Below are 134,861 nucleotides of genomic sequence, written 5' to 3'. Positions count from 1 at the left end.
GGTCGCGCCCTCCTATTGGTCCATGCTACGCCGAAAGGCGGGCATCTCTCCGGCTTTGGGGGCGGAGTCGGCGCCGAAAGAGGCGGGACCTTTGGGGTGGGGGCGCTTCTCATTGGGCGCCCGGGCCGAGGTTCTTTCTTTCAGAATGAAAGGGAGGCGGAGTCTTCGAGGAGGCGGAGCGGCAGTCCGTTATAACCAATTATAACTGTTCTGGGGTCACGTCAATCGCAAAGAATGTTCTAGGTTTAGAGAGAAAGCTGTTCTTTCCAGAAACACTGGAGGGGGATGGGCCAAACATTGCAAACAGATGCATCCTTTAAGGGTGGCGTGGGCCTCTGGGCGGCGTTTCTCACAGCTGGCTGATCATCAAAATCACCAGGAGCCCCTCCCCCCCAACCCACCCCTCCAAAGGCTCCTGTAGCACGGATCTGAGATGGAATCTCCTCTCGACCCGTTACTAGTTACATAACCTTCTAGGCAGCTACCCCCACCTCCCCCCCATTTTTAGCTTAAATTTCTTCCTCTATAAAATAGGGGCCGTAATAGCAACTACCTCAGATGGTTGTGAAGATGTAAACTGAGAACATGAACTTGTAAAACACTTAGCACCGTGCCTAGACCCAAGCAAGTTCTTGATAAGTGTTAGCTGATCTTATTACTAATTCTTACCTATCCCAGATCTATTGGGAGTCAGAACTTCCAGGAAGGAGCTCAGGTATCTCTTAATCTCCAGGAGACTGGTGGGCTTTGGGAGCCATGATCTGTTAAAAGATATACTAAGACATATTTTAAAAGTTTAAGAGTTTATTTGAGCAAAAATCAATTCTAATAGGGTGGTGTCAACCCGGTTGGGAGCACTTTGCAGCAGGGAGCCAGGGGAAACTTATAGAGAGGGAAAGTGCAAAGCAAAGATAGGAAATTATTTGATTGGCTACGGCTTAAAGGCTAGTTAGCTGTTTGTGATTGGTTGTCTTTAGCTTATGGTATCCAATTTGGGGATTTGACAAGGTCTCTGAACACATCTTTCATATTTGTTAAGAGGCTAAGGTGCTTGAAATCAACAAACTTATCTGCGTTGTCTTTTGGTTTCATAACCTTGAAGCATTCACAGGCTTAAATTTTGGTCTGCTCCTGTAGGCGGCCAGGGCATTAGGGACACCTCCTTGTTTAATTAAACAGGTCCTAAAGATCATCCTGTCCAAACCCTCCCTCTCACCAGGTGGATAAAATAAAGACCAGTCTACAAATGACTGACATGCCGTCCCACACAAAGGCCAACAAGAACCCGCTCTGCCTCTAACTAGAGAGGGGTATGCGCAGTGGAAAAAAGAATTCATGAAGGTGATGCCATTCAGTTCTACAAATAAGTTTTGCATAATCATGAAAACACCAGGCACTGAGAACTTCTGGAGAAGAATCTGAAGATGACGAAGATGCGGCCTTTGCATCAAGAAATGTTCACATTTTGGTAAGGGAGCCAGGCTGCTCTAGTTACCAGGCAAAGCGCCGACTAAAGGAGTGCCTAGTTTCTGCCATAGAACCGCGGTATTCAAGGATTTGACTCAGAAATATAAACTCCCTCGGGACCTTGAATGCCCATGGTGTGTGGCATTTGTCAATTACTGAGGTGTGAATTTGCACCACTTATGAATCAACACATTATCTAGTACTTTCTCATCTTTCAAAATGATGAAAAATAAAGTCTTGTTTCTTTGTGAAAATGGCCTTCCGCAGAAAGCCAGACACTAGTGTATGACGGAAGTGCAGAGGAAGTGGAGAGGCCTAAGAAAGCAATGTTTCTTACACACACACAAAAAGGAATTTTGAACAAATAAAGAGAGGAATGTGGAATTCAGCAGTGGACTAGAGTTAGTCTGTCATTCAGTTAAAAGAAATTAAGAAAAGGTGATTCAGAAAACACTTGGAGCAACCGCTCCAGGCATTTACAAATGACTTTGTATCTTTAAAAACAGCTATGCCTTGTTTCTGCGATCGTTATATAGTATCCAATTTGGAGATTCGACTAGATCTCTGGACATCTCTTTCACATTTGTTAAAGGGCTACAGTGCTTGAAATCGAGAAGCTTAAATGGGTGCTCAGAAATCATCTCAATTATTTGTATGGCACGGTATAGTTTTTAAAGTGCTTCCATGTACACGATCTCTTTGACCTCTTCCACACTGCTGGGAGGGAGGCAAGGCAGAGATTCCTGTAACGGAAGAATCTAGGTCCCAAGAAGCTAATGTCACTCGTCAGGGGAAGTATGTTTATTAAATTGCAGAAACTGGACTGGAAATCCGACCCAGTGTATTCTCCACGCAGGGTATGGAAATAGTGAAGGCATGAGAACTTTGAAGCTTGCCTCCATCCCCTATTAGCTGTGTGACCTTGAATGAGTCACTTAACCTCTCTGAGACTTAATTTCCTTATCTGTAAAATCAGGATAAAAATAGGGCTGTGAAATAAGTGTTAAACAAGTTAACACATATAACGGCCTAGCGCCTCATGGGCATTCAGTAATTTCTAACGTTTTTATTGTCATCGTCATGGAGCTTTGGGAACCGGGTGCTGCAAATTTAGAATAATGATGATGAAGATTCATAAGGACTGTACATTGTCTGATATTAAAAATCAAAATCTGGGAAAAGCTCAGGTTAAATAACGCACAGCCATATAAATGCAATAACATGTGGTCCCTAGAAAGAATAAGCAAGACCCAAATTTGTAAACAGGTGGCCGCTGTGTGTTTAAAAATTGGCAGAGGGGGTGGGAAGGGCGGCCTGAAAGTTCCTCCCAGCTTGTATTCAACTCCACCTCCTGAGCTAAGGGGCAGCCGGGAGGGAGTGTCCGATGGCAGGGCCTGGAGCATATATGTGGAAGAGAGAGCTCTTCCAGAATCTCTAGAAAAGGGAACAGCCACCAACTCTTTCACCCTCCAGCTAGGTGGGAGTGAGGGGGATCAGAACTCAGAAGGCTAGGATAAGGCCCAAGATTCTGGGGTTCCTAAAAGGAAGAGGGTCCCCTTGTAGTCTCCTGCGAGCTTGTAGGGCTACTCTGGCCTGGGGAGGATGTGGGAGAGCCGCATGGGCGAGAGGCCTGGGAGCTTGTCAACACACTGCAGCTACTGACGACTGGGAGCTTCCTCTCAGTGCTTGTCAGGGTAGCAACAGCTGGCTTGTTACCTCGGCTTTCATCAGTGCAAAAGAGACCCTAAAAGCTTTCACTGAAGGCCAAAGAGCTCTGAGCAAGAAAAAGAAAATTTAAATAGGCCTAAGGGGACCCAGGTGCCAGAGAGAAGAAGACAAAATAGAACATCTCAACTAGTGGTAAATAAATGAAAACACCATCGCTAACACCATCATCACCATCACCACCACGACCATCATCTCCATTGCCATCACCATCATCATCATTACCACTGTCATCACTATCACTATCACTGTCACCATCGTCACCCCACCTTAGGAGAATTGTTCATGGCATAAAAAGACATTATACAACAACAACATATGATTTTTTTTTTCCCATAGAAGATAGAATGGTAACCACTGAGAAGGGTTGAGAACAAAATGAGAGAACTGGAAGATAAAGTGAGGGAAATATCTCAAAACGCAGAAGAAAAGTATAAAGAGGGCTTCCCTGGTGGCGCAGTGGTTGGGAGTCCGCCTGCCGATGCAGGGGACGCGGGTTCGTGCCCCGGTCCGGGAGGATCCCACGTGCCGCGGAGCGGCTGGGCCCGTGAGCCGTGGCCGCGGAGCCTGCGCGTCCGGAGCCTGTGCTCCACAACGGGAGAGGCCACAGCAGTGAGAGGCCCGCGTACCGCAAAAAAAAAAAAGTATAAAGAGATGGAAATCTTGAGAGGAAGGATCAGAGAGTTACATGTGAATGGTAAGAGTTCCAGCAGTGGGGGAAGAGATGGAGGAGAGAAATAATAAATAGACTTCCTTTTCTGGCAGTGTGGTAGACCAAAACACTACAACCCTCCTCCAGCAACAATGAAAAATGCTGTATAAACTATTACAACTTTTTGAAAGAGTCACCAAGCTGAGTAAGGAAGTCTCAGAGGGCAAAATCAAAGCAGAAGCAGAAATTCAGAGTTAGACTGGCTAGTGGTGGTGTCCAGCTGCCCTGAGGACATCTGCTGAACCCTTGTGAACCTGCCCTATTTTCCTGGCTACAGATGAGGGACAGGAGATAAAACCTAGAGATCATTGAAGGTAGTGAGTCTGATAGGAGATGACTGCATAAACCCAGGACCACAAAGGACTATACATTCAGTGAAAGGGTAAACTAGTAAAATCAGTTGTATGGATACCAATCACTTATCAAGAGACTGAACGCCAAGGAGAGTAAGTTTACATTTAAAAGCAAAATCACTGGGACTTCCCTAGTGGCACAGTGGATGGAACTCTGAGCCACCAATGCAGGCGCGCGGGTTCGTTCCCTGGTCAGGGTGCTGGATCCCACAAGCATGCCACAGCTAGGATATCACGTGCCACAACTGGGGAGCCTGTGAGCTGCAACTAAGGAGCCCACGTGCTGCAACTAAGGAGACTGCCTGCTGCAACTAAGACCCGGCTCAACCAAATAAATAAAAATAAACACACAAGAAAATAAAGCATCGTGAGTAAAAGTCCGCCCAAAGTACATTCAGCAGAATTGCACTCACAAGGATTTGAGATGCTGGAACCATCAAACACAGGTCATAGAATAAATATATTTAATATCGCTAAAGAAGAAAAAGAGGGTATTGACAGTATAAATGTAAGAGAATATTAAAAATGTCTGGGCAGATGTGAAAAAGAACCACAGAATACATCTAAAAATAAAAAATATAATAACTGAAAATATAATAACTGAAATAGGTACTTAGTAGGTAAGTTGCAGATTAAGACACAGATGAAGAGAATAAACTAGAATATAGATCTGAAAAAATAACCTTGAATCCAACACAGATAAAGATATGGAGGATAAGAAAGAAACGGGAAAGACAGAGGGAGCATATCGAACATATATCTAACCAGAGTCCCAGAAGGGGACAGAGAGAATGAGGAAGAGGAAATATTTGAAGTGATAATGGCTGAGAGTTTTAAATTGACAAATGACGTGAAATGCTTAGCTTGGTTAAAAAAATCCAGGCCAAGATATACCACCATGCAATTCAAGGACATCAAAGACAAAGAGAAGACCTTAAAAGCATCCAGAGAGAAAATAATAATAGCTATTTGTGTGGTTTTTTTTGTCTGCTCTGGTCTGCTTTGCAGGATCTTAGTTCCCCGACCAGGGATTGAAACTGGGCCCTTAGCAGTGAAAGCGCTGAGTCTTAGTCGCTGGACCACCAGGGAATACAGGGAATCCCCAACGGCTACTATTTATATAATAGTTACTAGGCTCCAGACACCATTCTAAGCACTTTGCATGTACTGACTCATGTAATCTTCAAAGGAACAGCATAAATGGAGAGTCGATATCTCATCGACAAAAGTAGAAGCCAGGTGGCAAATAATATCTTAAAAACATCGAGAGGCTTCCCTGTTGGTCCAGTAGTTAAGACTCCATGTTTCCACTGCAGGGGGCGTGGGTTCAATCCCTGGTCGGGGAAGTAAGATCCCTCATGCCTTGTGGCACAGCCAAAAAAAAATAATAAAATTGAGAAAAAAATAACCACTAACCTAGAATTGTAAACCCAGTAAAATATCTTTCAAGAGAGTGGAGACAATGAGAACATTCCAAACAAATAAAAATAGAAGATTATTTAATACTAATAATGTATGTTATGGGCTGAATTGTGTCTCCTTCCCAAAATACATATGTCGAAGCCCTAACCCCCAGTACCCCAGCAAGTGGCTGTATTTGGAGATAGCGTCTTAAAGAGTGATTAAGTTACAGAGGTCACTGGGTGGGCCTTGACCCAATATGGCGGATGTGCTTATAAGAAAAGGAAATGTACAGAGGCAGACCATGTGAAGACACAGGGAGGAGAAGGCCATTTACAAGCCAAGGAGAAAGGCCTCAGGAGAAACCAACCCTGCCAACACCTTGATTTCAGACTTCTAGCCTCCAGAATTTTGAGAAAATAAATTTCTGTTGTTAAGCCCCCTAGTCTGTGGTACTTTATTATGGCAGCCCTGGTGATCTAATGCAATGTGCTTCAGGAAGAAGAAAAAATAATCACCAGAGGAAGGTGTGCCACACAAAAGGGAATGCTGGCTGTTTTGTGAACATATAGGTAATCCTCATTAGAGAATGTATTAAACAACAATAATAATTTTAACTTGCAGAGTGAAGGAAAAAATAGAACTAAAATACTGGACACTAAAGGTGTATATGTAGGGAGGGGACAGTCATAATTAAAGTGTTCTAAGGTCTTTGAACCGTTTGAGAGGAGAATAAATATTTTGATTAATGTTAAACTTTGTCAAGTTAAATATTCATGTTAAAATTTTTAGGGTAAACACAACAAGTAGAGAAATACAGTGTATAAATTCCACACTAGCGGAGGGGAAAAATGGAATGGGAAAAGAAAAATCAATCAATACAAAAGAATGTGAAAAATGAAGAAAAAAGTAACATAAGAATAAACACAGGACGAATAGGGAAAAATAAGAAAGTGGAAATAAATCCAAATATATGACTCATCAGAATAAACGTACATAGACTAAAATAGTTAAAAGACAATATTGTCAGACTGGATAAAATAAAAACAAGGTCCAGCTACATGCTTGCAAAGGACATACCTAACAACGCAGAAAAGAGCAAAGTAAAAGAATGCAGAGATTTACCAGGCAAATACCAACAAAAGGAAGTCTTACATATTTACATACATAGGAAACAAAATAGATTTTAAGTCCAAAAGCATTACTAGTGATAAAGAGTCACTTTGTACAATAAAAGGTTTAATTCACTGGTAAGAGGTATTGATAACAATTCTAAACTTGTATGCCCTTAATAACATAGCCTCCAATATATAAGGGAAAAAATGGACCAAATCTCAAGGAGAAACTGAGGAATCCACCATCCTTGCTGGGATGTGGGTGTGGGTTAAATATGCCTCTTTTAGTAATTAATAGTTGAAGTAGTTGAAAAATACAATTGTAGTAGTCTATTGCGTTATGAACCACTAAACCACTAAACGTAAATGAACCACTTCTCCTGGTTCTTCTTCCACTTGAATCTGGATCAGACCTGGGGCTCATTTTGACAAACATTAGTAGAATGTGGCAGAGGTGACATTCCACCAGTTCCAGGCTTAAGCCTTAAGAAAGCCTGATGGCTTCTGTTTTTGTGCTTTTGGAGTCCTGAGCTGCCATTTAAGAAGTCCAGCTACTCTGCTGGAGAGACCACGGGAAAAGGTAAAGCCCGTGAGACTACTTGGAAAGACCCCCTGCCACCCCAGTGTCCCAGCTGAGCCAAGCCCTCAGTCAATCTGCAACTGAATACGGCCACTGGAAGGACGAGTAGAACTGCCCATCTGAGCCCTGCCCTGTTTGCAGAATCACAACCAAAGAAAATGTGTTAATCCTCTAAGTTGTGGAGTGGCTTGTTATGTACCGTTAGATCACTGAAGCAACAATTAACAAGTTTGACCTAAAAAAAATTTTATATACATATAGCTCTATATATGTCTCTTTATCTGTCTATCTATCTATCCAGCCACCCGGTAATTAGAGAATGTTATACTCAAATACAAGGAAAATTTTCAAAAATTGAGCACATAATTGGCCATAAAACAAGTTTCAGCACATTTTAAAAGCTTGGTGTCATACAGACCACACGCTCTGATCATGCTGCAATGAAATTTGATATCACTAACATAAATACATCTTCTAAAAACTCCAAAGTTATAGAAATGAAAAATATACCTTCTAAATGAACTCGGCCCAGTGTGTTCAGTTTGTTTGTTACTGCATCATAGTAAAAAAAGTTTCTGGGGTTGTTTGTTACTGCCTCATAACCTAACATATCCTTACTGATACAACTTGCACGTGGCAATGTAGTCTAATAGTTAAGAGCATGGACAGCAGGGCCCATGGGCCTGCGTTCAAATCTCCACGCTCTACTAGTTGTGTGACCTTGAGAAGATTTCTCAATCTCACTGTACATCACTTTTCCTCATCTGTAAAGTGGGGATAATAACGGTACTACAATAGCGCAAGGTTGAAATCATTGTCGATTGAATAACATATGTAAAGTCCTTCTTTTTTTTATTTTTATTTTTTTATTTATTTTTTATTTTTTTATTTTTTTCGGTACGCGGGCCTCTCACTGTTGTGGTCTCTCCCGTTGCTGAGCACAGGCTCTGGACGCGCAGGCTCAGCGGCCATGGCTCACGGGCGCAGCCGCTCCGCGGCATGTGGGATCTTCCCGGACCGGGGCACGAACCCGTGTCCCCTGCATCGGCAGGCGGACTCTCAACCACTGCGCCACCAGGGAAGCCCTGTAAAGTCCTAAGAAGAATGACTGGCACCGAGTAAGAGCTCACTAAATGTTAGTCATTGTTACTATTACTAACTCCATATTGTATACAATAAAACCGACACTTGGCAATGTAAAGTCTCTTGCCCCAAATCATGCACTGAGGAAGTGGCAAAACCAGCATTTGAATGCCAGTCTTTTGGCCTCACCTGGAGCCCCATGCTCCCTTTACAGCATCACGGTTCTCCCCCAGCACAGCCCTGCCACGTGACTAAGAAGAGGGTCTCTGCTGCTTCCTCCTCCTGCCTCCGCACAGGCCCATCCACTCTGAAGAGTTTGGCAACCCTGGCTCACATTCTGGGAAAGACTGCTCTTACCTCAGGACCTTGGCGCCTGGTGTTTCTTTCCCACCCTCAGTTCTCTCCCAGGCTTTCCTCCATTAGAGTTGAGCTCAAACAGTACTTTCTCAGGGGCCTCTTCTGACCCGAAATTTCCCACCACACCCACCAAACCAGGCCCAGTTCCCATTATCTTTCCTCCTAGTGTCCCATACTTTTCATTCCCTAGCATTTATCACATTTAAAATTATTTCTGCAATTGTATGTTGAATGTCTGTCTCCGCAACTACGTCCATGAGGCAGGGTCTGTGTCTATCAGTGTAGAGCTGGAGGCCCTACGCTTGCACATAGTAGAAACTCAAATCACTGTTTGTTGGGTAGACGAGTGGAAGGAAGGAATGAAGGAAGGAAGGGAGGAAGGAAAGATGGGAGGATAGATGGATGGGTGAATTGATGGCTGGTTGGGCACTTCCCTGTTTGAACCTAGGATCTACTTATTTGTCCGCCAGACCCCAGAAGGGGAACATTTATGGGAACAAACAGTCAGCAATTTTAGGAACCAGGTCAGCAGGCTAGACAGCTGGGTGACTTTCTATTTTGGCACTGACCAAGGTTCAAACATCACAGGTTGGTGTGTGTTATTTCATCCTTGGTAGCAACTGTGGAGCCTTTCATAACACCACCTATGAGGGGAGGCTAGGATGTGGGGATGCCTCCGGGGGATGCTCAAGAAACAGCAAGCCAGTTCACGAGGGTTGCACGAATGCGAGGTGAAGCAGAGGGACCCAATTTATTTAGACCTGGTTTAGCTTCACAAAATTCTCCCAAATCCAAGAGCTTTTTTTCCTGGCTCCCCCTTCAATCACATCAAGGTTGTATGGGAAACCTCTTTCACGTCACCTCAGTCCAGGACCCAGGCTGACCTGGCAGCCCCCATCTTGAACGTTGCTGGTCACTGAGCAGAGAAAAAGAAGGAGCTTTGGAGGGCTTCACACTGACAATGAAATGTACAACCTGCGAATGACAAGCAAGTTCTGCACAGGGCTTACTGGTCAGAACTGGTGACGGTTAGTTTTATGTGTCAGTTTGGCTGGGCCATCGTACCCAGTGATTTAATCAAACGCTAATCTAGATGCTGCTGTGAAAATGTTCTGGAGGTGTGTTGACTTTGAGTAAAGGACATCACCCTCTATCATGTGGCTGGGCCTCATCCAATCAGTTGGAAGGCCTTACGAGCAAACACTGAGGTTTCCCAGAGATGAAACTCTGTCTCAAGCCCTCAGCATCAACGCCTGCCTGAGTTTCCAGCCTGCTGGGCTGCCCTACAGATTTAGGACTTGCCAGCTCCACAACCGTGTGAGCCAACTTCTTAAAATAAATCTTTGGGGGCTTCCCTGGTGGCGCAGTGGTTGAGAGTCCGCCTGCCGATGCGGGGGACACGGGTTCGTGCCCCGGTCCGGGAAGCTCCCACATGCCGCGGAGCGGCTGGGCCCGTGAGCCACGGCCGCTGAGCCTGCGCGTCTGGAGCCTGTGCTCCGCAACGGGAGAGGCCGCAACAGTGAGAGGCCCGCGTACCGCAAAAAAATAAAATAAAATAAATCTTTGGACACATATAACTATATTATGACTAATTATTACATAATCATTGTATATATAATATATATTATATGTAACATTATATGAATATAATCTCCTGCTGGTTCTATTTCTCTGGAGAACCCCCAAACTAATGCAGATCTAGTTGAGTTCACCCCAACAAAGGGGCCAGAAAGTACCATCTTACCACATACCATGAAGACATCCGAAATCTTTGGTTAGCATTAATCACCACTGTGGAGTTATCGCAACAGTTAGAGATAACAAATGGAAAACACCCAGGGCACAAAGTATACCCTGGGGACACCAGGGCTCTGCCACTCACTAGCTACGATGACTCTTGGATCAGTTACTTACCTCTCTGTGCCTCGTTTCCTATTCTGTAGAATAGAGATGAAACAGTCAAGGCGGCATACTTGTGAAGGTTAAGTGCCTTGACACACTGACCCCAGTAATGTAGGGAACTCAGCACAGAGCCTGGTGCCCGGGAAGCGCTGAGTCTTTGCACTTACTTGATTCCTGTGGTGGGATTGTCTCCCTTTTTGCCAATGACCTTCTCATTCCATTGCAGCTTCTGGAAATTCTGTGTAACTTCCTGTAGGTTTCTGTGCCCTAGAGGACCTATAGCGCTGCCCACCCCACGCCTCCCCCTGCAAAATGGGCAAGAGCTGTGTCCGATGGTGACCTGCTCCTGCTGGCTGGGGCCCCTCTTCTCGTGGTCTGCGCAGGCCAAGGCTCTCAGAGAAGAGAGGCAAAGTGGGTGGTGGGCTCAGAGCTTTCCTTCTGGGGAAGGAAGAAGGTAGGGAGCCTGCCTGGGCTCAGAGACCCCCGGAAGGTGCCGTGGGGAGCAGTTTGCACAGGAGCCCTGGGACCTAGGAGTGGGTTCCATTCGCTGGCTGTGACCTTGGGAAGAAAGTAACCATTCCAGGACCAACTGAATAATTTTCAGGGTCCAGTGCAAATGGAAAATGTGGAGCCCCTTGTTCGCAAAGGTCTTAAGAGTTTCAAGACGGGGACAGCGGAGCGTCAAACCAAGCAGGGCATTTCTGTGCATGGGCTCTGAGTCTGCTGAGAGCATGGGCTCTGGGGGGCAGGGGGCGTCCAGGGCCAAGACCCTCATGGGAGCACGTCTGGGGCATGGAACTCCCTGGTGGAGGGAGTGACCCGTCCTCCAGTGAGGCTGGGTCGGCCACCAGCTTGCTCCACCAGGCGCTGGGAGACAAGCTGAGCTGTTGGCCTGCTGGGAACGCAAAGGAAATAATTTGATTTTTTCCCCACTAGTGATTTGTTCTTTCCAATCTCTGCTTCCTGTCCCTTTGCTAGGGCTCGGGCAGACTCCGTCATTTCCCCGGGGAATCTTGAGCAATAAAATCGCCGGTTTAGGGCTTCCCTGGTGGCGCAGTGGTTGAGAGCCCGCCTGCCGATGCAGGGGACAGGGGTTCGTGCCCCGGTCCGGGAAGATCCAAAAAAAAAAAAAAAAAAAAAAAAAATCGCCGGCTTGGTTGAATCTAAAACTTCTCAAATCCAAGTTCACCCTCATCCTGTCCCCTTCCACAGAGGAGCCAGGCCTTACCCTGCTCTCCAGGAGGGAGAGAGGGAACTGTCTGCTTTTCCTTCCTCTTCCTCCCTCTCTGCTGGGCCGTGGGTGTTGGGGGAGGGAAAAACCCAAGTCTCTTGCTTAACTCGCTCCCCAGCACCCCCCTGCCCCGTGGCCCTGGCCTAGGACTCCTGAAGGTCCCTCTGCCTCTTCCACAGTCTCCTGCTTATGTGCCTGGGGGTGGAAGGATTCGGCAGGGGTGAGGGGGTGGGGGGAGGGCAGGGCAGCATTTTGGCCGCCTCTTCAGCCCTGAGAAGCCTTCTTACCCGCTTTGCTGCTGGCTGGGGTTACCTGATATCCCTCTGCCGCCAGCTTGGAGTCCCAGACCACAATTCAGAGGCAACAGGAAAAGCCCCCTCCATGAGACGAAACACGACAGGGTCTCTCTGGGACAACAAACAGCTGCTTGTCAGGATACAATTACAATATCAATACCAATACCAATAGCAAGATCAATACCAGCTGCTGCTAACATTTACCTAATGTGTTTTCTGGGTGCCAGGAGATGTGCTGAGCACCTTACTGACATTAAAGCATTAAATGTTCATAACTAGGAGATGTGTGCTATTATAAGTCCCACTTTTCACTGGCAAGGAAACTGAGGCTAAGAAAGGTGCCCAAGGTGACAAAATTAGGGAGTGACATTCAGGGCTGGACACGAGGTCTCCCCAGCTCCAAGTCCAGTGCTCATGGTCACCCCACTCTCTTACCTTCTGGAAGAGTCCACACAAGGTGCAGGAATAATATGGTGGGGGGCAAGAGGGCTGGTTCTGCCCGTGGACTACCAGGGTGGGCTTCATGGAAGAGGTGACCCTTGTGTTTAGCTGTAAAGGGCAAGTGGGATTTGTCGGGGGATGAGGTGGGAAGGGCTCTGCAGCTAGAGGGAACAGCATGTGCAAAGGCCCTGAGGCCTGGACGGCACCGTAGATCAGGACCTGCAGGGCGCTCCATGGGGGTGGGGCTCGGCCTGTGTCAGCATTGGTGTTGGGAGATGAAGCTGAGATGAGGCTCACAGGAGGCCCTGAGAAAGATCCTGGACTCTATTCTTTCTCTTTTTAAAATAAATTTATTTATTTACTTTTGGCTGCGTTGGGTCTTCGTCGCTGCGCGCGGGCTTTCTCTAGTTGCCGCGAGCGGGGGCTACTCTTCGCTGCGGTGCGCGTGCTTCTCATCGCGGTGGTTTCTCTTGTTGTGGAGCACGGGTTGTAGGTGCGCGGGCTTCAGTAGCTGTGGCTCGTGGGCTCTAGAGTGCAGGCTCAGTAGTTGTGGCTCACGGGCTCTAGACCACGGGCTCAGCAGTTATGGCGCAAGGGCTTAGTTGCTCCGCGGCACGTGGGATCCTCCCGGACCAGGGCTTGAACCCGTGTCCCCTGCGTTGGCAGGTGGAGTCCTAACCCCTGTGCCACCAGGGAAGCCTGGACTCTATTCCTGAACATTGTAAATTCTCGTGGCGCTTAACCCAGCATGACATTGTCTTGTGACTTATATGCTTGCCCTCTGCCTCCCCCATTGTGGCGTGAGCTCCGTGAAGCCAGGCACCTCTCTCTCTCCCAAAAGCCCTGCGTGCAGGGGGCACTCAGTAGCGTTGGGGGAGGGAAAGAATGAACCGCCGCCTGACTGCGAGGTGCGGTCCCTGTAGCTTTACCTTGCTGCCTCTGTGCGAAGTCCTCGGGCAGTGCTCAGTGGTGGTCCCGCCTTTGCCCGCAGAGGGTGGGGTCCAGCCTGGGGGTGTCCCTGGCGTCCTGGAGAACATGACTTGCAGTCCCCGCTTGCAGCCACCAGGTGGCGCTCACACCACATCAGGACACCCAACGTGGGGCTCCAGAATCGAGGGCGCAGAGGGCGCGGGAAATCTCATCTGTGGGCCACAAATAAGCTCTCCAGGCTGCCATTTGTCCTCCCTAGCGCCCGGAGTCCCCCCTCCAGGACCAGACACGTGTGACCAGCGCTGTGGGCTGAGGGGGCCCCCCTCCCCAGCTATGGGCAGCTGTAGGTGAGGAAGCAGGATGGCCTTGGGGAGGGGTCACTGGGACCAGAACTGGGAGGCCTGTGACCATCACTTCCACTCATCCAGCAGCCCTGCCACTGACCACTACCCCTGCCCACCAGCCTTGGCCTTGGCCGTTCAGGGAAGGCTGGTTGTGCGAGGCCGTTTATCAGCCACCCGACACTCCCCGGCCCAGGCTGCCCTATCTGGACGCTCAGCCGGCCCAGAGGAGGGAGGTCAGCCTCCTGACACAGCTCCAAGAGAGCTGGCCCTGTTCCCTTTGCAGGGTCTTAGCTCGGGGTGTGTGCTTCAAGCCCCAGGGGTCCGGCCATTCCTGTCTTTAGCCACACAGCCGAGATCTGGAAGCTTCCTGGCTGCCTGAGAAGGAAGTGGTCACTCAGGCAGTGGGGATGCATTTCTCACTGCACGGACTCAGACGAAGCAACACCGGGCCTGTGTGTTTCTGTAACTCAAGCCAACGGCTACCGGGCCCCTATTCAGACTGACGGCGGATAAAGTCATCTTGGCCAACCCCAGGTAAACGTGATCATTTGAACTCAGACAGTTTGAGGGTGGCCCTTTGCCCTTCCTTTGGCCTGGAGTGGCAGCTACATTCTAGGGTGTTATGGGGACTTATGGCATTGGGGTACGCCTGGTTTTCCATCAGCCCCCCAGTGCTGGCGTCCCCTGAAGGGACACTGTCACATCTGATCCCCCTGCCCTAGGCGCCCTCCAGGTGCCCAGTCCTCCACAGAGAGTGTTTCCCCCGTGTCAGCCTGTTCTCGCTGGCCTGTGCTAACCTCTGGGCCCTCATCCTCCCTGCCTCCCTGCGTGTGCCTCCACTTACCAGTTCCCCGGGTTCCATCTGTCCTCAGGTGTCCAGCCTCTGGGGGATTCTTGTGCCCCAACCGCCTGAGGGTCAGGACCCCTTCTCAGAGCCCCTGGTAGCATCTGACCCGCTTGCTTCCCCTGGGCCTTTCCTCATTCCCCCACTGGAGGGATCTCCATCCCGTTTGGGAGTGGAGAGAACCCAGATCTTCTCAGGATCTTATTTTCTTCCTGAGTCTTTCTAGAACCACATTTTGTAAAAAACATAACGGTCAAGGTTTTGCATTAAGTTCTCTGCTCTGCGGAAATGGCTACCCACACAACAGGGAGGGTCGGAAAGAAGTGTGTGCACGGGCTTGCATGCCTGTGTGTCCGTGCTTCACGTGTGTTAACGCTCCAGGTTCTTCCACCTGGTCCCTCTGAGCCACTCCTGTTCCACGGGACGGGGGTGTGGCCTCATTCCTAAGAACTGGATGCCGTGGGCTGGGGCAGGTGTGAGCCAGGCTGGGAACGTGGGCTACCAGAGTGCTGGGCTTTTGCTCCCGCTCTTAGAGCAGATCTGACCTTACAAACAATGCAGGCCACAAACACAAGCCATGTAGGCAACCCAAAATTGTCTCCTAGTCTCATTAAGAAACAGGTGGAATGAATTTTGAGAATATATTCTGTTTAACCCGATAGGTGCCAAATGTCATCATTTCAACATGGAATCAATATAAAAGTTGTTGGTGACATAGCTTAAGTTATTCTGTTGGCATGAAGTCTCTGAAATCTGGTGTGTGTTTTACAACACATCTCAACTCGGATGCTACGTTTCAACCAGCAATATTCGACCTGTACTTAGATTTCACAAAACTAACAGTCGGAAAAGTAGGTTAGCGTATACGAGGTGACCAAACATACTTAAACGTTTCCCAATAATTGAATCTGATATCAGTTTTGTTTTTTTTAATTGAAGTATAGTTGATTTACAATGTTGTGTTGGTTTCTGCTGTACAGCAGTGACTCAGTTATACGTACATCTACATTCTTTTTGATATTCTTTTCCATTATGATTTATCCCATAACATTGACTATAGTTCCCTGTGCTTTGCAGTAGGACCTTGTTGTCCATCCATTGATATCAGGCTGCAGCAAAACATGTAACTAACAAAGGACTTGTATCCAGAATATGCAAAGAGTTCTCAACACTCATGAACAAGAAAACAAACAACCTCATAAAAAGCGGGCAGAAGATCTGAACAGACACTTTGCTAAAAGCAATATTTGGATGGCACATTGGGACGTGAAAAGGCGTTCAACATCATTAGCCATCAGTGAAAGGCAGCTGAAGACCAGTAGGAGAGACACACCTGTTAGAACGGTAACCACGAGACAACACGGGTGATGCCGAGAATGCAGAGCCCCCTGACTCCCAGGGTGCTGGCGGGGATGCACAGTACCTTGGGAAGTGGTTTGTCAGTTTTCTATAAAGTTATTCCCGCGATCCCATTCCTAGATACTTACCCAAGAGAAACGGACACGTGGGTTCACACAAAAACCTGTGTGAGAATGTTTATGGAGGCTTAATGCGTGAGAACCAAACAGGGGAGACCACTGAAACACCTTTCCACTGGTCAATGGACAAGCATCCATACAGTGGAACACCACTCAGCACAGCAGGTGCATATAGTGGCGGGGACGGGGCCACAGTCACGAGGCAACACGCTGCGTGATTCCATCTGTACACCATTGTGGAAAAGGCAAAACTACAGGGACAGAGAGCTGATTAGTGGTTGCCAAGGCGGGGGGGTGGGGGAAGGGTGGACTCCACAGGGCAGGGAGATTTTGGGGGTGATGCGACTGTCCTGTATTCGGATGGTGGTGGTCATTACACGGCTGTATCCATTCATACATACAGCTGTACGCCCCAAAGACTGAATCTTAGTGTTTGTAGATGAGACCACAATTAAAAATAAAAAGCAAAGAAGCAAGCGACCAAGATGTCCTTCAGTAGGTGAATGGATAAATAAATTGTGGTCCACCCAGACAAGGGAATGTCATTCAGCGCTGAAAGGAAATGAGCTATCAACACATGAAAAGACGTGGAAGAACCTTAAATGCATATAACTAAGTGAAAGAAGCCAACCTGAAAAGGCCACACACCGTATGACTCCAACTAGATGACCTTCTGGAAATGGCAAAGCTATGGAGACAGTAAAAAGATCAGTGGTTGTCAGGGCTTTGAGGGAGGGATGAACAGGTGGAAGGAGCATAGAGCATTTTTAGGGCAGTGAAACTACCCTGTATGATACTATCATGGTAGAGACATGTCATTATACGTTTGTCCAAACCCATAGAATGTACATCGAGCGAACCCTAGTGTAAACGAAGGGTTTAAGGTGACAGTGACGTGTCAAAGCAGGTTCATCCGTCGTAGCAGACGCACCCTCTGGTGAGGTGCTGATAGTGGGGGGCTGTACCTGTGTGTGTGGGGTGAATGGAAGATCTCTGTACCCTCCTCGCAGTTTTGCTGTGAACCTAAACTGCTCTAAAAAAATGCAGTCTGAAAAGAAAACAAACAATAACAAGGAAGCTGTGTGCCCGGCCCAGTTAATACTTATAACACCTTACCAGTCTTGGACATTCACCGTGTGTTAAATACTTTACACACATTTATTGAATTTTTTTTTTCTTCTTTTTTTGCGGTACGTGGGCCTCTCACTGCTGTGGCCTCTCACGTTGCGGAGCACAGGCTCCGGACGCGCAGGCTCAGCGGCCATGGCTCACGGGCCCAGCCGCTCCGCGGCACGTGGGATCTTCCCGGACCGGGGCTCGAACCCGCGTCCCCTGCATCGGGAGGCGGACTCTCAACCACTGCGCCACTAGGGAAGCCCCATTTATTGAATTTTTACAACAACTTTGCAAGGTGAATAGTGATCACCCTCATTTTACAGGTGAAGAGACTGAGGCTCCGTGTGTTTAAAACTTGCCCGAGACCATCCGCCTTATGAGGAGTGGAGTCCCAGGTCCCTCCAAAGCCTGTGAGGTCCACGCCCCACTGCGCTCAGACGTCTTCATTAACTTGCTCATTCATGGAGTGGGTAATTCTTGAGCTCATAGGGCCTTTGGAACTCTACGTTGGATGCTGGGGGTTCAGTGACGCACCAGAAAGATGCAGTCCCGCCCTCGTGGAGCTTGCAGTCCATCGAGGGGGGACAGATTTCAGGGAACTCATTACACATGTAGTTGTTTGGTTACACATGTCAGTTTGGGTAGTTTGGGAAGCAGAGGCCAAGGCAGAGGTGGATGAGGAAGAGATTTATTGGAGGTGATGTCAGGGCAAGATAAAGGGGAGAGGGTGTGAGGACAGGTAGGGAACACCTTCGGACCTTGATGTGGGTCTGATGCCTGTGAACGACAGAGGGGAGGAAGGAGGTTGGGTAGAAAGAGCGTCGGGCTGCAGTCAGCTCTGGCAGTGTCTGGGCCTGGCCCCGAGGGGCTCTGCGAGGTCCCGGGTGGGTGGGAATGGCCCCCTCACGCCCCAGGTGCAGCTCCAGGCCGTCAGCTCACTGTGCTGTCTTGGCGGTTGCCTCCTGGAAGGAGAGCTGAATGGTGCGCGCCCGGGGCCACCACAGCACTGCAGCGTTACTGCTACGGGGAGGGGGACAGGCTCATGCATCAGGCTCTCGACCGAGGGCAGAGGGCAGGGAGATGACCGACAGCCAACATATATATATTTTTTAACATCTTCATTGGAGTATAATTGCGTTACAATGGTGTGCTGGTTTCTGCTGTATAACAAAGTGAATCAGCTATACGTATACATGTATCCCCCCATCTCCTCTGTCTTGCGTCTCCCGCCCACCCTCCCTATCCCACCCCTCTAGGTGGTCACAAAGCCCCGGGCTGATCAGGGGTGTCAGAGGGCAGGGGCCAGGACATCTCTGAGGGACTGGACCGAAGAGCATCTCGGGAGCAAACTGAGGACTGGAATCATGGTTTGAAGCGAGGCTGTGACAGTGGCAAGGGCCAGTCTTGAGGAGCCTGAGGGCCACGTTTGGGGGTTTGGTGGTGTCCTCTGATTTGTTTGATTCCAACAGCCGGTCCACCTCAGACCAAGCCTCCCCTGCTGACTTGGTGCGGGTCCTGGTCCCAGACCCCCCACCTGAGTGCTCTCCGGCATTCCAAGCCCTCCGCCCCATATGGCTGGCCTGATGCTCTAGGATGAGGTCTAAGAACCTTCTCTTCTGTGTGGGGTTTGGAGAACATCCAGGCAGGGGTGGGGGGAGGGTGGGAGTCCAGAGCTACTCAAAAGGCCATCTGTGGTGCAAGAGCGTCCGCATCACTGGAGAGCTTAGGGGAAATGCAGAATCTTGGGTCCCCCTCCAGACCAGCAGAATCAGAATTCTGGAGACAGGGTCCAGGGATCTGCACTATTCGAGCTTCGCTGGTTATTCTTATGCCCACTCGAGTTTGAGAAACACGGCTGGTCTAGGGCATGTGCATTTCACAGGTGTGGGGACTTATATCCAGAGGCCTGGTCTGGGTCCCACTTCTAGAGAGTGGCTGAATGGGACTGGAAAGCACATTGGGCCTCTGGGCTCTGAAGAATGTAGTTCAGTGCTTTAGGAAAAAAATTCGTCTGGGGGACCCAACTTACGACTTGTAAAAAGCACCTGGGTGGTTGTCATCATGAAGTAGAGCTCAGAGGCTCATTCTTCTGGAAGAGAAATCCATCCATCCGTCTGCAGTCAGAGGAGGGCGTTCATGCAATGCCAGATGCCGTTTTGGGTGCCATGGTAGCGCCATGCTTTGGTCAAGACTGTCCTGACCGGGCTTCCCTGGTGGCGCAGTGGTTGAGAGTCCGCCTGCCGATGCAGGAGACACGGGTTCGTGCCCCGGTCCCGGAGGATCCCACATGCCGCGGAGCGGCTGGGCCCGTGAGAGGCCCGCGTACCGGAAAAAAAAAAAAAAAAAAAAAAAAAAAGACTGTCCTGACCTGCAGGCAGTTTCTGAAACAAATTTAAAAGTTGCCATGAAAGTTACTGGCACTTCTGGCTTTGTTCCTGCTCTCCCAGGAAGATGCCCTGCAATCCCCTCCACTTCTGTCTGTTGGGCTCCTAATCACCCTTTCATACCCAGCCCAAATGTCTCCTCCTTCCCACTCGAGCCATTGAATATGTCTTTACATGGCGTTCTCCTTTCTGTGTGCCCCAGTTTCCCTCTTCTCATAAAGATACAGGTCATTGGATTGGAGCCCTCCCCACTGCAGGGCTCATCTTAACTAGTTACATCTGCAAACACCTTATTTCCAAATAAGATCATGTGCACAGGTTCCAAGAATTAGTACATCAACCTACCTTTTTTGGGGGGACATAATTCAACCCACAACAGACGGGGTTATAGCTGTGGGCTGCTGGAGTTCAGTCTTGCTGGTGATCCTTCACGAGGCTGGTGGAACATGCCTCAGAACTGTACCCCCGGAGGTGAGGGGCTGAGGTGTTCCCCCACCCGCTCCCACCCTGTGGAGCCGGCTGAGACCAGCCTTGAAGACTTGGTGGGCATCTCTCCTCAACTTTGCATTCACCAGCAGCATGGAGCTAGCTTGACCTTGGCCACGGGGAGGAGTATTTACACCACAGAAATTGGGGAACCTTACCAATCAGGGTTTTTATTTTTTCCCTCGATTACCAACTCACCACACTGCTCCCGCCCCTCCTTGGTTGGGGGTCTGAGCTAACTCTAGCCCTCTGGCCTGCCCTGGAGTTGGCTGGGCGTGCTCCCTGGCAGAGGGCTCCAGAAATCACGTGCCTCCGGGTGATCTGGGCGTGGCTTTGGGGGCCAGACTAGGGGGGACACCTGGCTTCCCAGGGGATTAGCCAGCCCAGGCCTCTCGGAGGCCTGATCTGCCCACGGGCGCGAGCAGTCAGCCGTTGCTTTCAGAGTTGCACTGACAGATGTGGCCAAAGGGCAGAGGGTGTTATTAGGAAAGAGAGACTGTGTGATCTACAGCAGTGGTGGCCTGGGACGGCTGGACAGTGGGAGGATGGAAGAGAGCCGACAGGATGTGAACGGGATGCGGGATCTGCATTTCATTGAGTCAGTGTGCTGGAGTCCGCGCTAGCTAAGAGTAAATAGCCCGTGCCCTGCGTGCAGAAAGGCAGAAATAAATGAGGCTTTCCTGCAAGCAGGGTGGCAGCGAGTTATTTAGGAACGGGATAAATACATTTCAAGTCACAAAGAAGCCCAGTACCCAGTAGCAAGCATGGAGCATCTCGGTCCCACCAGTCGTCTCTCTCACGGAGAGGCTGCAGTCCGCCCCTCCCACTGAAGGATGCGCAGGACCCTGGTGGGGGGGAAGTTGGAGAGGAGAGGAGGGCAGAGGGAGCTGGTGTAGGCAGGAGACCCTTGCTGTGTCCAGCGGGAGGTGGTGGTGGCCGGGGCTCGGGGTGGAGGCCATGATTGGGAGAGAAGGACTGTGCGTGGCACCCCTGCCCCGTGGCCCTCGTGCTGCACCGCTGCCCAGGCTGGCATGGGCTCACCCTGGGTCCCTGTCTGACTCTCCATGCACTGCGTCTGCTGCTCTTCCGAGCCGTGAATCCCTGGAGGGCAGGGATCCCGTCTGGGAATTGCAGCGCTCAGGGATGCGAAAGGGGCTTTCATAAACACTAGCTCTCAAAACAGGAAAATGTGAAATGGGGAGAGAATCACCTTCTACTGACCCCCAAAGCGGAGCATGCGATGCTCTGGGAACTTACTGGCGCTGTAGGAGTCATCAGCCTGTTTCGCAGAGGCTGCGGGCAGAAGTGGAGGCCCGGCTGGGCCCAGTGGAGCAGAAGTGATGACTCGGAACCCACAGCGTCTCCGAAAGAGATGTTGCGTCGGGGCCACACTTCTGGTTTCCTCCCTGCCTGGGGCTTCCAGCTCTGGCCATCCCAGTGTCTCCCCTGAGACTCTGCAGCCCCTGAGTCAGCACTCCCCTCCCCCAAGGAGGAGGTCATAGGACAGGGAGGCTGGCTGGGCATCCCAGTCCTTGTGGGAGGTGCCCAGGGGGGTCCCAGCGGGGTGGGCGTGGGGGGCATGAACCACTGAACCCTCCTCCCATGGACCCACTTGAACACCTGATGCCCAGATGGGGGTGTGGAAACTTCCAGATGCTCTGTGAGTGGGAACGTGGGTCTTGAGAAGTGCTTTATGGTGTTTACCTTTACAGAAGTATTATGCTCTCACTGCAACATTCAGATCCTGACAAGGCGGAAAGCGGGCGCTGCCCTCCTGCCTCCAGTCCCTAAACCCAGAGGTGCGCCCTGTTGACGTGTGGCATCTCCATGCCCAGACCTTTCTGTGCACATGCAAGCCTGCACACTTAGACATATACATGCTTTGGGCACATATAACACATAGTTTCAGAGTTTGCTTCTTCCACCTGCCAGTGTATCCTGGACATCTTTGCACGTCAGGACACGTGGGGTTCCCTCGCTTACTTCACGAACCTAGAATTCTGTGGGTCCCGTTATTTGTTGCTCTGTGGCCTACTGACTTCTTCTTTTTTGGGCAATCACAAGCAAGCCTGCCTCGGGCACCCGGGGACACAGTCGGTGTGCACTTGGCCTAGTGTTTTGGCAGCGCCGAGGCTGAGTCGGCTTTCTGGGCTTTGGCTCAATAGCGAGCTCTGCTGTTAGCCAGCCCTGGGGTTGAGGCCCAGATCTCCTGGGCAGGTCACTTAACTCTGTGCCTCGGTTTGCTGATCTGAGAAATGGGATTCCACGCCCTCCTTTACACGATGAAATGGGTGACTGTTCAGCGGGTGTTACCACCCGCGTGGGCTGAGCTCTCCGATTCCAGGTCTCTGCCTGGGCGTGGGTGGCTCGGGCCTGGGCCCAGGATCCGGGCCTCCACCAGCGCCTGGCCAGCAGGAGAACAATGCCCGGCTCCAAGAGAGCGGCAGGCCCTTCCCTGGCTGTCAGGGCGTGAAGATTAGATGCAGAATAATGCAGTCCCCCATCAAGCCTGCAGCTGTAACTCAGGCCCCAGACTCTGCCAGCGCCATAAATTTGGGCCAAAGTGCAGCTCTAGCAGTTTGCGAACAAGAGCGGAGGAGGCCGAGTGAGTTACGGCGGAAGCGAGGCCCCCTGCCCGGCATTGTTAGCCAGAGCCAGGGATTGATCGCTCACTAGCTTAATGAAATTGAATTTTAATTTATTCCCAGCCCACGGTGGCGGTGGGGAGTGCCTGGGCAGAGGTGGGCTCAGCCCCGGGACGGGGGCTCCTTTACGGGGTGGGGGCGCCAGCAGCCAAATCCTACAGGAGGGAGTGATGGGCAACACAGGGTGGCATCTGCTCCCCAGAGTTTCAAAGTCCTGCCAGCGGGGGGCTTTGGGCAAGTTGTGGGACCTCCCCGAGCTTCACTGCCCCGTCTGGTCGTAGCTGCCTGGCTCAGGTGCAAACCTCCCGTGGGCTCAGTGAAGGGAGGGTCCCTATCCCGCCCCTTCGCGGGCACTGGAAGCCCCACGAGGTGCTAGGACCAGGTGGGGATGAGATGTTGGGGGAGGGGAGGGTGAGTGATTCGGGGGGCTCTCTGGGGGTCCCCAGCTCACCTGTCCAGGTGTCCACAGGTGTCCAAAGATGACACTTTCCAACCTGCTGCTGCTGGTTGCCACATTAACGCAGTATTTTCCAAAGCCTGACAAGCGTGGGGCGCCCTGGGTGGCGTTGACCTCTCTGCCGAGCGTACACGTCACACGCGTGCTCTCGGGGCCACGTGACAGATCTCACACTGCCGGTGAGACTGGCCTGCCTGCAAATCCCAGTTGCGTGTTTCCTGCCCTGGGAAAGCACTGCCCGCTCTCCCCCTTCCTCGACTGGAGGTGAGGAGAGCTTCTCCATCCCAGGTGTTTCGAGGGCTCTGCAGGTCGTGTTCCTAAGTGCCTGGCCCACAGTGGAGGCCACGTTCGCAATGGAGCTTCCCCAGTTGCTGCTCAGGCCTCGGCAGAGGACACGGTGGGCCTGGCGGGGTGAGTGCCGCCAGCACCCACCACCGTGGCCAAGGTAGAATGAGGGTCTTTCTTTGGGCCCAGTGAGAAGGGACTTCACAGAGCGGTGAGGGCGCTTGGGCATCCCAGGAGCAGGGGTTATCCCCGCCAGGGGCAGGACCAGAGGGCCAGGGCCTTCCCTGAAGCTGGACCGAGGGGCAGAGTGGAGGGCGAGGAGGGGCTGAGGCCTCCCCCGACTGGCCTAGGAGGCCGGGAGCAACACCTGGAACTCCCTCTGCCCCTCCCACCGTGAGGCCCTGCCAGGAACCTGGATGTCCGTCTGGGCGGTGCCAGTGGCTTCTGGTGTGACCCCGGGCAAGCTGCCCCAGGTGCAGGCCACAGGCCTCCTGTTAGTGAGGCAGGAGGGTGGCCTGACTCCTGAGGGTCCGTGGACTCTTCTCTACCCTGTGCCCTGACTGTCATCCATCCAGGCACCCACGGGGCCTCTGGGCCGGTCCTGGTCCCAGCCCCGCCGGCAGGTACCAGGGGCCGGTGGAGGGGCCAGCAGGCAACGCTGCCTCCGTCACTAAGCTGGGACGAGCGATTAGGTTCATGAGCCGCATGTAAATCGCCGGCTCCAGGTGGAAACTCTTTTCTGCCGGCCGGATCTGTCACGTCAAGTAAAGCCATCGGTTTAGACACAGGGTGTGTGCATGGCAGAGGAGCGGGGGAGAAGGGGGAACCCCAGACTGTCTGCGTTGAGGCATCTTTAGGAGATGTGGTACATGTATACAGTGGAATATTGCTCAGCCCTCAAGAGGAACGAAATGGTGCCATTTGCAGAGACGTGGATGGACCTAGAGTCTGTCCTACAGAGTGAAGTGAGTCAGAGAGAGAAAAACAAATACCGTATGCTAACACATATATGTGGAATCTAGAAAAATGGTAGAGGTGAACCTATCTGCAGGGCAGGAATAGAGACACAGGTGTAGAGAACGGACATGTGGACACGATGGGGAAAGGGGAGGGTGGGATGAACTGGGAGATTAGGATTGACATATATACACTACCATGTGTAAACTAGATAGCTAGTGGGAACATGTGGTATAGCCCAGGGAGCTCAGCTCGGGGCTCTGTGATGACCTAGATGGGTGGGATGGAGGGGGTGGGAGGGAGGTCCAAGAGGGAGGGGATATATGTATACATACAGCTGATTCACTTCGTCGTACAGCAGAAACTAACACAACATTGTAAAGCAACTCTACTCCAATAAAAAACAAACAAACATTAGAAACCAGCTCCCACCTTTGATTTTACAGATGGAGACACACAGGCCCAGAGAGGGACGGGTGCTTGCCTGAGGTCACACAGCAAGTGAGCGGGAGAGTGGGACCAGCCTGGGCCACCTTGGCATGGACCCGGGTGTGGCATCATCAGGCCTGTGGGCCCCATGGAATGAGGGGGATGGCAAAAAGACGGGTTGTTCCTGTGTCATCGGGCAGAAAGGAGGCCGAGTGTCCCGACATCCCTATCTGGCCCAGAGTTCAAATTCCACCCCTACAATTTTCGGTGCCTGGACAGTTCCTTCAGATACAGAAAAAGATGCCCATCCTCTGGGCAGCCACAGCCGGTGTGGCCTGGTGAGTGGGCACAGGCAGAGAGTCAGCCCCACTCAGACCCTGGTGCGAAAGACCTTGGTCCGCACCGACGTGCCATCCTGACCCCAGCTGCGTCTTTCTTTAAGTCAAGTCACCTTTTTTTCAATATACACAAACTGATGATAAAAGAAAACTACACATTGCCATGATTTAGGGGAAACCAGCATTGTTTGCCCAAATAGACAATAACATAAAAGTAAATGTCTTCAACACATCTTATAGCATTACATTATAATGTATATCACATATATATGTATATGTGTATATATTATTTCCATATATCACATATATATCATTATACTGTATTTTTTCTTATTAAAAAGCCCACATACCTCGCAGATCACTTGCGTGTTGTATGTTGGAAACACTCCCTTTTCTGAGCCGGTGGCTGAGTGCTTTCGGGTGAAGGTCTAGCTGCTGTGCCGGGTGAAGGTCTAGCTGCTGTGCCGGGTGAAGGTCTAGCTGCTGTGCCGGGTGAAGGTCTAGCTGCTGTGCCGGGTGTTGCTAAAACGTGCACAGCTTAAGCACGAGCGAACCCGCTCAGGACGATGCGCTGGCCGGGCTGGGTCTGCTGGGGTCGGGGAGGAGCATTCTGGCCCAGGTCCGGGCTGGCCAGGAGGTGGGGTGCTGGCCGTAGGGGCTGGGGACGGAGTGGGCTGGGTGTCGGGTGAGCACCTCTGGGCTAGGTGCCCTGCATCCATCCTCCCAGCGGCTCTCGGAGGGGTTTTAATATCCCCACTCCATTTTACCATCTTTTCGTGGAATAATTCAAACATACAGAGGGCTGCAGAAGGCAGCAGCAGAGCCTGTCGTGGGCCCCCCGCCCTCCAGTTCCAGAGTTCCAGTGTTTCCTGTGCAGGTGCTCTCCCGGGATTGTATGAAAGAAGCAGACGATGACAGGTGTGGCTGAAGCCCCTCTCGCCACGTCCCTTACCCTGATCCTTTCCCTTCTCTCCCCTGAGAAAGAGCCACATTTCCCACTGGTTATTTACTTCTCCATTGCATGAATGTGTACTGTTACTGCATATCGTATGTGACCCTATGTGATACATGCGGTGTTGCTTTCCAGTTTCATACAGATCCATGCCCATTTTACAGTTGGAAATACGGAGACAGCTGTTCAAGTTCACACAGTTGTGAGGGGCCAGCCAGGCTCAAATCCTGTTCCTGGGGCCTTCAGTAATCACGGGGGCGGGGGTGGGGGGGCCGGAGAGAAGCTTCGCCTCCAGCCAGGCCACCCTGGGCCAGCGGTGGAGGGCACTGGATTTATCGGGACAACTTTTAGGGTCTGGGGACCCCCTGGGCAGTGCTGGGTCTCAGAGGAGGGCAGGATAGCCTGCCCTTTCTGCTCTGTGTTGTTTCCCAGAAGGTGAGTCACCGATTCCTGCTGCAGGAGCCGGTGCGGGGAGTCTGCGGCCCCGGGGGTGACCAGGCGAGGCCCCTTCTCCGCAGATCCGTGGAAAGCGTCATCCTGGGAGATTTATGTCACCAAGGACTGCAGAACTCTGGGTTGGGGGAACGGGACCCCAGCCACCCCTCCCTGTCGCTCTGATGGAAAGGTGGGCCATGGGCCTGAGGGAGAGGGTCTGCAGGAGGCTGGGTTTGCCAAGCTGGCAGCGGCCTGTTTTGGAGAATTTGAAGAGGGTGGGGTGCACGGGGGGGCGAGTGGCAAGCCTGGAGGGAACTGGGCCACCAGTGGGGCTGGGGTCCTCATGCACGTGTGTGACCTGTGACTGGGGACCCAGCACCCAGTATGCACCACCACAGACCTGACACCCCACACCCCAGCATGAGCAGACGTGTATGCACACACCCAAACACACACGTGTACACACCTACACAGCATAGTGAAGCCCTTCTCACCACTAGAGGGCACTAGACGTCTTCCCAGCCTAGAAACGGATTTGCCGAAATTGACGCGCGAACACACACGCCCGCACAGTCAAAAAAGAAAAAAAAAGAAAGAAGGGAGGGCAGAAAGAAAAAGAAAAGAAAATCCTTAGAAAAATATAGGAGTTGATGGTAATTCAAGCTGACGATGGCTAAAAATCCTGGAGGCGGATCATAATAAAGTATGAATGGGGCTGTGCCATATTAACAGAGATATTTAATGCTTTCCTTCCGAGATCAGTCGGCTGCTCTGAGATTTCTCCCGACACGTACACCCGCTGCCTTGACCCCCTCCTCCAGGTTTGGGGCATCCGGGCACCTCCTTCCCTACCTGCCTCCTAACTTCTTTCTGCACCACTGAGAGCTTCGGGGGCGGTGAGAAGTAGCATTTCACATGGCAATATCTCTGGCTCTTAGCTGGCCATCCTGCTTCCCACTTGCGACCTGAAATGGGTCCAGCAGATGTTGCCGTGTCCGGATTCCCCTGCCTGGGTGGATGCAGCCCAGGTCCCACCCCCAGCTTGCCGTCTCTCTGGGAGAAGCAGGACCAAAACGAGCTGCTCTTACTTGACCCGGGCTTGCAGCATAACTTTCCTCCCTCCCATCTGGTGCACAGGGCAACGGTGAGTATCTGGGGAGTTGTTTATTTTAAGCTGTCAGGGCTCCAGGGACAGGGAAGGATGGTTTTCCTCGAGGTGAGTTCTGCGCCAGGCCTCCCAGGCTCAAGCTCTGTCTGGAGGTCTGCCTTCCTTCCTGCTTAGGGGCCCCCAGCCATGCTCAAGGTCAGACACACCCTCAGGGACACTTGTAAGGAGGCTGGAGGGGCCTCTGCCGTGGGACCCGGGCCCTCTCTTGCCAGGGCTTGGGGACCGAGCGTGCGCTCGATGGGCCCTGGTTCCGTCCTCAGCTCTTCCCCGCACACCAGACCTTGTCTCTCTTCCCTGTACCGTGGGAACAGGACTGGCTCCCTGCCCCCATCTTGCCACCACTTCGTGGTTCCAGGCTTTGCTAGGTTTGGGGAACAGAAGGATGAAAGTGACTCAGGAGGGGCTCCCAGGGGTGTGGGGAGCGGCAGAGCCAACCCCGACTGCAAACCCAGCCCGAGTCTAGGGGCTGGTCAGCACTGAGACCCGGTGCCTGTGTCACTGAGGACAAAAATACTGCCCCTGCCGGGACGGAGGTTTACATCTCTGGAAACGCGTTCACCCTTTGCGAACGCTTCGTGGGCACCGACTGTGTGCCAGGCGTGTGACTTCGTGACCGAGAAGGCAGCCCAGGCTCTGCTGGAGTTGACATCCTGTGTCTGTTTCTTGTGGCTGCCGCAACAAATTACCACAAACGATGGGCTTAAAGCAGAAGTGTGTTCTCTGGATGCCGCCAGTCTGAAGTCAAGGCGTCTGCAGGGCTGTTCTCTCTCCAAGGCTCCAGGGGGGGATCCTTCCTGCCTTTTCCCGCTCTGGGGGCCCCCGGGCGTTCCTTGGCTTGTGGCCGCATCACCCCAATCCCTACCTCTGTCCTCACAGGGCCGTCTTCCTTCTGTGTCCCTGTATCCAAATCTCCCTCTCGTTTCTCTTATGAGGACTCCAGTCATTGGATTAGGGCCCACCCTCAATCCAATACGACCTTCTCTTTCCTTTGTTGCATTCAGAGAAGTTCTTTGACATATAAAAATTGTGTACCTCAAAGTGGTACAGCTTGATGTTTTGATAGATGCATTCATTGTGAAGAGATTGCCATAATCAAGTTAAATAACTAATCCATCATCTTGCATGGTTGCCAGTCTGTGTGTGTTGTAAGAACTCTTAATTTAAGTTGTATCCTCTTAGCAAACTCCCGTATAAGATGCAGTATTTTTACCCATTCTCACTGTGCTATACATTCCCAGAACTCATGCATCTTGTATAACTGAAACTGTGTACCTCATCCTAACCTGATTACATCTGCAAAGATGCTATTTCCAAATAAGGGCATCTCCATGGGTATTGGGGGTTAGCTCCTCAACCTGTCTGGGGGGACATGGAGCATTAGAGAGGGCTGAGGGGCTGCATCCCTGGCAGAGGGAGCAGCATCTCTGCAAGCCTCAGACAGGAAGAGTTTGGGGGACCCAGAGGGAGCACGACCAGCGTGGCTGAATGTGGAAAGCAGGAGGAAGAAGTTTCCGGAAGGGGCTGGATGGGGCCGGCTGCTGGGCCAGGGTGAGTCACCCTCATCCAACCCCAGCATCTCCCAGGGGGAAGGTCTAAAGCAGGGGAATGACGTGACCCCATCGTGTTCCAGGAAGACCCCTCCGACAGGGGTTCTGCACTTGGGTCCATGCACAGGATCTGGGTGGCGGGGGTGGGGGGGGCGGTGTCTGTGAGTTTTGACTGGAAAAATTACATCTTCATCTTCTCTAACCTCTAACTGAAAGTTAGTGTTTCCTTCCGCTGTGAATGGACGTGATGACCACAGGGTTGTGGGCGCAGCTCTGGTACTTGCTCGCTGACAGAAACCCGGCACCTCTGTGTCTCCTGTGACTGTCACAGGTGGCCTGAAATGCCGCCATGCTCATCACAGCTTTGGGGTAATGCCAGTGGTCCGCCCCATCACCGGATCTTCTTGGTGAATATTGTTATTTAACGCATTTATGACAAAGGCATAAATTACCAGATTACGGGTTTGCTCTTTAAATATTTTGATAACTGTATTTCAACAAAGACAGTTTCCTTTGCAAGCCTGTGTATTTTATTTTATGCATTACAAAATGTTATTTTGGGGGCTTCCCTGGTGGCGCAGTGGTTGAGAGTCCGCCTGCCGATGTAGGGGACACGGGTTCGTGCCCCGGTCCGGGAGGATCCCACATGCCGTGGAGCGGCTGGGCCCGTGAGCCATGGCCGCTGAGCCTGCGCGTCCGGAGCCTGTGCTCCGCAATGGGAGAGGCCACAACAGTGAGAGGCCGCGTACCATAAAAAAAAAAAAAAAAAAAATGTTATTTTGAAGCTGGAGAGGGTGTGGAGAAAAGGGAACCCTCCTATACTGTTGGTGGGAATGTACATTGGTGCAGCCACTACAGAAGACAGCGTGGAGGTTCCTTAAAAAACTAAAAATAGAGTTACCATATGATCCAGCAATCCCACTCCTGGGCATATATCCAGAAAACACCCCAATGTTTATAGCAGCACTACTTATAATAGCCAAGACATGGAAGCAACCTAAGTGTCCATCAACAGATGTATGGATAAAGAAGATGTATGTGTGTGTGTGTGTGTGTGTGTATATATATATATATATATATACACGCACACACATACACACACAATGGCATATTACTCAGCCATAAAAAAGAATAAAATATTGCTATTTGTAGCAACATGGATGGACCTAGAGATTATCATAGTGAAGTCAGACAAAGACAAATATTATATCATATCACTTATATGCGGAATCTGAAAAATGATACAAATGAACTTATTTACAAACAGAAACAGACTCACAGACATAGAAAACAAACTTATGGTTACCAAAGGGGAAAGGGTTGGGGAGGGATAAGTTAGGGGTTTGGGATTAACAGATACGCACTGCTATATATAAATAGACAAATAATAAGGATATACTGTACAGCACAGGGCACTCTTATTACTCAGTGTCTTATAATAACCTATAATGGAAAGAAAAAATATATAACTGAATCACTTTGCTGTACACCTGAAACTAACACAATATTGTAAATCAACTATACTTCAATTTTTAAAAATGTTATTTTGAGAGAGTCTCTGGGTTTTCAGATGCCCAGGGGTTCATGGCACAAAAATGGGTTAGAGTTGCTGCTGGTCGACCAGTCAGGGGGTGATCCAGTCAGGAGGGCTGGCTGGGGGTGGGGGCTGGAGAGAAGCAGGTTAAGCTATGAATTGAGGATGAGTGTTAGCCTTCCAGCTTGAGTGACTGGTGAGGGTGTGACGCCATATACAGAGGGGGAAGAGGAATAGGCTGGGGAGGGAAATGGCACATTTGTTTGGCTTTGAACATCTAATTTGGGCAAATGCCACTGGAGAAGCCAAGGGGCCCTGGCCTCACTAGACCTGCAGCTAGCAACAGCTGAGCCAGAGATGCCAAGTGGAGGGTTCCCTGTGTGAGCTTGCTTGGTCCTCACGGTGACTCCATGTGGTACATCACCCAGGTTTTATAGTCTCACTTTACAGATGCCCTTTGCTGGGGTGGGTCATAGAAAGTCATCTTAGAACTCAGAAGTCTCCATGCCATCCCTGGGATGCTGCATCTCCGGCCCAAAGATGCCCAAGGACCCCTCACTGTGCAGCCACACCTGAGCACAGCTGTCACCGAGATGCCTGCTGTCCCCGTGCCAGGTCTTGGGCTGGGGGCACAGAAGGGGAAGAGCGGGCCTTGCTCTGGAGGAGATGAGGCTCTTTCAGGCTTGAGCTCTGTTCCTCTGTATGTCTGTCTCTTTCTGTTTCTCTGCTTCTCTCCATCTCTCCCCACCTCCACCCTGAGGCAAACACAATTTCACAGCCTCACACCCACATTCACGTTCAGTCAGAGACACAAATGCTGGAGGAGACATGCAGCATCGGTCAAAACAAGATCAGAACCGAGCATGACATGTGATAGGAAAGAAAGAAATTCCCGTATTAGAGATTCATTTCCAGTCACCCCGACTGGCTCGGAAACTTTCAATGCAATTTTTAGCCACGCACCTGGGGTTTTGAAGCAGCCTGGGCTCAGAGGATGGTGTGAGCCCTCGGCCCCCTCATTCACCAATGGCTAATTTTAGTAACCAAACAAACCAGAAACCTCCTCTCCTCTTCCTCCTCCACGCCACGCCCCCCCCTTCACAGGCAGCTGCGGCTCTGTCCACGTCCGGGAGCCCCAGACTTCCTGCCGCCTCGCCGCGGCCCTGCCACGGAGGGCAAGCCCAGGGGCCCAGGGACCCAGGCCCAAGTGCTCTTGCGGGCAGAGGGCTTTGTTGGCAGCAGGGACAGTGCAGGGAGTGAGGGCACGGGGTCAGCGCGGATGAGTGGCCGGTGAGGGGACAGGACGGAAGGAGGCAAACCCACCTGCATCTCGGTACCTGTGGCCTCTCCCACAGTCCCACTCAGCACAGGGTTGGGGGGCATCCCTCTCTCTCTTCAGCGCTCCCTCCTGAGCACTCCAGCCTCCCTGACTTTTGTCTGACCTTGACCCCCGCCCCTAAACTGGAGCAAGCCCCAGGCAGCTGCGACGAGCTTCCTGAGCTTTCCCTCTTCAAGTCTCAGCTCTGCCCCTTCCTGGCGGCGAGGCCCCTCCGAGCCTCAGTTTCCCCATCTATTAAATGGGGTGATATTTGCCACCGGCACAGATGGGTGCCAGGCTTGGAAATGACATTCGTGAATGTGCCTGGCACACAGTAGGTGCACTGGTCCGCTGGAGGGGGCGGCACTCTTCGGCTAGTTTGGAGAGTCTTTTTTGAGGTCAGAGGTCTAAGGCCCCCAAACCAAAGGGAGCAGCAATCCCGCAGGGCTCACCCGAAGCGGTGCTCAGAGGCAGGCGCGAACAAATAATTAATGGGAGGTGATGGGGAATTGATGTGAGTCTGGGAAGGCGGCCTGTGTGGGCCGTGGCGTCCCCGCCCCGGGGCTGCTGCTTCATCCATCAGCAGTGCTCTGCTAACAAGAGGCCGGGGAGCTGCCTGGCACAGGGCGGTGGCTTCTGGGCCGGCCAACTGCATCCCCAACCCGGCCTGCGAGGGGCGGACCTGGCCCCTTAGGAGGAGCCCAGCCAGGCCCAGCTCCCCGGAGACCCCCATGAGCCCCGTGAACAGAAGCGACCTCCACCTTCAGTTTACATTTTAAAAAATGCATAAAAATTCAACAACACAACTGGACCCAGAGAAAAGTTAGCTGTGAGTCCAGGAAAGGTCACGGAGTGGGTGCGGCCATGTGCTGCCCTTTTTCTCTCTGAGCTGCATCTCTGAGCCGCCCACATGGAAAATTATCCCTCTGGTGTCTTGCTTGGATTTTTTCTCCTCTGAAGGCTAAGGCCACAAGGGAAAGCCAGAATTACAGAGTGGGGAACGTCTTTGGGGCTCGTGGGACTGCCTTGGGGGCCTCCACTTATGACTCCTTTTCTGCAAATGGCAAGTCCCCCAACCCCAGCCTGCTGGTACCCACAGCTGGTCACACCAGGGGTGGATGCCTGACGTGGCCTGGTCCAAACTCTGTAGGAACACTGGGGGACACCTCTGTTGAATAATCAGATCTGGCAAGACAGGGTCTTGCTTCTTACATGCAACCAAGCAACTGGGGGTGAGTTCCAGCTGCCCCTTTTAGATGGATTATGTGTTTGCCAGTTTGCCATGGTCCCCACCTGTCCCTATTGCCTTATTCTGGCCCGCATCACTCTTGAACATCCTTGCTGGACCCTGGGAAATTGCAGTGGCAATGCAATGACTTGCTTAATTGTGTGTCCATCCCAGCAGGCCGCCAGCACCCAGCCACTGGAGGCGAGGGGTGAACGAAACAGGCATGCTCTCCACCTTTGTGACACTCACAGTTAAGACAGACAATCGACAGTCATTCCAACACGGGAAGATGAGGGTTGTGACAGGGCGTGGACCTCAGCTCAGGCCAGGGAGGGAGCCTCTCCACCTCCCAGAGGTGATGGTTCAGCTGACACCTGAAGGCTGAGCGGTGGTTAATCAGGCAGAGTGAAGGGAACAGTGTTTCAGAGAAGAGGAACAGTGTGTGTGAGGCCCCAGGGTCCAGAGGAAAAGCAACAGGGCCGATGTGGTTGGGTGTGGTGAGTGTGGTGTGGGAGGGGCTCCTGGCCATCCCATGAGAGACAAGGACCACCTGGACCAGGGTGGTGGCCGGGGGACAGGGGAGAGGTAAGCCGATGCAGTAGGCAGTAAAGGGTTTAATCAGTGAGATGAGGTGATGGAGAATGCAGTGATGTGAGAGTGTGTGTGTGTGTGTGTGTGTGTGTGTGTGTGTGTGTGTATGTGTGTGTGTGAGAGAGAGAGAGAGAGAGAAACGGAGACAGAAACAGAGACAGGAAGACAGAGAGAGGCAAGCCAGAGAGAGAACGAAAACCAGGTTTTTGGCTGAGTGACCGGGTCAGGGACAGGTGGGGTGAAGGCGTGAATTCAGTTTTAGGCCTGTGTGGACGAGTGTCTCTGAGAGGATGGGGGAGGGCCCGGCCTGTATCTCGTTCCAAATCCCCCGCCCCCCCCACGCCCCTGAGCCCCTGGGAGGGACCACAGTTCACAAACCACACACACCGTTCGGCAGCAAAGAGCAGCGCCAGGTGTCACGGTCTTGGAACCTCCGAGTGTAACCGAGGCTCGAAGGTGGTGGCGAGTCGGCCCTCCGGAAGCCAGCGGCCCCTGCAGGTCCGATGGGCCCGAAAGGAAGCGTCTCAGAGCTGGGCGCCGGGCCGTCAGCAGCAGAAGCCCCGGGCCGTGAGGACCCGCAGCGCCCGGCAGACGGCAGTGTGGACCAGGAGAGGGAACCCGCCACTGCAACCCCCTCTCAGGGGAGCATGTCCTGCAGGGCCTCCAGGCAAAGGGTCGCAGAGGCACAGCTGTTCCCTGGGTCATCAACGCGGGCGGCCGAGGCAATGCCGGGATCCAGACAGGGGACACTCGACAGCTGTGAGAAGGAATAAGGAAAGAGCCCCCAGGAACATGCTTCAGTAAAAAGAATAAAAAAAATAAAGGCAGGCAGAGAACAGTGTGAATAACGTGCTCTCGGTCGTGCAGCAGAGGGGAATAGGCGTGGGTATCGCTCGTCTGTGCGTGAGAACTGCGAAAGGCACACAGACCTAAGAAAGGTGGCTTCCTGTGTGTATGGGGGGTATGAGGACGGGCAGAGGTGAGAATTTTAAACGGATGGCCTTTTAGAACGTGTGGCTTTTGAACTCTGGGTGTTGTATTCAAAATAGATACAGAAATTCCAGATTAAAAACGATGGTGAACCACGTTTCCTCGAAGCCCCTCCCCTCTCCGAGGTTCCCGGTACCGTGCAGGTGACGGGTGGATGCCCTCGTGTCCCCGTGTCCCACGACCGCCTGGGGATGGGCCCGGCAGGTGCGCTGCACTTGCTGCTTCTTTCAAGCTGGTCACAGCCCCTTGAGGATGGAGCTGTCCCCCGGGGCTCTCTTCTCCTCCCCAGCTACCCACAGCCCGGTGACCCCAGAAGGATGCGGGCCTCTGGGGGCAGCAAGCTGGCCTGAGTGGGTGGGAGGGTGGGAGCCAGAACAGTGGGCATGGGGAACACTTCCTGCTGCTTTCGGTTTGGGTTCCTGGGGTTTGAAATTGAAACTAAAAGCCAAGGTTCAGCCTCAGCTGGAGCAGCGCCCCCCCATCCCCTTCTGGAGTTTGCATTTCTCCCCTTCTTGTGCCAGACCCTCAGAGCACAGAGGCAAGGCTTTCTGGAAGTTGTTGGAACCCCTGCAGAACACTCTGGATAATAAAATGGGCTGGAGCAGGGCATTGGGAGCCGGGCCTCCCCATCAAGTGGCCATAGCATCCTGGTTGACCTTGGCGGGACTGCCAAAGACAAACCTCGGAGAGGGAGCGAAACAGGGCTGGGAGGGGGACCCCAACCCAGATGGACACACTTACAGGAGAACAAGGCCCTTGGATGCAGTGGCTTTTGAGAGCAGCATGACAGGATGGCACTGGGGCTCAAAGACATTCCTTTCCTGCATTCCCACACACCTCGCCCCCAGACTGTGGCCTGATTAGGTAGAAACCCAGGGCCTGCCCAGGTGGTATTGCTGGGCGGGAGAAGGCTGCCTCGGTCCAAGAGAGGAAATCTACATCCTCGATCTGATCACTGAATGACCTGGCCCCAAACCAGACACTGCCCTGGACACCAACCACTTCCCCAGTCACTGGAAGAGCAGAGGAGAGGCACACAGATGTCACCAGGGCCCCAAACTCCACCTCTGAATTAGAAGATCCAGAAGAGCCTGCAGGTAGCCAATCAGCCAGGCCTGGGTGGAGTTCCAGCTCTCAGCTGTGTGACCTTGGTCAAGTCATTTATCCTCTCTGAGCCTCAGTTTTCTCCCGTATAACATGGAGAAGAGTTTTGGGATCAGTAAGTAGAAGAACATTTAGGGAGTGCTTGGCACAGAGTAGGAGCTCAAAAACTTGTTAATATTTGCCCAACCCAAGAGCAATTGTCCTTAATCTTTTGGGGATTACAGGACCCCTTAGGAATCTGAGAAAGCCTGGACTTTCTCCCGAGAAAAATGTAGGTCTACACATACAACATGCTTTCTGGGGCTCTGAGCTGCGTGGCTGATGCCCTTGGAGGTGGACCAAGCGTTTGTCAGTGATTAGCCGCCTGGCACAGGGTCGTTTGCAGACCCTGGGGCCTGGGCTCTCTGTGCAGGCTGCACGCCCCACTGTGTGGCTCAGGGCAGCCTCCTGGAGTCCTGGGCTGGCTCCAGAGGAAACTTGAAGGAAGCTTGCAGGCCCTGGTGTGGCAATTCCAGCTGCAGCCAGACTTTGCAGAGAGCTCCGCGCGTGCCCTCACCACCCAGCCCCGCAGGCCCCTTTCCTTCCCAGGCCAGTCGGGAGCCCAGAGCTTGAGCAGATGCTGTCACGGGTCTCCTTTGAAATCCTCACGTGGCCTGACTCCCTGGGGTACCAAACCCCGCCTCCCACCGCCTTCTCCCGACTTTCTTTTGCGCAAGGAGTGATCCAGGGCACGGAACTCGTCCCTCACTTCTCTCCTCCCACCCCAGCTGATTAACATATATACAACCCTGCAGCCCTGTGTCCTGGCTGAAATTACTTGGGAAAAAAACCCCACCACACATTCTTTTAAGGTATTTTCTCCAAGCGTGGCCTGTCTTCACCCCTTCTTGTCCCCCCCCCCCCCCCCCCCCCCAATTATATGCGAGTTGCGGGTTTGGTTATCCTGCATGAGCCTGAGAATTCTAAAGTTAAATAAATAAATATGAATAAATCAGCAGGCCTTTTACTCCGGGACTCCTTTCCAGTCACGTCTGTCCCCTTGGCTCTAAGTACTTACAAGGAAGCACGGTTTCCAAGTGGAAACACGATTGCCTGGGCCTGGGGAAAATTTACTGTTTGACTTAGAGCCCTAACAAGACGGAAGCAGAAGACCTTCCAGCTCCTGCATCTCCTCGTGTGGCGGTTTATCTGGCCCTAAATAATCACAGCTGGACCTCTGGAATCATGGCCTCTTCAGACCCAGCACATCCAGCTTGTTTCTGGGGGCCGTTTTGGAGAAAGAAGCATCGCTTACTGGCTCTTGGAGGAATTTGTTTTGTTTTTTTTTTAATAAATTTATTTATTTTATTATTTTTGGCTGCGTTGGGTCTTCATTGCTACTCTACGTTGCACTGCATGGGCTTCTCACTGCAGTGCCTTCTCTTGTTGCAGAGCATGGGCTCTAGGCACACGGGCTTCAGTAGTTGTGGCACATGGGCTCAGTAGTTGTGGAGCCCAGGCTTAGATGCTCCGCAGCATGTGGGATCTTGCCGGACCACGGCTCGAACCCGTGTCCCCTGCATTGGCAGGCGGATACTTAACCACTGCGCCACCTTACTTTTTTAAGGCATCATATGGATCATCCCGGGGAGGAGAGAACCCGGCCCCCTCCAAGGACCCCCCACCCCCAACCCATACCTCCCAGGGCTCTGTGGTGCTGATGCAATTTCTAAGAGTTGAGATGCTAGAAACTGCTACAGGACACACACTATTGTTTTAGGATGAGGTATTTGTTAAGAGTTCTTTTATTAATAATTCATATCTTCAGTAAAACCTACCAGAGGGTCATCAACTCACGTCCATGGTATCTGAAACCATAAAGCAATTCAAAACTATGTCTGTTAAGAATTGCTCGAGGCTGCAAGTAACTGAGAACCAAAATAACAGCCATTTAATACAAGATAAAAATTTATTTCAGTCTCATGTAAAAGAAACCCAAGCACCAGTCCCGGGCTGCAAAGTGTCATCAGTGACTCTGGCTTTCTGTTCCACCATCCTCCGTGCAGGGTTTCCCTCTTCAAGGGCACCTCAAGATCCAAAATGACTGCAGGAGATCCAGCCATCACGTCTGTATTTTAGGCAGGAAACGGGAGGAAGGGCTGTTTGTCTGCTTTCTCTCTACCCTGGACCTTGCCTTACATTTCTTTGATTACTCTAGCTGCCAGGGAGGCTGGGGACTATGGTCTTTTAGCTGTGTGCGTGGTTTCCCAGGAGAAAACCAGGATTCGGTTGGTGAGAAAGGCAGTGTAGACGTGGATTATCAACGGGCAGTTGCTCCCACAACTCCCATGAACACGCAGACCTAGGTCTGAACCCCAGCCTGCTACCTACCAGCTGTTGAATGAATACTCGCCATGGTGCCAGGCTGGAGCTGGCCTGGTTTGGCTGTGCCTGTTGGGTCTGTACTCAGGAAGTTTGCATTGAGAGGGTCAAGAAGAAGAATGGTTCTAGAGCCCATAAAGCCTTTGCTGTCTGCTGTGGAGGGAGTGTGGCTCCTGGGCCGTGGGCAGTAAGCCCACCGCAGGGCCTTGGACCACGTGCTGCTTCCTGAACTGAAGGATGGAGCGAGGCCGCATCACGTAGGATGCTACCTGCACAGAGAGCCGGAGCACACGTGCCGGGGAGCTGGGTCAGGAGGGCCTAGCCTGCGGCTGCAGCCAGGGGATGCAGGGGCGTAGACAGTGAGACCTTCCCGGCAGCCTATGAAAGGTGGCGGGGGGGGGCCCTTCCCAGGGTGATGATACAATTTATCGTCCAAATCAGGAAGCATCTTAGTCAGAGCGGGTGCTGTCAGTGATCAACCCCAAACCCAGCTGTAACTCAGGCCTGTCCTGGGAAAACTGGGATGCACGGTCACCCTACCTTCACCCTGCATATGACACGGGGCCTGAACTGAGCTCGCTGGGAGTGGTTTGTAGGTGAGGAAGGGTGCAAGAGCTGAAAGCCTCTGCAAACTATTAAACAATTGGTTGAAAACAAGGAATTGGAGAAATTTTAATGCACGAGAAACAACAGCAGGGCACCCCTCCCCTTCTGCCTGGGAATGCGCATATCCTGTGTCCTGAGGGCTGGGGGATGCCTGGCTTTCAGGTCCCCTCCCTACGGGCAGCACACCTATTCCACGCGTGACATTCAACTGCTGTTCCGGCTTCCAGGGGCCGCTGGCCTCCGACCTGGCTCTGTGTCCTTCGTGGGGTCCTGTCTCCCGACTCACGCCTGCAGGGCTGGCCGACTCAGCAGGTCAGCCCTGGGTGGAGTGGACCGCTCCCTGCTCCCTCCCGACCAGCATCTGCTCCCGGGGCGCTCCCTGGAGGGTCTCCCTTCTCCCTCAACGGGAGGACTGAGCCCCCAGGCCGTCTAGGCAGCAGGACGCCCCTCGCCCCTCGGCGTGGCCCCGCGGGATTCGGAGCCCCCTCCCGAGTCCCGTTGGGACTCAGCGGTGCCCCCGCCTCACAGCTGGTCCTCGTCCACCCAGACGGTCTTGCGCTGCTCGTCCCCGATCTTGTCTTTAATGACGCGGAGCAGCTCCTCCACGCTGCCCCACATGTCCGCCTCCACGCTGGCGTAGAGGCACGGCAGGGCCTCCAGCTCTTTCTCCTTCAGCCGGCACAGGCGCAGAAACTCCTCCTCCGTCTCCGGCCGGGACAGCATCTTCCTGCGGGCGAGGAAGGGCCAGGGAGACGCACAGGGGCGTGGCTGGGCTGGGCGGACCCGTGCTGTGGGACCGCCCCGTGCTGCCGCGCCCCCCCCCCGACCGGGGCACCCTACCGACGCTGCCTTCCCCGCTTTGTTTCTCCATATAGCCTCTACCACTTAGCACCTTACGCACTGTCCCCTTTTATTCTGTTCCTTAGGGAATCCTAACAGGTGGGGACTTTAAAGTCTTTTTAATTGTGATAAAGTACACGTAAAATAAAATTTCCCATCCTGACCACTTGTAAGTGTACATTTCAGCAGTGGTAAGTTATTCGCAGCGAAGTGCATCCATCTCCATAACTTTCTCGTCTTGCAAAACTGAAACTCGACCCATTAAACCATCACCTCCCCCTGCCTCTCAACCCCCGGCACCCAGCCCTCTACTGTCTGTCTCAGTGCATCTGACCACCCCCAGGGACCTCGTGGAAGTGGAAGTGCACAGTGTCTGTCCTTCTGTGTCTGGCTTGTTTCACTGAGCATCACGTCCTCAAGGGCCGGCCATGTTTCACCATGTGTCAGTCTCCTTCCTTTTTAAGGCAGAATCTCGTTCTCTCGTAGGGATGGACCACATTTTGTTTATCCATTTATCTGTCAGCGGACACTTGGGTTGCTTCTACCTTTCGGCTACCGTGAGTGATGCTGTGAACGGGGCTGTGCAAATACCTCCCGAAGACCCTGCTTCGAATTCTTTTGAGTAGAGACTGAGAAGCGTGATTTCCGGATCACATGGTAGTTCTACTTTAATTTTCGAGGAAACTCCTCACAGTTTTCCGCAGCAGCTGCACCCTTTTACGTTCCCAACCAGCAGTGCGCAAGGGCTCCAATCTCTCCCCATCTGGGCCAACAGGTGTGAGTTTCTGCATTTTGGACAGCAGCCGTCCTGACGTGTGGGAGGTGGTGAGGTGGGGACTCTGTGCTCCTTTGCTCACTCATGGGGTCCCGGGGCCTGGCACTCAATAGGCGCTCGGTAAATATTTGCGGAGAGAATGGAGTGGCCTGACCTCTCTCAGTGTCAGCTGCAGTTGTGTTGCAAGGAAGGGTGGGGATCAGAGATGGTGCCACGTGACAGGCAGGCCACGCCCCTCCCCCACCTCAGCATCACCCTGATTTCCTCTTCCTAGCAAATCTTACCGCTAACCCATCAACAATCACACAGGCCCGACTTTGAACACGGACCCTGAGTCGGGCCTTTCCTCATCGCCCGCCAGACAGGATGTGGTCCCAGCATCACTACCCCTCGTGTGGGTCGTCACGATGCCTGTGTCTCAGCGCAGCAGCCAGCGGGGCCTTTACATCCCTTATTAGATGAAGTCACTCCTCAAAACCGTCAGTACTCCCGTCTCACTCAGGAGACGTCACATCCTTCCGTGGCCGACACGGCCCGGTGTGGTCTGGACCCCCTTCGGCCCCAGTCACCTCTCACCGCTCTGCCCAGCACACTGGCCTCCTCTGGGCCATCCCCGCCTCGGGGTCCGGGCGCCAGCTGTGCCCTCTGCACCTGCCCGGCCTGGCCTCGCCGTGGTGGGTCCTGCTCTAATGCTGGCTTCCCGGACCACCTGGGTCCCAGGGCGCCCCCATCCCTCCCGGCACCCATCCTCCTGGACGCGTTTTGCGCGCGCGCGTGTGTGTGTGTGCGTGTGTTACTGTTTCCATTGCTGGAGGGGTCGGGGCCGTGTCCCCCTGGACCGGGGACTGACCTTCGTTAAGGGTTCACTAAAGGGATGCTCGGGGGAGGGGGTGGGCCCGACACAGCCAGGTGTTCTTGGTGGGAGCCCCAGGGGCTTGGTGAGGTCGGGAGTGCAGGGGTGCTTTAGGGCCCCTGCGGGGGGTCCCGGAGCCCTACCTGAACTTCTTGATGTTCTTCTCCGACACCCGGATGAAGAGCACGATGGGGTAGATGCGGGACTTGATCAGGTCCCTGGTGCAGCTGATCCCGGCTTCCAGCAGGCAGTGCTTGTTCTGCAGACACAGTGGCCGGCGGTCGGCGGGGGCCCATTGCCTCCTCGGCCTGTGCGGGTGCCTGGGGCGGGTCCACCGGGCAGGGTCTGGCTCCACGGGACAGAGCCAGGGGCAAGACAGCCCCGCGTGCCTCCCCGCTGAACCAGGGAACGAGCCAGGCAGAACCCAACCTCTGAGAGACAAGGCCCCCCGTCCGGAGACCTGGCTCTCCCTGCACAGGGATGGGTGCTGGCAGAGCCCCGGCACCCAGCCCGGGGTGAATCAGGCAGTGTGCGTGAGTCTTAATAAAAACCCAAGTCAGTGTGGAGAACACCTGCTCCTCTATTCTGCCTGCGGAGGCGCTCTGGGTACTAGGACGGGGTGGGTGGAAAACACAGGGAAGGTGAGGCGGCTGGATGGTGCGGGGAGGATGTAAGGGCTCTCAAGCACGACTCCCTGGGGCCTGAGAACGCGTCGTTTCTGAAGAAGGACGATCCCTGCTTTGCTGAAGGTGCCATCTAACCCTCTGCACTGAGACAGAACCTGAATACAGCAAAGTGCACGTGCTCCTAAGCCTGCAGCTCGGTGCATCTTCACAAAGTGAACGTGCCGGTGGAACCAGCCCCAGGCCCCTGCGCCCCCGGCCACCGCTCCTGTCTCGCCAGCAGAGCCGCTGCTGGATTTCTAACAGCACGGATTCCTGGATGGGAACCCCGTCGCAGCCAGAATGTTCTCAGCTCCAGCCCTGCCCACTCACTGTCCATCGGCTCCAGCTGTCACGATTCCCTAAGCTTTAATACCCAACAAACGCTTCAAGGCGGGCCGACAGCTCTGCCCGTGCTTCGATCCGTGTGACGATGCGAGAGGGGGCGGGAGTGACCATCGGCTGGGCGGCAAGTTTGGAATCTCCGGCTGGACTCCTGCTCTTGCCGTCCCCCAGGTCACCGTCCCAGACTCCGGGGCCGTGGTCATCCTCGTGGGCCGAGAACCCCGCCTTCATCCAGCCCTGGAGCGAGGAAGAACTCCACGCTCAGGGCTGGCCAGGGTCTCAAAGCCTGGCTCCAGCAGACTCCAAACTGCATACAAACGCCTTTTCTGCGTCGCTGCCGAGAAGCCTTCTGATGGCCCACTGCCCCCACTTGGCGAACACGGTGCCTGTCGCCCTCTTGCTCGCTACCTCTGGCCCCTGTTATCACCGCCAGGCGCACACACATCCCTGAACGACGCAGACCAGAGGACCACCACCAGGAAGCCATCAGAAACAGAGGAGGTTCCTCCAACCCCGCAGGACAGGGCTTGGAGACGTTAGCACGTGGTAGAGGGAGAGGAAGAAGGTTCACCCGCGGCGAGGTGAGAGCATCGCCCTCTCCATGGTGCAGGTGGCTCACAAGCCCCGTCAGCCTCCAGCCGGCCTCACCTTGGCCGCCACAGCCTCGATGTGGGCGGGAACGACACATTCAAAGGAGTTGGGGTTCTTCTCTCGGGAGTAGATGATGGTCTCTGTCTTCTGCTTTCTGAGGAACTCGTCTCTCGTGACAACATCTGCGGGGAGAGGGGCCAGTCCTGAGGGCGGCACAGGTGGTCTCGGGCCGACTGTCCCGTCCAGGCCCCGCCCTGCTTCCTGGGCTCCACAGCGCTGCACGTCTGATCCCTTTCTGGCCACATGGAAGTGAATCTCGTCTCCTCCACTAGACCCCAAGGCTTCTCAACTGAGGGCAAGGTCAGGGTCCCACTTTTCAGGCCCCACGGCAGCCAGCCATCCACACCCTTCCGTCGGCTCTGGAGGCCCTGATGCAGGCGGCGGGGGAGGGGAAAGGAGGGCAGCCTGCAGCGGGGGGCTCACCCGGCTTGCACATGGTGAACTCCATCGCGCCCCCCGAGTTGAGCAGCTTCTGGACCAGCGCCTTGGCCAGCATGGTGGGCGTGAAGAGGACGGGCCGGCGGCGCTCGCAGTAGAAGGCGCGCACCAGGCTATAGGGGATCAGGCTGAGGTTCTTGCCGAGCTCGCTCTCGGGGTCCAGCTCTGGGAGGGGACAGGGAAGGGCTGGTACCGCCTGGGGCAGGGGCAGCCCAGGTGCCCTCCTGGCTCCATGGGGCCTTGAAAACCATTTGGGAGTGGGGATGGGACACCCGGGGCTAGTTCTCAAGACCCGCCACACAAATCGACACAAGCCGGCGGCCCAGGACGCCCTTCCGCCATGCGGGCGAGTTTACGGAGTGACCTGTGGACCGGGCTCTGTTCTGGGAGCTGGGCCAACAGTGCTGGGCCAGGGAGACAGCCCTGCTCACGGGCCAGGAGGCGCCGGCAAGAAGCGCGTAACACACTCCAGGGGCTAAGCTGTCCAGGGAGGGCCTGGGCTGAGGCTGGAGCGGAGAGGCGCCCCTGGCCCTCGTCACCATCAGCGCCGGGGCCAGCGTGGCCCTGGGAGGGCTTGCTCGCCGCCGGCAGGGCCTTCCACAGGGGACTGCGCACCGGGAGGCCCCTCGCTGGCTTCACGATAAATGGCGGTCGGTGCTCAGCGGGGAGAGAATCAATAGGTAAACGCTTCAGAGCAAACAGCTCCAAATAACACGGGCGTCTGGGTTCAAACCAAGTACGGCAGGCGTCGGTCGGGGGAACTTGGCAGGATGCGCCCGGGCGGCTGTCGGTCCTCCTGGCCAGGGCCGGGCAGCTCCTCCCCAGGCGCTACCCTTGCTTTGGAGGGAGGAGACGTCCCAGCCCCACTCTCGGGGGGCCCCCGCGGCCCGCCCAGACCCCTGAGGCCGCCGCGCGTGCATGGGGCGGGGAGGGGCTGGGTGGTCGGCACCACACCTTCCTGCTTCTCGGTCAGGAGCTTCGTGGCGTCCAGCGAGGACCGGGCCAGGCTCCCCCGCGGGCTCCCCGCCACGATGCGCACGCGCTCGTGGCTGTTCATTCGCTTGTACTTGTTCTCGGACCTGCTGACGAACTGCGGACAGAGGCGTGGGGGTGGAGGAAGGCGTAACCCGGGCTCTGGAGACCTCCATTCAGATCCGGGCTCTGCCCCGGGCGCCTGGGTCAGTCACGCCCCCTCTCAACACAGGGGACACCTAGCAGGTGGCGCAAGTTCTTCAGCTGTCTGGGCGCCGTCAGTAGACAAGGAAGCAAACAAGTGTTCACACTGTCTTCCCCGGCTGGGCGTAAGCTGCCAGAGGGCTGGTCCCAAGCAGGCCCTCAACGGAGCCCCCCTGCAATCCCACCCACATCTAGGGGATCCACGGGCACTGTGAGGCCTGGAGCGCTCTGGCTGTGGAGGACCCCTGGCCGCCCCCAAAACGGCCCACCCGGCGGGGGGGTGCAGGTGACTTCACCCCCTGCCTCGGCAACCCCGCGTCTTCCGGGGGAGTGCCCGCGCCCCTCTACCATCCAGAGTTGAGTCCTGGAGGGCGGAAGGGGATGCCCAGCGGTGGACACCATACTCCCTGGGCTACTTTGAGACTCTCCACGCCCTCCCTCTGCAGGGAGGAAAGTCCAGGGAGCTGGGATGTCAGCCCTGCTCTGTTGTTAACTGGCCTTCGAGTAAGTCACCCAAAAACTCAGGGTTTTGGACTCATGCGTGACGTGTGGGCACAAAAAAGTGTGGTCTCACGTGGTCCTGCCGTCAGGGGTGCCTCGGACTCCACCAGGGTCCCCTTCCACCTCCGTGTCTTTCTGCTACCTGTCTGCCTCTACCTGGGTTTTAGGGTCACACTGTGAACCATTTCTCTGGGTTTCCCATGTTCCAACATTAGGATGGAGCAGTGGAGTGACACACTAGCTCTGCTGGGGCCTAATTAGCACAGAGCCAACACGGGAACATCCTTGCGGGGCTACATCTTAATAGTACTCTCAGCTTTTGTGAACTGGGGATAGAGAAAAAGGCTGCATGGAATGCTTCTGCGTTTATGTGAAATCACTTCTGAACACATCACCCACGAGGCTGTTCAATGTTCCTCGTATAATGATCCGTGCCAAAAAGAAAAAGAAAAAAAACCTCTTAGAATCAAGTACAAGGGACACATTTTTCCTGCTTCCAAAGAGCTAAAACGTTTTGGCACCAGGTAAGATATAAAGACTCTGCTGGGTTTCCCTTTCTTCCCTGGCTGCTAGGATGCTCAGATATAAATTTAATGCTCAATCTGAGGACCTGGATATCTGGAATGTTTGTTTTCCTCTCCTCACTTTTCCATTAATATTTGAGCAACTAAGATGTTTAAGTTTCTTTTAGCCCTAAGTTTGCTCAAATCTTTTATGAAAGTGAGGTTTGCTTCCAACAGGTGCAGACTGTCTACCGACCTGTCACTGTGAGGATAAAATGGGACGGAAGATGTAAGGTGCCGTGAAAAGCTGCAACTGGGGGACAAACACAGAGCACTGCTGTTCTGATACAGCCTCCTCTTCTCGGTAGGGAGAGGGCAGGGCTGCGGCAAAACGTGGCTGCAGGTCAGCAGGCGCTCCGAGAGCTTTACCTGAAGGAGCTGGCCGAAAAGGAAACTCGCTCGTGAGAGGCGGGGGCTGACCCGGGGGTCCGCAGTGGGAAGTGGTTCTTCGGGCTGCAGGGTGTTCTGAAATCAGTTTATCAACCGGTCAGACCCGCCGGCATACTGATGCCGCTGAGAACGGGAGACGGCTCCCAGCCCCGCTCTGTGCTCACGGGGATCCTGTCGTGGATCAAAGCACTCCCGACAGGGGAGCAAGCTCAGGGGGTGAGAGGGGCCTCGGGACTTGTTCCAGCAACGACCGGAGCCGGCCGAGGGGAGCGTGCACCGCAGCTGGGGAGGGTGCAGAGGTGGGGCTCCTGCTGGAGGGGGCGGCCCTAAGGAGCCCGGTTCCCTGCAATCCACCATCCCACGGAGACGGATGGCTCCCACTCGGGATCCCCTCCAAAAAGGGCCCGGGAGGTGGTGTGAAGCCGGCGGGGTGCTGGGTGACCTACCCGGAGGGCCCTCAGGGTGTGGTGGGCTGTGTCCACCTCCTCCCGGCTGCCCCGGTGCAACAGGCGCTGCAGCTTGACCAGGAGGAGCTGCTGGGCTCTGGGGAGGTGAGAGGGGAAAGCGGAGCCTCAGGGGTTGGAGGGACCCCAGGGCCGGGCCTGGGGAAGCCGGTGGGGGCCTGGCCCGGGCAGGGGGCTCTACGCAGGGTGTGAGCTCTGAGCCCCAGGGGTACACCAGGGAGGGACTGGGCACTGAGCATCTGGGCTTGAATCCTGCTTCTGGCACTGACTCATCTTGGTACTGAGGCAAAGTCGCTTAACTTCTCTGAGCCTCGGTTTCCTCATCTGTAAATTGGGCCTACTGAGGCTGGCCTTGCAGGGCTGGCCTGGGCAGCAGAGTCAGAGTCTGGGGATGCTTTATGGATGTCCGGGGCGTCTAACCAGGGGCAGGCTGATGCTCAGCCCTCGGCGGCTACTGCTGTGTAATTACAGAACGACGCTGGGGAGACGGGCTACGGAAAAGATGACCATCGAACACAGGAAGCATAAACTCAGGCTCTAAGCTGTCCAGTAATGATGGAAAGACGGCGCTCTGGGATTTAGTGAAGCAACGGGATTTAAGAGAGCAACATTCCTGGGGGGCTTCAAAGAGGAGGAGGGAATGGGGGGCGGTCACTGGTCGGCAGGCAGAGGCTCCCCGCCGTGAGCCCCTCTGCCGAGCTGCACGGCCCCCTCGGTCTCACCGGCTGTAGCTGGGGATGGTGCCCATGTCCAGGTCGTGGTCCGTGAAGGGGTCGACCCGCGCACACAGCCACTCGTGCTTGTCCTGGTACATGGTGTCACGGACGTGCACGATGTCATCGCACTTCAGGGACATGGAGCAGGCGTCCAGCTGGCTGGAGATGTTCAGGTTGAGCCGGATGTAGAAGGAGTCCCCCGACGTGATCAGGCCCTCCTCCATGTCCTTCAGCAGCTTCCGGTACCCTGTGGAAGGAGAAGACGCAAAACCCATCCGTGAAGGGCCTCCCACTCCTGGGCTCCCCGCGGACGACACCCCTGTGACGCGGTCCTCCCATCACGGGGGCGTGGTTAGGGAAACGTCTGTCCTCCCCGATGAGTAAGCAGCTGAGTTACTGATGGCTTTCTCTCTGTCTTGGCTGCCAAGAAGCTCAGAGCGAAATTTTGTGCCAAGTTGCAGCAAATCTAGGACCTCTGCTGCGATCTCCATGTCCCTCCCTACCGATACACGGTGCTTGTGTTTTATCATTTTTGTCTTTGATTGATAGGTAACTTACATGCAGTAAACCCCATCACCCTTAAGCATTCCGCACGATGGAGGTTCACACATGTCTAGACCTGGGTAACCACTACTCAGAACCTTCCCTCATGCCCATGTCAGAACCCTGCAGGGGTAACCTCTGTGCTGACTGCCAGCAGCCCAGGTGAGCTCTGCCTCGCTTCATATACGTGGAAGCAGACGGTACGTGCTCTTCTGCCAGAATGTGTCTGGCATTCACTGCACGTCATGCCTGCAACGTGTGTTCTTTTTTTTTTTTTTGGTGTGGACCGTTTTCAAAGTCCCCACTGAATACTGCCTCTGTTTCATGTTTCCGCTCCTTGGCCACGAGGCATGTGGGATCCCAGCTCCCCAACCAGGGATCGAACCCACACCGGGCCACACTGGAAGGAGAAGTCCCAACCACCGGAAAGTCCGGTGTGTTCTTCATTGCTGTACAGTATCCCACGTGGTGCTGATTTATCCTTTCTCTGGTGTGTACATTTATCCCGTTTCCAGCTACTACGGATACCTCTGCTATGACCGCTCTTACACCTTCGTGGACGTATGTACTCATTTCCCTTGGATGTATTCACAGAAGTGGAATTACTAGGTCACTGTGTATACATTCAGCTTTAGGAGACACCGCCGGATGGTTTTCCGAAGTGGTAGGACCACGGCACATGTATTAACCTTAGTTAACACCATTGCCCTTTAGTGTGAAATTTTATGACTCCTTTCGGAAGGAAGCAGGGCATAAAACTATGAATACAATAAATGCAGTAACTTTCAGCAAACGTCCAAGACGTAAATCCATAACATAAATCCTGAAGTCAGCCCCACGTGCAGACAGCCGTAACACGGTGGAAGCTAGAACAGTCCTCATCGCCAGGCCCAGAAATAGCTCCTCAAACGCTACGTCTCACAGGCCCCACACCTCACACGCCAGGGAGACTGGAGCCAGCAGGCCTGTCTGATCACGGAGAGACGGGATTCCCGGTTGGGCCCTTCCCACCCACCTGGGCGGGGTTAACATCAATCACCATCTGAGGGCTCCACCGCCCGGGAGGATGGGCCCTACAGACAGGATCCTGCCAGAGGGAACCCTTCTTCCACTGAATTCCAGACGCAGGGCTGCTGCTACACAAAGCCGGGGGCTCTGCTCGTACTGGGTTCTGTGGCACCGGGGCTGGTGGGCAGGGCAGCGCCCGGAGACTTGCTGCTGGGCTGGGATGCCGGCCTGGCAGAGCGGGGGAGCCCGCCTGCAGGAGGAGAAGGCTGGGCCCTGTGTCTGGGGACAGGGCATCACTAACTTCCACACTGACCGGGCACTGCCGGGAAGGGCAAGCAGGCGGCAGTGGGGAACCGCTAGAGAGAGAGCGGCTATTTATGCTCTGTTGAAACATTCATGAGCCCCTGGTGGTTAAAAACAAGACCCAGCTGCAGAGATCATCAGGCACGAAAAACCCCAAAGGTGAGAACGACAACTCAGAGTTGGGGAGAAGGAAGACGCTGCCTAGGAGTCTGGGTCGAGAAAGAGGAGACACCCTGAAAAAGCTGCTGGGGGGCCAGATGAGAAGGGGGTGAGGCCCGGCTGTCCTGCAGCAGATGGCCCGGCCGCGGTGTGGCTCAGTGGGCCCGCGGGTGCAGGGACGGTCACCCCAGACTCTCTGCCTACGTCAGGGCCGGGAAGCCCGAGAGAGAAAAACCAAACCTCGGCCTCGCAGAGAGAGCGGGGAGCTGGCCAGGCAGTCTGCTCGCGGCTGGATGTGCTGCCTCCACCGCGAGCGGGGCAGAGGCCCGAGGCGCGCCAGGGCAGGTGTGTGCCCACGTGTGTCAGCGCGCCTGCCCCTCCCGCCCCACGCCTGCCCCCTCAGTCCTCCTGACCAGCAGATGAGCGAGGGGAGGGACCGCCCGCCCCGCCTGGGGTCTTCACCTTCCTGGTTGACCTTGTAGTGCAGTGTGACGGGCCCACTGCACCTCTGGACGGTCCAGCGCACCTCCTCCTTCGTGCACGTCTCCAAGGGGACGCTCTGCTTCTCGCCTTTGATGCAGCCTTCTAGCTAGATATCAAAGACACATTGTCCTGCTTGGGCTCCACGGCGAGGCGAGCGGAGCTGCGGGGGTGAGACTGCCCCGCCGGGGAACAAAAGCACCTCTCCTCAACAAAGACCAGCTCAGCGCTGCTGAGGGAAGAAAGCATCGCACTTAAATGGGGTTCACGTGCCTCCCGCCCACCGCCCGGAGCACGTGTGCGCGCGTGTGCCTGGGCACAGGCTCTAGGAACACGAGCGAAGAGTCGTGGAGAGAAGGGCCCGGGGAGGGGCCTCCAGAGAGGAGCTGACAGGCCCGCCCCCTGGCAACCCCTCCTCCTGGCCGGGAATCCGCAGCTTATTGCAGGCGTGGGGGTGGGGGTCCCTGCGCTGTCAGCAGCAGATGTGCAGAGGAACCGGAACTGCTGCCTCCCCCAGCCCCCAGCCCCTCACCAGCAGCAGCTGGTGGCCCTCGCGGAGGCCGGCCTTCTCGGCCAGGGAGCCCGGCTTGACCGCGTGGACGAAGCTCCCGCGCGCGTTGCCCCCGAGCAGCGTGAGCTGGGAGATGAGGCTGTCGCCGCTCAGCGTGCTGTGCTGCACCGAGGGCCCGGGGCCCCGCACGTGCCCCACGGACGTGACAGACGGCCGGAAGGGTCTGCGTCGGGAGATAAGACGGGGGTCAGGCAGCTGTGGCTAGGACTCCCGGCCGGGACACCCAGAGAGCGGGGCCTGGGCTGCAGCGTCCCCGGGGAGTCGCAGCAGCGGCCACCTTAGGAGAGAGTTGGCGACCGGCTCCTGCTGTCACAAGCACACACCAGAAGCAGGGGCCCCGGGAGACACTGCCACCGGGAGACGGAGGTCGCACACGCCCCGGCTGCTTGCAACGGATGCAAGGGCTGCTGGCCCCTCCTCGCACACCGGGAAGGCTGCGTGGGCACAGCCCACCGGGCTTCGGGGAGTCACGGGCGGGGCCCGGGGCCGGTCCGACACGAGAGTCCCGTTCCTTGCCTCTGCCGGGCTGTGTGGCCCCGGGCAGGCCCCTTCCTACATGGGCCTGGCTGGGGGTCAGGGGTAGTGATTTCGGATTTTGGGACACTATGATTCCCAGACTCTGATTCTAGAATACGGGTGCCCTGGACGATCCCCTCTGCAGGGGATCGAGGGGAGAGCAGCCTTCACCTCAGCCCTGCCCCTCAGCCCAGCCTCCCCTCTCCCGTGACCTCGGTACCTTTCTAGAGAGAACTTCCTAAACATGAGGTTGACCTGCTCCAGGTCGTAGGCGTCCAGGCCCTCAGACTGGTGCGAGGAAGAGGAGGAATGGGTGGAGGGAGGTCCAAAGGGGAACCGCTCGTGGCTGTCATCTGCGAAGGCGTAAAGGACGCTTCAGGCCCCCGAGCAGGAGGGAGGGCGGCCCGTGGCCTTCCTGACGTGGCCGAGGCGGCTCCTCCCTTTCTGCCTCCTGGCAAATCCTCCCCCCTCCCCGGATGAGGGAGCAGCCTCGGTCAGCGGGTCCTGGAGGCCCTGGGGGGTATAGGGTCCAGTCCCGGCAACCTCTCCTTCAGAGCCATTCCCCCGCCTCCAGGGGGCATCTGGAAAGGGGCCGCCATTAGCAGGCACTTGCTCTGCTTTGGAATCGGGGTCCAAATTTTCATCTGGGGACCTCAGGTCTAGCCACCATCTACCGGCCTGGGGCGGGTCTGGGGCGGGGCTGCAGGACCAGCGTGTGGACGGAGTAAGGAAGCCCCCTCTCCTCCCAACTCGGCGGAACCCCGAGCCCCCCAGGGAAACACGCCCACCCTGCACAGCTCAGGCCGCTGGGACGGGAGATCTGCAAGCCCTGCTCTGGGCTGATAACAAAGGCTTCTCTGCAGAGAGAATTTGTCCCGACACTGCAAAATGCTCTGGACGGCTGCCCAGAATTCTCTTCCCAGCTCTCCCCTTTCCAAACTCCTGGAGCTCTTCCCATCACCCAGCCTCGATTAGGTGCCCATTAGGTGAAAGCTGCTGCTGGTCACCAATTAAGGAGAGCCACTAATCTTTCATTTTATCTGCTGGCAGCCTGAGCTGGCGAGGGGTGGAGGCAGGCCGGTGGGAGCCCTGGAACCGAGGGGGCTGGCGGGCCACGCCCGGAGGATTCTGGGCCCAGCTCCATGCTGCCAGCTCCTCGGGGCCCGAGGACGCTGCCACCATCCCAAGGCGCCGAGCCATCTCCCGAGAAGCCGGAACCCTTCCTGTTCTTCTCCCTCCTGTCCATCCAGTCAGAAGCTCAGGTCTGGGGACTTCCCTGGTGGACCAGTGGGTAAGACCCTACTCTCCCAATGCAGGGGGCCCAGGTTTGATCCCTGGTCTGGGAACTACATCCCACATGCTGCAACTAAGAGTCTGCGTGCCGCAACTAAAAGATCCCGCATGCTGCAACTAAGGCCCAGCGCGGCCAAAATAAACACATGATAAAATAAATAAATAGGGGCTTCCCTGGTGGCGCAGCGGTTGAGAGTCCGCCTGCCGATGCAGGGGATGCGGGTTCGTTGCCCCCAAAAAAAAAAAAAAAAAAAAACAGCAGCTCAGGTCTGCAAATCTGCATGGGGTCTCCCCACTGGTCCTCAACTATGCCACCACAGTCTCTGCCACAGCAAGAAGTCAGGGACACAGGTTCTGTGTCCCATGCAGCTGTAACAGGGCCTGGTGAGGTGCAGGGGCCTCGCGGCTGCAAGGGGTGGTGGCTGGCGGGTGCTGCGTGCATGCTTACTCCCTGGAGACGGAGCCTTCGTTTCTGGCTCTGCGTGGCAACGTGCTGGGCCGAGGGAATATCCCCTCCATCACACCAGCTCTGCCCGTGGGTCGGGTTCAGGGCTACCACGGCCCCTCCAGTCTCCCCAGTGCCTGCCTGCCCCACACCTACAGTTTCAGGGGATGAAAACCAACCTTAATTGCCGCCCCATCTCCATCCCAGGGCCCCAGCCCCATGCCTGCCACTCGTCCCGCCGAGGTTGGTTAACAACTTAATTAACACCTGGCTTCTTATGAGGTCCCCCCGCTTCCAGTCCCTCCTCCACCACACTGCTCCTTAGTCTCCCTAAGACTCTGTTTCTTCATCTGCAAAACAAGGACGACAATAGCATCTCTGAAAACAGCTGCTGAGAGTCACTGCAACTGGATCACAGTGCTTGGCTACGATCGCGAGAGCTATGCTTTCTTAAAAACCCAGACCTAACTCGGATTCTACACTCAGCATCGCGATGGTTCCTACTGTCTGCGGAACAAAGGACAGGCTCCTCAGGCGCCTCCCAGCCCAAGCCACTCAACGGGCGGAGGCCTGTCTTCCTCGTGCACAGACAGCCCTCTCGGAATCCACTCTGCACACGTTTCCTGAGGACCTACTGTGTGCCAGGCTTTGCCCCAGGCAGGCCCTGCTGGAAGGTCAGGATGGGGCCGACGTGGCTACCACACCTGTAATGCCTCTCAGACCTGCTGGGTACCCACCGTCAAGATCTAAGGCATCGAAGCCACCGCTGTCATTGTCGTCTTCAACTGTGCTGCAAGACATAAGGGGGGACAGGAGAGCTCTCCTGACTGTGTGTGCAGGTGGGCAAGGGAGAGCGAGGCTTCCCGAACGTTCTGGCTGTCTGAGAGGCTGTGGTTCTGAGAGGGCAGGATGGGCGGGAGAGGAAGGTCGGCAGGTGGGTGGAGGGCTGTGGGCCATGGGAGGGCTGCACGAGGCTGGGTGCTTTGCTGGGAGGGCAGGGCGGCCCCAGAGCCTGCAGAGGCCGCATTAGCTGGTGTGAGGACGGACACGAAGAGCCGCTGAGCAGAGTCCCCGACAGCCCCACCTGCTACTTCCCACTCATTCCTCTCCCTGGATGCAGAGTGCCTAACGGCGTTTATAGTCGAACGGGCTGCATTGTGTGACGGGCCCAAACAGCTGAGCCTCCCTCAGACAGGACAGGTCGGGAGTGAGGCACATGTTCCAAGAGTTCTGAGCTGTTCCTGTGTGGTTCCTGTGATGCAGTAATGAGGCCCAAGCCAGGTGGCTGGCAGGACCCAAGATGGAGATCCAGCCCCGCCGGCCACTCCTTGGTCTGGCCCTTCTAGGAACCACCGCAAACCTCTGACTCTGAACGTACGATGCTAAATATCTGGTGACTGGAAACACCTGGATGCCCAGGCATATCTCTACTGTGGTCTCCACAATGGGGACACTGATGGCCTCCACGAGGTGAGGAAAGGGGAGAGACGGTAGCAATGAGGGGGACATTCACAGCGTCTCTCACTCTTTGGCAGAAAAAGCCAAGCTCTGGAACCATGGGATGGAGAAAGCTGATCTCTCGGTAGCAGGGGGCGAAGCGATGCTGGTTTCGTCATTTGCTGGCTAGCTGGGGGGCCCTGGGAAAGCCGTGTCCCTTCTCTGAGCCTCGGCTTGCCCATCTGTAAAATGGGCACCATCCTGCCTGTATCTCGAGCTTCCCTTAAGGACTGGCGAGTTAGTGAAGTGCCGAGCGGCACAACAAGCACCAGGAACACGTCCCGCCCCCTCCCCCCACCTGTCACCCACCTCCGATGAGGCGCGTCTTCCTTACAGCGTCTGACGATGGAGTCGTTTCCTGGCGGCTCGGCCGTGATTGACATAATGCTGGAACGGCTTCGATGGGGCTGCTTCAGACACGCACACAGATGTGTTACGGGGAGCCGTGCCTCCGCGGGCGTACATGTTATATACACACGGACTAAGTTTAAATCAGATGCGTCCCCTCCTGCTACGCAGGCAGTGTGCGCCCGCAAGCTGGTTCTCAGCGGCGACCTTGGCCGAAGAAGGCTCGCGCTCAGCCTGGGGCAGCCGAAGCCACCAAGCCTGGGGCACATCGGCTCGTCCCGGGAACAGGAAGCGGGGAGGCGGGTGGGAGCCCGAGAGACGGTCCTTGTTTGTGCCCAGCACGGGCGGGGTTCTCTGTCCCCAGAACTGCCCAGCCTTGGGCACCTGCTCTGGATGAGGGGAAGACCTTAGGGGCTGGCGGAGGCCCACGCAGACAGCTCGGCTGCTGGAGGGTGGCCCTCTGAGACAAGGCCCGCTGGCTCCCAGCAAGGGCTGCCTGAACTGAGTGCCTGGGATTTCCCCTCCCAGAGCTGGGCTCAGACAGGGGCCATTCCTTATCACGTCTCTCTCCTTCAGGGCCTGATGCTGGAGTGGCTGACCAGCTTCCCAGGGCTTCCCCTGGGGTTAGAATTTCTAATCCCACGCCTCCTGCCGCCTGGCTAGGGGGAGTGACACCGCTCTGCCCAGGTGGGCTGGAGGGAGGCGCGCGGGGGCCGGGCAGGCCTTGCTCTGCCGCTCCGGCCCCCACCGGCTGCCCACCTCCAGCTGCCGGAGTCGCCAGGGGCTGAGAAGCGGCAGCAGGATCGTCAGCCGCCTGTGCCACTCGCCGCAGCCCTGCGGAGGCCCGTCTCTTCTGCCCACCGAGTGTCAAATTGGGAAAGGAGGCGGCAAGAAGGTGAAAATACATTGCGAGGCCAGGAGACATGGAGCAGGGCCTGGGCTGCAGCCCTGGGCGAGGAAAGCAAGCAGGCCGGGCCCGCGGGGCGGGCGAGGCCGGGGTGGGGGGCCCGGCCCGAGCTCCGAGCCGGAACGGGGAGCGGCGCTGAGGGCCCTGCTCACCATCTTGGAGAAGGAGGTGGTGATGGGCAGCGACCCGGAGGAGCTGGGGCTGGCGTCCGTGACGTCTTCTTCGTGTCCCCTCCCTGTCCTCGGCGAATCGGGCAGGAGGAGCAGACGGAAGGGGCGGGGGAGAACGGGGAGGGCAGGGTCAGTGAGAGCCCCTGGGGCACTGCGTCCCTGGGGCCGTCCTGTGTGTGTGTGGGGGCGGCCTCCTCTCCCCTCCGCTTGAGGAAGAGCCGGGTGTTTTCACCACCACGTCCCTCCCCCCACACAGGCCCAGGGCGGCCTCATCAAGGCTGGACGATGCCTTCTGTCTTGAGGGCCAAGGTGGGCAACCCGGCTGGCACTCCGTGTGGAACTGGCCACCAGGGAAGTGGCTCGGCCCCCACCTTAGGGCTCCCCTTCCCCCGGTGTCCCCACCAGGCGCAGCCCAGATCTGGACCCCTGGCTGCCCTGCTCTCCTCGGAGGGATGAAGCCCGTGAACTCAGGCCTGGCCGTCAACCTCTGCGGGCTCGTTCCCGGCGCCGTCCTGCTCTGACCCCAGGAGGCAGCACAGCTTTCTGTATCACACACTTTCCAGGCTGCACATCCATGTCTCGGCTTCCTGCTCCATCCCGGGGGGCCCTTCCGGAGGCCGTGCCCAGCGACCTCAATTCTCCCTTTTCTAGACCCCGTCTGCACGTGCCCTCCTTGACAGATCCTTCTCCAGCCTTCTTCCAACCGCTCTCTTGGGTGTCCAGGGCCACATTCCACCTCCTCACCGATGGCCCTGCCCGAGTACCTGGGCTCTGGAAGCATCTACGTGGACCTGCCAGCACCTGGCACACAGTAGGTGCCCGGTTCACCCAGGCAAACCCTCGCTAGCCAGCTGTCGCTCCAGAGTGGCGCTGAGGATGAGTGAGAGGAATTCTGGGGACAGTGTGTCTCGGAGAACCCGGGGTTGAGGGGTGAACTGGTGGCTTCCCATGCCAGGGACTGCCTGCCTGGAAGTCCGGGAGGGAGGCCAAGTATCGGGGCTCCGGACGGACCCACGGGGAGAGGACCTCAGATGTGACGTTTCCGTGGTCGGGGCTCCCGCCCTCTCCGATGACAGCAAACAGTAATCACCATCTGGACACCCTGCCACCCCGGGGCCCCAGGGCCCCCGAGACCCCTCCCGGGTTAACCTTGCAGGATCGACGCCTACGATGGGAGAAACAGGTGGACCGAGAGTCAGAGTGACAGACAGGAGAGGGATCCGGGCGTCTCACTAACCTTGAAGATCTGATGTCCGCTTCAGGCTGATGGGGGATTTGGCCCTCTGCAGCTGAAAGAGGGGAGGGGAAGCAAGGAGACAGAGGACACAAATCAAACAAGGCCTGAGACACACGTCACCGGCGCTGAGGCAAGAAAGAAACCGAGGCGAGCCCACGCCGCCCTCGTCACGTGGCCGCAGGAACCACAGAGGGCGCAGCATGCCCACGGACGCCCCACGGCCGTGGCTCCCCTGGCCCGGCGCAGGCAGCCGCTGGTACAGACACGCCCGCCCCACGGGAGGCGCTGCCACGTGGCTCGGATGGTACCAGGGCTGAGAGTGGAGGTGGGGTGGTATTGTGACGCTGAGCAGAACTGGCTGCACGGCGCGGGGGAGTTTTCAGGAACAGACGAGGCTTCGGGGAAGCTGCCCCGGCCACCCCGGCCTTAGGTGCTGGCGGTGCCAGGCCGGCCTCCGAGGTGCCGCCCTAGGCCTTCCCCTCCCTGTGTGCGAGGGCGGGGAGAGCAGAGGCCCCGCCAGGCCCCGCGCGTGAGACCGTCTCATTCACTCAGTCACATTCATTCATTCCTCAGCTGATGGAGTGCGCTAGAGACAGAGCAAAGCAGGTAGGATGAGTGCTGTAACTCCAGCTCCATCACAAGCCACTGACGTCGGTAAGCACGCGATATGCGCTCAATACCTACTGGTTGAGTAAACAGATGAATCTGGAGATCGTGCTTAGATCATTCTCTCTCCTCTCTCTGAACTGTACTACATTCGTAGGAGATGAGAGAATTCGCCGGAACAAGCAAGAAGCACAGAGCTGGCACGGTTTCCGTTCACAGGGCTGAGGGCGGTCCAGTCGCCTCAGGGGTCCGAGACCCGCCCCAGGACCATGTGAGGCCCAGCTGCCTCCTCCCCCGCGTGCAGGGGGCCCCCAGCTCCCCGGTCCCCACCCCCGCCCCAGGATGGCCCTCCCCGGCTGCGTGCAAGCACCTGGATGCCCTTCAGGTTCATCCTGCGCTTGGGCGGGTGGTAGGGCAGGAAGTAGCGGCTGTCCTCTGGCGAATCCTCTGAGGTTGAAGAATCGTCAGCCTCCTGACCGTTGGTCCTGGGGCTGGTGTCCCCAAAGTTCTGAGAGATGATGGTCACTGGTAGGTTCCTGGGCAAACTCTGGAGACAAGGGGAGGCCGTGTCCGTGACGGAGCACGGAGGAGCTGCCGCCACGCGCAGGAACAAGCTCTACTGGCGCCATCACTCCCTCGGGCACCCAAGCTTGAAGCTCCGGATGGCCTCTTCCTCTTTCCTGACCCCCGCGTCCACCCCGATGCCAAGACCTATCACGCTAGCTCCACCCTCCTCACGAGACCCCCGCCCCCATCTCCCTCCCGCCGGGGCCCTGGCGCAGACCCTCGCACTGTGCTCTCTACGGTAGTAGAGGAACTGCCTCCCAGATGGTGTTGGCCCCTTATCTGATACGCCACCACCAGATCCACAATTTCAGGCCCTAGGCCTAAGCTACAAATCTAAGAAATGTTGCTGAATGCCTGGATAATGATAACAACGGGGCCAGGTACTGTCCTAAGTAACTTACAGCCGTTATCTGAAGCTGAGGTGCAAGAATAGTAAATAACTTCTGGTTGGTCCCCTCAAGGCCACGTAACACCCTCATGCTACACTGCCTCCAAACCCAAAGCTTTTGGCCTTACTTCCCCGCACAAAATCCTTCACGTCCAAGAATAACTCACGACCAGCCTCCCTAGCCGACGGGCCCAGTCGGCTCCCTCCTGCTACCCGCTCCAGCCCACCTCCTGCCTGTCCCCGCCTCCCACTCCATGGATGACAGACCTGCCAAGCGCGGCCTGCCGACGGCATGCCATGGGTGTCACACCTCCAGGCCTTTGCTCGTGGTGTCCCCGTGGGCTGGAATACAGCCCCATCTTTCCTCACCTAGCCAGGCGCTGTCACAGCTTTCGTTCATAAATTCAGCAGATGCTCCCCGAGGGTCCACCCTGTGCCTGGCCCTGTGCTACACGTTGGACAGACAGAGGGGCCTACACGGAGCTTCTGCGTCACTACAAACTGTAGGAAACGCGCAGAAGTTGAGGGCATAACACAGAGGCTCCTGGTTTCCATCAGGAACCGGCAAAGGCCTAGCTGAGGAAGTTGACACTTCAGCCAACCCCAGAAGGGGGTCAGAACTTGGCCAGGTGAAGTCCGGGGACAGCATTCCAAATGGAGGTCCCGAGGCTGGCTTCTCCTGTAGGGAGTCTTTCCCGGAACCCTGACAGAATGGAGGCCTCCACCCCTGGGCGCCTACAGCGCCCCTTCAATGCGTAATTTACAACACTTGCGTTGAAATGTCACGCTCCTGGATCTGCGTCCAGCACTAGATCTGAGTCCTCTGGGCGAGGGGCTGGGAGGGTGGGTCCGATCCTGGTTTCCCTGGGTGACTGACTAGCGATGCCCTCGGGGAAGTTACTCAGCTGCTTGTGTCTGGATTCTACCCTTCGCCAAGGAAGACAGCGATCTTACTGTCCTGGCGGGCAGTCCTGCGGCACAGAGGGCGCTTAGCACGGTACCTGCAGACACAGGCACCCAAGCCCACAGCTACGAGAGTGATAGTATCATCTATCTGCCCGCATCACGGCATCGCTCACTTCGGGGCGCCTGGGGCCCCGCCGTGACACGTGCCTGAACTTCATATCGAGATAAATGACGGTTTCCTTACAGGCCCTACTGACTTTAATGGGAGCAGGGCGTCTTACACCCGATGACCGTCCAGAGGGGTTTAAGGAAACCCAGGGGCAGGCTGACGGCCGACAGAGGTCCCCCGAGGAGGACCTGCGGTTCTAACGCGGGAGTGACTTGCCCGAGATCACCCGGCCAGCAAGCGGCCGGGCCAGGGTTTCGTCCTGCCTCTTCTAGCTTCAAAATGAGCGGCTTCTACTCATCACGACCCAGACACACGCGGTTCAGGGGCACGGCTGCTCTGGGTGCGGGAGGGAAGGGTGTGCTTCCTCGCGGGAGTGCACGCGCCCGGCCAGCCCCACCTGCTCGAGGCTGCCGCTGTCCTTGGAGAGGCGCCGGAGTTTGCTCTCCAGGTTCACGATGCAGGCTTCCCGCCGGACCATCTCAATCCTCATCTCATCGTTCTTCTCCTCCAGCTCGCGGATCTGTTTCCTGTACTTGTCCTTTTCGATTAAGCACTGGGAGTACTGGGTCTGCGCCTCGTCCCGGGAATGGAAGGCCTGCCCGGAGGAGGAGAGGGACGAGGCCGATTGGCTCTTCGCCCCGACGCTCCCAAGTCACACCCAGACGCCCGCTCCCCAGCCCATGTGTCAGTTCCACGGCCTCTGGCCCTCTCCTGGACCCTGACCCTTGGGTGTTTCAGTCGATACCATCCTGAACAACACGTCACAGCCCCCGTCTGTCCAGCCTCGGCTGTGTCTCTTGGAGCCCACCCTCCGCCCTAGCGAGTGGCGCCATTATTATCATTCCCACTTCACAGACGAGGCCTCCAGGGAGTGGCAGCTCGCCTGCAGCCACGCGTCTGAAGAGTGACGGGGTCTGGACCTGGCCATCTTACTCTAAAGCCCAGGCCGCCAGGGTCCAGCTCAGGCCCCCATGCTATTCAACGAACTGGGATAGAATTCACTTTGGGAACGGAAGCAGGCAAGATGGATTCACGAGTGATTCCAGCGGAGTTAACGACACTGCCCCGGACAAAACCTCCCGCTGGGCCCCACGGCCCGGAGCCCGCAGGCCTGCCGCGCAGCCGCCCCGGGCGGCCCGTACCTGGTCGCGCTCCCGCTCTACCTCCTCCAGCTGCAGCATTAGGGTGTTCATGCGGTGCTTGTACATCTCGCAGTCCTTCCCCAGGGTCGAGCACTTCAGCTGCAGGTCCTCTTTCTCCTCCAGGTACTGCGAGCACAGGGGGAGATCGACACACGCGTCAAGCGGTCACCTATCGGGGCCGAGAGCCATTTTCTGGCTGCGTCTTCCCGGAGCCGGCCTGCGCCTCCCCACAGGGCCTGACCTTGTGAGAGTCAGCTCTCTGACCAGAAGGGACCAAGGTAAAAGGCCAGTCCACCAACGGAGATTTGCTGTGGACCTACTACGTGCCAGGGAATGAGCGGGAGACAGGGTGGACGCCGGGTGCGCCCTCCCGTGGCCTTCAGCCGGGGGGAGACGGGTGTCGCGCTGACGCACAGGGAATTTACACCAGGGGCCAGACCTGGTCCCTGGAAGAGAGCGTGGGCTCTGGAGGTTCCACTAACACACATCCGTGCACAGGGGCTCCCGGCCCGAGGGTGTCAGCTGGGTGGGTGCTGCCCCGACCGCCCATGGGGCCCACCTTGTCCCTCAGCTCCTCCGCCTGGCGGACCTCCTCCTGCAGGTTGTAGATCTTGTTGACGAGCTCCTGTCGGTCCTCCAGGGCCTCCTTGCGGTCATGCTCCAGGATGTCCAGGATGGCCTTGTCCGAGTCTGGCAGGCTGCGCTTCCCGGCCTGGGCGGGCGGGGAGTGCGGAAGTGGGGGAACGTTTAACGGTGCTGGGGGCAGGGGGAGGGCAGGGAGCGTGGGGCCCGGGAAGGCGGCAGACGAAAGTGCCGGCGACACACTGAGCGAGCGGAAGGTTTTGTGCCAGGGAAGCAGAGAGAGGCAAGGGTCGCTGTCTCTCGGGGTCCCTAAGCAGCTTATTATTTACGAATTTTATCACCTGGAAAGAAGCATAAAAAACATCCCGATGCCTGTTGTTCTGCCCCGGCTCTTATCAGAGCTCAGAGGAGCACTTGCTGCCTCTCCACACACTTCACAGGTGACAACAAAGAGAGGGCTGATCTGCCTTCCAGATGCCTCCCCTGAAATACCAACTAATCTCTCCGACTAAACCGGGACGCATCCTCTGCTCTGAACGAGAGCCTTCCGCGCCAGGCAGCCAGTCCTGGGGGGCGGGGGGAATCATTCCAGAGGAAGGGGCGGGTGCCTTTTTTCTTTCCCTGCGTATGTGTTTTGGGCTATTATTCCTCGGTACCTACAGATGATTCTGTGATGGCAAAGGTGGGGGGAGGCTCCTGAAGTTTTAACAAATCACACAGAGCTGAGAGTTGAGTTTCTAGAAATCTTTAAGGCAAGAAGATTTCTCGGATGTACTTTTCTCACAGCACCCAGGGCAGTGATTTTGTGTGAATGGTGATTTTCACAGAGTGATTCAGCCGAGGGAACATCGCCACAAGTTTTATCTCACATAATGTCGTGCCTCTGAGAAGTGGGTGGTGTGGTCACCCCCGCTGACAGAGGAGGGACTAAGGTGCCCAAGGACGACACGAATTCTCTGTGGTCCCCGACCCTCATCCTCCCTTGCGCCCACTGTGCCCGCACTGGCCCTCACCTGGATGATGGACTGCAGCTCCTGGATTTTGGTCTTCAGCATCTCGTTCTCCCGCTCCAGCTCCAGAACTTGCTCCTTCTTGGGCCGGTTCTCGATGTCGTTCTTTAGTTTCAGCGACTGATTCCTCTCCAGCTTGCATTCCTCCTCCATCTTATTCAATCGATGCTTGAGCTGGTCGATCTGAAACACCCACAGGGTGCGGAGGGGAGAACGCAGTTGGCAGGAGACATTCAGAAAAGGCAGTGCCTCCCAGATCCTACTGGACTTCCAGCATGAGCTGTGCTCTGCCCCCCTCTCTCCTTCCTCCAGTTGGTGACAGAGAAGGCCTCAAAGAAACCTCTTCTAGGGAAACAAACCACCCCCTCCTTGTTGAGGAAGAGGGCCCTGATCCATTAATTTAGAACAGTTCTAAAGCAGTTACGTCCCCTGGAAGAATCCCTCAGGCAACTTTTGTGGAGTGGAACAGATTACAGACTAGGATCAAAGGTACCCAACCTGGTGTTTCCCCGAGGTATGTTATCCATTTTAAAGGTCTTTTAGGATGGGTTCCAAACTCTGATCCTCAGAAGTCAAGATCCCCTCAAGAACCCTCGTGTTATCGCAGGGAGCAAAGAGATGCGGGGCGGCGGGGGGGATCCGGGCCCCACCCTGACTTCACATCCCACAGTAGTTCTGCACATGTACATGTTTTGGCCTCTTGTGTTTCACACAAGATTTAGTTGAACAAATGGCATTGCTGCCACTGACAGGATCTCTGGCCTAAAGGACCTGCCCAGACCTAGTGTGTAAGAAAGAGTGGCTTCCTGGAGGAGGAGGCAGTTACTACCCCTGGAAATGGGACAACTTCTCCAGCTGTGCTGAGCTTCACCCAGGAGGCGAGTGTGAGGAACTGAGACCAGGAGGAAGCTTCTTAAACCTCTGTGACTTAGCCTGGCTGCTTCCCCAAACTGATCAGCCTTGGTAAAACACCTAGAAGAGGAAGATTGTTTTCAAGGTCTGCAAGGAAGAGGGTACCAAATGGGTGAGTGTCCTTTTTCAATTCTAGGCTTATGCGAGGAACATCTCAAGAAATCTGGCAGGTAGAGGGTGGTGGCTTCAGCAAGGAAGGGACCTCGGCTGTACGCCCGTGGTCTGAGGGAAGGAGCAAAGAGGAATGCAGGGAAGCAGCCTGGGCCTGAGAAACGGCCTAGCACTCAGCTGGCCAGATGTTCTTTTAAGTTCTAGATATGGTTTCTCACTGTTACTATATGGCCAGAAAAACATAAAACAGGAGAAAGTTCTAGGAGAGAAAGTTTTACACCTCCGCCACAGGTTAACACCACCAAACCCTACATGAGACAGCACAGGAACCTTGCTTCCTGGTCACACTCACACACACACACACACACACTCCTCCTCAGTCTTGGAAGATGAACCCAAGTGACCTGTTCTGGGTCCAGATCCCCAGTCCCATCCAAGTGGACACAAAGTGAGTGCTTACTAGGTCAGCCATCTTGCCAAAGACATATTTCAGCACCTCAGCAATCCTAGGGCGTAGGTATAATTTTCATTTCCATGTAACTGGCATTTACGAATGAGGAAAGTGAGGCCAAGAACCAACTAAGTGGTAAAGCCAGAAGAAGTCAGATTTGAAGTCAAATCCAAAGGATTTCGAAGCTCTTGCTTTTTGCCTGCTACGTCGCTGACTCAATCCACCTGAATTCTAGTGGACTGTTTACTGATCTGTCTGGTTCAACTAAATTATAAGTGACCTGAGCACAAATCAGGTTATTTATGCCTATGTCCCCCACAGTGCTTAGCACCGTGCCTCACACATGGCAGGTGCTTAATAAATATTCTGAGGGTCTATTTTCCACCCAGCAGCCAGAGTGACCTTTCTAGATATAAATCAGTTGTCACTCGCAGCTCTCAATCCCTCAGTGGCTTCCATCACTACTGGAATAAATTGCAAAGTTCTTACCAAGCCCCCAGGATCTGCACCCTGGCCGTCTCCCATTTGCTCATTCGGCTCCAGCCCCACTGGCTCTCCTGCTGTTTCTCAAAAACACCACGCATGGCCGCTACCTGGGGCCTTTGCACTTGCTCTTCCCCTGAGACTTGCAGGGCTGGCTCCTCCCTTTCCTCAGATCTCTGCTCCTGTGTCTCCTTCTCAGGAACGCTTCCTGACCATCCTATTTAAAACGGCAACCCTCACTCACTATCCCGAAACTCTTTTCTCCCTCTTCTTAATAGCACTTATTACTACCAGCGATTGACGCATTTCTTTTCTGATTAGAATGTGAGCTCCATGACAGCGGGGCTTCGTTCTGAGTTATGTATCGCTGGAAAAGAGGCTGGTGCAAGGCGGTGGATGAGTGAAGCAATTCCCTTCTCCATCTCCCTTTTGGAAGTAAACTCGTTAATGACATCTATCATTTGGCTGCTGGATTGTTCACGGATAAGTGACTATTCCACTGTGCCATGCTGCGCTTTGTGGATACAGCTGTGAAGGGCAGAGTCCTGGCCTCAAGGATCTCATGAATCCACGGGACAGGTGCTGTGCCCATCTCCTCGCTAATTTTCCCGAGGGCCATAGAGCTGGGCAGGCCCCTGAATCCTCCATCGCCCCCCTCACCCAGCACGGGTGCAGGGCCCATGAGCTGGGCCCACGTACGCATCTCTGGTTCACGTGCCTAGCGGGTCCTCGCTCCGGAGCAAGTGGGAAGCTCCGCCGAGTCCGGGTGCGCAAGTCTGCACATGCGCACAGGGGCCTGGAGGGCTCCTGAGCAGGAGGGCAAGCTCACCGGGCCTGTGCGCATGTGCAGACACGCGCGGTGGATCTGGGCGCTAAACCGGCGCCGAGCCTCGCTGGGTTGGCGAGCGCACGTGCACAGTCGATCTAGGCTGCCGGAACTCCCGCGTCTTCCTTTCTCCCTCACCCGGCCAGGTGTTAAACCCTGCGCCTGCCTGCCTGGTGGTCTTTGCCCCGGTGGCCTTCGCTTCCCGCTCACTCACTTCGGCCCAGCAGCTCCCGCCACGTGCCCCTCACCTCGAGTTGGAGGTCCCGGCTCCGCATGACCGCCATGTTTTTCTCTTCGCTGAGCTGGGCGTAGCGCATGGCCAAGTTGTAGTTGTCATCCTTCACCTTGACCAGCTCGTCGTTGTAGCTGTCCCGCTCCTCCTTCATCTTGTAGTACCGGTCCCGGAAGGTCAGCAGCTCCACCTGTGTCAGCGTCAGCTGCTTCCTGTCGTCCTCCAGCTGTCGTGACTTGGCCAGCAGCTCACACCGCTGCAGGTCCTTGGCCTTCATCTGCTGTTGCAACTTGATGACCTCGTTCATCAGGAAGTGCGTGAGGCCCTCGTGGCCCTCCTCCACTGTGGAGAGGGGGGCACCCAGTCAGGCCTGAGGACTGGGGAGGGGAAGAAGGGGGTTCCAGACGTGGGGCAGGTGTCATTCGTTCCCTCATTCACTCACCAACATTTTACTGAGCTCTTACTACCCATCAGGCACCGGGGATTCAGGGTGCGCAAGACAGCCTTGGTCCCGGTAGAGCTTATGTCTGGCAAGGGAGACAGACATCAAAAAAACAAGTGATCACACGCAAATGTAGCTACAGATCGAGAGGACTGCACAAAGTAAAGGTATAGGGGACTGTGAGAGTGTGTAATGGGGTGGGGGGGGACCAGATCCAGCTGAGTGGACAGAGGCATTAGAGGAGGCTCCCGATGGATGAGCTATTGAGGAGAGAAAACACATTCTAGGAAGGTGGAACAACATTGCCAAGGTCCTACGGGAAGGGAAGAGGAACCTGGCACATTTCAGAAACTGAAGGAAGACCGAAGTGGCTGGAGCTCAGAGAGAGGGAGAGGCAGAAAGGTGAGGCTGGGAGTGTCATCAGGGGCTGGACCACGTAGGGTCCCCGTGGGCTGCACTGGGGTCTCTAGATGGCAACAATGGAAAGCCACTGAAAGGTTTTAAGTAGGGGAGGGTGACATGAGGAGTAGAGAACTCATTGGATCAGAGCAGGAATGGATATAAAGAGCTGATAGGGTTGTATGGGTCTTGACTAGGATAGGGGTGTATATGGAGAAAAGACTGATTTAAGAATACTTAGGAAGGAAAATTAAGATGACAAGATGACCACGGGCTCTGGTTCATGGGATACTGGCAGGAGGGTAGGCAAAGGAAAGGACAAGATGAAGAGGGTAGGGGGAGTTCCACCCCCCCAACACTCATGGCGGATGTTCAGTAAACACCCACTTCCCTTGAGTCAGTTTGTCCCTCTGTGACCTACATTTCATCATCAGGCAGAAATAAGTGGTCGACAGTTCCTAAGTGCCACTGGGGCACTGTCCTGACGTCACAGATCCATAACCTTAGAGCTGTCTCACCACTGACACACACACACACACACACACACCCCTCCCATCACAGTCCGAATGCTGATGGTAAAGCCACTTACCCACAATGGTGGAGAATCTACGAGTGGGTTCCTTTCCGGTCACCAGTTTGTACAATTCTGGGTAGTAAAATTCCAGACTCTCCAAGAAGGCCACGTAGCCCCTTTGCCCCTTCGTATGGAGAATGTCCAGCAGTCGGCCTAGAGGAAAGGCCAAATCACTCGGTGGTCAGAAGCGTCCATGTCTCCGAGTCCAGTCTTATGCTGGGCTCACATCCAGACAGTACACTCTTAAGAAGAGAGTCTCACCACACCCTGTCACTCCTGAGTTATATCTTACAGTCCGGCTAATGTAAATCGAAGTGCCAGGCCCTCGGCAGGGATTGTGAGTGTTAGTTTCCTTTCCCCCAAAGACTGGTGGAACCAGAAGCAGCCATAGGAAACCAACAGTCTTAAAGAGCTTCCCAACTGACCAGGGCTACAATTAACCACACAGGCGTCTGTGATCGAAGGAGGATGGATGTACAGCAGTGGTTATGGAATAATATATGGTTCTCTGGGATTCAGACCAGGAAGATAAGTATTTGGGTGGGGAGCTAGGAAAAGTCCTAGGAAGCAGGAATAGCTCCATGTTCTTCAGTGGGATTATCACATAGCCTGGGAACGTTTTTCAGCTGTTTCTTCCCTTGAGGTCCTAAAACTCAATCCTTCCCCTAGGGTAGACATAATAAATAAATTTCATCTTGTGTCACCTGTTTGTCACAGCGGCCCGGATTCTAAAGTTACATCCAGGCTCAGGAGGAAAACATGCTGGGATTAGTGATGTTTGTCAGGTATGCAAAGGAGAGTCATAGCATATGAGCTACTTATCACCAGTCATACTGTGGGCAAGTGAGTTTAAGAGGCAACCCTCTTAAACTGTGAACCACAGAAAGAGATGTATTTTACATTGTGACCGTGTGCTTACACACAAAGACATATTTTGCTACAAACATATATGTGAATGCACACACAGATGTATATAAAACCAAAAAAATGTTCACAAACCACACTTACTACCTACCTTTAATGAATGTGATAAAGTGTCATGGACCCCTAGGCAGTCTGGAAAAGCCTATGGACCCTTTACCAGAATAACATTTTCAGACAGATAAAATGCATTGGATTACAAAGGGAATCAATCGTAATAAGATACGTTAACAAATATTAAATTTGCGACTCAGTAAACAAATGTGCTTCTTTATTAATGCATCAAATAAGCCAATCTCTTGGCAGGTCTAATAACGACTGTAATTTCAAGGGAAAGATGAGTATAAATGATATTTTGGAAATCTGTAATAGCTGTAATGTGATAAGAAGGTATCCGTAATGTTTACTGTTGACAAAGACACAGGTATTGCTAATCATCGTGATTTGTTGCCTACCTGCATCCATAACTGAAGGGAATGCTAAGTCTTAGGTTGGTAAAATAAAGATGTAATTGCCCCCCCACCAAGTTAATAGACCCTCTCTACCCGTGGACAGTTTGGTGGGGGACCGGGGGGGGAGAGGTCTACGGACTCCAGTTAAACATCCCTGCCTGAGAGAAACGTCATTTTGCTACAGCTAACTGTACGTTGTCTCCTGAGGTTACCTGCCCGGTTGATCTTGGACGGCAGCATGGGAGCATTAAGCACTTCATCTTCATCTTGTTCGTCAATGACCTTGCACTGGCGCAGGTAGGGGGTGAGCTTGGCTGGGTTGATGTAGCGGCTTAGCATGTGCCTGTTGCACTCCACATTCTCCCACAGGGCATCCTCTTCATCCTTCAGTGTCTGCATGTAGTCGTCCATCTCTGGCGCCCCTCCTTTTAGACATAAACCCCAGCAAGGTTAATAGAACAGCCTCACTGGACTAGCTCTATAAACTTTGAAGAGATCTCCGGTATCCACCGTTAAGTGAAAAAACAGTAGAGAAAAACATATATATTCTACCTTTTATTTGAGAAAGAAAGGGATAGGAAGAGACATATATTTCTTTACGTACTAAACACAAACAATGGATGGATAAGCCATAAAATTAAAACAAAAATTATAGGGAGAGAGGGAGAATTTTGTAGTTGGAGTATATCTTTTCCTTCCAAGTTTTTATATCTTACGAAGAATTTATATTTCCAAAAACAATATATGCTATACTTTTTGTTTTACGGTTTCACATAAATGGCATCATACTATATGCTTTCCTGTTTCCTTTTTCAACTTGCTTTTTCCTCTCTGCATTTGCTGAGATTTATCTAGGTTGATACATACAGACCTAATTCATTCATTTTTAAAAACAGCTTTGTTGAGATATAGTTCAGGTACCGTACAATTCACCTTTTAAAAGTGTACACGTCAATGCTTCTTAGTACAGTCCCAGAGTTGTACAACCATCGGCACAATTAGTTTTAGAACATTTTCATCCCCCCCCAAAGAAACTTCATACCCTTCAGTAGTCACTTCCCTCCAATACCTGCTCCTCCAACCTTAGGCAGCCACTAATCTATCTTCTGTCTCTGTAGACTCGCCTGTTCTGGACATTTCACTTAAATGGGATCGTACAACATGTGGTCTTTGGTGCCTGGCTTCTTTTCAAGGTTCATCCATGTTGTATGTAGCATGTTTCAGTACTTTTTATTGAGGAATCCTTTTTCATTGTATGGATATATCACATCTTGTTTATTCGTCCATTGATGACTTTGGGTTATTTGGTTATTACGAATTATGCTACTATGAAGATTCATGTACACGTTTTTATTTCCCTTGAGCAGATATGCAGAAATGGAACCGATGAGCCATAAGGTAACTCTATGTTTAACATTTTGAGGAACTGCTAAACTGTTTCCCAAAGTGGCTGCGCCATTTTACATTCCTTGTATGAGGTCCTAATCTATTCCTGCTAGCAATGTATGAGGTCCTAATCTATTCCTGCTAGCAATGTATGAGGTCCTAATCTATTCCTGCTAGCAATGTATGAGGTCCTAATCTATTCCTGCTAGCAATGTATGAGGTTCTAATTGTCAACAATTATTCTTGTCCATCGTGTTTAGTACAGCCATCTGAATGGCTGGGAAGTGGTATTTCACTGTGGTTTCGATTTGTATTTCCCTACGAACTAATGACATAGAGCATCTTTTCATGTGCACATTGGCCATCTGTGCATGAGAAATGCCTATTCAAATCCTCTGCCCATTTTTAAATTGGACCGTTGTCTTTAATATGGAATTTTTATGTGTTCTGTATACAAGTCAGATATATGATTTGCACGTATTTTCTCCTATTCTGTTGGTTACCTTTTCACTTTCTTAAAGGTATTATTTGTAGCACAAAAGTTTTTAATTTTGATGTAGTCCAATTTCTTTTTTCACTTGTGCTTTTGCTGTGCATCTAAGAAACCATTACTTAATTCAAGGTTATAAAAATTTACTTCTATTTATTTTCCTAAGAGTTTTATACTTTTAACTCTCACATTTAGGCCTATGATGCATTTTGAATGAATTTTTGTGTATGGTGTGAGGTAAGGGTCCAACTGTTTTTAACATGTGGATATTTAGTTGTTCCAGCACAATTTGTTGAAAAGATTCTTCTTTCCCTACTGAATGGCCTTGGCACCCTTGTCAAAACTCAATTTACCATAAATGTGAGTGTTCATTTCTGGACTCTCAATTCTATTCCATTGACCTATATGTCTATCCTTATGCCAGTACCACACTGTCTTCATTACTGTAAATGTGCCGTAAGTTTTGAAATTGGGAAGTATGAGTCTTCCAACCTTGCTCTTCCCATTTCAGATTGTTTTGGCTATTCCGGTCCCCTTGCAATTCCATATGAATTTTAGGGATCAACTAGTCAATACCTGCAAAAAAAAGTAGTTGGGATTTTGATAGTGAATCTGTTGCATATGTAGATCAATTTGAACAGGTATTACTATCTAACAATTAAGTGTCATGCTCCAAGAATATGGGATGTGTTTCTATTAATTTAGATCTTCTTTGATTTCTTTCAGCAATGTGTTGTAGTTTTCAGTGTACACTTCCTTTGCTAAATTTATTCCTAAGTATTTAAATTCTTTTTGATGGCATTGTAAATGTGAACGGCATTCTTATTTGTTGAATAAAATTCATTGTTAACATATGGCTGTACAATAAATGACTTCTGTATATTGCTGTTCCATCCAGCAGATTTACTGAAATCATTTATTAGTTCTAATAGTTTGTTAGTGGATTCCTTATGACAGGATGTTTTCTATATGACTTGCCTATATATAAATGTCATCTGCAATTACACTGTTTTACTTCTGTCTTTTCAATCTGGATGGCTTTTCTTTTCTTTTCTTCTCTTTTTTTTCCCCTCTAATTTCCCAGGCTAGAACTTCTAACACAGTGTTACATAGAAGAGGCAAGAATGCACATCCTTTTCTTGTTCTTTTTTTTTTTGCGGTACGCAGGCCTCTCACTGTTGCGGCCTCTCCCGTTGTGGAGCACAGGCTCCGGACGCGCAGGCTCAGCGGCCAGGGTCCACGGGCCCAGCTGCTCCACGGCACGTGGGATCTTCACGGACCGGGGCACGAACCCGTGTCCCCTGCATCGGCAGGGGGACTCTCAACCACTGCGCCACCAGGGAAGCCCCCTTTTCTTGTTCTTGATCACGGGGGAAAAGCATTCAGTTTTCACTGTTAAGTATGATGTTACCTGGTTAAGTGTGTGTGTGTGTTTCAGACGTTCTTTATCAGGCTGAGGAAATTCCCTGAGTATTTTTGTCACAAAAGGATGTTTAATTTTGTCAAGTGCTTATTCTGCATCCAACTACCATATAGTTTTTAGCTTTGATTCTATTAATATATTACATTGATTTTCAGGTATTAAACAAACCTTGCATTCTTGCTGTGAATCCCGGTTAGTTATGGACTTGGATTTGGTTTGCTGTGAATCCCGTTAGTTATGGACTTGTTGGATTTGGTTTGCTGTGAATCCCGGTTAGTTATGGACTTGTTGGATTTGGTTTGCTAGTATATTTTTGAGCATTTTGGCATCCATACCTTATGGGAGATGTTAGTCAGTAGTTTTCTTTCCTCGTGATGTCTGACTGGTTTTGACATCAGGGTAAATTTTTCCTCATACAATAAATTGGGAAGTGTTTCTTCCTCTTCTACTTTTTTGGAGAGTTTATGAAGAATTGGCATACTTTTGTCTTTTGTTTGGTAGAGGTCACCAAGGAAGGCTTTTCTTGGTAGGTAGGTTTGTTTGTTTTTTTACGGTTTTTTTTTTTTTTGTTTTTTTACGGTACACAGGCCTCTCACTGTTGTGGCCCCTCCCGTTGCGGAGCACAGGCTCTGGACGTGCAGGCTCGGCGGCCATGGCTCACGGGCCCAGCCGCTCCGCGGCATGTGGGATCTTTCCGGACCGGGGCACGAACCCGTGTCCCCTGCATCGGCAGGCGGACTCTCAACCACTGCGCCACCAGGGAAGCCCCAGTAGGTAGGTTTTTGATTACTAATTCTTTACTTGTTGTAGGTTCCTGTTTTTCTTGAGTAAGTTTCAGTAATTTGTGTCTTTCTAGGAATTTGTCCGTTTCATGTAAGTAACCGAATTTATTAGAAACAACTTCACATTATTCCTTTGCTTTTATTTTGCCTTTTATTTCCGTAAGGTTGGTAGTAATGTCCCTTCTTTTATTTCTGATTCTAGTATTTTGGATCATCTCTCTTCTTCTCTTGGTCAGTCTAGCTAAGCGTTTGTCAATTTTGTTGAAATTTCAAAGAACCAACTTTTGGTTTCATTCATTTTCTCGATTGCTCTTCTCTCCTCTAACTCATTTACTTTTGTCCTAATAGTAGTACTTCCTTTCTTATGCTTGCTTCAGTTTTCGTTTGCTCTTCTTTTTCTAGTTTCATAAAGTGGAAGGTTAGGTTACCGATTTGAGATCTTTTAAAAGTATTAACATTTATAGCTATAAATTCCCTTCTGAGCACTGCTTTAGTGACACCACTTAAGTTTCAGTATGTTGCATTTTCATTTCCGTTTGTCTCAAAGTAAAATATTCTATTTTCTTGTGTGATTTCCTTGACCTACTGGTTATTTAGAAGTGCGATGTTTAATTTCCCATATTTGTTAACTTCCCAAATTACTTTCTGTTATTGATTTTTAATTTAATTCCATTGTGGTAAACATACTTTGGATCACTTCAGTCCTTTTAAACTTACTGAAGTTTGTTGTGTGGACCAGCATATGAAGAACATTCCAGGTCGGGGGCTTGAGAAGAGTATGTATTCTGCTGTTAGGTGGCACGTACTATAGACAAGTCCAAGTTCAAGTCTCCTATTTCCTTGTTGATCTTCTATTGTTCTATCCATTATTGAAAGTAGAGTATTAAAAATCTCCATCCAGCTATTATTGTTGAATTTTACATTTCTCCCTTCAATTCTGTCAGGTTTTTTTTTTTTTTTTTTTGCGGTATGCGGGCCTCTCACTGTCGTGGCCTCTCCGGTTGCAGAGCATAGGTTCCGGACGTGCAGACCAGCAGCCATGGCTCACGGGCCCAGCCGCTCCGCGACATGTGGGATCCTCCTGGACCGGGGCACGAACCCGTGTCCCCTGCGTCGGCAGGTGGACTCTCAACCACTGCGCCACCAGGGAAGCCCCAATTCTGTCAGTTTTTGCTTCATGTATTTTGAGGCTCTGTTGTTTGGGTTAGGTTATATTTATAACTGTTATAACTTCCTGGTGGTTGACACTTTTATCATTATGAAATCTCTTCTTTATTTCTAGTAACATTTTTGTTTTAACGTCTATTTTGTCTGATATAAGCCACTCTAGCTCTTTTATGATTCTTTTTAGCATAGTCTATATTTCTATCCTTTTAACTTTCAACCTCTTTGTACCTTTGGATGTAAGGTTTTTCTCCTGTAGATAGAATACACGTGATCTCGTTGTTTCAATCTAATCTGGCAATCCCTTAATTTTTATTGGTTTATTCATTTTTAACTGTTGGATGTATTATTCCATTGCAAGAATATACCATAATTTATTTCTTCATTTCCCTATAATGGATATTTAATTTCCCCCCAGTTTTTTACTTGAAAATTTAGCACTATTTATAATAGGAAAAAAATGTACACAATCCAAACATTCTTCAGGAGATACTCCATGATCCTTCTGCACTATAGAATAACATTTTGAAAGTACGTGGTGACATAAAAAGATCCCAAGACATCGTTTATTTAAAAAACTAAAGGGAGGGAGGGAGACGCAAGAGGGAAGAGATATGGGGATATATGTATATGTATAGCTGATTCACTTTGTTATAAAGCAGAAACGAACACACCATTGAAAACCAATTATACTCCAATAAAGATGTTAAAAATATATATATAAAAGTAAATATGTACACACATACATGTGGTATAATTAAAAAATATATTTGGTCTTTGCCCCTGGTTCCCAGCACAGAGTGACAAGAGTGTGAATGCTTTTTGTATGGTAACAAGATAACTCTTGGGTAAGGGGCCCCTAGTAGCTTTAGGATGGGAGCTGACCGCCAGAAGAACCAGGCAGGTGATTAGAAGGTTGTAACTTTCAGCCCCACATTCCTGCCTCAGGGGAGGTGAGCGAGGCTAGAGATTGAACTCAATCACCAACCGAGAATGATTTAATCAATCACACACGTGATAGCACCTTGATGAAAATCCCTCAATGATGGGGGGCAAAGAGCTTCCAAGTTTCTGAATGCAAGCACATGCTGGGCGAGTGGCTCATCTCAACTCCACGGGAACAGAGGCTCCTGTGCTCGGGACCCTTCCGGACCTCCTCATATGTGTTTTCATTTGTATCCTTTAAAATCAACTGTTATAATAAGTATAGTGTTTTCCTGAGTTCTGTGAGCCATTCCAGCAAATTACTGCACCTGGCGAGGAGGCTGTGGGAGACCCTGATTTAGAGCTGCTCAGGCAGAGGGCAGGTGGCCCTGGGTTTGAGGCCACCATCCGAGGCGGGGGCAGGCTTGCGGGATGGAGCCCTTAGCCTGTGGCATCTTTGCTGCCTCTGGACAGTTAGTGTCAGAATTGAACTGGATTGCTCGACACCCAGTTGGTGTCAGAGAATTGGTGGCTGTGTGAAACAATGACACGTATTTGGTGTCAAGAAAACACTGTACATTTGGTGTCAGAAAAAATATCACAACACAGTATAAACTCATTCATGTAACGTAATACCTATAATTATATAGGTAGGGGTGTGTGTGTGTGTGTGTGTGTGTGTGTGTGTGAAAGAGAGAGAAGGGGAGAGAGAAATAGGGAGAGGGGAGGGGAGGGGAAGAAGGAGGGAGGGGAAAAGTTTGAGAGGATCTGATTATACTGATTCTATCTAAGAAGAGGGAGGAATTCTGAGGTTACTGGCCAGGAGGACTTGGACGTTACCTATACTGTTTTAGTGTTTACAACACACACACCTATCAGTGTATTATGTGTATAGTTTGAAAAAGGAGAAAAAGAAAAATGAACAAAGATGACAGCCAAGTCTAGGGCAATAGATGTGCCGATATGTAACATCTGCCTTCCTGCCCACGCCCTCAGATGGCCACAGCCCTGATATCCTGTTTGTACCAAATAAACCCTCCAGCCACAGCCGACTGACCTGCTCCAAAGAGGACCAATCCCGAGGCTGGGTGCACGAGTCCAACCCCTTGACCTGGGAATTTCCTATGGGCCAAAGAGACAGTGGGGCGGGTGAATGTGCTGTGGGGAATTAGCTAGAAGGTGGCATCAGGGTGGCCACAGTGGAGGCTAGAACTTGGCCACAGTAAAGCAGAGCCCCAGGCAGGTCGAGGCTATGGAGGCGGAGGGAGCTGGTCTGCCAGGTGGAGCTGCAGTGAGAGACCCCGAGGGCCCCTGAGAAGTGGCAAGAGTCCTCTCTCTGGGTGTATAACTCTACTTCCCAGCCATGTAAGCCTTGGCCACACGTGACGTCTGGTCCTTGCTACAGACCTTCAAGAATCTCCCCATTAATTTGAGATGGAGACTCGTGTACGAAGATTCAACAGAGGCATTGTGTATCCAAAAAACCTGGACACCCTACAGACGTCCCGACACAAGTAGAGGGGTAAATACTGTGCGTACTCAACGATGGCATACCCTACAGCAGGGCAGGGGCAAAGAACTACGGCCCATGCGTCAACACGGACGGATCTCGGGCAGGTGAGGCTGGGTGTAAAAGCAAGTCGCGAAAGATTACGTGCGATAGGGGAGCGCCCACGAAATTTCCCAAACATACGCAACTCAGCTGTATGGTTGAGGATATACTGCAAAACTATACTGAAGAGCAGGGGTCTGATAAACGTCAGAAGGGTGAGGGCAGCAGGACGGCTGTGACGTGGTGGGACACACAGGTGACACGGGTGATCCTGGGAAATACCGCTTCAGCTGGGACACGCGTGTCCATTTTACTGTTCTTTGTTTCACTGATACACGTACACATCTTTACGTGCGTGTGTGTGTGTATAAAAACGTACGAAATATTTCATGGGCAGGAACTTTGGATAGTGTAGCTAGGCTCAAAAGAAAAAAAACCCACCTTGACCACAATTTCAAATGGATTTCTCTTCTCAAACGCTTCCCTGTAACTCAGCCTGACTCGGCCCCATCACCTGGAGGAACCTGGATGAAACGTCAGCTCGGAAACACGCTCTTAGACACCGAGGCCCTGAGCTTTAACAGCCTATCGGGCTGGACGGTCCTCCCTCCTCTCAACTGTAGCCAGAGATGATGGCAACTCGGACAGTACCCTCAGCAGGGTCTGACTTGGTCTTGAGTCAAACCCTAGACCACATCTGTCTTTCTACACACAACCAGAAAAAGCAAGTTCAAGCCTCCCGGGCCACATTCTGCAGGAAGGGCTATTTTGCTCAAGTTCTTACAGGCTCAAGGAGACCACCTGCCGGTGGACAAACTCCATGGCAGCTGCTGGTCTCACGTCCCTCCGCCATTCGTTGGAAACATGGACGGTGTGGCCCCAGCTGTTGCTATGATACAGTTCAGTATCTCTGTCTTGACCTCCGAGCTGAGGGTGGCCCCCACCAGCCCCCACGGTCGCACCTCGCCTGACGGTCTCTGATTCTCCACCAGCTGCCCGCTCGCTCAGAACCTGCTTCCTGTACCTCCCTCGGCCTGGAACCCTCCCCTCCCCGCTCCCCTGGCAAGTCTCAGGTAACCTCGCTTTCTATTTATTTTACATAAAGGAGACACACGTGAAGTACCTGGCATAGAGTCGGCGCCCAATGGACAGGAGGTGACTTTTATTCCTTTTACTCCTTCTGGCTGGGGCTGGTCCTTCCCTGAGCCAGTTTCCTTCCGGATGTGGAGGTCTGATGGGCAGGATCTGTAAGAGGAAAGATAATGTGACTTGAAACAAGGCCACAGGTTGGAGACAGAACCATTCAAGCAGCGAAGGGCCCGCTGCTTTGGAAGCAAAGGCCACACAATCCCAGGGCCCGCATCTCTTCAGGTGATGGGGACGCAGTGGACTACGGCCTGGAGCTGCTGGGGGAGAAGGGCTTTTGTTCCCATCGATGGACAGCCGGGAAGGCCACTGGCCCCAGGTCCCAAGACTCTGGGAGTGGAGAGAAGGCCACATGGTAACTGTGGGGCTGCTCCTGGCCGGGTGGAAGCTCGTTAGAAGTCTTTGATAGAAGCATTTGCAGAGTGCAGAGGTTCTAATCAGCTAGTAATTCATCAGGTCAAAAGCAGTAAACCACACTCCTGAGTCCAGAAGCGTTCCCTTCACTGTGAGTGATGTCTCAGCTCTGCTCGCCGTGGTTTTGGGCAGGAACACGCCGTCACTTCCCCAGGGTGGCGTTTCTTACGGTGACTGGCAAGGCCGTCATGCCCAGCCAGTCCCTCCAGGAGCACAGCTGGGGCTGTGGGTTTTGAGGGAAAGGGCCGGCTCTCCTGAAGAAAGCGTGGTAGAGGAGGGGGCGGGGGGGGAAAGGCACAGACCCTGAGAAGGTCAGGAGGGGCCGACACCGGTCTTTTTTTTTTAGTGGTTTGAGAGATGGCAATTTTATTTATTTATTTATTATTTTTGGCTGCGTTGGGTCTTCGTTGCTGTGCGGGGCTTTCTCTAGTTGCGGCGAGTGGGGGCTACTCTTCGTTGTGGTGCACGGGCTCTAGGTGCGTGGGCTTCAGTAGTTGTGGCTCGGGGGCTCAGTAGTTGTGGCTCACGGGCTCTAGAGCGCAGGCTCGGTAGTTGTGGTGCACGTGCTTAGTTGCTCTGCGGCGTGTGGGATCTTCCCGGACCAGGGCTTGAACCCATGTGCCCTGCATTGGCAGGCAGATTCTTAACCACTGCGCCACCAGGGAAGCCCCCGACACCTGTCTTGACAGCCGCCAGGGTCCCTTGGCAGGGGCTCCAGACGGCTGCTCCAAACCCACAGCTCCACTCAGGGGTGACGGGGACCCTGGGATGCCATCGTTTAATCAGAAACTTGTTGGGTTTTGGCTTTGAGGATTAATCATAGATGACACCAGATCTCCCAGGGCTGACAGCAGCTCTTCTTGTCGGGTGTCAGCTTGGATCGGAGTCAGCTGTCTCAGACCCTCAGCCCCGGGGAGGTGGCAGCGACATGCTTCTCTGGAGGACGCTGTCTCCTTGGTCTCCTCGGCTGTGGGGCCCCGGGCGAGGGCTGGGGGAGCAGGAGATCTATGCGCAGGCCAGGTGCCCTAGCCAAGATCGGCAGGGCCGTCCTCAGCCCAACAAACCAAGGCCCAGGGAGGCCCAGGGAAATGATACTTCTCTGTATTTGCATTAAACAAAGAAGTATGCATTTGCATTTTTCCTCTTTTATAATCAGAAGAAAAAGCTTTAAGAAAATTCATAGTAGGAGAGGTTTTAATTGCAGGAAAGGGAAAGCAGGTTTGTACTATCCGATGATGTGTCAATGTAGTTTGGGGAAACTGAGGCACAAGACACCCAGTAATGAGGCTGAACTTTCTATTTCTGCCCTTTGAATTTTGAGTTCACCCTCGAAAACTTGGTCCTAAGGTCGGGGCAAACGTATCGGCTACATCTCCTGAGCGATTAACTCATAGGTATGACATTCAACTGGTGGAAACATCATCCCTGTGTTTATAGACGACTTAGTCTGCCAGGCACTTGGCTAAGCCTAACTGCTCAAGAACTCTTTGAGACGGGTGGTTTTATCACCACCACCACCATCATCATCACCGTCATCACCACAGTATAGCCAAGAAAATCAAACCTGGGAGAGGTTCCAAGTCATATGATTGGCATGGAAGGCTGGATTTGGACTTAATCACTCCCATACAGCCCCTAGAATTGCCTTTTTAAAAAAAAGTTTACCTTTTAAATGACTCTAACCAGAAAGTGTATGTACAAAATCTCCCTGAAATATCACTCTATCACACAAACTTAAGACAGAACTAAAACCAAGTTCTAAGATGCCAGATATTGGCTCAGGGTTCAAAGGAATAACTCCTGCTTCTCAAAAGAGGAGTCAATTGCTTGGTGAGTTATGAGCTCCCCGTCATTGGTGTTATTCAAGCACAGTCAGCCAGGGATTATTCACGCTCCAGGGAAGCCCATTGTGCAAGCAGAACTTGCATGCACAGTTTTTGTTCCCTCCCACATAAGAATAAACAGAGAGGCAAGGGGCACTTAAGGTTTAAGCGGAGTCCCCACATGAAAGGAAGAGATCGAAATAGACAAACTGATACAGGGAAACGGCAGAAAGCGGACAGTGCGTTAAGAGAAAACGGAAAAAACACAATCCAATAATTAAAATCCATGAAGAGATTAGATAAGATATTGCAGTCATAAAACAATAGTAGGGTGCTTTGACAAGGGTGCAAAGGACAAGAAAGAGTTCTTCGTGATTAAAATAAAGTAGCCGAAGTTTATAATCGATAGAAAGTTTGGAAGATAAAGTTGAGGAAATCGCCCCGAAAGTTAACAAAAAGTTAAGAGAAGGAAAATAGGAAAGGAGGGAAATGAAGTCAGTTTAGAAGGTCTAATATCCAATAAATAGAAATCATGCAGAAATTATGCTTCCTTTCCTGTATATCTCGTGGGGATACAATATCAATTATAGGATGAAATTATCAGAGAAAATAGTATTAGAGGATTCTCCAAATGTAAAAACATGAGTCTTCAGTTTTATTTATTTTTTATTTATTATTATTATTTTTAAAAATATTTATTTAGTTGCACCAGGTCTTAGTTGCGGCAGGCGGGCCTCTTAGTTGTAGCACGTGGGCTCCGTAGTTGAGGCGCCAGGGCTCCTTAGTTGTGGCATGTGAACTCTTAGTTGTGGCATGCACGTGGGATCTAGTTCCCTGACCGGGGATCGAAACCGGGCCCCCTGCATTGGGAGCGGAGTCTTATTCACTGTGCCACCAGGAAAAGTCCCGAGTCTTCAGTTTTAAAGGGTCCTTTAAGTGCTCAGTACACTCAGTGGAAAATAACCTCAGAATATCATTCTGAAATTTCAGGGCACCAGGGGATAAGAGGAGACCCTAAAATCTCCTGGGAGAAAGCATGAGGTCATGTGCAAAGGACTAGAAGTAAGTTTGGCATCAGATCTTTCGACAGTAATGCTGGAAGCTGGGTGATGCCTTCACATTTCCAATGGAAGATACCTCTAAACCTAGGATCCTATACCTACCCAGACTATTACCTGTGAAAAGAGAATGATGCTATTTTCAGAAAGGTGAGGACTCTAAACATTTAGATCCCACGCACCCTTTCTTAGGAAGCTACTGCAGGCTATGCTCCAGTAAAATGAGGGAATAAAATGATAAAGAAGAAGGTGTGAAGGCCAGGAAACAGAGCAGCAAGGGAAGCTGCAGGATGACAGGGATGCAGTAAAAAGCAGCTGGCCAAGATTCTGGCAGGATCATGGAGGGCCCACTAGATGCAGACTGCCAGGGGGAAAATAATGAACCATTATCTGCTATATTTCATAATTTAGGAAATATTATTATTAGGCAAATGACAGGTCTGAGAGTCAGAAAGAAAAAATTGAGGATAGGTACATTAAAAAAACCTCAGCAAGTGAAAAAAAAGAGAGGCGATATTAACTTTGGAAAAAACAAAAAGATAGGAAAGGAAACATGATCTCAGCATACAACTTGCTTCAACACGAACAATATTTACCTGGTCACGATAATGTAACAGGTAAAACTGATCTAAATGTACGGAGATGATGGCGGGGGGCGGGCGTCGAAGTGCATGGAGTGGGGAACTAGGAAAAGGGAGCTAAATTATCATCCACCTAAAGGCGTGTCAATAATGTCTTAAAACCGACATATCGATAAATAGCAACATAAGCATATTATTTAGAAATAAGGAGGTAGATAACAGAAGAAAACGACATGGAGAAAAAGAGAAGTAGCTGCCTCTGGGGATCAGGGCTGGGCATGGACGTTTTTCATGACAAGCCTACTTTACTTTTTATCTCTGCATGACGTATGTATTATCATGGTAAAAAAAGGTTACCTATGTCAATAGTTGGAACCATTTAAGGCATTTCAGTATAAAGAATCAATCAGTTACCTCCATTCTCTGAACACGTACTATAGTCTGCTTTTTGTAACACTTGTCAGACAGCTCACCCCTTCATAAACCAGAAGCGCTGACTATGTGCTGGGCATGTCACAGATGCCGCCTCGCTTAACACTCACAGGAGCCTGATAAGGTCGGTTTTAGGATTCCCACTTTATGACGAGGAGGTCAGATCAGAGAGTTAAATAACAGGGTGAGATACCACAGCCACTAAGTGGCAGAGCAGAGATTCCAACTCAACCCCCACCGACTCAGCATCACCGGGTCCAAAACTCGCCATCATCACAGCTCACACCGATGAAGCACAGCATCTAACCTAACTAATCAGATTCCTTGCTTCCTGGGCTCCATATCTTTCTCTTCTTTTGCTTTATTCCCTCATTTTGCAGGAGCATATCCTCTAATAGCCGTCTAGGAAAAGGGACCTGGTAGTTGCTATAAGCAGACACTGGGCTAAATGCTCCATGTGGATTATCTCGTTTACTACAACAACCCTATGAGGTAGATACCACCACAACCCCCAACTTATGGAAGAGGAAATGGGTTCAGAGGGGTTCAGCTACCTGTCACATGTCTGCTTCAGCTTTCCATCCCCCCCTCACTCCCGCCTCCCTGGTAACATTCAGCACGGGGCCTGACTCTTAGGAGGTGCTCAATATATATTTGTTGGGTGAATAAATAAAAGTCAGAACCTGAATGAAATAAACAAGGAGGCTGCAATGACTTCAGATCCAGGGAGTGCCAAGCCCTTTGGAAATGAGCTGTCTCCGTGGGACAGACATCTCTCCTCTCTGCGGGCTGCCCCAGCGCAAAAGCTCCGGAACGAGAAGGGGGTCAACCATCAGTTAGATAAATGCGTCTCTGGTTAACTGATCTGCCTGGATGATTGGAGTGAGAGGCCTGAGATGGAGGGTTTAATTATTCCAATGAAACCTCCGCTTAATCGAAAGGACTTCTGGCATAAAAACGGGTGAAAGATTATTGAGAAGGATGCGGAGACACTGGTACACACCACCAATGTCTACTGTGTTTACAGCTCTGAAACGAAAGCTTAGTGGGAAAGAACCAGATGCAGCCCTTCCTGTGTGTCTCCTGCCCTACAACCCGTTTCATTCCTACGAGAAGGGCACTTAGAGAAGCAGCCAGAAAATTCCTCCTGCAAAATTCTTCTCTGGCATCCCGGTTAACTTTTTAACCTCTGTCTAGCTCAGCTCATTCAACTGAAATATTGAGACGATAATATTTTCCATGAATTAACATGTGTATAGCAATCAGGAGAGCTTCGCTGATACATATTTTGAAAGCAGCAATTATCACTTTAAATTCACAGTGTAGTGGCACACACTGACAGCTGCAGACCCAACAGCCATTCTCTCTTACTTATCAACAGAGCCCCAATTCTGTTTGCAGCATTACTGTACCCCCCTTAAAAACAAACAAACGAACAAAAAAAAAAACCACAACCGTATTTCTAGCCTCCCTTGCAGCTAGAATTGTGGGTGTGTGACACAATTCTGGCCGATGAGATGTAAGTGGAAGTTTCTGGGTGAGACATCTAGGAAGGGTCTGTAGAGGAGGAGGAATCGGGTGAGAAGCACCTTTAGTTTGTCCCTGTCTTCCTACGTGGAATGTGGACGCGATGCCTGGAGGCAGGGCAGCACTCCTGTGAGCATGAGGACAAAGTCCACACTCTAAGTACGGCTCCATAGGACGCTTCACGGACTTTGGGTCCAAGCTAGCCTTTGAGTTCTTGGTTCATGAGAAGAATAAAAAACCCTAGTGTGTATAAAACTGTGATTTTGTTTCTATAACTTGCCGCCAAAAATCATCCCAGCAGATACACATTACAAACAAGATCTAAGCCTTCTGAGAAAATCACACTGGTCCCAGCCACACACTCTTAAGCCCTACAATCTGAGAAACTTCCTGATCTGTTTGATCCTGTTCCTTTTTTTCTAGATACAAAACCAGAGAAAGCAATCAATAAGGACTAAGTACTGCCCACATACAGAGGACTGCAGGGGACAGAAACAAACAGCATGACCCTGAGGGAGATGGGGCGCTGCCCAGGAAGTGCTAACTAACACCACGCCGTTGTCCAACGCATACGCCGGATGGTTTATCCCGCCCGCTGGGTCTGGCCTCAAATCCGGAGCCGTGCCCCTCACTTCTCAGCCAGTCTCTGGTCACGTCTCCAGCCTCCATCACATCCACTGGAATCCATCTCTTCTCTTTACTCCTCTTTATTCCACACGCAACCCTCCCCCCAACTCGAGTTACAGCCAAACTGCTCAGCCGTCATCGGAGGCATGTCCTGCCCCTCAGCCTAGGGCACTGCCCACCACCCCCGGGCCATCTCCTTGGGCACCAGGCCACCTGACACTCCTCAAGGTGCTCCCCCCATCCACTTCCAGGTGACCCAGGCAAAGGGCCAATGGCTTCTGTGGCATGAATATATCTCAGCTTGATAGCTTTTGGGAAAAGAGGAAGCATCTATGGGTAGTCAGGATTTGGGGGTGGTTGGGGGACATGGCAAACACCGGCCCTCCCCCTCCCCAGGCCCTGCCGCATATCCGGACATCTCCTGTAGTGGCTTCTGACTTGCACCCATCAGGGCAGAGAGGTTTGGAAGGGCGTACACCTCTTGCATGACCAAAGGTTATTGCTCCCCCCTCTCCCCCTCCAGCTCTCATTTTCCGACCACTACTGCAGAGAAGCTTTTGTGAAAAGCAGAATTAGGAATGACAGACTTAAACTGTTCTGAAATGTGTATCAATTTATCACATCGGCTCTTTACAAGCATTCGCTCCGTCTAGATTCCAGAGCTGCGCACACAGCAGACTGACAGCTCCGATGGTCTCCGTGAGCCGTGGCTGGACACCCCTTGGCCAAACCCAAAGCCCAGCGTGAGGTCAACCTCTCTCACTCCCGGAAGGGCAGCTTTGCTCCGGGCCAGCCCTGATGGTAATGAAACACTGTTTTCTCCTGCGGGTGCCTTCCAGGCCTGGTCAGCAAGCCCGCCTTGGCCACGGGGGCTGTCAAGGCACCGAGACCACCAGTTGGTTCCAATTCTGGAGCCCTCTGTGCTTTCAAAGAGAGACCGTTGGCTTCATCTAAGCTAAATTCTAGCACAGGAGAGGAGGGTGCAAACCATGAGCTGCTTTCTGGGTTGGGGTCTGGGTGAGGCAGTTTGGAAGGGACAAAACTGGACACGGGGCAGGCACAGCCCTAAACGTGAGCACTGACAAGCAAAGTCCTGCTCCTGGGAGGCTGGGGGCTGGTACGTGAGTGTGGGCTGAGCCCAGCGGCCCCGAGAATCTTCTAAGTGAAAAGGTTGGGTCCTTGCATTTCGTAGGAAAGGTCACCAGTGTCATCAAATACGAAGCCCACTCTTACAGCAGCCAAGAATGAGGGCTGGAAGTTTCTGTGGGAGCCACGTGCAGACTTAAACCTCCCCATTTATCTTGGCTGCACAGGAATCCCATGGGAGCCTGGGACAAGGTTAAAAAAGGAAACCAGGCGGGGGCCCAAGGCCTTTGGACGTCTACGGGGGCATGTCTGCAGAGTCTGGTAACGAGGACACGTCAGAGTAAACTTGAAGCAGGAGAGTGGGAGCCTCACTCATTCAGCCATCCATCCACCCATCCATCCACACATCCATCCATCCATCCACACACCCATCCACCCATCCATCCACCCATCCACGCATCCACCCATCCATCCACCCATCCACGCATCCACCCATCCATCCACCCATCCACGCATCCACCCATCCATCCACCCATCCACGCATCCACCCATCCATCCACCCATCCACGCATCCACCCATCCATCCACCCATCCACGCATCCACCCATCCATCCACCCATCCACGCATCCACCCATCCATCCACCCATCCATCCACATATCCATCCACACATCCATCCACCCATCCATCCATCCACACACCCATCCATCCATCCATCCACACACCCATCCATCCATCCACACACCCATCCATCCACCCATCCACGCATCCACCCATCCATCCACTGAATTCAACAAGCATTACTAGCAGAGAATGACAGAAGCGTAAGAAAAAGAAAGAGACTATGAGAAGGTTCAGGAGAAAAAAAAAGAAAAGGACAAGTGAGGATAAGACACAAGTGACACACTTAGGGATGTTCAGAGCAGAGCAAAGGAGGCAGAGAAAGAAACTTGAAGGAACAAAGGTAAGAGAGCCTCGCAGATTCATCGGAAGAAGAGGTGAGAGAAAGGTGGGAGCAGTGACTGGTGGAGAAGGGAAAAAGGGATGAGGGGCCTGGACCACAGCCTGGCGTGGCCCTTATTTTAAAGGTGAGCGTTAGCTCTGAGAATGCAAATCAGAGGCACAGTACAGCGCGCTGGGGGAGGGCTGGGGAATGCAGGTCAGTCGCGTTACCCACCCCGCAGCTCAGACGGAGTTATCTCCAGGGCCCAGAGCTGCATCCTTTGAGGCCTCGGGGCGAGCAGGCTGAACACAGAACAAGCACAGCTCTCTCCCTTCTGCGTTTATAAGACACACTGAAAACCTACTTAGGGCCGATATGGCGATCAATTTAAAATGCATTTCTAGTCGTGGGGCCGTCTATTTTTTGAAATGTCACGGGGACAGGGAAACGCAGTAATACCCCTAAACACATTTCCATGTGTTTGAACACAATGCTGTCAGTGACTTCAGTCAACTAGGCTAATATCTAGAAAAAGGCACATTCCAGGTTTTCTTATGTGGGCACAGGGTGGTCGTTGGAGGGTGGGGTGTTTCTGATTCTCCCATCACCATCCGGGGAGAATACCAACTGCTGAAATCAGGGAGGTCACCCCGGCCGCAGCAGGGAAGCCAAGGAGGAGGTCTGAGGCTCTCTCTGGCTTTCCCGGGCTGCACGGGGGCTGCCAGAGCCTCTTTCTAGAAAAGCCTTTGGGGCCGGTCAAAACGCCGGTGCAGGAAGCAGCAGACCAGGCTTTTATGTAGATCTCAGACTTCTGTGAACACCCCGAGGTGTGCAAGGCTTGAGGTCAGAACTGTACTTTCTCAGACCACAGTCCCCGGGGCAGATTTCCAGGCAGCAGAAGAAAAGAAAGCGGGAGGTGGTGAAGGCTGGGGGAGAGTGATTCTAGGAAGACTCCTGCCGCTGTCGGCTTAGAGAGCTGGGGGACTGAGGTTCCAAGTGAAGCACCCCCCCGCCCCCCCTCCAACAAGATGTAACTCCTGCCCTCCAGAGGTTAAGATACATGGTGTTTGTGGGTGGGAAGTGACATGGATTTCCCCACTTCCCCGTGAAAAAAAAAGATGGGGGCCGTGGGAGAATGACTGTAGGAATTCTACTCGAATCGAAAAGAATCAAACCAAAAAATCTTTGCCTCAAGAGAGAAAACCAGCAGCTTCTGCCTCCCTGTGTTCTAGAGGAAAGGATATGGTCCTAGATTCTGCCATTTTTCAGCTGTGTGCCTCGAGCACGTTGCTTAACCTCTCTGAGCCCCCATTTATCGTTCTGTAAAATTGGATAGGGAGCACCTACATCTTAGGGCTGCTGCAGTGCACACAGGGAGGCACTTAATCAATTATCACTTGGTCCACCCTTTCGGAAGCCCGTGGCCAACTCAAGATGGAGAGAAGTCTCTGTATAATTATCTCCACGCCAAACAGATTTTAGAGAAAAACTTTATAAAGATCTGTCCTCAACCCTTCTGTCTGGGCTTCTGATTTGCGACTCTCCCACCTGGTGCTGTGAGCATCTGTCTACCATGTTGCTTGCGATACTCTGGGCAGGACCGTCTCCTGCTTCCTTGCACACCCCGTGGTCTAGCAAGTATCTTTCACAAATAGGCACTTAATATTTATAAAGTGATTGATTTCCAGTGGCTAAGTGCTGGCTCTCTTGTTATAGTTTCCTCTCTTCGGTGGCTGAGACCTTTTTCTCAGCGGCTGTGGGGAGGGTTTTCACACGACAGCCGGCTGACTGGAGCGTCTGACCTTCAGTCATACCGAACTGGTTTTGCTGTGCCTGCAATTCAGATCTAAGTGCCAATCTATCTTGTAGCGTCAGTCAGCGGTGGACTTGGAGAGTCTAGAATACCCATCCCTCAGACAGAGAAAGACAAATACCATATGATATCGCTTACACGGGGAATCTAAAAAAAAGAGTACAAGTGAACTTATCTACAAAACAGAAATAGAGTTACAGATGTAGAAAACAAACTCGTGGTTACCAGGGGGTGGGAGGGGAGGGATAAACTGGGAGACTGGGATTGACAAGCACACACTACTATATATAAAACAGATAACTAATAAGGACCTACTGTAGAGCACAGGGAACTACTCAATACCCTGTAATGGCCTGTACAGGAAAAGAACCTAAAAAAGAGTGGATACACGTATGTGTACGACTGATTCGCTCTGCTGTACGCCTGAAACTAACACGACATTGTAAAGCAACTCTACTCCAGTAAAATAATAAGTAAATAAAATAGAATACCCATCCCTCCAGCTTCTGACCTACAGGGACAGAGCCATCTTGTCACGAACCATCTCCACCGGGTGAAACGCAGAAACGCCCGCGCGGATCCTCCATTCTGCTGGGGAGAACCCTCCACCTGCCTTCACTCTCCCCAACACATCGCGTCAGCGTTATGGCAACCACCGGTTTTTTGCAACGTGCTCCTTCCGTGGGCCACTCCTGGAGTCTGAAGCACCTGCCGCATTTTCAAGGAGACCCAGTTCTAGCCACTGGGGCGCTGGGGTTCCGTTTGTGGAATCCTAATTCTTTGAAAATGGATAACCCGACACCAGCCGGCATTCTGGGGAGTAGGCCTCACGCATCACCCCTCACTGTGGGAGGTGACAGGAAGTGCAGAAACTGTGTCCCCAGCAGACCTCCAGAAGAAACACGGCTGGGCCTCAGGCACAAGGCCTGCTCTGCCATGGGTGCCTGACACTAGGACGACTCCAGACAGCACGGGGCCTGCTTCCCAGCAGGACAGGGACAATCAAGACGCCGGTGATGGAAAACTGCAGGACACAGCGGCGAGTTCTGGTTTTTAACTGGGCAGGAAAACAAGAGAGGCGCCCCACTACCCAGCACGTCCGCTGGTTCGGAAAAGGACTCAGAGGCAAGCTCCGAATAGCGACAATGACCGTCTCCCAATCCTTCTGGGGCCGATGGCCCAGCCTGGGGCGGCTCCGGACGCCCGAGTTTTTCTATTTCCCCTTCGTCTCTGCGTCCTGCGGCAGCATCCTCACTTCCTGGAGGCATTTTTAGAAGAATAACGGTGCTCTCTTTGCCACTGCTATCACAACAGTAAGCGTTTCCCTGCGAGGGAAGTGAAATCCAAACCAGATTTTCTGTCCTGAGATGCTCTGCCAAAGAGATGGCAAGGGAGTAGGCTAGTTCAAACGCATTCGTGGAGCGTTGGAGAGGGAGGAGGTGGAAGAGAGACTCAGAAAGGGTCTCCCTACTCAAAATTAACTCTGAAATACACGGCTCTCTCACCGAACGGGGTCCCCTCCCTTGCTTCCACCCGTGCGGCCCCACATTTCAATGGGCTACCCCTTCGGATAATCAAGGGCTGGCTGTAATTAACCGCTACAACGTCCTCAGGAGCAGAGTGGAACCGCAGCTCGGGAAGGCTGGCCAGAGCTGCACCTTCCTGCCCCGTACCCCTCAAAAGGGGTGGCTCGGAGCTGTCACGGCCACAGGATGGAACCGCCCTGGGGGTGGTCGGGGGCCACGGGCCAAGTTCCCGCTTCTCCCACCTCCCTCTGCCCAGCCCCGCTTCCAGTCCTGCCAGCCGCGAGCCCTCAGCACCAGAGACCCTAAGCACAAAGCCATCTTCTACACACAGCGGAAGACTACTAGGCCGTAAAAAAGGAACGAAGTACTGACCCACGCGGCAACACGGTCGAAAACATCGAAAGCATTGTGCCGGGCGAGAGAAGCCGGACTCCAGAGGCCATGTACTGGAGGATTCCGCTGACATGAAACGCGCCGAACAGGGAACCGCACGCGGACGCAACTCCACCGAGTGGCGGCGGCCAGGGGCTGCGGTGGAGGAACGGAGGGGGCGACCGCTGACGGGTATGGGGTTTCATTTGGGGGTGACGAGAATGGGTCGGAGCTAGACAGAAGTGGTGGCTGCACGACACTGTGAGTGTGCTAAATACCAAGGAACTGTTCACTTTAAAACGGTGTATTTTGTTATGCGAATGTCACCTCAAATCAAATCACATCGCGTCAATAAAAACAGCTACGAGGGGTCGCCAACCGAGACTAACCCGAACCCTTCAAACCGTCAGTTCTGATGTGTCGGCTTTTAAACCTCCGGTTCCGGAAGACTGGGAATCCTCTGCGAGGGGCTCCTGAGGGCCTCAGTGTCCAGGAAACGGCGAGAGAGAAGAGGGGGCAGCAGAGGGAGGTGGGGCGAGGCTTAGAGGTTGGGGCCAGAGAAAAGGGAACCGGAACTCAGACCTTTATTTAGTACCTGCAGGTGCAGGGCCGAGAAAAGGGCCGAGAAACGAAGCAAGACGCCGCAGTGAAGGGAGGAGTGTTGGGGGCCGGGCGCCGGGAGGGCTGCGGAAAGGGGGAGCCAGGAAGGACTGCCCCTGTCTCTGCATCCGTGTCAGTCACATCCCTCCTCTGGAAGCTGCCCGGCGCCGCGCACGTGAACCCGAGCAATTTCCTGTAATCGGCTCACCTGTTTTGAAGCCACACGCGAGCTCGAAACATACAAATACCGAGACTCACATTTTCCACGTAGCTGTGCGCGATCAGGGGAGCCAGGAAGAGAAGGCAACGTCGCAAAACGTCTCCAAACACGCGGACTTTCCTTCCGAGGAGGGCTGGTGTCGCCCGCCTCTCTGAACGGTCTGCTGTGACAAGGTGTCTTTGATTGAACTTGGTCGGGGTTGGAGGCTGGTGGGCGTTTCTTTGTCACTTTCTCTGCCACCAGGCACCAGCGAACCTGAACCCGTGTTTTTCTGACGTTGCATCCTTCCCACACAGTGGGGGTAGAAATAACTTGACCAGTCTCTGAAAGTAACAGTGATGGGAATGCGGGAAACGTTACGCTCAGACATCACCTCTGGCTTCTTGCCATGTGAGCGAAAGCTTATGGATCAAGGGGCAAACTGGAAAGACTTTGTTTTTGGCATGTGCGAAATGACACAATCACCAGTAATTAAGGCGCCCATCAAAGCGGCACCCAGACGCTGTAGACGGTTACTGACTTGAGGCCGTTAGAGATGCTGCGTAGCGAGGGAGTCGGCGGACGGCGCTGCTTTTGTGATCGTTGAACGAGTCCACGCAGGAAGCCAGGCTTGTGAGCCGGCCCCGGTTTCACCCGGCAGGCGGTGACATGTCTGCACAGGACGCTTCCACGACCCAGCTGACTTCTTCAAACCAGTGACGTCAGTTTGATTCCCCCTCCCCCGAAAATAAAAAACCAAACTAGACTCCGGTCTCCGATAAGCAAAACACCCCCAGGGGCTGCTGCGAAAGTTTCTTCAGCCTCCCAGGACTCACTGGATTCCTGAAGCATGTCGTTAGGAAATGAGGAACCTTCTCAGACGCCTCCAAGAGGTACTGCGGGGGCGACGTCCCCCTGGGGGCCTGGTCCTTCTGCCTGCTTGGTAAGCCGCTCGCCCCGCACTGCGCCCTTCCTCCCCGGATTCTGGATCAAACGTCTCCTGCCTGGCCTGGCTCTGCAGTCTCTCTCTCTCTCATGCCATTTGGCTTGTGGGCAGGGCCTGGGCCTGCGTTAGCTGTTGGACAACGTTTAGCAACAGGCTCGTTTCTCTGCGTACGGAACCTCAATAAACCTCGGAGGAACTGATTGAAAGGTGCTCCCCGGGGAGGGCAGGAACCCCAGAGAGGGCAAGGCTGTGAGGCTGCCAGCTGCCGATAAAGGCAAGGGCCCCAGCTTCTGGGAACAGATGCACACACACTTCCCCTCCACCCAGCTGGGCTGCGGCCATCTCACTCCTTCAACAGGAACACACGCCAGGCACCCGCCCCCACTCCTTGGCCCTCTGCACCGTCCTGCCTCAGAAGAAAGTTTAAAAAAAAACCCAGCACGTAAAAATGAGAGCGTTCTGGTCCAAATCGGTCATCAGGCATTGATTGAAAGGCTTCTCTGGGCTCAAGTCCACGCTCTGTGCAATCAAAGCTACAGCATAAAGTAGCTGCCCCAGCACCCACTGTCGAGCACCCACTGTCGTTTAGGAAATTAAGATGGAAAAAGAACACGCGTGGAGCCATGAGAGCTCATGCTTCGGAGGAGAGCACGACCGATCGGCGAGGGGGGTGGCGGGCTCCACGGCAGCCCCCAGACCTGCCACAGAAGACGCTCCCTGACCGAGGATGTGGATTTGCCAGCTGGGCACACAGGTGTCAGACTAAAGAGGACCGGCCGGTTGGAAAGTATACTCACGTGCTTGCAAACTAGCTCGGCCCCAGGTCTGGCTAGGGGGTCTCTCCGTGGTCCTCTCAAATTCCCTCTCCTCCAGCACAGTGGCTGCCAGGCCCCCAGAAAGCGCTGATGCTGCAGGGAGCAGTGCCCCCCCCCCGGAAGCTGGCGCAACACCCCACTCACAGGCTGCCTCTGTTTTTAGCAGGGGCCGAGGTGTGGGCTGGGGTGGGCTGCCATACTTCCCTTTTTATTTTTGTTCTGAGCAGAGGCTGTGGGTGCCTTTCTGCAGAGGGGGAGGCTGGGAGAAGAGGAGGAGACTGTGTTCTCTCCGGCAGGGGGCGCGCTGCGGAGAGCGGGAGCCGTGTCTGCCCTGCGGGAAGGTGAGGATGGGAGGGCAGGAGCTCAGCCCCGCCCTTCCTGCTGCCCCCGCGGCCGTGCAGGCCCTCACCCCGGAGACCACGCTCCTGGCTTTGAACTGCACCGAGGAGGAAGGCCAGCTGAGGGGAAGTGCGGGGCCTAGAACATTCCAGGGAGGATGCTCCCGTGGGCCTCACGCGGGGCTTCCCAGAGCCAAATACACCATCACCCTCTTTTCTCCTCCAACATCTCGTCCTCCCCTGCCCGCATCCGCCTTGACCACTGACCCAGCTCCTCTGACAACCGTGTCTTCTCTCTGCCCAATCCAGCTGGACCTCCACCGCGGGCTGCAGCAGGGCTGGGACCCCCCCCACACACCCCACCAACCCCGGTCAGGCCCTGGTATAGATGCCGGGAGGAGCACGTGTTGGCAAACTCTCAGCGAGAGTGCAAGTTAGACTGCGGTGACGGGTGACAGTCGCCCGTCTGCCTGGCCTGTCCGAGCATCCCGCACAAGTAGGTGATCGCTGAAGGTTGGCCCTCCCCCTTTCCTAGAAGGCTGCGAGGCCCCTCTGGTCCCACACAGCTAGACAGGAGCTTCTCACCCTGTTCTCCGCAGCCCTACGCAACAGAGACCAGCCCTACCAGCTCTGCCTAATTCCTCTATTTCCCAGTCTACAGCCTTTCTGTTCCCTTTCCTTTTCTTAAAAATTGCAGTATGACCAATAAGCTGCATGCACCTTAAACTTAATGAGTTTTGCAAAGAAGACACCCCGTCACCAAGACCCCGATCAAGAAACAGGGCACGGCCACCACCCAAGCAAGTGCCTTCACGGCCCTTTTCATCCTATTCCCCATGCCCATCCCAGAGGCAACCACGACTGTGCTTTCTGTTTTACCTTTTTCTGGAACTCAGGAAAATGGATCAGCACGGCCAGCTCTCTCTAGGGTCTGGCTCGTCCCTTTCTGTCCACTGATGTGTGGATCACGGTTTATCCATTTATCTGCTGACGGACATTTAGGCTGTTGGCCCGATTTGTCTATTGGGACATTCCTATATGCATCTTCGCGGGGGCACATGTTGTCATGTCTTCTGACGGGTCGTCTGGGAGGTGCACGCTGAACTCTGTAAGAAGTCCCCACTCTATTTCCCGAAAAAGTGTCCCTGTCACCCTGCCTTCCCACCAGCGGTCGCTGGCAGGTGGGTGTCTGGTGAGAGACCCCTTCCTGGTTCACAGGCGGCCGCCTTCTCGCTCTGTCCTCACGTTTCCTGAGATCGTGGAGGGCAGGGGAGCTCTGCTGTCTCTTCTTCTTCTAAGATCACTGATCCCATCACGAGAGTCCCCCCCAGACCTCATCTAACCCTCATCCCTCCCGAAGGCCCCCACCCCCAAGTACCATCCCGTTGTGGGTTTGGGCTTCAACATGTGAACTCGGGGGCCCAGCGTGCAGCCCACAGCCCGTGAGAAGCGGCGGGAAGTGCTGCCGGTTTGGCTCCGCACGGGACGAGGGGGGACTCGCTGTACCTCCCGTGGGCTCAAGGCCCCCTCGTTACCTGCTGTGCTGTGAGCATCATTGGGACTTCGTCAACGGAGTGACGACTCCCTGAGCCAATCAACGGGAGGTAAGCACAGCGTGATGATTCAGTCTTACATGGTCAGAGCCCACACTAATGGCGTTTCAGAGCTGGCAGGGTTCTCGAGGGCCGTTTCAGGCACCAGCACGGCCTCGCACACTCCAGGGGCCGAAGGAGCCAAGGTGAGCTGAAGGACCGGCTGAGTTACAGCCCTGCGAGAACGGCTCCGTGCCTGGTGGGCCCCCCGTCCGTGTTCTCTCCTGCCGCCCACCCCAGTGGGACAGGGCCCTCTGTCCTCCGTGTTGCAGAAGACGGTCCGCAGGTGGAGGCGTCGAACGCCGGGCCTGGGACCTCCAAAGGGGTGAAGGGAGGAGCAGGGACTGACGGTGGTCTTCCACTGACCTTCCGTCACCACCCCGGCCCCTCACTTCTCCCCTCCGAGAAAGCTGATCCTTCCAAGCTCGGGCAGGACAGGCAGCAAGGATGACATCGCCAAAGGCAAGCGGAGGGAAGCTGCCCAGTCTTGGGGGAGATTTCAGGGGAAAGGACGTTCAGCCACGTTCCCAGGGGGGACCAGATGCCCTCGAAGTCCCTTCCAACTCTGGGATTCTGAAACACGCCCCGTCGGAGAGACCAAACGTAGATGGCAGAATTTTTCCACGACTGGGTGAGGAGATGCCCACTGGGCTCTTCAAGGGCCCACAAAAGGGATGGAGCCAACATCCAAGGGCCCAAGGAGCTGAATTCTTCCAGGAAGAGGGGTTACTCGAGGCCACGGTGGACAGGGTGCCCGGAGACGCCTCGGAGAGGCAGCAGTAACCAAGTGACATGTGAAAGGAAGTGGCATTGAGAGTTTCCTGCGCACACTCGGGGAGGTTCGAGTCTGAGCTTGTGGGTGATGATTTTTCTAGTATGGCGAGAACAGAAAAGAACAAAACAGCTGGCTCTGCAACAGAAAACCGCCTCATGGGAGCTCGGCGACCCCGGAGACGAAACAGCCGACGTGGACTGGCGGCTTCGGTGTAGGAACCTCGTCCCATCTTTCCCGCCGGCGGTCCCGCTGAGGCCCAGTTCTGCCCAAGGACTTGGGTTCAGCCTCCTCCCCGCGCTGTTTGCTTATTTATCTCCGCCTTGAAACCGCGGTCCTGAACAGCACAGGCCCTTCGCTGCTGACTCAGTTGCTGGAGCCAAAATTCATAAAATCCTATTTCGGAAAGGTCCCATGATTTTATTTTCTGATCATAAATATGAACTTTAATTAGCAGCTTGCTAATTAGCAGGTGCCGTGGAAACAGAGAGGGGAAGGGAGCATATCCCGTGTAAAACAGAGCCGGCCTCCCGTTAACTCTCGCCTCTCCCTCTGCCCCTCACCCCCTGCAAGTCCTGGAGAGCAGAGAGGTCGTCTCAGCCAGAAAGGACGGGGGCCAGGAGCTCACTCAGGCAGAGAACTGGATGTGGCCGTGGGCTCAGATGTCTCCTCTTTGGGTTGGTGAGAAGTTCCCGGGCGCGCCGGCCTGGTCAGAGGCCCGGCTCTGTCTGCCCGGCAGAACCAAGGGGCTAGGAAGAAAGTGGAGTCTTTGCCAAGAAGCTGAAGGAAAAGCCACTAGAGCTTCGAAAGAGCTCAGTGACTCTCCTTGACGCTGAACACTGGTGGGTGAGTGACTTCACGGTGCCCACACTTTACAAAACACGCCAGACCCGACACCCACCCCGTTCCTCCAACTGCCCCTCCTCGGTTCCTCTATAAATAACCCATAAAAAACCCATAAATAACGTATAAACAGTTTATCTATAAAATGGGAATAATAATGCCCATAGCTGGCAGAATTTTAGTGATGATTAAACACGTTTCTAAAGCAACTGCCTGGAATATAATAGATACTCAATTAATGGGAGCTTTCATCATTATCAACCGTGTACGAGTTCATTAGTTAAACCCAAAGTTGAGAACTTACTAACATCTGACGTCCTGTTAAGAGGAAATGGACTATCGCAAGCATTATCCAAGAAGCCGAGGTTAAAACGTGATTGTTAATTTCCTAAACATGATGGGGAAAAAAACCCAGTCCGTATGGTTGGTGGTGAAATGATGCTAACATCAACAAGAGTGTGTTCTGCATCACAGTGTCTAAAATCCAAGCATGTGTGGATGGTGTGACATGTGTCCTTTACGGGACACGGGAGCAGGTGCACGGACTACCAAACACGAGCACCTGTTGGATGTGAGAAAGGGCCACACCCTCTCCTGATGGCGTCTGCAGCATCAAACTTTAGACCTCCTCTGTACTCAAGGCACATAAGACTACACTCTAGAAGAAAGTTCGTGGCAGAAGGTGAGAGAGTTCGAGCGTTGTTTTCTTGCTTACTTTTTTCTTTCTTTTTTTTTAAAATGGAAGATTATTGCCGTTCTGCTGGCATTTGGGTTCCTGAACAAGTAAGAAGAGCACATGTTTCGGCTCCCTGTGGCTCTACAGGGAGTTCTCCTAGGGTCACAGCTGAGATTTCCGGGATGCATGGTGCTCTTCCCATATAACTGTCAGCCCCAGCAGGTGCAGGCAGTTTCAAGGGTGAAATGTTACAGATCAAGTAGGTTTGTGTAAATCCAACCCTCCTCTCTCCGCTTAACTGGGTTTAGCACCGGGGTCTACCCTGTGCCACAAGCATCAGCTGGTTCCTCAGGGAGGAGCTGTCCTGGGTGAGCCCTGGCTCACAGATTCCAAGTGCTCACTGGCGGGAGTGTTGTGTGCGGGCCCACAGCCTCGGCACCACCTGGAGCTTGTTGGACCTGCAGTATCCCAGGCCTCACCTCGGACCTTTCTCAGTCAGAGCGTGCCTTTTAACAAGCTCTCCCGGTGGTTGACCACACACGCAGAAGCACTGCTCTCATTCCTCACTGTTGGCAGAGACATCGGGTGTTGACTTAGATGCTCACCCCCTTCTAAGCTCCTGGAACCTTCTGGACACATGCTGGTCTCTCCTGGCTCACACCCTGCCTGGTCTTTGATGGTGTTTCCCATTTTGGCTCTACACACTTGGGGGTAACCGGGCCCCAGGTTGGACCAGGTCTTCATGCTTCATCCCGCAGTGCCCCTCACTTTGTTTTGGCCTTGCTAGTGGGTCCCAGATCCCCGGACACACTGACACTTCAATGGTACGTTAACTCCACTCCTGACTGACAGCTCCACCTGGGACAGGCTTGAGGGCCCTGCTGCCCATCACCCAGCTCTGCTTTCAACAGTCATTTTCCAATCTCTTAAATGGGCTAAGGAAGAACACTGTTTACTCGCAGCTAGCCCTTTTGTAAAGTGAAGTCTTCTGCAAAGTAAGAATTATGCCCCACAATTATTTCTTCTAAAAATCTAATATTTCACGCAACGAGACCTACTTCATTGCCAGTCTTTTATGATAGCCTCTTATCTGGCCTGGTGAATTCAGATCAGTTGTGAGGTGGTGGAAAGTAACAGGTTATGAACAACAGTGAAAACGCTAAACAATTATAAAATGGAACAACATATTTGAAACAACTGGAAGAGGAATTGTAGACACTGAACAACAGGGGGCTCAGGATAACCCTGATGGAAGGTAAATTGATGACGTAAGCCTCGTGATCACTGGCTTCTTGCCTGGATACACTTTACATACCACGGGGCAGGGGGGCGGAGCCCAAACTGAGGTGACAGTCCAGAATACAGGGCTGCTGAGGTCTGCAATTTGGGAGGAGGGGTACCAAGAGGAGGGGGGTACACGGAGAAATAGTGTTTGGCTAAATACTAAACTGCATATGTGCAAGTAAGACTCCATGAGCTGAACAGAGAACAAGTACCAAGAGGCTGTGAACCGAGAGATTTCATACGACACAAGACAGGCAAATGCTGGGGTTCCAATTAGCCAGATTTGGAAGACCTTACTGGGTCCCCTGAGAATTCGGAGACCTAGAAAAGACCATGCCTGAAGAGCAGGGCTACTATAACTCCAGAATACGGACCACTCTAGATGTAACCAACAAAGTTTAAAAGTTCCAAATATTCACACGTAACTATTTTCCAGATCAAAACGTATCACAACTTATGGGCAACGAAATCCAGAAACTTGGCATCCACAATGACCAGAATTCAAGAAAAAATGTTTGCTATACATGCACATAAGCCAACAAATTACAAGGAGAAAAACCAGTCAATAGAAATGGACCCAGAGATTACAGAAGCGTTGAACTTTGCATACAAAGACCTTAAAACAGCTATTATAAGTATGCCAAAGATTTAAGGGAAATATGAACGGAATAAGGAAAAAGACGTGAAACAAGAAATAACCAAATGGAAATTCTATATCTAAAAGTTAGAATATATGAATTACAAATTCAGTAGATGGGCTTAACAACCATTTGGACATTGCAGAAGAAAAAAATCAGTGACATTGAAAAAAGGGCAATAGAAACTACACACGTAAGCCATGGAGGGGGAAAAAAGACTAAAAAGGATGAGCAGAAAATCAGTGAATTGAGGAATAATATCAAGTGGTCTAACATTCACGTAGTTAGAGTCCTAAAAGGAGAGGAAAAAGAGAAATCGTGGAAGAAAAATCACTTTAATTTTTCCCCCAAATTTAATGAAAAGTATCCACCCACGGATCCAAGAAATTCAATGAACTCTAAGCAAAATAAACATGAAATCATACATAAGCATATCGTAAACTGGTGAAAATCAAATATAAAAAGAAAATCTTAAAAGCAGACAGAGAAAAAAGGATACATTACATACAGTGAAATAGGGATAGAAATACTGGTCACTCCTCATAATGAACAATGTCAGAAAGAAGACAACGGAACCACACCTTTAAACTGCTGAAACAAAAGGCCAACTTGGAATTCTTTATCCAGCGAAATACCTTGCAAAAATAAGATGACATAAAGGCTCTTTGTTTGATAGATCAGAAGCTGAAAGAAATCCATCATCAGCAGACCTGCAGTATAAGGAATGTTAAATGATATTTTTCAGACTGAAGAAATATGAAGCCAGATGGAAACTTGGATCTGCACAAAGGACTGAAGAGTGCCAAAATGGTAAATACGTGCGTAAAGATAAAATTTCTTCCATTTGCAATTTCTTGAAAACATAGTTAATGGCTTAAAGCAAAACTAACAACAATCTACTGTGTACTTTGTAACATATGTAGAAATAAAATACATGACAATCAATAATCACACAAGGGATGAGAGAGGGTTAGGTGAACATATACTGCCGTAAGTCTTGACACTATATGCAAAGTGATGTAATATTAATACAAGGTAGGCAGTGGTAAGTTAAAGGTGCATTGTATAAGTCGTAGCACAACGGCACACGCACACAAAGAAAACAAAGAAATAGGCTAACAAGTCAACAGAGGAGGTAAAATGAAATATCAAAAAAGACCTTGATTCATCCAAAGGAAGGCAGAAAAGGAGGAACAAATAAAACAAAGAATGGACGCATCAAAAAGAAAACACTTAGATGGTAAATGTAAATGGATTAAACACTTCAATTAAAAGGCAGAGATTATCAGAGTGGATTAAAACATTATTCAACTATATGCTGTTTATAAGAGACTCACTTTAAATATAAAGACACAGATAAAGTAAGATAAGGAAGCACTATTCATAAAAACTGGAATGGATACACTAATACCAGAAAAGCAGACTTCAGGAAGAAGAGTATTATCAGAGGTAAAGAGGGACATTTTATAATGATAATGGAGTCAATTCATCAAGAAAATATAACAATTCTGAATGCACCTCATTACAGAGCTTCAAAACACATAGGGCAAAAATGGATAAAATGGAAAGAATTAGATAAATCCATAATTACAGTTGTAGGTTTCAATATTCTTAGTAATTGTTAGGACAGGTAGATAAAAATTAAGAATATAGAAGATTTGAACAACACTAGCAACCAACTTGAACTGACAGTTATAAAACACTCCAGCTAACAACTGCAGGATACCAGCAGAATACATATGCTTTTCAAGTGAATGTGGGACAGTCACCAAGACTTTTGGTTGGGCCATAAAATGAGTTTCAATAACTTTAAAAGGATAAAAATTGTATAAAATGTGTTCTCTGACAAAAGGGAGTTAAATCAGAAATTCATAATTAAATGTCAGTATCTGGAAAATCCTTGGATATTTGGAGATTACATGGTACAATCCTAAATAACCCATTGATCAAAGAAATCAAAAGGAAAATTTGAATATGTTTTGAACTGAATACAAATAAAAACAAAATATCAAACTTTCTAGCATGCAGCTAAAGCAATGCTTTTAGGGAAATTTATAATTTTAAATGCTAATATTAGAAAAGAAGAATGATTTAAAATGAATCATCTAAGTCTGTACATTAAGAGGCCTGAAAAGCCAAAGTAAATAGAGAAAAGAGATAATAAAGATAAGAGTGGAAAACAACAAAATAGAAAATATAAGAGCAATGTGGAAAAACCAGTGAAATCAAAAGCTTTGAAAAGATCAACAGAACTGATAAACCTCTAGCTAGTCTGATTAAAAAACAGAGAAAACAAAATCACCAATATCAGAAATGAGAGATGAGCTATAACTACAGATCCACCAGGGATTGATAGGATATTATGGAAATATCTTGTAAAACCTTATGACCATAAATTCTACAACACTGACGATAAGCACAAAAATTACTCAAAAGACACAAATTCTCAAAACTGACCTAAGAAGAAACAGAAAAATCTGAGTTAGCCCTTTTTCTGTTAAAGAATTTGAAGTTATTATCAGAAACCCTTCCACAAAGAAAGCTCTAGACTCATATGGCTTCACTGGTGAATTCTATGAAACATTTAAGGAAGAAATAACACCAATTTTACATGAACTCTTACATAAAATAGAGGGAGAAGAAATACTTCCCGTCTCATTTTTTTTCATCTCATTTTATGTGGCCAACATTATGCTGATTCCAAAGCCAAACAAAGGCATTACAGGAAAAGAGAAGTATGACCAGTACCCCTCATAAAGATAGATGCAAAAAAATCCTTAACATAATTTCAGCACAAAATTTCAGAAGTATAGAGAAAAGATTATACATCATGACCAAGTGGGACTGATTCCAGGAATGCGAGACTGGTTCAACATTCGAAAATCAACCAATATAATTCATCATATTAAGAGAATAAAGAAGAAAACAACATATGATTATTTCAATAGATGCAGAAATCATTTGGCAAAATTCAACATCTATTCATGCTTAAAAACTCTCAGCAAACTGGAATAGATTGCCCTCAACCTGATAACAACTATCCTCATACTTTGTGATGAAAGGCTAAATGCTTTTCCTCTAAGATTTGGAATGAAGCAAGGATATTCATGCTAAGCACTTATACTCAACACTGTACTAGGGTTTCTAGACAGTGCAATAAGGCAAGGAAAAGAATTAAAGGGAACAAAGATTGGAAAGCAAGACATAAAACTGTCATTATTTGTAGACAACATGATTGTGTATAGAAAAGTAATCCAAAGGAATCTATAAAAAAAGAAACCTACTATCAGAATCGGTAATAATCAATAACTACTAATTATCATACAATAATTTAGCAAGGACACAGGATACAAGGTCAATATACAAAAATTTTTAAAAACCTAATATCAAAAAAAAATACTTAGGATTTAAGTATAATGAAAGAGGTGTAAAATATCTACCTTGAAAACTACAAAGAATTGCTAAAAAAAGTTAAAGAAGCCCTAAATCAAATGGAGGGATATATCATGTTCATGGATTGGAAGACTCCTAAATATTACTGCCAGATAGGTCCAAATTGACCTAGAAGTTCAATAAATTCCAATCAAATATCAACAAGCATTTTTAGTATAGTATAAACAAACGAATTCCAATATTTATATAGAAAGGAAAGGGACTTTGATAGCTAGAACAATTTTAAAAAAAGAATTGGAGGAATACATATTATTTATTAATTATATATATTTATATATTATATATTGTATTATTTATATATTATAAATATTTTATAGATAAATATAAGTACCCAATTTCAAGGTTTACTGTAAAACTACAATCATCAAGACACTGTGGTTTTTGTGTAAAGATAAGTAATAAATCAATGAAACAGAAGAGTGAGTCCAGAAATAGATCTACAGCTATAGAGTCAATTCATTTTTGACAAAGTCACCAAAACAATTCAAAGGTGCCAGGAAAGTCTTTTCAATAGTTGGTGCTGTAACAACTGGATATCCATTTCATGGGAAAAAATAAACCTCAATTCCTATGTCACACGGGACACTAACATTAATTCAAAGTAGGTCACAGGTTTAAACATAAAATCCAAAATTACAATGTTTCTAGAAGAAGAAAGACTACTTTTACAACCTTGAGGTAGGCAAAGATTTCCTAGGCAAGAGCCAGAAAGTACTAAATACAAAACTGAAAAAAAAAAAATTGGACTTCATCAAAACAAAAAAACTTAAAAAATGAAAAACTGCTCATCAAAAACACTAGTAAGAAAATGAACAGGTCAGTCATAGAAGAACTATTCACAATATAAATGTTTGATAAAGGACTTGTACCCACAACATATAAAGAACATAGATAAAAACTAAAAGCAACAAGTTAATAAAAAGAGGACAAAAGACTTGAATGAGCATTTCAGAAGGGAAGAGATACAAATGGCTAATAAGCACATGAAGAAGCGCTCACGATCATCAGTCATCAGGGAAGTGCAAAAGAATGAGATACCCCCAAACAACCAGCGGAATGGCTAAAATTTTTAAACTGATGACATCAAACGTGGTGAGGACGTGGAGCAACCGGAACTCTCAAACACAGCTGGTGGGGCTTTAAAATAGTACAGCCAGGCTTCCCTGGTGGTGCAGTGGCTGGGGGTCCGCCTGCCGATGAAGGGGACACGGGTTCGTGCCCCGGTCCGGGAAGATCTCACATGCCACGGAGCGGCTGGGCCCGTGAGCCATGGCCGCTGAGCCTGCGCGTCCGGAGCCTGTGCTCCGCAACAGGAGAGGCCACAGCAGTGAGAGAGGCCTGTGTACCACACACACACACAAAAATAATAATAAAATAAAATAGTACAGCCACTTTAGAACATAATTTGGCAGTTCTCATAACATCAAACATACATCTGTAAAGTCTGAAGGAAAGAGGAGTGGGCTGCGCTGGGGAGAAGCTCCCATCCACAGAGAGAGGCAAAGGCTAGGGCTTTTGCTCTGGTCAGAGTTGCCTTCACCTTTTCTCTTTGAAGGAGTTAAGGCCGTTTGCTTTCGCCATAGAGGAATTAACATTTGCAGGGTGAATAATTGATCCTCAGCTGGGGAACCTCCTGCAGGTTTGGCTGCAGAGCTGGTTCTCAGTAAACCTGCCCTGACACACCCCAACACCCCACCCCTCTTCCTTCTCCAGGCAGGAGGGCCCCCGTTCTATCTACCAAGTACTCAAGAGTCCTTATGTCTCTTTAATCTTGTCCCATCGAGACCCTCTCTCAGGAAAGGCATGGAGAGGGGACACTCAGAGCCACCAGGTGCCTTCTCCAGGGGGAGCGGGCTCACACACACACCCCCGCCGCCGGGATGCACAGATTCCTGTGTACGTTAATTCACGTGAATTCCCTGCCCAGGTAACATAGTGGGCACTGGCCAGGCCCCATCCCCGCTCAGGTACGTCTGGCTCAGCAGCTGGTCGTCTCTTCTACGAACACCTGCTCCGGAACCATGAAAACAGCTATGTCTGACTGAGGGTTTTCAAACATCAGGGATCTGAGTGTGTGTCTTGGTAGGGGAGGGGCAGAACTTTTCCAGAAAATGAGGGGCCTCAAAAACATAACACTGTGTACACACGAGAAAACGTATGTGTAAAGGGCTGAGCTGCAATGGTGTCCACACGTGCATGCCAGACAGAGCTCAGAAGTCTGCAAGAATGTTTCAAGATGCCCACCTTAAAAATGCTCAGTTCTCTGTTGGTAACTGTATTGGTCAGCTCACCCAGGACTGGGCAGCTTAGACAACAGATACTGATTTTCTTACAGTTCTGGAGGCTGGAAGTCCAAGGTCAAGGTGCCAGCAGGGTTGTTTTCTGGGGAGGACTCTCTTAGCTTGCAGACGGCTGTTCCCACTGTGTCCTCACATGGCCTTTCCTCTGGGTGCATTTACCCCTGGTGTCTTTTCCTCTTCTCATAAGGATGCCAGCCCTACTGGATCAGGGTCCCGCCGTTATGACCTCATTTAACGCTAACTGCCTCCTCAAAGGCCCCGTCTCCACATACAGTCACGTTGGAGCTTAGGGCATGAATGTATGAATTTAGGGAGGGCCACAATTTAGTCCCTAAGCAGTAACTAAACATCCCTCCTCTTCCCCCAACATGACGGGACGTATGAACCAAAATAGCCTTTTTTAAACAAAGGAGACTTCACTGATGACACCCAAATGAACAGGGTCCTTTAAGACAGTCTTTCCAACAACACTGCAACTGCGCAGGCGGGCAGAACCGGCCGAAGCTTGATGCCACGCCTTACTGGGGGCTTGTGTCAACTCAGTCAGTCCTGAGCCCAGCAGGCCCCTGGCAGGGAAGGCGGCTGCCGCCGCCTCCCTGTGCTGTGACAAACGAGCTTCCCAGAGCGGAGACCTCCCCTGTGGCCGCTCCTGGGGGCTCTGTCTAGGAAGAGGATGATGGTCTAGGCCCTGGGCTCTGAGCTCACACTGTAAAGGGAAAAGATGGAGTTATTTTTGTTTCCGTGCAAAATCAAGCTGACAGGGTCTACTTTTCCCCAAGGAAAGGTCAGGAGGGAAGTTGGAACTTGGAACTGTAGAAAGAGCTCTGTGCTGGATCCCAGTTCTATTAATGGCTACTTGTGGCAGTTTTAAAATATGACCCCCAATTCTCTGCCGTTCTTCCCATCAACAGGTGGGGCCTACGTCTCCTCCCTTGGATGTGGGTTCTGCAACCCCTTGATCCATACAAAAACGTGGACTGACGCACAGCCAGGGCCCGGACCCAGGCAGTAATAAACTGGCAGCTCCCACGGCCTGTGTCTTGGGACACCCACTCTGAACACCCAGCCCCCATGCTATAAGGGGGCTGAAGCAGCCGGGGAGAGGTCCCCGTGGAGAGGAAGGGAGGTTCCCAGCCCTCAGACTCAGCTCCCAGCCCACGGCCGTGGAGCGCGCTATCTTGGCTCCCCAAACTTTTGGCACATGGAGCAGACACGCTTTTCCAGCCAAGCTCAGCCCACGATGCAGATTCGTGAGCGAAATAAATTATCACTGTGGTTTCACGTCATTCAGTTTTGGAGTGGTTTTTATGCTACAGCACTTAACCAGAACACCAACGCTGTGGCCTCGGACAGACGCTTCACTTCTCCAGACCTCAGAGTCCTCAACGGTAAAGAGAGGAGGATTCAAAGCCGTCCAGCGTACCTTTCAGCTCAGTCAATGCATTCTCTGAACGTGAGTAAGCTTTTTCCTGGTTTTATCATAAAACAGAACACCCTTTCTCCAGTTCACTAAAAAATTCCTTATATGTACAAGAACACTTGTGTCAGTGCTTCTCAAACATTAAGGTCTAATTGTCTCGCCCAGGGATCTTGTCGGATGCAGACTCTAATACAGGAGGCCAGAGGTGTGGCCTGGGAATCTGCATTTTAATGCAACGCTGGACCACTGATAGCATCTTGAGTTGGCAAGGCCTTTGTCTCTTTGTCACCAACAGCAGTCATCAGACATGGCACTAAACACACAAAGGCCAGATCTCATTTAATCCCTATGACAGTGCTGTGAGGAAGGTTCTAGAACCATTTGCACTCGACAGACTGGAGACCCAACGTCTGGAGAGGTCAGGTGACTTGTCCGAGGTCACAGTTAGTGAGCAGCGTGGCCACGGTCTGAATCTAGGTCAGCTCACAGACGCACATTCCCCCGGCCGCCCTCTTCTAAACACCAGGTGACACGAGATTAACCATTTTGGGGGGTTTCATCTCCCCTCTTCGTGCCTGCAGCTAGCCAGCTGGGATGAAAATCTATCACGGAAGGACAGAAGTGGGGACACATCAAGAATAACAAAACAGAGTTAACAAAGATAGAGGTGACGTTTTCAGGTTTCCTATCCCCAGCTGTGATTAATTTACAGCTTTTTCCCTGCTAATGTCTTCCTGCCTTCTGCTAGTAATAAATAACCAATATGCTTTAATACCTAGTTATTATTCATCCCTTTGAGATATTTGGATTTTGATTCTTCGCTGCAGTTCAATCACATTGGATTTCTTTAACCAGGACTGCTCCATTAAGAGTCCCCTCCAAGGACATCCTGGCAGGGCGGTGGCAGTAATGGATAATGGTGACAAGGGAGAGTGGGGACCCGAGACAGGAGATGTTAGTGGCCGCGAGGAAAAGAAGGGGAAACCGTACTAAAAAACACCACCAAATTACGTTTAAGTAACGTTAAGGTTATGCCGTGGACCAATGAAACCAAGAAACTCAGAGCTATGGCTGACGCGCCATTCACAATGCACCCTCCTTGCCTTTGCCGTTCCTGTAACAGAAACGTGGGACCACTTCATCACCGTCCTGAAGTGGAGGCTCCCCTCTTACACTGGAATAAGTGTAAGTGCCAACGCTGACTGTGTATCTCAGGAAGCTGCTTGGAGCTTTCTCCATCTACACTTCCTCAAAGTGTTTTTCAAGCAACAAAGGCCAAACCCTACAACCCAAGGCTGGTTAGAAGAATAATTTCCTTCTGAAGAAGTTGTCCTTTGTCCGAGGACCCCAGAACTCTCTGGCCATCTTGCCCTTTGTCAACACACAACAACTCACATTCTTTGGGGCCCACTGAGGACCAGACATGACAAGCTCCATCCTGCCCTGCAGCCACTTTTAGAATGCGAGCATCACTCCTCTGGGCCCTGGTGTGGCCACCTGGGCCCTCATGTGTCAGTCCTCTGCCTCTTCAGGCCTGCCTACTCCCTTCATTACAGAACAAGGAGCCTGTCCCTGAGGGGCAGCGCTTCTCAACTTTCTGAAATCCATTTGGTATCTGGAACCACTTCCAGAATAATGTTCTTAAATACATGAAATTATATACAGAGGATTACAAATTAGTATATTGAAACAGAGTTATCCAATACTTTAAGAATTGTGAATTTTTAATGTGTGTGCCTCCCTATTAATGCATGAAATAATATCTAACACTGAGACCTGACAACCGCCCCGATTTTGAAATAGGGATAGACAGACAATATCCTGAGATGTCTGCAGAAACCGTAATGGGATATGAAAGAAAATGTCTGTGACTTCTGTTGCCGACAAAGTTAAAAGTGCCTCTGATACTACGATGGCTTGTCACCTGAATTCATAATTGAAGGAGATGGCATATTTTCGTTAGAGTTAGCGAAAATAAAGATGTAATTTCTTCCATCCAAGTTCATGGGCCTCCTGAATTCTATCCGTGGATCCCTAGGGGGGCCTTTGAGCTCCAGGTTAAGAAACCCTGCCCCAGGGGTCCCACTCCTCCCATTCCCTTGTAAGCACTCATAGAACCACCTGTCTTCCCTGCAGGAGCCCAAAGGTCAGGAACCCCATCTGTCTTATTCGAAGCAGGCGCACGATGCCTGGCAAAGTGCCCGGCATCTTTGCAGGTGCACGAGAAATACCGATGCGTAGTGACTCGGGTACAACTTTTCTTTGCATCTGTGCGGCTTCCTGGTGGCTCCATGAGAAAGGTGATGAACCCTGGGTTTTCCCATTTGCCTCTGAGGGTTCATCCAATCAACACACGATTTATATATTTGTTTATTTTAATTGAGCTCTAGCTCACACGTCATAATTCACCGTTTCAAGCGTATAATTCAGTGCGTTTTCATCCATTCACAAGGCTGTGCGACCATCACTGCTATCTGATTCCAGGACACTGTCACCACCCCCAAAGGAAACCCCATACCCATTAGTAGTCACTCCCCGTTCCTTCTCTCCTCCAGCCCCTGGCAACTGCTAGTCTGCTTTCTGTCTCTACGGACTCCCTCTGTGGACCTTTCACATCAGTGCAATCCTACAATACGTGGCCTTTGGCGCCTGGCTTCTTTGACTTAGGGTAACGTTCTCAAAGTCCATCCATACTGTGGCACACATCAGCACCGCATCCTTGTTATGGCTGAATAGCATTCCATTGTGTGAATGGACCACACTGCTTGTCCGTCATCTGTTTATGGACATTTGAATTATTAACAAACACTTATTTTGCACAACACGTACCAAATGGGAACTCAAGGCAGGCGGGGTCCCTGCCCTCGCTGGGTCAGAACAGCAGGCTCTGAGGCCAGACCCCTGGGTGGGGATCCCTCAGTTTCCTCATCTGTAAAATGGGTGGTGGTGAGGCTTTAGAAAGTGAATACATGCGAAAGACTTAGAACAGTGCTTGGCACATCGTGGGTTTGGGGGAGCAGACACAATAAATTGCGACAGTTAGTGTGATGAATGCCAGGAAAGAAACAGACAGGTGCTGACAGAGGTACTTAGATGAGGTCAGGGAGGCCGTGTCAGTCTTACTTCAAGACCCAGATGGTGAGGAGGAACCAAGTAAATGAAACATCAGGGGGCCAGAGATCCTGGCACAAAGATACAGAATAAAAGGGCCTGCAGGGGTCCAGGACAGCGTCCAATAGGGAGACGTCGGCCAGGGACGCAAGCCACAGGCGTCATCTTAAATTTTCTTATCAGCCACGTTAAAGAAAGTAAAAAAAAAAAAAATAGGTAAAATTAATTTTAAATAACATATTGTATTTCAGCTAATAGAACCAAAATAGGATCATTGGGACATGTGATCAGCATAAAAAACATTGAGGAGACCTTCTGCATCCTTTTTCTTTTTCATCCTAAGACTTTGAAACCCGGAGTGTATTCACACGTACAGCGCATCTCGGTTTGGACAGAACATATTCAGGTGCCCAACAGCCTCGCTGGGGAGCAGCCCCCGTGCTGGATGGCGCAGAGGGAGGGCCTGTCGGAGGATGAGTGGGGCTGGAGTGCCGGGACCACACGGAGAGGAGGCGTGATGTGTCATCAAACTGGGCGGCAGGGCCAGGTCAGGGGGGCCCTGAGGGTCCTGGGAAGGAACCTGGAGAAGCTACTGGAGGGTTTCGGGTCTGAGACTGACAGGATGTGGCTTGCATTTGAAACAGATTGAAGAGGCTCAGATGGGGAACAGACTCTGGGGAGATAAGAATGGAGGAGGGGGGGCAGGCAGCCTGGGAGGCAGAGGATGACAGTTACCTTGGACGTCGGATGTTGGCAGTGGAAATGGAAGGGCTGACCGTTTCCACGGAGGAGAAGGACCTTATTAAAGTACCGGATGGTGTGCGCACACAAGATGTTACTGCTGTTGCCACCCCGGAGGTTTCCTGATACCGGAGACCACATCCGTTTCACTCACCTCTGTCTCCCTAGTGCCTGGCCCAGACCTCATTAAACAGTCACCGAGTGCTGGCAGAGTCCTACCTGGTTCTGAGCCCCCAGTCATTTGGAGGCCGTATGCACAGAAGCAGATTGCACGAGCTTCCCCAGGTGGTCTGCCTAACTAATCATCACAGCCTGGCCTATTAATAATGAATCTTTGCCTGAAGGGCCTCTCACTAGCCGTAATCCGTGTCACATCAGCTCCGTGACGCGTTTTTGGTAAGAACGCAAAGTCAGGAAGGGCACAGCAAAGGATGCCTCCAGGATGCCTCCAATCTGCCCCAGAAGGCACTGGGACCTCCTCTTCCCCACTCCCCAAATCACTTCTTCTCCACCTGGGGTCCCTGTGGGGAGAGGCCACATCCAAGGACTCCAGGTCCCAGGCCATCATGAACTTTCTGCAGGCTACTATGGAGATGGGATGTCTGGTCCCCATGGGGACAGGACATTCACAGAGTTGCCGGGTGAATGAGTGTTATGGGTTAAGGGGCTGCGAGACCTGGGACCAGCTAGAGTGGAGATTTCAAAGCTCCAAATGGTCTGGGAAAGAAACTGCAAGAGAGGCCAAAAGAGGAGAAATAGCTGAGATCACCTGCTGGGAGCACAGCCAGCCGAGGGCAGCATCCTTGGGCGTTTTGAGGATAACCGACGGCCAAACTCCAGCAAGCTGAAGAAATCAGACGCTAACTGTAAAGCACAACTACGGGCTGGGAGAGAGGTGAGCAGCTCCCTCCAAGTCCCAGCCTGCCACGAAGACCCCACAGGCCTTCCCACATAAGGACTCATGCCAGCTAATCCCAACTGCTGCTTCTGTAGCTGTCTACGGTGTGCTTTAACATGGCTAGTGCCATGCTAGGTCTCTTTAGGCAGGAAAATTTGACCACAGAGAGGAAAGTGAAATCTCCAGAAAGAGACCAGGAAGCTGGTGATGCTTTCGTGGGGTCACCTTCCCCTTGGGGTGTAGGGCTCAGTTTTGAGGAATCTAATACTTTCCTCTTCGTTCTGGGTCATCTGGACTCTTACGGGGCCGACTCATAAACCAGAACACGAATTTATTTTTATTATCATTATACGTGGTCATTTTCCCCTAGGGGAGCACGACGCAGTGGACTTTGGAGTGAGGCAGGCCTGGGTCTGAACCTGGCTCTGCGGCTTGTTAGCTGAGTGAGTGGGGAAAAGGGCTTCAACTCCGAAGCCTTGAAGGTGCTGCCTGTAAAATGGGAGTGAGGACAGTGTACAAGCTTCACAGGACGGCTGCAAGGAGTGAACGGATAACGTGTAGGAAGAGCTTAGCTCAGGTCCTGCCGCGTGGAAACTCAGCAGCACGTTTATTCTGTCAACACATCCTTCTGAGGACCTACTATGTGCCGGCACTCTGCTTGGCACTAATGAACTCAGGTCCTCCCCAGGCCTTCCTGCGTCTGTTTGAGAAGTGGGAACTTGTCAGTAGCCTCAGGCCGTGGCCTCCCCAGGGCAGCTCAGGTACAAAGCACGTGGCCAATTCTTACTCTTAGGTAAGAGTGCCCCTCTTCTGTTATGGCGCCGTACTGATAACGGACAGGCTCAGTGAATGACATCACCTTGCACTCAGTTACAACTTGGCTTGGTGCTTGTTGGTGAGGTGGGGGAAGGAGCCAGTCACTCCAGCAAACCAGCTCAAATGACCTTTCAGATGGGTGACCCCGGCTGGGGATCACCTCATTCATTTTACCTCAATTCTTGTCAGGTGGAATTTCCGAGGATGGTATTTTCTGAACCTCTTCCCAAATCGTGAGGAAGCAGAGGCCAGGGCTTGGAGACAGACAGTCAAACGAACTCCACTATAACCAGCTGGGCAACTTACGCGAGGTATTTCCCCACCTATAAAATCGAAATCATAACATCTCCAGGACCGTGGTGTGGTGAATTACATAATTAATTAATAGTAATACTAATACTCAGAAAGCGTAGGCTGCCACGGCTTCCACGTCAGAATGAGTGTGCGTGCGTCACCGTACATCCCCCCACCGCAGGAAACGACATCAATACCCTTCCCCACGAAACGCATCCTCCACCTGGGAAGGCAAACCAATACACCAGAGCAACCGGGAGAAAGCAAGACAATTACATGCTAATCTGCTAGGATTAACGACCAGTACAGTCCAATGGTAGCTTCTGACTGATTTTTCACGATAACCTCGAGGGTAAGATAATAGAATTTGGATCGACTGTTTTTCCTGATAGGTGAACTCACAAGTTGTTGAACAGCATTACTTAAAGGGTACTGACAACAGCTCTGTCTTTATAAATGTTTGTTGAATAAATAAATAAACCTTGGGCAAGGTCTCAAGCAGTGACACCAAAGAGCTCATTTCTAGCCCCACTGTGTTCAACATTTTTGGCAATGATGGGAGTGGACACATAAAGGAGAATCTTACCAGTTCTGCAGGTCACACAGAGCTGGAAGAGATAGTTAATATGATAAATTATATAAATATGATAAATCAAGATTTAAAGAGATTTGACAGGCAGGACTATAAGGCCCAAACCACAAGATGGAATTCAACAGAAACAGATGTATAGTGCTGAATTTCACCCTGAAAAAGTGTACAAGGACGGGATAAGGGAGATTTGCATGGCAGAGACTTCTGGAAAAAAAAAAAGAAAAAAAGAAACAAAAAACATCCTGGGCTCTTTTGATTAACTAAGTTCAAAGTGACACAATAATGTAAAACGGGTACTTAAAAAATAATGTAAGATTGTATGACGAAGGAAAATTCTGTATATGATGGAATTTCTCCCTTTCCTCCCATCCCTAACCCAGTGGATGAGAAATTATGAAGAATCTCTTAACTAGAAGACTGAACGAGAAAACGTAAGTCCAAATGGCAGCAGAAAAGGTCACTTCCAAGCTTGAAAGTGCCAGATACAGCAGTGGTCCTAGGGTGACGAGTTAGAACCCAGCCCGGGGCAGGAGCGTCCAGGCTGGCTGACCCCCTGCAAACCCCTCCACCTCCCATGGCCCGGCAGCAAACCTTGGGGCCATCTTCCCGCAGGTGAGAACTGTGACTATGGGCTTGGGGGTCAGAGAGGCAAGGCAGTATCTGGGGTAAGGGATAGGGTGTGCAGGTAAAACCCAGGAGGAACAGGCAGTCTCAGAGCCAACAAAAGGGGTTCTTGAAGCATCTCTCCCCACAACACACCTGGGATCATGTCTCACACAAAGGCTGCAGTGAACAGATGCAGCCATGGCAGACAGCTTATAGAGAACAAGTGTCCAATGTAAATATAATCCCCTCACCAAGAAACACCAGACATTCAGGGCAACACCACGACAGAGGGACAGCCACGTGCAACGAACAGCCTGCCTCAGGGGAGTGTTTCACAGAGCCAGCACAACGAACCACTAGACCAGGCACACTTAACGTCCCCAGAAAGATGCAAGCGATATGGGCTCAGCCAACGGAGATTTAAAAGAACACGAACAAAAACCAGCAGGTGGACTGAATTTGCAGAATGGATACAGCCCACAACCGACTTGCTGAGCTGGAAGACTGAACTGAGGAATTCTCCCAGGATCCAGAAAAAAAAAAAAATCCAAGGAACAAAAAAAAAAAAAAAAAAAAAAAAAAAAAGGCTGGACAGAATGAAAGCAAAGTCAAGAGAATGGAATCCCAGACCTTCCAACATTTCTCCTACAGGTGATTCAGAAGGGGAAAGTGAAAAGAATGGAGAAGATAAACTCAAAGACGTTCTAAGAAAAAAAACTGCCAGAACTGAAAAAAGCTGAGAAGTGAGAAGACCACGTCTATTCACACTGATGAAGTTTCAGAACACAAGGCTCACGAGGAAAAGTCCTAAAACCTGGAAGAGGGCTTCCCTGGTGGCGCAGTGGTTGAGAGTCCGCCTGCCGATGCAGGGGACACGGGTCCGTGCCCCGGTCCGGGAAGATCCCACATGCCGCGGAGCGGCTGGGCCCGTGAGCCGTGGCCGCTGAGCCTGCGCGTCCGGAGCCTGTGCTCCGCAACAGGAGAGGCCACAGCAGGGAGAGGCCCACGTGCCGCAAAAAAAAAAGAAAAAAAAAGTTATGCTGACACTATACTACAATGTACTATTAAGTGTACAATGGCATTATGTCTACAAAATGCATATACCTTAAGTACAACAAAGCTGGAAGGGATATACTGCCTACAAAGAAATGGAATAAGATCGACTAATTGGCAATACCAGATACAAGAAGATAATGGGGGCATTATCCTTCAAGTTCCAAGGAAAAATGATTTTTAAACTAGGAGCTATATTCAGCTAAACAATGACTCAAGTATAAGACAGGGAAAAAACATATTTTTCACATATGCAAGGACTCAAAATGTTTACCATCCACATACCTTTAATTAAACAATCACCAAATGATGCACATTAGTAAGGAGGAAAGAAATTCCAAGGGGAAAAAAATAGGATATAAGAAACAATGGTAGCTGCCCAATATGATGTGAATTGTGTCCCCCAGATTTACAAGCTGACAGCCAAATCCCTTGTACCTCAGGATGCAAGTGTATTTGAAGATAAGGTCTTTAAAGAGGTGATTAAGTTAAAATGAGGCCATTAGGATGGGGTCCTAATAAGGATGGCAAAAGACATTCCATCCAAATAGTAACCAGAGAGCTGGGGTGACTATACTAATATCAAACAAAATAGATTCTAAGTGAAAAATGTTACAAGAGACAAAGAAGGATTTTATATATGGATAAATGGGTCAACCAATCGATTAAATATGTTATAAACACATATGCATCTAACAACAGAGCCCCCAAAATACATGAAGCAAAAATGGACAGAATTAAGGGGAGAAGCAGTAATAGTTGGAGACTTCAGTAACCCACTTTAAATAATGAATAGAACAACTAGACAGATGATCAATAAGAAACAATGATGAGCAAACAGTTACAGGAAAAAGTAGAACAAAGAGAACTTGATTTATTCTGCGAAAGGCAAGAAGCTTTAAAAAAAACCTTTGAGAAAAAAAAAATCACAAGTTAAGGAGGGACAAAGCAGATTTTTTTTTGTTTTTCGCGGTACGTGGGCCTCTCACTGTTGTGGCCTCTCCCGTTGCGGAGCACAGGCTCCGGACGCACAGGTTCAGCGGCCATGGCTCGCGGGCCCAGCCGCTCCGCGGCATGTGGGATCTTCCCGGACCGGGGCACGAACCCGTGTCCCCTGCACCGGCAGGCGGACTCTCGACCACTGCGCCACCAGGGAAGCCCCAGCAAAGGAGATTTTATGTTACTAAGAGGAACTATCAAGTATCATGAACGTTTATGTGCCTCACAACATGGCTTTGAAGCACATAAAGCAAAACTGAGAGAAATACAAGAAGAAATTGGCAAAGACACTGTCACAGTAAGAGACTTCATGAAGCCCCTAAGAAGCGGACCAATAAGCACGGTTACAGAGGATTCAAAGTAATCAGCCTGTTTGCTCCTAATGGATCTACAGAACTCTGTACCCAACAAACAGGGAAGCCAAATTCTTCTCAAATACATGTGGAACTTTTACAAAAATTCACCATGTATTAGCCACCAAAAATTCAAGCAATAATGAAAAGCAGAAATAACATGTGGTATATTCGTTGATGAAAATATAAATTTTTTTTAAAATTGCAGAAGAATACCATCTCCAATCTATACACCAAAGAAACATTAAAAACATAAATTAAAAGTCATTTTTAAAGGAACAATGAGGAGATCATAAACTGCTAGAATATGAGTTCAGTAAGATGGTTAAATACAAGTTAACGTGTATCTCTCCAGATACTAAAGCACACTGAGAAACAACAGGCTATAGTGGTACAGAGACAGATAATTAGATCGATGAACAAAAGCCTGGTAAACAACTCACCTCTGTGTAGAAGTTTAGTGCGTGATTAGGGTAACGTTTCACATCAACACAGGGGTAAAAGGAGTATTCAATAACTGCTGGGAGAATCTGCTAACAATTTGGAGAAAATTAAATTCCTACTTTGACCCTTTGCAGGAGTAATCTGCAGATAGATTAATGACTTAAAAATTAAATAATGAATTCCAAAAGTTTTATAGGAAGCAAAATTTAAAATATGCTTATAACCTTGGGATAAGAAAGGCCTTCCTAAACAAGGCATAATGTGCTAATGTCATTTGGGAAAAGACTGATGAATGTGAGTACATCGTAATTTAACACTTCCGTGTGATGGAAAATAGTGCCACGAAGTTAAAGTGTAAGCTGTGTTCGAGGAAAATATCTGTAATATGTGAAACAAAGATTAATGTGCAGAATGACAGTAAGAAAAAGACAAGGAATATGGTAGAAAAGGAAATTAGGAAAATGAACCAGCAAGTTACAGAGTTTTATGTGATCAGTAAACATGAAGCAGCAATACTTTGGCTCAGTAATAATCGAGGAAATATTTCAAACGATAAGATTTCATTCTGCACCTGAGTTTTGTCAGCTATAAAACAGGAACAATAAAGGACCCCACCTCAAAAGACTGTCATGGGATTAAATGAGTCAATACATAGAGGTAAAGCTCTTGGGGCAGTGCCTGGAACATAATCAACGACCTACAGGCATCAGCTGTGAGCACCTTTAGCACACTGCAGCAACCCGGGCAGCAAAAAATTTCAATTTTGGTAAAATAAAGTTTTGGCAAGAGTGTGAGGAAAAAATGCTCTCACGCTGTCTTGGTGAGAATATAAGTTGGTCCAGGCAATTTTTGTGGGCAATTTGGCAACATCCATGAAGACACACAATACATGTACCCTATACCTGGCAATTCCGTGTTGGCACCTAAGCTAGAGAAACATTCACCTCTCTGCACAGGAGGCATGTGCAGACGAGGAAGAGCAAAGACTGGAAAAATTCCTAAATGCCCATCAACAGAGGGCTGATTACATTAAACACAATGCTTTTATGCTGCAGAAGACCTTGCAGGTATCAATGAGGATGAGGTGGCACTTACACTAGCATGGAAAGATCTATAAGACGTATTTTTTTTTAAAAAATTATTAATTTGTGGCTGTGTTGGGTCTTCACTTCTGTGCGAGGGCTTTCCCTAGTTGCGGCGAGTGGGGGCCACTCTTCATTGTGGTGCGTGGGCCTCTCACTATCGTGGTCTCTCTTGCTGCGGAGCACGGGCTCCAGACGCACAGGCTCAGTAGTTGTGGCTCACGGGCCCAGTTGCTCCGCGGCATGTGGGATCCTCCCAGACCACGGCTCGAACCCACGTCCCCTGCATTGGCAGGCAGATTCTCAACCACTGCGCCACCAGGGAAGCCCCCTATAAGGCGTGTATATATATATATTTTTTGCGGTACGTGGGGCTCTCACTGCTGTGGCCTCTCCCGTTGCGGAGCACAGGCTCCGGACGCGCAGGCCCAGCGGCCATGGCTCACGGGCCCAGCCGCTCCGCAGCACGTGGGATCTTCCCAGACCGGGGCATGAACCCGTGTCCCCTGCATCGGCAGGCGGATTCTCAGCCACTGCACCACCGGGGAAGCCCCAGACATATTTTTAAGCGAAGAAAACAAGCTGCAGAACAATAAGTGTTGTATGACGCTACTTCAGAAAACAAAACCCACAAAACTGAAACGTATTTCTGTAGCTACACACACACGCCTAGAGAGGGGTCTGGAAGGTGCCACGCCAGACTGACAGCCCTCCTCAGGCTGTGTACCAGCACCGATGATATGCTAGTAAAGGAAAACCTAAGAGCTTTGTCTACATCACTTGAAAAAGTTAAAAGAATGTTTTCATGTATGAGTTTTTAGAAATAAAAATAAAACATAAAACAAACCCAAACAACAATGCGATCTTGGCTACTTCATAATAGTGGGAGTAGAGTGCCTAGGTCCTAAGAGATAAAAGCCTCACTGTGTTGGGAGATCAGAAAACATCTGGAGTTCTGTGTCCAGTCTGAGCATCACGCTCTATCAGAATAATTCCCGATTTGCCCAGGACGACACTGGTTTATGCCTATTGCCCTGGTGTAATTATTAATAGTGCCTCTTCTTAGTCTTAAGAGTAAGTTTGATTTAAAGGAGCTCCAAAAAACCCCCACAAAAAACAAAAAACCCAAAACAACAACAAAAAACAACCAAAACCCAAAATAAAAAACATCGGTAAAAATCTCCCAAAACAGGAACAGGACCTAATTACTGAACAAACACTGATGAAAGAAATCAAAGAAGGCCTTAATAAAGGGGGAGATATACCATGTTCATGGATTTAAAAACCTGACATGGTCAAGATGTAAATTCTTGCCAAACTGATCTACAGATTTAACCCAATTGCAATAAAAATCACAGCAGGACTTTTTGTAGATAAAGACAAGCTGATTTTCAAAACTTACATGGAAAGGCAAAGAAACTAGAATAATCAAAAAGATTTTGGAAACCTGATTTTGAAGCTACTATGAAGTTACAGTCATCAACAGAGTACTGGTGAAAGTATAGACACATAGATCAAAGGAACAGAAGAGAGTTCAGAAATTAAACCCACAGAAATATGGCCAAATGATTTTTGACAAAAGTTCAAAAGCTACTCAGTAGAGGAAAGACAGTCTTTTCAATAAATGGTGATGGAATAACTGACAGCTCTGTGCAAAACAATTAACTTCAACAGATACCTTACCCCTTATATGAAAATTAACTCAAAACTGATCACGTGTAACTATAAAACATCCAACTGTACAACTTTTAGAAGAAAACAAAAAATATTTGTGACGATGTGACAAGACACCAAAAGCAAAGTACATGGAAGGAAAAATTGACAAATTGGACTTCTTGAAAATTAAAAAGTTTGCTCTGCAAAAGACACTATTAAAAGAATGAAAACACAAGCTACAGACTGGGAGAAAAGTTTTGCATATCACCTTTCAGACAAAGGATTTGATCCAGAACACAGAAGGAACTCTCAGAAGTTACCACTGAGAAAACAACCCAGTTTTAAAATGGTCAAAAGACTTAGACATTTTATCGAAAAGGATATATGAATGACAAACACATGATAAGACATCAATACCGTCAGCTATTAGGGAAATGCAAGTGAAAACCATGATGAGCTATTGATACCACGATACCCCTCTTTGCATCCTTCAAAGAAAAGTCACTGACAGTACCAAGTACCTGCGAAGACGTGAAGCAAATCGAACTCTCACACGTTGCGAATGGGACTGAAAACTGGCACACACCAGCCACTCTGGAAAACTGTTTAGCAATCCCACTCTTAGATGTTCACCCTAGAAAAATGAAGACTTATGTTCCCACAAAGGCCTGTACACGGATGTTTATAATAGCTCTCTATAATTACCAGAATGGGAGCTACCCCGGTATCCGCCAAAGAGTGAACAGACGTGGTACATCCATACCATGGATGCTACCCAGCAGTGCAAAGGAACAAATTATTGATACACACGGTAACACGGATGAATCTCAAAGGCATTGTGCTGAATGAATGAAGCTAGTCTCCAAAGGCTACATACCGAACGATTCCATTTGTACAATATTCTTAAAACAGAGAAAACTACGGTGTCAGAACCCCAGTGGTTGCCAGGGTTGCGATGAGGGAAGGGTGGATTACCGAGGAGCAGCTTCAGGGAGTTATTTGGGGTGATGGAGCGGTTCTGAATCTGAATTGTGGTGGTGTGATCGTTTGAATCCATATATGCGCCCAAATTCATAGAACTACACACGAAAGGGAGTCAATCCTCTATCTGTTGAGACGAAAAATGTCCTGGTTTGGACAGTAAGTTATAAGGTCACCCTAACTACCCAGGAGAAGATGGAGTTGGTGAGTAATATGAAAACCCAAACAAGGACAACGGAGGCACTTGGGATCACAGATACCAACAACGACTAACCTTGTTCTCGGGTGCTTTGTGCCAGGCGTGGCCCTGAGCCCCACAGAGCCGATGTCTTACTTAAATGTATCTGATAGATCCCGATGACACCCCCATTTCACAGAAGAGGAACCAGGGCTAAGAGAAGTTGGGAGTCTGCCCGCTATCACAGAGCTCCTATTGGCAGAGGCCGGATTTAAACCGAACCTGTCCAGCCCCAAAGCTGAACAAACACAGCCACTGAGTCGTGCTGCTTCTCCGCCTGCCGCTGCTGGGAAACCAAAGGCTAAAATAAGAACTGATCATGTTCTACACGAATGCTAAACAGGGGAGGGAAGGAGGGAACGGAGCAGACGGCCACCTTCCCACACCTGAATGCTTGTCACCTGCCTGGGCCTCTTCTCCTCATTCGGTGTCACCTCTCATACATCACGGGGTCACTGGGTTGCTGCTTCTCCGCCTGCCGCTGCTGGGAAACCAAAGGCTAAAATAAGAACTGATCATGTTCTACATGACTGCTGAACAGGGGAGGGAAGGAGGGAACGGAGCAGAGGGCCACCTTCCCACACCTGAATGCTTGTCACCTGCCTGGGCCCCTTCTCCTCATTCGGTGTCACCTCTCATACATCACGGGCCACTAGGGAGGGAGACTGTCGGGGACCCCCTACAGTGTCTTCCTGCATCCCCTACAAGGTTGGACTGGATCAAAGTTCCTTCCAACTCTAAGAATCCACGGTTTCTTCCTTCTTATGGAGGTGAAATTCACACAACGTACAATTAACCACTTTCAGGGTACAATTTAGTGGCATTTCATAAATTCACAATGCTGTACAACCATTATCTCTACCTAATTCCAAACATTTCATCACCCCTAAAGGAAGCCCCAAGCCCATTCGGCAGTCAGGTCCTCCCCCCAGCCCTTGCCAGCCTCCAATCTGCTTTCTGTCTCTTTGGAGTTGTCAATTCCGGACATTTCATGAAGTGGGATCCTACAATAAGGGGCCTTGTGTGTCTGGCTTCTTTCACTGAGTGTAATGGTTTCTCCTCATTGTAGCCTATGTCACTGCAACGTCCCTTTTTACGGCTGAATAACATTACCGCGCTTTGTTTATCCATTGATCTGCTAATGTGTATTTGGGTTATTTCCACCTTTTGGTTTCTCCACTATTTTGTGAACAGTGTTGCCATGAACATCCGTGTGCAGGATTTGTTTGAAAACCTGTTTTTGCTTCTTCTGGGTACCTACCTAGGAGTGGAATTGCTGGGTCACGTCGTAATTCTGTGTTTAACCAACTGCGGGACTTTTTCACAGGGCCTGCACCATTTTACGTTCCCACTGTGCTTTCTTTTTTAATCACAAAATGCAATGGAAATTCAGGAGGTAGGCAGCAGTGCTGAGGAAAGGCCAGAACAGGTTTCACGGGGCTTAAGTGAGACACACGACAGGTGGGCTCTGTACTGGCTGACGGCAGAGCAGGTGGTACAGGCAGGGAGCACCCTGGGGTGGCGCTGCAGGTGGGGCCTGCGTCTGGGTGACTAGCTGGGCTGAGTGCATACACTGAGTCTAGAAAGCTGACCTGACTGGTGGTTTGAGGGCCCTCTAGCAGAGGTGGCCTCGGGCATGTGTCGCCAGTGCCCCTTTGCCTCTGAGTGGATAATGGGAAGTCTGCGGTAAGAGGCAGACAGGCCGGAAGGGAGGGCGGTGGGCCTCGTAACTCTTTTGTCCTGACCCCTCCGTGCAGAGAGGCAGGGCACCAAGAGCTGTCATCTGCTTCCAAGTGTCATGAAAGAGACGTGTCACTTGGGGACGATACCAAACTAGATTTCGCGTGTGACTGAACCAGGGAATTAGGCAGCTCCCGCTTCTTCTCTCTCTGACTTTAAAGTGAACTCCCAGAAGCTCCCACAGAGGGTCGGGCGAGCCGATTTAAAACAAACTAGCTCAGCCCGATGCCCACCGAGGTGCTCCATAATACCGGGAATGGCAGCGGGGGGTGAGGGGACGGCATGAACCTTAAATGCTTCTCCTGCAGCCAACCCTCCCGCTCTGCTCTGGGGACCCGAGGGCTGTAGATATGTGAGAAAGGTCTCCACTGAGCCCAGGAGCTGCACTGCGGCCAGCTGCGGTACTTAACGTTGCACCATGATTTCTGGCGCCCAGGGAGGGTGTCTTGTGTCCTGACCTCCTCTTTTTATAGGGACACCAGTCCTATTGGATTAGGACCCACCCTAGTGACCTCATTTTACATTAATCACCTCTGTAAAGATCCATCTCCACCTACAGTCAGAGGTGCTCACCGTTAGAACTTTAACATGAATTTGGGGAGGGGACACAATTCAGCCCATAGCACTCCCCCGGCTCAGGGGCCTTCGGCATGGAGTGGCTCCTAGGCCAGCTCCCTCCTCACCTGGCTGAGTCAGGTGACTCTGCGTGGGCAGCAGGTTCCCCACTCTGATTCTAGAGCCCGCCCAGGGAAGTAATTAAGGGCATCAAGACTCTCTTACTTAAAATACCAACATTAGGCACTGACTCACCGGCAGGCTGCATCCAGGAATCTCAAACCACTCTCATAGCACCATTAGTCAAAACTCACAGAATCTCGGTGGAACTTGAGGTGACTCATCCACCTGGCAGATGAGAAAGCAATGGTCCTGGAGAACGGAACTCTGAGAGTGCCCGTCTTCCACTTAGTAACGTTAGGGCACGTTAAGGCCTGGTTCTTAGAAACAGGTAAAACTGGGATGCGGCGTTAGAAGGATATGGAATGTCAGGCGGCCAGAGTCTTGTTTTACCTGAGGGGCCGGGGTGACCCAACTCACGTCACCTGAGACCTCTGGAAGGGTGGGCCCCTCCACCTTTGAGATCAAACAAGGCCACTGAGGGCAAGGCCAGAGCGTCTGGGGAGAAAGATCCTGAGCGAATGGAGTTCGACGGCACCTTGTCTCGTGTTTCTTCCCAGCCGTCCTGGGTCCCCCTGCGGCTCCTGGATCAAGGGATGGAGTCCAGTGGGATGACATTATCACCTGAGGCCTGAGTTTGGCCAGCAAAACGCTGGGAGCTTCAACTGAATCCAAGATCCCAGGAAAACAAAGTTCTGGGGCTTTTAGGACAAGCCCAGGCGTCTGACTCCAAAGCGATGAAGTGCTAGTGTAGCAACCTGTGATCTACATTCAATGCGCAGGAATCTACTCTTTGCCCTCGGGGCTGTTTCTCATTCTCCAGAATGTTCTCCCAGATCCAGGCCGAGAATGTCTTAATGTCAAGGGCTGTTTCTCACCATCTCTGCCTCTCCTGGGTATCCCTTGGTATCTCCCGTGAAGGTTTTACAGTACTGAGTTCAGAGCCCAGCCCCAAATAAGGATGTGATTAGCCCTGGTGTTGCCCAGGCGAGGTCAGCTCGGGAAGCTGCTCCTAACTTCCAGGTGGAGAACGTCTGCACCGAAGCTCCCGGCTTTCTCAGGGACCCAAGGCGGAGCGGGGCAGGGAGCCAGGATGGGAGGAGGTGCGGGAAGGGGGAGGGGCCCAGGTGAGACCCTCGGTGCCAACCAGTGCCTCTCAAAGTTCACTGCACAGAGGAATCACCTGGGGCTCTTTTTTTTTTTTTTTTTGCAGGCGGACTCCCAACCACTGCGCCACCAGGGAAGCCCCTGGGGCTCTTTTTAAAAAAAATTTATTTTATTGAAGTATAGTTGACGTGCAATGTTGTGTTAATTTCTACTGTACAGCAAAGTGCTTCAGTTATACATATACATTCTTTTTCATATTCTTTTCCATCATGGTTTATCCCAGGAAATTGAATATAGTTCCCTCTACTATACAGTAGGACCTGTTGTTTATCCATTCTATATATAATAGTTTTTTTTAAATTTGCCTTCCCAGTTATTGTTTTCTTTCTTTCATTTTTTTCTTTTTGACCGCGCCACGCAGCATGCAGGACCTTAGTTCCCCGACCAGGGATCGAACCTGCGCCCCCTGCATTGGAAGCGCGGGGTCTTAACCACCGGACCGCCAGGGAAGTCCCTCACCTGGGGCTCTTGAAATGATTCAGAAAGTCTGGGGTGGGGTCTAGGAGCCTGGATTTCTAACGAGAATCCAAGAGACATCAGAGCTGCTGATCTAATGACCACGCTTTTGAGAAGAGAAAGGAGCACCAGAGAAGAGTTACCAGTAAATGCAGAGAAAAACATTACTTAAAATGCTTTTAGGACTTCCCTGGTGTCCAGCGGGTAAGACTCCACGCTTCTACTGCAGAGGGAGCGGGTTCCATCCCTGGTCGGGGAACTAAGATCTTGCAGGTTACGCGGCACGGCCAAAAAAAAAAAAGAAAAATGCTTTTGGCTGAATTTCCAGTTAAATGTATACACATTCCTCTCTGCTCTCTCCTGAAAATGCACCAGTTCAACAGTAAAGGAAGGTGTGTGTGGGTGTGGGTGTGTATGTTCAAATGGTCATAGAGAATGGAGAAGACCGCCGCAGATGAGAGATGTCAGCAAAATTTTGGAAAACGGAAAGCAGCAAGGGACCACTATTTGGGGGAAGATTATGTGGTCTAAAAGCACTTCCACCATAATATATCTAAAATGCCAGATAAAATACTTTAAAATATTTATTAAAGTGCATAACTGACCGGGCAAGACACGAAGAGAAGTCCTCAGGGGCCGAAAGTGAATTGGCTGCAGAAGTCCAGAGAAGTCAGGGAGGGAACAGGTGCTCAGGCTGCCCCGAAGGCCTCTCCTAAGCCCAGGTGAACCGATCGGGGCCAGACTGCAATGGGGAGTCAGACCAGAGACCCTGGCCTACAGCACGGGGCCCCTCAAGGGCTGCATTCCTAGAGAAGCGATGAGTTACACAACCCACAGACGGGGAGACAGCGAGGAAACCCATCTGTCTCAGCCTTAGCTGAGTGGAGGGGAAAGTCTCCTCTCCACCGCTTTCATGTGGCTTGAGGACCTTAAATTCACTCGACGTCATGGGCCAAAAAGCACCAAACTGAGGATTTAATTTAAATCACCCTGGGCTTCCCTGGTGGCGCAGTGGTTGAGAGTCCGCCTGCCGATGCAGGGGACGTGGGTTCGTGCCCCAGTCCGGGAGGATCCCACATGCCGCGGAGCGGCTGGGCCCGTTAGCCATGGCCGCTGAGCCTGCGCTCTGCAACGGGAGAGGCCACAGCAGTGAGAAGCCCGCGTACCGCGAAAAAAAAAACAACAAAAAAACCCTAAATCACCCCATACTCTTGTGCTGCTGGAGGAAATATAAGTTAGTACGACCATTTTGGAAAACTGTGAGTATTAAAGCAGAAGTATCCTGTGGACGCCCTTAGTTCCATTCCTACTTACGAATCTGAAAGGAAGTCGTGGTATGTTCCCACAACACGTGCACAAGAAATCTGCAGAAGCACCGTCATCATCCCACAAGTGGGAACGGCTCACGTGCTCACCAGCCACAGAAGAGAGCCCCAGAATGGAATATGATACGACAAAGCAAAATGAACCCTGTCGCTCGCGCATCAACCCGGATGATCCTCACGGACACATGCTAAGCGAAAGAGGCCAGGTACGAAAAAAGAGCACAGACTGGATGACTGTATTTACACGAAAACTGGCAAAACTATGCTCAGGACAGTGGTGACCTTTGAGGGGAAGAAGTAACTGGAAAGAGTAGGAGGGAATTCTGTAGTTCTGATCACCTTCTGTTTCTTGGTCACAAAAGCTGTTCGCTAATGATTTGTATTTTTTTGTATGTATGTTATATTTCAATAAAGCGGTCACATTAAACAAACAGTGATCCCTTCATACTACACCCAGTCATCGGCAGAACAAACCCACACCGTCTTCGGGGGGAGCAAACCCTCAATCGGACTTCAAAATTTTCCTGGAGATAAAGTTTCAAAGAACACGAGCTCACAATTTTAAAGAAATCATAAAATGAAACAAAGCCCAATAACCAATAGTTAGCAGGACAGCAAATGCAGCATCAGATACACAAGGAATTCAGATATCAGAAGTTGATCAAATACAGAATTATGATATTTAGTATGTTTAAATAAATAAAAAAGAGAACCAAAATATAAAAAGTAAATAACCACTCAAAATAAACAGGCAGACCTCTAAAAGAACCAAACAGAATTAGAAATGAAAAACTATCATCATTGAAATTAAAAACTTTATGACTAAAATGGTTAGAGATGAAATGACGTGGAATTTGGGATTTGCTTTAAAGCAATCCTGCGAGGGGAGAAGTGGTGGGGTATAAAGATATACAGGAAGGGACTTCCCTGGTGGCGCACTGGATAAGACTCCGCGCTCCCAATGTAGCAGGCCTGGGTTCGGTCCCTGGTTGGGGAACTAGATCCCTCAGGCATGCTGCAAGAGTTTGCATGCCACAACCAAGGAGCCCTGGAGCTGCAACTAAGGAGCCCGCCTGCCACAACTAAGACCTGGTGCGACCAAATAAATAAATAAATATTAAAAAAAAAAGAGATATACAGGAAGAAGGGCCACGTGTGGATAATTACTGAACTTGGACAATGGGAAAAAGGAGGGGGTTCCTTATTTGAATCTCTCTATTTTGTATGTTTGAAATTGTCCTTAGTCGTGTGGTTTTTAAAGCCCTCAAAGGATGGTTAAACAGTAGAATAGATACACCTGAGGTGAGAATTAGTCAACAAAAAAACAGATATGGAAATATTACTCGGCCACTAAAAAAATGAAATATTGCCATTTGCAGCAACATGGATGAACGTAGAGAATATTATACTTAGTGAAGTAAGTCAGACAGAGAAAGACAAATACTATATGATATCACTTATATGTGAAATCTAAAAAATAACACAAATGAATCTACACACAAAACAGAAACAAACTCACAGACATAGAAAACAAACGTACAGTTTACCAGAGGGGAGAGGAAGGAGGGCAGGGACAAATTAGGAGTATGGGATTAACAGATACAAACTACTAACCAAAAATAGATAAGCAACAAGGATTTACTTTTATATGCACTGGGAAACGAAAAAACTCATATGACTTGCTTTACTGAGGTGGTCTGGAAGCGAACCTGCGAACCTGCAGTATCTCCAAGGTGTGCCTATGCAGCTGTTTCAGTAAAAAAAAAACACAAAAGTGTAGAAAAAGTACTTGATAAAATTTGACATGCATTCCTGATAAAATATATTGGTGAACTACGAATGGAAAGGAAATAAACGTTACTACCTAATTAAATATATCCACAAAAATCCTCTAGCAAACACAATAGTTAAAGGTGAAGCTCTGAAAGCTTCTCCTTCAAGATTGAGGCCAAAGCATAGATGCTCACGATTACCGCTATTATTCAATGCTTTACTGGGGATGCCAACCAGCACAGTAAAAAAAATAAACGAAGAAAAGAAAAGGAAACAAAGGGTCTAAGAAATGGTAAAAAAGAAAACACTGTCATAATTCACCAATGATATTATCTACACAGAAAAATGAAAAAAAGTCTAGAGATTAGCTATCAGAATGTTAAAAAGAGTTTAGTATAGTTATGAATCCAAGGTTAAATATAAAAGAGATCAACTGTGTTTCTCTACATTAGTAACAACATAAATGCAAAGTTTTAGACTTTTAAAAGTTTTAAAGTTTCATATTCTTTATAATAGCAGTAAAAACCAAAAGATATTAGGAATAAGTTGAACAAAAACTAAGCAAGACCTTTATAGCTTTAAAGCTTTACTGGAAGACATTATAGAGGATCTTTAAAAATGGGAAGACAAACCAAGTTTGCAGATGAAAAAACTTATTATCATAAAGATGCTAGTCCCCCCTAAATTGATCTACAAATTTAATACAATTGGAATCCCAACAGAGTGTTTAATAGAACACGAGAAGCTGGATCTCAAGTACATAAGTAGAAGCAAAGGACCAAAAGAGTCAAGACACATCTGACAAAGAACACGGTCAGTAGACTGGTAGAGCTAATGTAAAGCAGTAAGTGGCGAGGACGGTAGCTGTTCCTGAAATTCCATTCTCTTTTTCTCTGGGTGCATGGACTGAATTCTTCTCAATGCAATGTGAACAAAAGTGCTGTGCTTTGCTTCTGGGCCAGGTCCATACTAAACCTCCCGTATGTGCACCTTTCTGCACCTTTCTGCCCTGCTGCCTGGATGCAAACAGCACTGTAGCCTAGGCATGGTGGGGCACGTGATGGAAAGAGCCTGGGTGCCTGAAGCACTGCATGGAGGAGAGCTATCCTGCTGACCTGAAAGCCACCCTGATTTTACATAAGAAAAAAAATACATACCTCTTGCTCTTTAAGACCTTGATACTTGGGGGGGTCTATTTGTTACGCAGTGTAGCTGACCCTAACTAATATCTTACAGTAATGAAGACAGCTTGGTATTGACCTCTGGTTTCAGCTACAACATGTAAACAGCTTGAAAGTTATCATTGCCATCCTTGCAAGAAAAAGCTGGACAAACTGAAAACCAACACTTTTCTTGGACCCACCAGAGAACTAAGGCCACAGGACAAATGGCACCCTGAAAGCCCGAGAGATGGGGACATCTAGAGGGATACAGCAAATGAGATCTACTTATAGGGAGAAGAATTTGCTGGAGCCATAAACAGGAAGGAACACTTAAATGGTGATTTTGATGAATTGCTGGAGGCTGAGTGAGGACCAGCGTGAAAGTGAAAAGCTGGAGGGGACACAGGCTTAGGGGGCCACCACACTCTTTTGGGTTTACCCCCAGGGATCCCTCCAGGTTTTCATGGCGAGGATCGCAGAAAGACCCCCTGGTGTCTCTGGCAGAGGGAGGGGAAGACAAACCACTGTGAAGTAGACCCAGAGCCTTAGTCAGAACAAAGGCCTTTTCTCCAGGGGAGAGGACTTGGCCAGATGCAATTCAGAAGCCTTATCCCACCCAGGTGAAGAAGTTCCTCCATTCTCCGGACCCCTCCAGCCTTCCTGTCTCACCAAAGTGGGAGGAGAGACCATAGTCAACAGGACCAGGCTTCGAGGAGACAGGCTGGGAATGCTGCGCCTGGGGAGGGAGTGGGGGGCAGGGGCAGAGGGGAAAACTACGTCACCGGAGAAGCCCTCGTGAATGCCTCAGCCCCGAAACACAGCCCACGAAAGGACTGAAATTTCGTCGTAGATTATAGACCATTCCCCTCCCCCCACAGCAACGGGGCTCCAGTACCACGGTGGTTACAGCCACAAGAGCTGAAAAAACCAGACTCTCTTTAAGGAGGAGAACAGGGGGACGCCCAGGGTCAAGAAGGGAGACACAAGCAGGGGTACTCGAGGAGCTGAAGCTTCTGGCACCTACAGCTGCAAAAAATACCGAACGGAGCCCAAAGCCTGGCCTGATTAACAGATACCCTCACACTTAAAGCCCTAACGCCCTCTTTGCCTCAGTTCCTATTACCCAACACAGCATGTATGTCTCTCAATAAGAAAGCACAAGGTATGCCAAAAGGCAAGAGAAAATAACATTTTCAAGTGACAGCCAAGAAAAAGTACATTTTGAAGTAACAAAGCAATGATCAGAACCAGACTCAGATATGACACAAATACTGGAATTACTCTAGACAGAGAATTTCAAATAACTGTGATTAATAGGTTGAGGGCGCTAATGGAAAAACTGGACACCATGCAGAAGGGGAACGTAAGCAGAGAGAAGGAAGCTCTTAGGGAGAATCAAAAACACAGTGTCAGAAATAAAGTGTCTTTGACAGGCTCGTCGGTAGACTGGATGTGGCCAAGGAAAAAAATCAGTGAGCTTGACTATAGGTCAATACAACTTGCAAACTGAAATGTAAAGAGAAAACAGAATGAAAAGAAAACAGGGCAGAATAAGCAAGAGTTATTGGATGATGTCATAAGTGTAGTCTAATGTGATGAGCAGAGGGAGAAGCAAAAGAGAGAAAGCAAAACAAACAGCTGAATTACTAATGGCCAAGAACACTACTAATAGTTGAATTAATACTGGATCTGTAACCAAACCACACAGATGCAGGAAGTTCAGAGAATACCCAGCAGGGTAAATAACAAGAAAAACACACCTGGGCACATTAGATCCAAATTGCAGAAATGCAAAGATGAACAGAAAATTCTGAAAGAAGCCAGAGAGGGGAAAAACACCTTTCCTATGAAGAGAGAAGGAAAAGGATCACAGTGGACCCCTTATCAGAAACAACGCAAGCAAGAAGGGAGTGGAGTGAGATACTGCAAGTGTTAAGAGAGAAAAGGCTACCAGCTCAGAAGTCAATTTCCAGCGAAATCGTCCTCAAACGTGAAGGAGAAATGAAGACTTTCTCAGATAAACAAAAATGGAAGAAATTTATGGCCAACAGGCTTGCCCTGCAAGACATGTTAAAAGAGGATCTGCGGGCAGAAGAAAAACAACATTAAAAAAAAACCCCAAAACATAAAGAAAGGAAGGGCATTGGTGCAGGAATAAATAAAAGTCAAATAAGATCTTTTCTTTTCTTTTTTTGGCCCTGCCCATTGGCTTGCGGGATCTTAGTTCCCTGACCAGGGATGGAACCCTGGCCATGGCAGTGAAAGCATCGAGTCCTAACCACTGGACCGCCAGGGATTTCCTTATTCTTAATTGATCTACAAGATTACTGTTTTTTGTTTTTTTTTTTTGCGGCACGTGGGCGTCTCACTGTTGCAGCCTCTCCCGTTGCGGAGCACAGGCTCCGGACGCGCAGGCTCAGCGGCCATGGCTCACGGGCCCAGCCGCTCCGCGGCGTGTGGGATCTTCCCGGACCCGGGCACGAACCCGTGTCCCCTGCATCGGCGGGCGGACTCTCAACCACTGCGCCACCAGGGAAGCCCAAGATTACTGTTTTTTAAAGTAATCACAGTAACAACGTATCACGTAACTGATAGTGGATGGTGAGTGAAATAATGGATAACAATCTCAGAGGGTCGGGAGGGAGGAACTGCGAACACTGGGTTATAAGGCGCCTGCTCTACATGTGAAACCATCCAGTGTCATTTCAAGGGGGACGTGGATTAGTTAAAAATGTATTTTCTTAACTACAGGGCAGCCACTAACAACAACTTAACAAGAAGTACAATTGATATGCTGGGAGAGGTAAAATGGGAACATGAAATGCTCATTTAAAACCTGAGAAGGCAGAAAACAAAGGGGGAAAAAGACAGCCTGGTATTTTTTTTGGCAAAAGACAAATAGATCTAAGGAAAAGAATTGTGAGCTCAGATTTAGAGCCAGGGATACAATGCATGAGAAACTCACCACCGCAGGTCAGAGGGGAAGGGATGGGGCTGGGATAGCCCTTGTGGAAATAAATTTAATTTATTAACACATTTAATTGGACTTCAAACCACTCACAAAAATAATTTCCACAGACTGAAATATGAAGGCTTTTTGTTAGTATTCTTTATAATATATGTATATATTCTTTTGTTTGATTTTTTAAAAAAGAAATTTAATTTATAATGTAAAAATGTCTAATGTGAGTAGAGAAGGAGAAAACCTAAGCGCTTAATGGTAGAAGAGCTGGAAGGAACAAAAGACAATTTGCTCTGCAGAATCCCAGAAAAGCCCAGAAAATAGAGGTACCTTGGACCACAGAAGGTGGACAACCAGGGTGGGCTTAACACCAGGAGGATTGGCTGAAGATATGTAAAAGGGGGCAGTTGACGCCCCAGATTCTCTCCCCAGCTCTGGCAGAAGGAACGTTTACTCACTGGAAAACCGGACTCTGGTGTGAGGGATAAGGGGTCATCCAAAAAGTAGGTGATTAAAATGTCAGAGGAGTGGGAGGGGTGGGCTGGAGAACTGTTATTTTTTATTATGAGCCACGTGGAAGTATTTGATATTTTAAAGCAGTACATATATTACGTAAAGATAAAAATTAAACTAAAAAAAAAAAAAACAAACCAAAAATTATGGTCTTTCTGGACTTGGTCATTAGGATGGCTTTCTCCATGCTGGTCCAGGGCACAGACCAGGAAGCACTGCCCCAGGAGCCCAAGCCTCCCCAACGGCAAATCCTGTCCTTCAGCTTTGCAGGACATCAGCGGGGCCAGGTCTCCAGGAGAGGAAGTGGTCCAGGGAATAGAGGGTGCTCCTGTAATGACTTCAAAATTTCTTTCCAACTTTGTCTTTCATTTTTTCCCCAAACTCAATAATCTATCATTTACCTTGCCTTGCTTCAGGCGATGTCATTAATAACAATGGAAAAAGCATTTTTTTTGCTTGTCACCTTTCTTCAAAGGAACTCAGATTGTCTCTAAACTTTAAAGTGCATACAAAGTACCTAGGAATTTTGTTAAAATGCAGTCTAATTCAGCTGGCCTGGGGTGGGGCCCGAGAGTCTGCATTTCTAACCAGCTCTCAGGTGAGGCCGATGCTGCTGGTCCATGGACCACACTCTGAGAAGCAGAAGGACATAAAGCAACTTTATGGGGTGATGGACATCTTTTACATCTTGCCTGTGGTTGTGGTTACATGTGTGTATACTCTTATCAAAATTCACTGGACGGTGTACTTAAAATGGGTGTGTTTTATTGTACGTACGTTATCCTTTATTAAAGGAAAAATCCATTCTAGATGGATTATAGATCTAAATGCGAAAGATGAAACAATAAATCTTTGAGGAGGAAACATACACTTTGGGGTAGGCATATCTTTCTTTCTTTTTTGTTTTTTTGAACCACACATATAATTTTAATTTTTAAGTAGCCACATTAAAAAATGTAATGGTGTCTTCCCTGGTGGCGCAGTAGTTGAGAGTCCCAAAAAAAAAAAAAAAAAAAAAAGTAATGAAACTGGATAAACTAATAAGGCATATCTTTCTTAAACAGGACTCAAAAAAGAGTGAACCATGATGGAAAAACCCACACGAGCTGGACTACATTAAAATTTAAAACTTCCGTTATTCAGCAGACTCTAATAAGAGAGCGAAAGGGCAAGCTATAAACTGAAGGAAGATATCTGCAATACATTTATCTGACAAAGGACTCCTCATATATGAAGAACTACTCCAACTGAATAAGAAAAAGACACGACAAGAGAAAAGTGGGCAGAACTCTAACAGACATTCACAGAGGAGGACGGCCAAAATGGCCGATCAGTACATGAAGAGGCACTCGGCTCAGCCACAAGTGAAACGCAAATTAAAACTGCATGATGCTTTGTTTTGACTGCACACCCACCGGAATAGCTAAATGAAGAGACAGACAACGCTGTGTGAGAAAAGCTGTGGAGCAACTGGAATGCTCTTCCACTGCTGATGGGGTGTAGTTTGCAACAACGTTCTTGGAAAACTATTTGGTGCTATCTATTAGAGCTGAATATAAACATACACTAAGATCCAGCAAATCCACTCTTGGGTGGAAATACAAGCCCGTGTCTCCAAAAGGTAAGTGTAGAGTGCTCAGAGCGGCCTCGTTCATAATGTCCTCAAATTGGAAACAGCTCGGTTATCCATCGGTGGTAGTCTCGATAAAATGTGCAACCGTCATAAAACAGGCTCTCGCTGGCAATATAAACATGAAAGAACTACTGCCACCTGCAACGTTCACGATGCATCCAGGGTCATCAGATCAAATACAGGGCGCTCAGTCAGATTTGCATCTTGAATAACCAAGCATTTTGAAGAACGTGAATGTCCCGTGCAGTATTTGGGACAGACTTATACTAAAAATTACTACGCTATGAAAAGCCATTCTTGTTTTTCGTTAAAATATTATTTTTCAGCTGGTCCCATTCTGTTTCACGATCTGGGTGCTGGGGACACCGTGTGTTCACTTTGCGAAAATCCGTCGTGCTGCACACGTAGGATGTGTGCACGCCTCCTGCATGAATGTTATGCGTCCATACGAAGTTTACTTAAAGACACAGCTCATCCTGGCCCACGTCCCATCAGAGGGGGCCCTCCGTGCCTCTTGCCCCCAGTCTCCCATCTGTTCTCCGCACCGCTGTGTGTGATCTTTCAAACCGGCACATCCATCCTGGCGCCCAGTCACGGCTCAGTCGCACCAGTATCTGGTGCTTGCCCACAGGACAGCACCTGCCCCCTCGGCAAGGCATCCGGGGGCTCTCGGTGGCCCCTCCTCCCCCGTCCCCACATCTTCCCGTCTTTTTGCCAACACTGACACTCATCACACCTCCATGGCTGGGCACGTGCGGTTTCTCTACTTAGAGGGCCCTTTCCATGTCTCTGCCTGGCAAAAGCTTCGTTATTTTCCAAGTCTCATTTCAGCTTCTATCGGACCTGGGGGTCTCTGTCTCCCTGGGCAGACCCGGGTGCCCCTCTCTCTCACACCCGTCTTCAATGCGTGCCTCCTTTATCTTGCAACTGACTGTCTCCTCACCTGAGTACAGGCTTATTGGGGTGAGGACCCCGCCCTTACATCTTTTTATCCCTGGCACCTAGCGGAGTGCCCGGGAGTGGCAGGCACTGGGTACTCGTTAAGGGATGAATAAAAGGATAATGGTAGTAATGGATGCTAACAAACGGGGATCAGGCAAGGGATGTAAGCAAATGGCTCATGCTAGGTTATAGGTTTGTCAGGGGCCCTTCTGAACTTTCTCCAGGGCATCTGCTAACGAGCATGGCACACCTGTATCAGAGCGCACACCTGTCCCAGCCGTGCCTCCCTGGATGTCTTGCCTGCCTCATGGCACTTGGGAGGTGGTATCTCATCTAACTTCCTGTGGGAAGGAGTGCTGTCTTATCCCCATTTCACCAATGACTTCAGAGACTTGTCCAAGGTCGCCTGCTGGGAGAGGGAGAGCTCACGCTCATTGCACCCATCAGTCTGTGGATAACACCAGGCACTGAATCACTGAAACGCCTCACGGAGCAGAAAAGGCAGGGCAGGAAGTGTCAGTGCCCACTCTGTCTCGGGCAGCTCTGTGACTCAGGTAGCCTTTCTGGTCCCTCTCAAATCAGTCTCCGTGGGTGGCCACCGCCTCTCCCGTAGAATGGCCCATGGGGAAGGGCCATCACCCTAAACCCCCAAACACAGCACTCAGCTCTGTCCAGAGACTCTCAGCTGCTGCCTGAGATTTTCAGGTTTTAAGCAAAACAAAAATCTGATTCACTGTTTCCCATCCTACAGGAAACTCAAGTCCTTTATTCTTCTAACACTTAAAAACGAAAAAAGAAAAACAAAATCAAACCTTTATGTCTTAGAAGAGTTCTCAATGCTTCTCATTTCACACCGCGCCGAACACTGTTCACGGCAAAGGCTGCATGCAGGAGGGAAGAAGGAAATGAGACGCACTCGCCAATAAGTAAGAGCCCGAGCAAAGAAACCAACTCAGAATACACCACTGGCAATAAGAAATGCCCCAAAGCTTTGCTTACACCAAATAATGTAAGGACAGACAGCTCCCCTGGGTCTCTGGGAAAAGTTAATGCACACAGGGAGCTGCAAACAGACTCTCTTTGGGATTTTGGCAGAAAAGACGGGGCATTAACAACATTCAAGGTGAAAGAGGGCAGAGTTGTAGATTGAGGGAAGGGATGCTTTTTTCATCAGGTAACAAAAAGAGCTCTATCTGGGTATCTCCCCTGGATTCCCACAGGCTGCAGGGCAGGTGCCTGCCTGCTCCAGAAATTAGCCAGAGCTGTGCCCAGCAGCGCTCAGGGGAGGAGACCCACCGCTCCCAACTGCCCAACCGGAGAATTAATTGAATTCCAGACATTTGGGTACTACAGATGAACCCCTGAGGGAGACAAAAATTTACTTTGGGAAGATTTTTTCCCCACCTGTTGTGCAGGAGTATCACAAGGTGGTGGGGTGACGGTGGGGTGATGGTGGGGTGATGGTGGGGTGACGGTGGGGTGACGGTGGG

The 134,861-nt window shown here is 50.9% G+C and overlaps 1 protein-coding gene across 8 annotated transcripts; it reads right to left on the bottom strand.

The window, feature by feature from the left end:
• Positions 1 to 38,169: 38,169 nt before the first annotated feature.
• CARD11 (caspase recruitment domain family member 11) lies at positions 38,170 to 134,255 on the bottom strand. 8 transcript variants are annotated; one of them, XR_003005724.1, is made up of 26 exons: positions 134,184 to 134,255; positions 77,059 to 77,180; positions 68,427 to 68,639; positions 66,857 to 66,994; positions 65,443 to 65,768; positions 62,415 to 62,594; positions 61,379 to 61,531; positions 60,820 to 60,945; positions 60,075 to 60,272; positions 58,018 to 58,194; positions 57,042 to 57,093; positions 55,787 to 55,869; positions 54,689 to 54,789; positions 53,620 to 53,672; positions 51,365 to 51,497; positions 50,590 to 50,791; positions 50,040 to 50,166; positions 47,571 to 47,811; positions 46,831 to 46,927; positions 46,364 to 46,459; positions 44,709 to 44,844; positions 43,740 to 43,919; positions 43,314 to 43,438; positions 41,802 to 41,917; positions 39,377 to 39,917; positions 38,170 to 38,330 (listed from the first exon to the last, which is right to left on the bottom strand). XR_003005724.1 is itself a non-coding variant. In XM_024763465.1 (25 exons), exons 2-25 carry the CDS (start codon positions 77,063 to 77,065, stop codon positions 39,713 to 39,715), a joined length of 3,465 nt encoding a protein of 1,154 aa, XP_024619233.1. In that variant the 5' UTR covers positions 77,066 to 77,180; positions 134,184 to 134,255; the 3' UTR covers positions 39,232 to 39,712. The 8 variants fall into 8 exon arrangements, 7 of the variants coding, with proteins under 7 accessions (XP_024619233.1, XP_024619237.1, XP_024619236.1 ...); XM_024763465.1 differs by lacking the exon at positions 38,170 to 38,330 and having other exon boundaries at positions 39,232 to 39,917; XM_024763469.1 differs by lacking the exon at positions 38,170 to 38,330 and having other exon boundaries at positions 39,232 to 39,917; positions 54,689 to 54,786.
• Between the last annotated feature and the right edge of the window lie 606 nt (positions 134,256 to 134,861).

The sequence above is a fragment of the Neophocaena asiaeorientalis genome, unplaced genomic scaffold (assembly GCF_003031525.2).
Source record: "Neophocaena asiaeorientalis asiaeorientalis breed wild unplaced genomic scaffold, Neophocaena_asiaeorientalis_V1.1 scaffold223, whole genome shotgun sequence".
NCBI classification, from domain to species: domain Eukaryota; kingdom Metazoa; phylum Chordata; class Mammalia; order Artiodactyla; family Phocoenidae; genus Neophocaena; species Neophocaena asiaeorientalis.
Note: the sequence above shows the minus strand (reverse complement) of the source record. Positions and strands in the feature narration are given on the sequence as shown.

Coding starts and splice junctions, on each gene's coding strand:
- CARD11 (XM_024763465.1), bottom strand. Junction 62,595..65,442: donor GCCGGGACCTCCAACTCGAG/GTGAGGGGCACG, acceptor TGGGTGTTTCAG/ATCGACCAGCTCAAGCATCG. Junction 57,094..58,017: donor TGAACCTGAAGGGCATCCAG/GTGCTTGCACGC, acceptor CCCCTCTTTCAG/CTGCAGAGGGCCAAATCCCC.